We start from the raw sequence: 139,430 nt of genomic DNA on the forward strand, positions 1-139,430 counted from the left end.
AATCATCGGTGTGAACAAATCAGCTCATTCCTAGAGGGGGCTCCCGAGAATGGCACTTTATAACCCATTTTGTAGACGGGCCCTGAGCCACGTGGACACCTTGCCCAGGTGTCAGCCAACAGGAGCCTTTGTTCATGCCCATCTGCCCTGAGGTGCCTGCTCCCCCTGAGGTGCCCATCCCCCGCCCTGAGGTGCCCATACCCCTCCCTGAGGTGCCCATCCCCCGCCCTGAGGTGCCCATACCCCGCCCTGAGGTGCCCATACCCCTCCCTGAGGTGCCCACCTGCCGTGAGGTGCCTGCCCACGAGCACGGCTTCCCCTCAGTTACCCTCACCTGTGCGAGTGGTTGAAGACGACGGTTTCACAGCGGCTCCCACACCTGCTTTTCTTTTTCTCTATCTAAATAAAATATGCTTCACTCTCACTCCAACTTAAATGAATGAATAAATAAATAAGTAAATAAATAAAACAAGTGGACCTGTACAGTTCAAACCCATGTTGTTCAAGGGTTTGTACATGCGCGCATATGTACATATATAAGTGTGTATATGTACATACACATATACAACACGCACATGTATATATAAGTGTGTGCATGTATATACACAGACATGTACATGTATATATAAGTGTGTGCATGTATATACACAGACATGTACATGTATAAGAGTGTGTAAGTATGTATATAAAGTTACACAAGTAGGATCATGCCTTTCCAAGCTATTAGAGAGGCATAATGTACACAATACGTTGAAAATAACAAAAGAATTCTGTAGCCAGTGATGGCAAACCTATGACATGCGTGTCAGAGGTGACACGTGAACTCATTTTTTTGGTTAATTTTTCTTTGTTAAATGGTATTTAAATAGATAAAATAAATATCAAAAATATAAGTCTTTGTTTTACTATGGTTGCAAAGATCAAAAAATGTCTATATGTGACACGGCACCAGAGTGAAGTTAGGGTTTTTCAAAATGCTGACACGCCGAGCTCAAAAGGTTCGCCATCACTGCTGTCGGCGAAGGCCTTGTTAGGTGGCCAAGATGCGTGGGCAGTGAGCCCGGCCAGAGCTAACGTGCTGCTTCCGCGGGGATTTCACGGCGAACTCCCCAGTGGAGGGCATTGCCACGGCCATCACCAGCCAGACGACCTTGCAACGGCAGCGGCTTGTCAGACGCGGTTGGACGTTATGTTCAGTCTGAACGTTGAGTTGGTGCAGGCGCTAACCCAGAGAGCAGGAACCTGGTGTCTTCTAGAAACCCCCTAGGAGCATAAAGGACTGGCCGTGATGTGTTAGAAACGCCGGCCCTTGTCCACCGCAGGGCTCAGTGGTTGAGCGTCCACCTAGGAACCAGGAGGTCACGGTTTATTCGGGTCAAGGGCACGTGCCCAGGCTGCAGGCTCTATCCCCAGTGTGGGGCGTGCGGGAGGCAGCCGATCCGTGATTCTCTCTCACCACTGATGTTTCTATCTCTCTCCCCCTCCCTTCCTCTCTGACATTAATCAATAAATACATATTTTAAACGAAAGAGGGGGTGGGAGGGTGTGCCGGCCCCTCCCCTCCGCGAGGGAAAGGAGACTCTGAAAGGCTCGCTGGCCAACCTGCGGAGAGCTGCACCTTTAGTGTTTCCATCTCCGCAGACAGAAGCGTGCGGATGGCATTTCTGTGGACCAGAACCACAAGCGCTGTGGGTGCTGGCTGCTTGGGGGGCAGCCCAGGGATGCGGCCGGCCCTCCAGGGGCCCCGCCCCCTCCTCCAGCTCCTCTCCCTGGAGAGAGGATCCCTGTGAACCCCGCAGAGGATGGTGGGCAGCTTGTGCCTGGTGGGGCCCACGGACCCAGACGCCTGTCAGATGGCAGGGAACCCGGAGACAAAAGGCCTTTGTGGACAGCTGGGCGCCATCTGTGAAATGCCCGGCTGCCGGCCACAGTCTGCTCCTCCCTGCGCAGGCGGGAGAAGGGGGCGCTCAGGGAGCCCCTGCACTGAGCAGAGCGCCTTGCTCCTGTGTGTGTGTGGGGGCGGGGGGGAACTGCCCTTCCACCCTCCCAGGCTCTCCCTGTGGGTCTAGCCATCAGACTGACATGAGACACGAAAGAGAGAACGTGACCACATTCAATTACATTCGCACGGGAGCCCCACACACCTGACAGTCTGAGACAAAACAGGAACGTGAGGGCCTGTGGCCTCCTGAGCCAAGCACAGGTGAGAGGGCGCCTGGGGCTCCGGGGGAGGAAGGGCCTTCGCAGGAGGGTACGAAGAGCAGATGTGCAGTGATTAGGGGTTTGCCCTGCCCTACAGATCGCTCATAAAAAGTTATTTCTAGCCCAGCCAGTTGCCCAATGGTTAGAGTGTCGACCTATGAGCCAGGAGGTCACAGTTCAATTTCTGGTCAGGGCACATGCCCGGGTTTTGGGCCCGATCCCCAGCGTGCGGCGTGCAGGAGGCAGCCGATCCAATGATTCTCTGTCATCATTGATGTTTCTGTCTCCCTCTCCTTCTCCCTTCCTCCCTGAAATCAATAAAAATATTTTTAAAAAAAGAGTTCATGCAGGAGGCAACCAATTGATGAGTCTCTCTCACATGGATGTTTCTCTGTCTCTCCCCCTCCCTTCCACTCTATAAAAATCAATGGAGCCCTGGCCGATTTGGCTCAATGGATAGAGCATTGACCTTCGGACTGAAGGGTCCCAGGTTTGATTCTGGTCCAGGGCACATGCCCAGGTTGTGGGCTTGATTCTCAGTGGGGGGCAAGCAGGAGGCAGCCAGTCAGTGAGGCAGTCTCATCATTGATGTTTCTCTCCCTCTCCCTTCCTCTCTGACATCAATTAACACATTTTTAAAAATCAATGGAAAAATACCCTCAGGTGAGGACTAAAAACCCCAGAAAACAGGTTCTGCTTCCTGATAGCTCCTCTCCTCTGCCTGCCTCTCCCCACGGAGCCTGAGTGACACGTGCCGCTGCCTGTGGAAGCCACCAGGTCGGTCTGAATTCTAACCTCCGTGGCCCTGTCCCCGCCCGCTCTGTATCGGCCGAAGCCGCTTTCCATCCGTCTCACCTGGTCAGTGATAACGATGTTAAACAATCCTGGGCCCGGCCCAGCGCTGCGGAACACCTGTTCTGAGACGCTCGGTATCACTGATCCGCCGATAGCGGCTGCCGGTGTGTGCCTCCGCCAGGTGCGGGCCCGGGCGAGGTTCCTGCAGCCTGAGGGCTCCGGACAGACCTGCTGTGCGAGCGCCGGTGTGAGTGAGGGGGCCCGGGGGACACAGGCCAGACTCCCACACGGGCTGTAGCTCCGCTCCCCGAAGGACACCGTGGTTCACTCAGGCGCCGCCGTGCAGCACAAGGAACTAAGGCCACTAATGGTGGCCTCCGGGAGGGGGGGGGAGCTGTGCACACCCCTGCACTCCCCACGTGAGCACTTCCCAGCTCACACTTCCCACGTGAGCACGCCCCGGTTCACACTCACCCTGTGAACACGCCCAGGCTCACACTCCCACCGTGAGCGCCCAGGTCACTGGCAGGTGGTCCTATCAGGCCTTGGGCGTCCACCCTCCCGCCAGCTCTCCACGTGGTGTGCGGCGTTGGGTCTCGCTCTGCTCTCAGAAACGCCTGGGCGGTGGTGCCCCCCTGGGCCGTCACTCCCGCTGTGCAATGAAGGAGACACATGTTTTTATGTTAATCCAGGTGGCCCTGGTGTTCACTTCATCTTATTAACATGCTGAAGCACATTGATTGGTTTTTAAGGTTAGAGCAGCTGTTTATTCCTGGGGGAAACCTGCTTGGCCCCTTTGCTTGATCACATTATATGTATTTTTTACATATTGTTGACCTGAATTTGCTAGGATTTGGGGAACAGTTTTTACGGTTACGTTCCTGAGAAGTGCTGGTTGCTGCTGCTGGGTTCTGGCTTCATGCCGGGGCTGTCTCCCGGGTGCTGGCATCGGGGTCCTGCTGGCCTCGGCCGCTTCGGCCCCTCCCCTCGGGTTCCAGAGGGGTTTCCGTGGAGCCGATAGTGGTTCTTCCTTCATGTGTTTGCAGAACTCGCTGGTGAAACCTCCCGTGCGCCTGGGATGTTCTCCTGGGAAGGCCTTCAGCGCCAGATGGAATGTCTGTAATAGACATCGCGAGTTCCGGCTCTTGCTTCGGAATGAGCTTCGGCAGTTTCTGTCCTTCATGAAATTTGTCCACTAAAACTAAGTCGCCAATTCTATTTTTTAAATATGTTTTTATTGATTTTAGAGAGAGAGGGAGAGGGAGAGAGAGATAGAAATACCGAAGAGCGAGAATTATAGATCGGCTGCCTCCTGCACGCCCCACACTGGGGTCAAGCCTGCAACCCGGGCCTGTGCCTGAAAGGGCGAGGGCTAGGTTGCCCCAGGGTAGGGGCTACGTCCTACTCTGCTAGCCACACCCAGGCGGCAGAGCACAGTTCTTTCTCCTCCCCTTACTCCAACCCCCCCTATATAACCGGTCTTCAGGCGGGGTTCGCTCGCTCAGCCACTTGGTTTGCCTTGGTGTCGGTGAGCCTGGTGGATGGGGAGCCCAAGCTAGCTTGAAATACAGATTCTTATGCTTTTGCATTGAATTGGCTCCCTGATGTGGTTTCTTGGGAATCTTGAAATCTGGGCACAACAGTGCCCTGCCTGGGAATCGAACCGTGACCTCCTGGTTCACAGGTCGACGCTCACCACTTGCTTACTTTCTAATCCAGGTGTTCCCAGCTAGTACGGTCCTCCCGCCTGATTCGACAGCATCCCACAGCATTTATACAGTGTGTTTTCATTCTCATTCAATTCAAAATACTTTCTAATCTTTGTTTGGGCTGCTCGTTTGGCTTACTTAAATGTGTGTCACTTGGCTTTCAAAATTGAGGGTTTTCCAGATATCGACTTTGTCACTGATTTCTTTCTCTCTCTCTTTTTTATACTTACTATTACTGGCAGATAAAAAAGTACATGAGGCCCAGCTGGTATGGCTCAGTGGTTGAGCGTCGACCTATGAACCAGGAGGTCAGGGTTCAATTCCCGGTCAGGGCACAGGCCCAGGTTGTGGGCTCGACCCTAGCGTGGGGCGTGCAGGAGGCAGCCGATCCATGATTCTCTCTCATCATTGATGTTTCTATCCCTCTCTCCCTCTCTGAAATCAATACATATATATTGTATAAATATTTTTAAAATGTACATAAGGCAAGCCTGGGAGGTTCCCGAATGCTGGGGCCCCGTCCCCATGAAGTCGGGGTGCAGCCACCCTCCAGGTGCCTGAATATATTCACCAACCGGAAGCGCCCTTGAGCCCGGTGTTCAGCATTTTAAATCCAGGTTTCATTACACCGTCATGGAGTTAAACCGGCGCCGCCTGAGTGAACCCCATCACAGGAGGTCGGGGTGAGGCCGGCTTCCCACCCTCCAGCCAGAGGCCTCGTTGCTCCGACGTGACCAGCACACTCGCTGCGGCTCAGCCTGGGCCGCTTCACAAGCATAAACTCAGGTGTCGTCCAAAGTGACTCATCAGGAAAAATAAAAGGTAATCCTTCCGGGAGATTCCAAGCATTTTTGAAGCTCTGCGCTGGGAACCAGAACCCCCGGAGGGGTCAGACGTGTCCTTGATCACTGCCGCACGGAGTTAGGAGCGAGATCTCTCTCCTCAGCATTTCCCCGCTCACTCCCGCTGTGTTCAGAGAACTTCCCGGGGGGAGCTCCATGACCCACAATGTGTTGGAAATGCCTGTGACGAGAGTAGGATTGTTCTGGATTAATGTTCCACCGGCGTGAAAAGAACGTGTCCTCTGTGGCGGTCGGTGCCGGTAAAGTCAGGTTTGCTGCCAACGGCTGGTTACTTGGCCGATTTCAGTGTGGAGAGTGTGGAACTTCACTTATTTTTATTAGTATTGTTCTTTAACCCTCACCCGAGGCTATTTTCCCATTGATTTCCTCCGGCCAGGCTGCTAAGGTGGGATCATTAGCATCAGAAAAAGGCCCGTGGGTGACCTGTGACCTGACTCTTTCCGGAGCCCCTCCTCTGCCCGGGGCTCCCACCCCTCCCTGGCTGCCCTTCCCCACCCGGCCTCCAGAGCCAGGAGCCTTCCAGAGCTGTGGGCAGGGCCAGGTGCCGGCCCTAGGGGTGGGCAGCAGCGGCGGAGGGGCATGCATTCAGCGCTCCCTTCCCTAGGAACACCCAGCCCCCCGACCCCCTCTCTATCCACACCACCCCCCCTCCAGGCTCTGTCCCCCGCCAAGCTCTGTGCAGCCCCCCCACCCCCACCCCACCCCCGCGAGGCTCTGTCGGAGAGGCTGAGGGTCGGAGAGGAATAAAACCCAGGCAGGCGGTGCTCACTCAGGCCCCTGCTGCGGGGGAGACAGACAGCTGGCACTTGGATTTGGACCAAACGATCTGAACAGGATCCGTATGGACGCTGTAATGTAGTCCATTATATACAATGTATACACCCTGTTTATTTGTTCCTAAATGTACACAAATATAAGCTGTTCGTCATGAATATAAACAAACTTTTATTTAAATACACATAAACAGCCACAAATGCGCGCGCACGTGCACACACAGCTAAACGCTCAGAACACACTGGAGCGGGACCAGGGCAGCCTGAGCTGTCCTGCCCGGCGGGGGAGGGGACACCCTAGCGAGACCGCGGCGGGGGAGGGGGGGGGCAGCAGCTGGAGGCAGCGGAGGCAGCGGAGGCAGCGCCAGGCGGCCCGGAGGCCGTCCTGGGAGATACCCGCAGGCTGCGCTGCAGGCGCGACCTCCCGGGCCATGCGCACAGGTAGGAACCCGGCTCCGGGTGGGCGCCGGGCCCGAGGCCTTGGGCGCCGGGGCGAGGACTGGTCTCCCACTTTGTTAATGAGAACACGGGGACCAGCTGGGAGGATGGGGCGGGCCTCTGACCGCATCCAAGTTCAGGGTCCAAGAGGAGCACCTGCCCCCGCGCGGGCCGCTGCAGGCTCCCCAGCTCCCCTGCGTCCTCTAGGCCTTTCCTTCCCAGGCCCCGGAACCACGCGAACCGGACCTGTTTGTAGGTCCGACTTTCTCAGGACCCCGACTCTCCTCTGTGGCTTTGGGGCGGGTCAGGAGGCGGGTGAGGGTGCAGTCCCAGCAGAGGGGCCCCCGTTCCCCGTGTGCTCGGACCGGGGCCGCGGGGCGGGGCCCACCGGGAGCCCCCGCACCCTGGGTATGGGCTGCGTGGGGGAAGCTTCCGCGGGGGTGCAGGGTCGTCCCAGGTGCCCAGCGACACCGGTCACTCGCCGCTCCTTCTGCCACCTCCCTCCTGCCCGGGGCGGCCCCTCCAGCCACGCCGCCCCCGCTCCCGCCCCGCAGCCGCGCCTCCCGCCCCCACCGGCCAGAGGGGGCGCTGCCTCCGGGGGCGGAGGTCCGCGGGGCGGGCGGGGCCGGGCGGGGGCGGCGGAGCCGGCGGGCGGGGGCGCGGCGCACCTGGCTCCGGCCCCTCCCCGCGCGCCGCCCCCGCCCCCGCCCGCCGGCGCCGCCAGCCCGTCCTGCCTCCTCCCCGGCGGCCCGCGCGGCGGACGAGGGGTCAGCGCGGAGGGAGTGGGTGCGGCGCGCTCCGCACTCGCCGGCCGAGCTCCATGGACGCGCCCTGCGCCTCGGCGGCCAAGCCCCCCACCGGGTAAGCGGGCGGCCGGCGGCGGGGCGGCGCCGTGGAGGCGGCGGGGGACCCGGGGAGTGTGCGGGGCACCGGCTCGGGGCGCGGGGAGGACACGGAGCCGCGGGGCAAGGGGCGCCGGCAGCCGCGCTGGCCCCGGGCCGGGCGCCCCGACTCTGGCCCTCACCCCGAGCGCGAAGCGGGTTGTGGACTTTGTGCGCCGGGCGGTTGCCCCGGTGACAGTGTCGGGCGGAGGCCGGAGCCCCGCTCGCGGGCGTGCGCGCGCCCTTTCCGGGGTCCCCGCGGGCAGGTCCCCACCGCGCCCTCGCAGTCCCTCGAGCGCTCGTCCCCGGGGCGGGGGTTGCGGGGGGGCGTTGGGGGCCTGGCCTCCGACTGCAGCCCCGTCAAGGCCGTGCCTGGCGCCGGCCCCCCAGCCCGGCCCCCTGTCCGGACCACAGCTCCGCGGGAGAAGGCGGCTCGCGGGGGGGGGGAGGGGGGGCGGGCACCGGCCTGAGGTTTTCATGACGATCGCCCCGCACCCCGGACTTTGTTGTCCGGGTCCCCGGACAGTGGGCAGGGCGCGGGGCGGGGCCGGCTGACTCGGGACCCAGGCCTTGGACCTGAAGCCGCTGCCCGCACCTGCGCTCCCGGGTGTCTCCACCCCACGCCTCGCGGGTGCGGGTCCCGTGCCTCCTCCTGGAGCAGCAGCCCTGCCCCCTCCCGGACGAGCTGCAGTTGGAGCCGCGGAGTCCCCAGGCCGCGGGGCCTGGGCGGCGGGCGGGCGGGCGGGCAGGTGCGGCCGGGAGGGGTGGGGAGGGTGAGTCCAGCGAATGGCACGAGGGGCAGCGGCACCTGCTCCCCGGCCCGCGCTCCGCTCAGCAGCTGCTCGCGCCCGGCCGCCCTGTCCCCCCGGGGAGCCCACTGACTCACCCTGCGGGGCGCAGGCCTCCCCGCCCGGTCAGTGAGAGGGACCCACATTGATACCCCAAACCCAGCCCTTCCCACCCCGCGGGGCAGGGGGCCAGGCCGCAGAGCGAGTCGTGCTGAGCCGGGAATGTTGACAAGAACTTTCTTTTTTTTTTTTTTTTTTTTTTTTTTTACGGAGCACTGAGTGCGGTTATGTAATTCCCTCCGAACAAACAGGTCTTCCCCAAAGACAGTGCGGTGGGGAGTCCCTGCCCGCTGTCCGGCCGCCTTTGCCCGGAGCAGGCCGGGCGGGGTTCCCTGTGAGTCTGTGCGTGGTGGCCCGTTTGGTGAGCGCGTTAGGAGGCCGATGGCCTGTGAGCGCAGGAGAGGATTTCGGAGGCCAGCCTGGCCCTGGGAGTGTCTGCTAAGTCCTGGGGCGACTGACTGCAGGGGGGCCTTGGGCCCCGCACCGCACCCTCTCCATTGGCGCTGGCCGGGTCAGGTTCCACTGTGTGTGCTCCCTGCGCTGCGGGGCCTTCGCCTCCGGGCCCCAGGGAGCCAGGACGGCCAGAGGACACTGGCCCTGGGCAGGTAGAGGTGGACTTGTCCCTGATGCTCCAGCCTCCGGTCTGCTTGTTTGAACGTCTTTGCCCAAGAAACATCGGCAGGTGGCTGCATCGCCTGTTACTCCCAGTTAGTTTATCAGTTGTCACTTGTTTTAGGGCCTTTAGTGAAGAGACAGCAAGAACATAACCATAGGGCCCGGCCGGCGTGGCTCAAGGGTTGAGCGTCGACCTATGAACCGGGAGGTCAGGGTTCCATTCCCGGTCAGGGCACAGGCCCCGGGTGCAGGCTCCATCCCCAGTGGGGGGCGTGCAGGAGGCAGCTGATCCATGATGCTCTCTCATCGTTGATGTTTCTCTCTCTCTCTCTCTCTCTCTCTCCCTCTCCCTTCCTCTCTGAAATCAATCTATATCTACATATTTATATACCTATAAATCTATATATTTATATGTCTGTAAGGCTATATATCTATATACATCTATATCTATCGATATACATACCTATATAAGAAAATAGCAACATGCTTCTATTTTCCAGGCAAGAATTACCTGTTTATTCGGAGGGCGAGTTAAAATCCGAGGCAAGCACTGGTTGTGGGCTTTTTTAGTCTTTTCTGTACCGTAGGGGCCTGGCTCGCCCACCAGGAGAGAGAGGGAGCGAGGTGTCTGGCTTCGGAGCGGCTGTGGCCGGGCCTCCTGGTGGCTCTTCGGGGCCACGGTGTTCCTCTCCGGCCGCTCCGCTGTTGCCTGAGAGCCAGGCCGAGCTTGCCTCGAGCTCCAGGGAGGTGACCACGGCTTCTCTCGGGTGCTGCCGCCACGGCTATCAAGTCAGACGAGCGGTCGGTGACCAGTGTTCCCACGGAAGTCGCAAACAGCACTCATTCTCGGGGAGGGACGGGCCAAGGGGGTGGGGGGGGGGGAGGAGATTTCAGGAGCGTGCTGGGTCCAGGAAAGCCCTCCTGCAGCCGGTTGGAGCGACAGAGAGATTACTGAGTGCAAACTCCCGGATCGAGTGCCTGGCTGAATTATTAATAGGTAGTTATTCCTTATCTTTGCTGAGAACACACAAATGCATTTTTAATTGGGTTGAAATTGTATATTTTTCTCTGTAATTTTATTAGAAACAATGACATGACTAACTGCACTGCCTGGGAAAGTTATTCTTTTTTTTAAAAAAATATATTTTATTGATTTTTTTACAGAGAGGAAGGGAGAGGGATAGAGAGTTAGAAACACCGATGAGAGAGAAACATCGATCAGCTGCCTACTGCACATCCCCTCCTGGGTATGTGTCCGCAACCAGAGTACATGCCCTTGATGGGAATCGAACCTGGGACCCTTCAGTCCGCAGGCCGACGCTCTATCCGCTGAGCCAAACCCGTTAGGGCTGTTATTCTTTTTTGTTGTTGTTAATCTTCACCCGAGGATATTTTTCCATTGATGTTTAGAGAGAGTGGAAGGGAGGGGGAGACACCGAGGGAGAAAGAGAGAAACGTCGATGCCAGAGAAACACATGGATTGGTTGTTGCCTCCTACATGCACCTCTGACCGGGGCTGGGGATCAAGCCTGCAACCAAGATACATGCCCTTGACCGGAATCGGAACCGGGACCCTTCAGTTCACGGCCTGGTGCTCTACCCACTGAGCAAACTGGCCAGGGAGAAAGTTATTCTGTCAGGAAGGAGGATGGATACAGAAAGGAGCCAGCAAGTCAGACGTGGTGTGACTTGAAGGAATCTTAGAGCTCGGTTGAAGTATAATAGCTGACAGACCACAAGGGAAGGCAGATGGTCTTTCGGGAAAGTTTTAGAATATATTCAAGCCCAGTTAAGATGACCTGCTTCCTTCTAGTCCAGTGGTTCTCAACCTCGGCTGCACATTAGAATCACCTGGGAATCTTTTTAAAATCCTGATTTCTGGGCCCCATCCTCCAGAAATTCTGTTTCTTTGTTATGGGGTGGGGCCATAACATTAACAACAAAGAAACAGAATTTCCGGAGGATGAGGCCCAGAAATCAGGATTTTACAAAGATTCCCAGGTGATTCTAACGTGCAGCCAAGGTTGAGAACCACTGCTCTAGTATGTTTCCTTCTGAGACCCACCCCAAGAGCCGGTGGTGGAACACGGGGATCAGTCTCCCACTGACCTCTGTGATTCAGAGGTAGAGGGCGTGGGGTTTGGCAGGACACGGGTCAGTCTGATTCCGTGGAGGCGACACACGTGTGCGTGGACTGGAAGGAACTCGCGGTGGCGTGAAGTGTCGCAGCAGCCGGCACATGTATGTGCTCAGTGGCTGCCTTCGAGCGCGAAGCTGATGTGGAGCTCAGTGGAAGCTTGCCGATCGGGTTCATCGCACGGGAGCTTCGTGGACACATAGCCGGGGTTCCCTTCTTAATAATTTAATCAAGTTGTTAGGACGAGGAATAATTTTTTAAAAATGTAATCGGAGTGGGGAACCTGAGCTTATTAAGTATAGCAGGCCTGCGCCCCACAATGGCATTTGCCATTCCGCTCTGGAGTATTAACAGGTGTACCCCCCAATACCATGTTGAGGTAGGTCGTTTTCTGGGCTCTTTGGCCACCGTGTTAGAAAATGTGTTTCTGTTTTTTAAAGTGGTAGCATGTGTCATCACTTGTCCCATTAAGCTTTCCCATTTAATTTGAGCTCTATTTTTAAAAGATGCACTTCTGAGCCATTCCTTTTTCTTTTTTGTTTTGTTTTTTCCCTATTAAGTTTATTGGGGTAACATTGCTTAGCAACACTCTATGCATGAGCTCTTCTTTCCTAGTATGTTGGCAGTTCATCTGAGAGCGTAGCAGTTGGGCCTTCTCTGATGTGAAGTGGAAAGTAGGCCCAGGAATTTTATTCTTTTGTAATTATAATTTTCCTTAACAAATGAGAGGCGTCGGACATGTCCCCGTCACAGTATCAGATCATCTCATTGCCTTTTAAATACTCCCCAGTGGCTGTGGGTGTGTAAGGATGATGGGGCTAAAGTATGATTAGGTCGGTGCCGCGCTGGGCCGCCCCGCCCCGCCTTCGGAGCCCTGGCTGCGGCCCAGCCCCGTGCCCGGCCCGGCGGGGGGGCAGCCACACATGCAGGTCTGGGTGCAGGGCCCCTTTCATTTGGGATCTGGGAAGCGAAGTCATAAGATGTGTGTGCACCCCGGAGTGCTCCCATCATTATTAAGAAAACAAGATTATAGGGCGTCTCTGCAGACCATAATGAGCGGCTGAGGTCTCGAGGCCTCCGGTGCTCAGCTATTAAATGCATCACCCAGCGTCGGTTGGATCAGAAGTCCTCAAGGGTGAGCAGAGATATTCGATCCCAAGTGCGTTCAGATTGAGGCTGCGCCTGTTTAAAATACAGGGGCGCTCGGGTCTGGTTTAGGCTTTAACTCAGTGAAAGCTCTTAGGAGAGGGACCGAGTGTTTATGATTCGGGCTCCGTCCTCTCCCATCCACCTGTAACCATGGGGGCTGTGGACTTCGGGGGCTGGTTAATTTTAGTTGCACATTTTCAGTTAACTTGACACTGTAACGAAACCGAGATTTGACGTATAGGAATGCTTTTATAAATCCTCATCTTTGTACTGTGTCTCTACTTAAAAGATTTACTACCACTTGTATGATCGGCTTAGAGCAGTGATGGCGAACCTTTTGAGCTCGGCGTGTCAGCATTTTGAAAAACCCTAACTTAGCTCTGGTGCTGTGTCACATATAGAAATTTTTTGATCTTTGCAACCATAGTAAAACAAAGACTTCTATTTTTTATATTTATTTTATCTATTTAAATGCCCTTTAACAAAGAAAAATCAACCAAAAAAAATGAGTTCGTGTGTCACCTCTGACACGCGTGTCAGAGGTTCGCCATCACAGGCTTAGATCTTGCTGTATTGATACTGTGCCTTTATTATCCATTTTAAAGTTTAGCCCTCCCCCCCTTTTCCCTTTGCTTCCTCGCTGTCCCTCACCTGTCCCTCGGGTCCGCTGCTCAGGGCCACGCCCGGCCTCAGTGCCTGCTCCAGGGCAGGCCGCGCTCCGTGGCTTCCCCGCGTGTCTCCCTGGTTTAGTACTTGCACCCGCCTCCTCCCGCGGCCCCGGTAAACGTTCTCACGTGTGATTTCCGTGGTTTCGTTTGCTGTGCGCGAAGCTAGTGATGGGATCCTTTTCAGGACCTCAGGGTGTTGGTGCCAGATGAGACTTGGCGACGAGCTGGGGCCGCAGCGAGGTCTGCCTGGCCCACTCCTGGCTGGGCGCCAGGCGGGTGCAGCTGCTCCCGGCCCAGCTGGGGCCCCCCCCCCCCCCCCCCCGCAGCCTTCCTCCCGGTCCCCACTTAGCTGTCTTCTGAAGCCCAACTTCAGTTAAATCAATTCCACAGCTAGAACATTTCCATTTAAAAAAGGGGACAAACAGGAAAAGTTTCTCAAGCTACCGTGCAGGTGCGGTTTATTCAGCTCATTTGACTAGACAAGCTCCCAGAGCAGGAACCTCCCAGCAGCTCCCTCCCCAACAGGCAGGACTGGCAGAGATCAGGCACTGAGTCCCTAGCCCCGCCCCCAGGATTCCTGGGGCCCACACCCCACAGCGGGCCAGGCCCATCTCCTCCTGGCTCATTCGTCTCCCCGTCTTCTCAGCTGGCTGCCCCCGAACCCCGACGGGGACCCAGTCTCCGTGTGTTTCGTGTTCCTGCCGAGCGTCCTGGTGGTGAGAGAGGGCGGTGGCTGCCTGGGCTGGGCAGGGCCGCGCCCTGAGCCCAGTGCCCTCTGCTTGGTCACTAATCCTGTCAGATCCCAGGCTGACCGGCCGGCTCAGAGGGAGGAGCGCAGGCCGGGGACTGGGAAGCCTTGGGCCCGCCTCAGCCGTGCGGGACTCACCGTCCCTCCTCAGGGCCGGTCTGTGTTTGATTTTCTAGCTCTGGCCCGTTCCCCACGGTGTCTGCACACTGTGCACCCATCCCCACCCGTGTGCGCAGGGCCCGGTGCCTCGTGTGCTCGCCTCGGCCCAGGCCTGACACCTGCCATTTGAAGCCTTGGAGGGCCCGGCCGGCGTGGCTCAGTGGTTCAGCGTCGACCTATGAACCAGGAGGTCACAGATCGATTCCCGGTCAGGGCCCAGGCCCAGGCTGTGGGCTTGATCCCTCGCAGCGGGCGTGCAGGAGGCAGGCGATCCATGATTCTCTCTCATCATTGGTGTTTCTATCTCTCTCCCTCACTCTTCCTCTCCGAAGTCAATAAAAACATATTAAAAACGAAGTTTTGGAGAAGTGGGCGCAGAAACAGGCTTCGGCAGGCTTTGCTGAGGGGTCACCTCTCACCCTCTGGGAGGACCCGGAGGGCGGACTGGCAGGGACCGGGCTCCTCCTCACCCTAAGGGCCCAGGTCCTGGTACCCCGGTTTCTTGGGAGTGGGTGCCCCGGGCAGGTGCTGGCCCCGTGGGAAGCTGGTCCGAGTTTGCTCTGAGCACAGGCGGTGGTGCAGGGCCCGGGGTGGCACGGGCGGCTGCATGCCCTGCATCCTGGCAGGAAGGTGGGCGTGCCCGTCCCTCCCAGGGGGGCTCTGCACTCAGAGTGCAGTGACGGCTGGGCTGTGTCTGGAGCAGGTCGGGGTGGGGGGGGCACAGTTTTCCTTCCTGATGTCTCTGTTGGCATCAGCCGCACGGCGCCTGCTGCTGCTGCTGGTTGAGAATGGATGTCAGCCAGGAGGGGGGAGGGAAGAGGAATTCTGAGTCTGGGCCCTGAGGGTGTGGGGAGGAGGGAATCGGGGCCCTGCTATAGACCTGGGGGGCGGGGGGTGGACAGGAGGGTAGGAGGGCAGCAGGGCCGGTGGGCAGGTGAGAGGAAGCCTGTCTAGAATGAGGTGGTGTCCGCCTCCCTCTGCGCTGGGAGAGGCCGAGCAGCCAGAGAACAGAAGGGCAGCACGGGCTGTGTCGACCCGACAGGCACATGGGAAGAGCTGCAGCGGTTCAGCCAGCAAATGAGGTGCCTGTGGGCTGTGTGCCTGCGATGTGGGGTGTGTGTGTGTGAGTGTGTGAGCTTGTATGTATATGCATATGAGTGTGAGAGTGCGTGAGAGCTTGTATATGCATGTAAGTGTGAGTGTGAGTGACTGTGAATGTGTAAGCTTAGGTATGCATTTGAGTGACCGTGTGAGAGTGTGTGAGTGTGTGTGTGAGTGTGACTGTGAGCATGGCTGTGGGTGTGCATGTGAGTGTGAATGTGTGATGGTGCGTATGTTGTGTGGACGTGTGTGTGAGCATGTGTGCGTGACAGTGCATGTGAGTGTGAGCGAGTGTGGTGGGGACACGCTGTGGGTGGGAGGGAAGTGAGGCTGCTGGAGCAAAGCCGTGGGTTCCCAAATCAGCGTTTTCCAGCCTCGTGCTTGGGCGTTGAGTTAAAAATAGCCCGGGTGGGAGTGAGCGCAGCAGACGCATCTGTGTTCCCGCGGCTGGTGGCTGAGGCTCACATGGAGACGAGTCGGCTGGAGCCCGGGCTGCGGGCCCCACTGATGTTCGGTGAGGAAAGCGTCGGGGGAGAGACGGCCCGCGGCAGCCGGGATCTCCCATGGGCCGCCGAGAGCCGTCTGGCCGGGTGCCCGCCCGCCCTGCGTCTTGCTGTCTGTAATTATCAGCTGGAGTCGGTTTGGGGTGAACTGGAGACTTTCTACCTCCCACCCTGTGTCTAAACCACTTCTTACATAATGTGGTTACCGCGGGGCCTGACCCGGACACACGCAGGGAGGGGATTGCAGATCCCCGAGGCGCTGAATCACCTAATTACACGGTCACGTGTCCCCGGCCCCAGCCCCAACCTGGCCCGTCCTCACCTCCCAGTCATCTCGCTCCAGGTCCCCGGTGCGACTGTCACCTGACCCTGACCCTGGGTCTGCGCCTCGCCCCGTGGTCATCCCATCACGGGACTCGGAAGCGGGGACGCGGTTCCCAAAGCCCCGATTCCTCACGCCCCCGTCCGCTCTGCGCAGGCGATGGGTTCGGTCGCTGCGTTTGAACCACCGGCGTTTCTCATCCCTGTGGCTCCTCCTCGTAGGGACACTCGTGAGGCTGCCACTTGGCTGCCACCGTGCGAATGCGTGTCTAGCGGCCGGACTCTTGTGACCCTTAGGTGGGGATTTACTGTTGGAAAGAGCCCGGCCGGTGTGGCTCTGTGGTTGAGCATCGACCTAGGAACCAGGAGGTCAGGGTTCGATTCCCATCCCCAGTCGGGGGCGTGCACTCTCTCTATCCCTTGCCTGCCGTGTGGGCGGCAACCAATTGAGACACATCGATGTTTCTCTCCCTGCCTCTCCTCCTCCCTTCTACTCTCTCTGAAAATCAGTGGGAAAACATGCTCTGGTGAGGATTGAGTAAAAAAGTAATGATTGATTGCTCTCACGATGCCCCCCTCGCCGGAGCGGCGGCCTCTCCGCGTGGGCTGTACGGCCTGCAGGGCGGTCGGGGGGAGAGACCTTTGCTCCTTGTCCAGCTGCTGGTCCCGGGGCAGCAAGACTCCGTGGAGGCGTCCGAATGGCCACCCGGAGGGAAGCATGTTTGAAATGCTCTCCTGGTGCTGACTTCTCATTCTCCGAGGTCACAAGCGCTCTCGGGGGAGGCTTAGCCGTTAACTGCGGTTCAGGGAGGCGGGGGTGACTAGTGTTTAAGCTGGGCTGGCTCTGATAACACACTGCGGGGGGGCGGGGGGGAAGGGGGGGTCCACACGTCACCCTCATGGCATTTGTACCTGGATAGGGCGTGTTCTTGTTTTCTTCTTTTTATTTTTCCTCAGGTGTTTTTATTGATTTTTTTTTTTTTTAGAAGGAGAGGGAGAGAGAGAGAATCATGGATTGGCTGCCTTCTGCACGCCCCCCACTGGGGATCGAACCCGCCACCATGGCATGTGCCCTGACTGGGAATCGAACCAGTGACCTTTCAGTGCACAGGGTGACACCCCACCAGCTGGGCCACACCGTCCGCGGCAGGGTGCTGGTCTTAGAATGCTAAGTATTCGTTGACATTGAGACGAGTTTTCATTAATTTTGTACGTGCAAAGGGGACGTCACGGGGGAAACGATTTCACCAGATGTGACTGTGTGCCTGTCCTTGGGGCAGAGGGGAAGTGAGCCCACCCCTGGCTCCGCACGCAGCCTCCGGCATGGAGGGCTAGGGTTTTCGAGAAGAACGGGAGGGGCAGCAGCTGCCTGGTCACTCCCCGTGAGGGTGAGGGCGTGGACATAGGGAAGATGGGCACGACAGAGAGACAGCCCTCTGTCCACCCTCTGCCACGGAGGCTCGGCACCCTCTTCGTCCCTCGCTCCCTGGGTCCGAGACGGCATGCTGGGGGCCGCCTGTGCTGGTGCAGTCTCCACTGCCGGGGCCTGGATGGGGCCCGGGGAGCCTGGATCCACTGCTGGGATCTGGACGGGGCCCGGGGAGCCTGGATCCACTGCTGGGATCTGGACGGGGCCCGGGGAGCCTGGATCCACTGCTGGGATCTGGACGGGGCCCGGGGAGCCTGGATCCACTGCTGGGATCTGGACGGGGCCCGGGGAGCCTGGATCCACTGCTGGGATCTGGACGGGGCCCGGGGAGCCTGGATCCACTGCTGGGATCTGGACGGGGCCCGGGGAGCCTGGATCCACTGCTGGGATCTGGACGGGGCCCGGGGAGCCTGGACCCACTGCTGCAGTCTGATCGCTCCAGTGAGTGAGTCCGTGGCTGTGGCGGGAACAGTGGCCGCTCCTCAGGGCCCGCCCACGTTGCCTGTGGTCATAGTTGCAGCATGACTTGGGGAGGGTGAGCCAGGACTGCGCGGGCCAGGGAGTGAGTCACCGCCTGTCCGTGGGGCGGAGGTGCCCTTGACACTCCGGGGCCAGCTTTCTGCTGTGTCCGTCTTCCTTTCCAACATGGTGGCCTGTCATTCCCGCGGTCACTGAGCTCGGGCCGGCCCACGCCCTGCACGCTCCGTGGGCCGCGGGGCTGTGACATCCAGGGCATAAGTGTTCCCATGGCTGCCCCTGCGGAGCCGCTGGAGCGGGAAGAAATCCAGGCACTTCCTCCAGTGTCACTCCTGAGAGGGGGCTTGGGGAGGGGCCGAGCGGTGACTCACAGAGGACTCTGTCCGGGCACTGGGCCCTTCAGGCCAGTTCAGGGGGGGTGGACGGGGCGTGGCTGACAGGGAAGCTGGGGGGGGGGGTGGAGTCCTCGGTGGGGGAGGGGAGGCGGGCGGAGAAGGCGAGGGACACTCCCCGAGGCCAGGGCGGTGCAGGTGCTGGTGGGCAGGTGTCTGCCTCTCCCCAGCTCCCACCCACGTAGCAGCAGACCCCCTGCTGTTGGGAGGCTCCGGCTCAGCTCACAGTGCTCGGATGTGCCCTTCCTTTAGCCCTGCAGCAGCCTGGGGGCGAAGTGGGTGCTGCCATTTCTCCCATTTTTAAGGAGGGCGACCAAGCTCAGCCAGGCCCCGCCGCATACTCGTGGGCAGTCGCCCTGGGGCTGAAGAAGGTTCTGGTCGAAGAGGAGGTGGTGGGAGAGTTTTCTGGAACTTGAGCCCCGGGAGCTCAGCAGGTCCTGGGAGTGCAGCCCCGAGGGAGGAAATATATATATTTAAAAACCCAAGAAAGAAAGCAAAGGCCAGCTTAAGTGTTCACTTGCCCTCATTCAGTCATCTTGTAGTATTTTAGGACAAACTCCGAATTAAAGTCATCTACTGGGATTGTTTCTGCGTTCTTTTTTTTTTGTCATACTTTCCACGTTATGGGTGTTTAAAAATTAAAAGATCCATGTTTGCTGGTGTAGGACCCTTTTAAATTTTATTCATGTAATTCACTATGATTTTGGAAAAATATAAGTGATAATTAAGATCCACCCACGTGGGCACGTTGTCCCTGACCTGACAGCCCCCCTGTACAAGCGAGGCCAGTTCCGGAACCAGAGGGCGGGCGAGCTGCAGGCGGGCTCAGACGGGCCAGGACGCGGGCCGGCCCTCCTGCGGGCGGGGCTGAGATAAGGCCGTTTATTTTTATGAAAGAGGTCCCGCTGAAGCAGATCCTAAATAGAACAAAATAGAACAGCCCGCCAGACGCCGGCAGCTAGGCGCGGAGCTGGAAATACCGCCACAAGATTAGCTCAAGGAAGCAGACGCCACAAGGCTTCTCAATGCGGTTTCTCTTCCCAGTGAGCAGCGAGGAGAGGGGACAGCGCAGACCCAGCGGACTCTCCGCGCTGGGCGCGCCTCGGACCAGGGACCAGTCAGCAGGAGAGCTGAGGAGCCCGGCCGCATGGCCCGGCGGTTGAGTGTCGGCCTATGAACTAGGAGGTCGCAGTTCGATATCCATTCGGGGCGCAAGCCCGAGCGGGGAGGGATATGGATGTGCCGGAGGCAGCCGATCAACGATTCTCATCATTGATGTTTCTCTCTCTCTCCCTTCCTCTCTGAAGTCAGTCAATCAAATAAATTTTAAAAAATGTATTTTAAAAGAGAAAGATGAAGAGGCCGCGGTGGGGCCAGTCCGGGGCTCGGCGGCAGCCCTGGGACACGCGGTCCGCGCAGCCCTGAGGAGAGCGAGAGGCACGTGCGGTTAAGGCACAGGGTGGGTGGCCCCGGCGGGTGCCTTCAGCGCCTGGTCACCAGGGTGCCACGCGTGCTTTGCGGCGGGGCCTGATCTTGCGTGGCCGTGCCTGGTGGTGCCGATGGGACGGGGCAGGGGCTCCAGGGGCTGCCCACACCCACGGGTCTTTCTCTTTCCCATCACTGAGCAGCACGTTTAAAAAACAAATACATTTGATAATAACTTTTTAAATGTTTTTAAATTGATTTCAAAGGGGAAGGGAGAGGGAGAGAGAGAGAAACATCCATGATGAGAGAGAATCATGGATCGGCTGCCTCCTGCACGCCCCACACTGGGGATGGAGCCTGTGACCCAGGATGTGCCCTGACCAGGAACCGAACCCTGACCTCCTGGGTCCTAGGTGGACGCCCAGCCACGGAGCCGCCCGGGCCCCGGGTGTGTGTGTGGGCAGCAGCGGAAGCACACGGGCCGCTGAATGTGGACGCATGTTTTCGCTCTGGGAACTGTCACCACAGCCGAGATGGAAGCGTTTTCTCTCCCGGCCAGAGGTTCACGGTGCCTCTCCGCCCGCCCCCTCCCTCCACCTGCCCCTGCTGACCCTCGGTCTGTCACCGTCTGTTGGTCTGCATTTTCTAGAACCTTCTGTGAGTGCAGTGTGCCGTGCACACTGGTGTTTGTCCAGTTCTCCACTGGGCATCGTCGTGCTGTTCGTGCACGCCACTCGCTCTGTGCTGTGACAGGCGTGTCACCCGCCACGGAGACTCGGCTTGGCTTCTCCCGCCGCCGCCCGCAAACTCCCTGGACGGCCTGGCCCTCGCTGGCCCGGCCCGGCCGCTGCTTTGCCTGTGGCTTCTGAAACCAAGTTCCCCAGCCATTACCCATCAGGTTTCCCAGTGTGACCCATGAGCTGTGCCCTGGCCCTCAGCGTCCCCGGTCACCCACAGCACCTGTGACGGGCGTGGTGACGGCCCGTCCTCGCGGGTCCTCGTGGGTCCCCGTGGGTCCCCGTGATGGTGCCTGACGCCTGCTGGTTCTGGGCAAGGGCAGGTTCCCCCTCGCACAGGTCCTGCCTCTCCAACTCAGCTGGACACTGTGGCCCCGGAGTGACCGCGGCTCATGCGTGCGTTTCTCTTCCCAGCGCTTCCTGCGGCGGCTCCCTTGTCCTCCGCTGCGCTTGTCTCCGTCGCACCCGTGTCCCCCAGGCCTTGGTGCAGGCCCGGGTCCAGGAGGCTAGTGGAACCGGGGACCAGGAGCCAGGCCGGGGGGCGGGGCGGGGAGCTCTGGGCCGGGCGACTGGGCAGACGGTGGGCCCGGGAGGCCGCGCTGCCCTGGCGTGGGGGGTCGTTAACGTTCCCATCTGCCGTCCCTCCCGGCTCCACTTCATGGCTTCTGGTGCTTGGCTGAGGCTGCTTCCGGGTCAGTGTGTTCGCCGGGAGCTCCGGCCTGTGGCCGCCCCGTCTTGGCCTTGGTTTGTTGGCTGGTCTTCCCAGGTGAGCTGAGGCTTTTCTGCTTCTTCACGTGACGCGTAAATGTGGGTCGTTGCCTAGACGTGTGGGACGTTCTGCTGTGATGTTCTCGCTTTTACTGCAGTCTTAGGAGGATGCTGACTTGTTCTGTTGTTGGGCGACTGACCCCATTGGGTCCGTGTGACTTTCTGCCCAGCTTGTCTAGGTGACTGTTAGTTCTGCTCACGGGGCCTTGGCCTGGTGTTCAGATCTCCCATCTGTGTCTCCGGGGGCCAGTGTGGGGCCTGGGGATGGTCTGTCGCATTGTTCCGGTCTCAAAGCCAAGGCATCTGCAGAGGGTCCCACGCCCAGGGGTGCCATCTGAAGATGCTGGGGGCCGGGGAAGGGATGAGGGGGGCAGGGGGCGGGGGGCGGGGGGATGTGAGGCACTGAGGGCCTGAGGGCGGGGGGCTGCTCTGTGGCACTGACTGTGCCCACCGCGCTCTGCCTTGGTCCAAACCCACAGACGGTGCAGCGCCCGGAGGAGGCGTGAGGCCGCGGGTGATTCTGGCTGCTGATGTACGTGTGGGCTCTTCAGCTGTGGCCAGTGGGCTCTCTGCGAGCGGCGTCCACCTCAGGAGCACCAGGGGGTTCAGCACCTGCTGCTGAGTTCGCTGTGAATCTGCAAGTGCCCTAAAATTCAAGCCTATTAATCACACACGCACACACGCACACGCACATGCCGCACACACCACACACACACATGCTACACTCACGCGCACACACACAGACACACACACACACACACATGCCAAAGGATCTCATTAAACAATTGTAGGGCCTGACAAATATAGTGGAAAATTTCAGGCAGTTTATTTAAAAGCAAAGAGGAGCCCAGCCAGTGTGGCTCAGTGGTTGAGTGTCGACCTAGGAACCAGGAGGTCACAGTTTGATTCCAGGTCAGGGCACAGGCCCAGGTTGCAGGCTCCGTCCCAGTGTGTGGGGCAGCTGATCGATGATTCTCTCTCATCATTGATGTTTCTTCCTCTCTTTCTCCCTTTCCCTCCCTCTCTGAAATCAATCAAAAATTTAAAAATCAATCAATCAATAAAAGCATTTTAAAAATAAAAGAAGGACATGAAGTGGTCGGGGTGGGGTGGGGAGTGTAACGCACTTTCGGAGGCATCCCGGTAAAGGCCACACGTTTCACGGCCTGTTTTGCAGGCGGCACGCGGCTGGGTTCGATTCTCCCACACGTTTCTTGGGCTGTTTTTCTTATTAGAATTGCCCAGGTTTTAGAACCTGATTTTAAGGACGTTAAGAGGTCAGGATTCAGTGGGACATGTAGAGCGTGCACAATCCCTTCCGCGTACCTTAGTTGTGTGGCCTCCCCACACACGGATGATTGATTGTTAGCAAGCGGAGCCTATGGTGCTGGCTGGTGTGCACAGGGCGGGCCCGCTAGTAATTTGAGAGGGACAACAGCTGTGCCCCTCCTCAGGGCCACGGGGGGGGGCGGGGTGCGGGGGGCATGCAGGCCACATGTGCGTGGGCGCAGGGACGGGTCAGAGGGAAGCGAAGAGAAGTCGGCCCGTGGGCTGGGCCGCCGCCCGGCGGCTTCTGTAACTGCCAGTCCTCTCCAAACGGGAACCATCTCGAAACAGACTCTGCGTGTGAGGATCGCCCCTGTTGTCTGCCGCCCTTGGTTTTACTACTTTCGTGGTTGTTGTGGCTTTTAGGAGCGCGGGCGGGGAAGGGGCTGATGGGCCGCTGGCGCTGGTCTGGGATGGCAGAGCCGCTAAATATAGCGCCGCCTCCGCCTCCGGTGTGGCCGGGAGGGCCGGTGGCCATACATGGGGCCCCGCTGTCTCCGCTCCCCGGCCCCTGGGGCCGCGCTCAGCCCCTGACTCGCCAGCGCGGTCACCCTGTGTGGGCTGCGTGGGCGTGGGCGTCGCTGTGAATGCGGAGCTTCTAAATTTAAGGACCGTTTGGCGCGGGTATCTATTTCAGGGCGCGGATTAGGGTGAGTGTGACTGTCCCTAGGCGTCCCCGGGGACCACCTTCCCATCGTGTGTGTCTCCGGGGCATCTCGCGTGGGCACGGAGAGGAGCTGAGCGGAGCGCGTGGACCGATCCGCTCTGCTGTTGCGAGTGGGTCCTCTCGCTTCCCGCGTCCTCAGGCGCGGCCGCGACGCGTGGCTGGGCGTTCAGCGCGTTCGCCGAGAGCCTGTAGCAGGGAGGGGTCTTGTCCGCCATCTGCCTCAGTCACTGACCACTTTCCACCTGCCCTCCCTGCGCTCTGTGCTCACGGGGCTGCGTCATTCGGAGCGCTGGTCGCAAACCTGGCAGGGCGGCCTCTCATCTCCACTGGACAGAGCGACACTGCAGTGCAGCGAGAACGCTCCCTCCTGCATCTGTCCAACAGTCCATCCGGCCATGGTCTGTCCAACCATTATCCATCCCTTATCTATCTAGCTATCTATCCATCCCTCCATCCATTATCTATCCATTATCTATCTAGCTAGCTATCCATCCCTCCATCCATTATCTATCCATCCATTGTCCATCCATTATTCATCCATTATCTATCCATCCCTCCCTCCATCCGTCCATCTATCCACTGTCTATCCATTATCTACCTATCCTCCCTTCCTCCATCATCCATCCATCCATCTCTCCACCCATTGTCTATCCATCCATCTATCCATCCATCATCCATCCATCCATTCTTCCATCCACCCATCCATTGTCCATCTATCCAGCCATCATCTGTCCATCTCTGTTATTTGTTATTAGCTATATACACAAAGGTAACTGAGGTGTGAATTAGGGCCACAGAATATGTATATTTTTAAATTAAGGATCATTGACCCACAGAGGGAAAAAGGGCCACATAACAACTTTAAAAAATTATGTTTTCTGCCTGGCCGGCGTGGCTCAGTGGATTGAGTGTCATCCATCCACCAGTCAGGACGTACTGCGTGGGTGCGGGCTCCATCCCCAGTAGGGGCGTGCAGGAGGCAGCCGATCTATGATTCTCTCTCATCATTGATGTTTCTCTCTCTCCCTCTCTCTGAAATCAATAAAATCACATTTAAATTTTTTTTAAAGAAGTAAGCATTCCAGTCCCATGATTTGCTCACTGACAGCTTTATTGAGACCTAACACATAGGCCATCCTGTCCACCCACTTGTTTCTGTGGATTTAAGATCCAGGAAGTCCCTGAGTAACTTCAGGCCAGAAGTAGGGGATCATCAGCTCAGCTACTGGGTCACCTCCCTCCTCGGTGTCCTGAGGGGGTGACTGTGTAGCGACCACTTCCTGTGGGGTCTGGAGTGGGGTTTTCCTGGGGCACCAGGGGTGGGCGGCCGGGGAAGGGCCGCGTGGAGCTGCCTGGGTCGCAGTGCCATCTGCCCGGGGACGGTGAGCCTGGCCGGCTGGCGTGGAGGTGGCCGTGCTGACCAGGTGGCCACGTCCCCCGCTGCCTCCGCAGAGGAGGGTGCTGGGGCCGGAGCCAGGACGGGGCCTCCCCATCCGGCAAGGTCAGCACTTCGAGACGGGCATGACCCAGGTGCTGCCCAGCCACGTCCCCCCACACTTGGCAGCCCTGACCCGCCCCGTCTCCCCTTTGCTTGTGAGCTCCATGGAGCCCAGCCCTGTACGCTGAAGGCCGGACATGGTCTGGGGCCGGACTCCTCCCCACTGGCCCCGGGCACCTCAGGGTCCGTCCATACCAGAATCAGCGTAACAGAAGGGTCTGGGCCTGGCCAACTGCGCGAGCCACCCCGTATGGGCACCTCCCCGCCCCACCGGCAACCCCCTCCCAGAGGAGGCACTGCACCCTCTCACTGCCCAGAGATGCCGGTCTCCGCGTGGCAAAGACTTGGAGTGGAGAACGTCTTTTATTTTTTAAATATATCTGTATTGATTTCAGAGAGGGAAGGAGAGGGAGGGAGAGTTAGAAACATCAATAATGAGAGAATCATGGATCGGCTGCCTCCTGCACGCCCCCCACTGGGGATGGAGCCCACAACCCGGGCAGGTGCCCTGACTGGGAATTGAACCGTGACCTCCTGGTTCATAGGTGGACACTCACCCACTGAGCCGCGCCGGCCGGGCTGAGTAGAGAACATCTTATCACAAGTTCAGAATGTGCCTGCCTGGGCGTGGGCCCCGATCCTGAGCTCAGAGCTGCCGAAACGGATTCCCCAGATTCCTGCTTTATCAGAAGTCAACGAGGCGCCGCCTCCCTGCACGAGCCTCCTGGCATCCCGAACGCCGGTTTCCACAGGCAACACGCTGCCAGGTTGGTCTCAGTCCTTGTATTTGTCCCGGGAAAACCGACAGGCTGCTGCATGGACCACAAATGAGGAGGGCTAAGGGCTTCTTTCTAGAACAGAGAAGCCCAGCCGGGCCGGCATGGCTCAGTGGTTGAGCCTCGACCCATGAACCAGGCGGTCAGGGTTCGATTCCCCGACAGGGCACATGCCCCGGTTGCGGGCTCCATCCCCAGTGTGGAGTGTGCAGGAGGCAGCTGATCCCTGATTCTCTCTCATCATGGATGTTTCTCTCCCTCCCTCTCCCTTCCTCTCTGATATCAATAAAAACATATATTAAAGAAAATAAAATAACAGACACGTCCAGAAACCCCGAGGGGTAGATACAAGGAGAAAAGAGAGACGAGGAGGACATGTGGCCACAAGATGTGCTTCAAACACCCTCCCCTCGGGGAAGGGGCCGGAGTTGCTCTTCATTCCTGGAGGCTCCTGGGTGGCTGTGCTGCCCCTTGTCCCGCCGGGTGGGGTGGGGACGCCCGTGGAATCCTGAGCCCCAGCAGGTGGAGGGCGTGGGGCTGGGGCACCTCTCCTCTCTGCCCCGATGCCAGGAGCAGCCCCAGGAGGTTTGTCCCTGAGCCGCCGCGTGGCCAGGTTCCAACAGCTTTCTGTCTGGACAGTGACATGGGAGTTTCACCTGACATCACACGTCATGGAATATCCTCCCTGTTTGGATTTTTCCTCCCAACCGTTTTAATTTTTTTAAAAATATATAATTTCAGAGAGGAAGGGAGAGGGAGAGAGAGAAACATAATGGTGAGAGAGAATCTCTGATCAGCTGCCTCCTGTACGCCCCCTACTGGGGATCGAGTCCACAGCCAGGCTTGTGCCCTGACCAGGAATCGAAACCATGACTCATGGGTTCCTAGTGGACCCTCCACCGCTGAGCCACACCGGCTGGGCTGCTCCCGGGCATCTTAATCGTTTAGGGATGACAGGAAGTAGGCGGAGTTCTTCCACGGACGGGACCTGTCGGCAACAGTCCCCACCCCCCCGTCGAGGCTCACCCCCTGGTTCCCCAAGTCGGCCCACAGCACCGTGAGGCAGTTTACACGCCAGGAATCAGATCCACTGGGGAGTCTGTTTTTCAGAAGGTCCCCCCATGGACCTACTGTGCACCGAAGCTTGTGAGCTGGTGCATGGACCCCCAGGACCCTCGCAGGGGTACCGGGGGCGGGGCCTTCGGGCCAGCGAGGACACCGGCACCTGCGGATGCCCGTGGATGCCCGAGGCCTGTCCGCGTTCCCAGCTAACAGCGCCCACAGCACCTCCGCAAAGACTTCAACTCCACAAAACTCAGTGAGGCTTCCGCACCGAGCACACTGCAGATTTCCAAACCTGAGGTTCTCGTGTTGTTGCCTTTCTTTGGGTTAAACAGTAAAATACACCTCAGGCTCCTGGAGCATCTGAGCACATTGCCTGGGGCCGTCCGCTCTCCCTCTGGGTGACTCCTCCCCCGCGTGCTTCCTCTCCCCGGTGCGGAGCCTGGTTCCCCAGGAGCCTGTCCCTGCCGAGCTTGGTCTCACGGTGGAGGGATGGTGCTTGCTGAGTCCGCTCAGCGTGCTGTTCCTCCGGGAACATGTGTGTCCGCACGATCTCCGTTTCCTGGCACAAAGCGCCGACTCTCCCAGTGACGAGCCGAGTGCACGCCAGCAGCTGCTCTGTCTCTGCCAGCACGCTCCCCGCGCCCCGGCCCGCCCTCCCAGGAGGCTCCGAGTGCAGGCCTGGCACACAGTAGGCACAGGGTAGATGCGCGCATGAAAGAGCATATTGAGGGGCTCGGGCCTCCGGCCAAGAATGTGCGTGTTTGGAGGGGACCTTGTTCTGAAGTCCCCGGCCCGGGCTCTGCGCCCGCCCCGCGGGGCTCTGCAGTGTCGGGTTGTATAAAGACGCCTTTCTCGGCGAGGGCTCCCCTTCGCCTCCCTGAAAGGGGGGCCTTTCACGTCGCCCCGAGCATCCTGGGCCTGCTCCGGCCCAGGCTGTGCTTGGCAGCTGGTGCGTCTAGGACAACACAGGTGCTTCACAGCCCGTCTGTCTCCTGGGCCGTGAAGGGACGCTGGACGGTGGGGTTCTCTCTGATTTTCTGGCCGCTGACTTGATTAAGTCCAGATGGAAGGGGGAGAAGCCTCCCCCAGGGGGGCTGACAAGGCCCAGTGTCCGCGAGCCCAGCTGCCGCCTGCAGAGGGTGGCTTTGGGGCCAGCACCAGCCACATTCAGTGGGCACAACAGAGCCCACCCTGTCTCCGAACCAAAGAGTCTTTGATGGGAGGGCTGGCATGACTGTGAGCATCTCCTTTCTCATGGAAATGCTGGGCAGACGCATGGACAGTGTCTATAAACTATAAAATTCTGGTCAGTGTGGCTCAGTGGTTGAGCATCAACCTATGAACCAGGAGGTTGCGGTTCGATTCCCGGTCAGGGCACAGGCCCAGGTTGTGGGCTCAATCCCCAGTAGGGGGCATGCAGGAGGCAGCCGATCGATGATTCTCTCTCATCATTGATGTTTCTATCTCTCTCAACCTCTCCCTTCCTCTCTGAAATCTATGTATATAAAAGGCCAATATGCTAAGTGTCCAACCATCCGACCGGTCGCTATGATGCTCACTGACCACCAGGAGGCAGATGCTCAATGCAAGAGCTGCCGAGCTGCAGTGACTAGGCAGCGGCATTCTCAGGTGATGCACCCTGAAACCAGAGAGGAGGGAGCCCGATTTCTCATGGGGCCATGCGATTCCACCTTCGGCCGTGGGTTATGTTGTTCCTGGGGGCACTGTCGGCCCCGAATCTGGTTGACTGCACACGTGCGTTTGCGTTCCACACCCTGTACGACAGCAACTTTGCAGAGTGCCTCTCGCACTCTGGGACCCCTCGGGGGATGTCGGAGATCCGGTTTCTGCCTGATCCCTGCAGGCCAGGCCGAGGGACCCCACCTGCCGGAGGGACCCCCGCTCACTCCACAGATGCTGGGGAGGGACCGTGGGAGGTGGGCTCCAGGGCGTGTCTGGCCCATCTCGCCCAGTCCTGCCCCACCAGCCACCTACTAATTAATTTCCTTTCAATGTGCACAAATCCATGCACCAGGTAACTAGTCAACAATAAAAAAATATATATTAAAAAAGAAACTACAAAAGAACTCATTACTTTCCCAACTCTGGCTCCGACTTCACAAAATCAGGGATTATTGAGGGGAGCCAACGCCATGGTCCTGTCGGCTTGGGTTTAAGCTCCATCTGTCTTGTCTGTTCCCTGGAGGAGACCAGGAGGGAAAGGAGCAGGGCCCTGGGGTGGACTTGCTGGGGCCGGCGCCCTTGCCCGGGGCCCTGTCCTGCCACGGCCGGCGTCCCGTGTCGGCAGGTCCTGGTGCACCCACACCGGTTATGGCTTCCACTGGGAGACCCTGGTGGCGGCTGTGCCTCGTCCCTCCTGCCCCAGAGGAGCAGGGCCTGACCCCCGGTCCCTGAGACCTGACACGATCTAGGACCCAGGAGTGGTGGGGACGGTCTCCTTCCTTCCACCGACGTTCTCTGGGAGACACAGGAGCTCTAGGACCGTCTGAGGTGGCTCCTCATGCTGTTACTCCTCTCCCTCTAGTTCCATCTTTTGTAAAATGGGGTGACAGCACCCCCTTATCGGGCGGCCCTGGGCCTTGAAGGAGATGCTGGGCCCTCGTGTGCGTTCCTAGTTAGCGCCCCGTAAGCGTGGGTGTCTCCCTTCCCGGTTTGGAGGAGGGACAAGGCTCCCTGTCAAACGCTCTCTGAGCAGGGAGCCATTGTGAAATGTACCCCCGCTGCCAGAAAGGTGTTCAGTGACACTCGGATCCTGTCTCCATCAGCCACACCATCCAGCCAGACCCGTCTGGCCGGTTGTGTCCGGGCCTTCCCGGCAGGCCTGGAACCTGGGCCGGCCGGCTGGCTGCGGCTGAGCCTGCACAGCCCACCTGGGACCCCTGCCTCCCAGTTTCCTGGGCCCCCACCTCTGCGGGGACCCCTCCCACTGCGGTGGAAAAGACGCACAGCTCACCTGCCCATGTACCTGAGGTGCTGCTTCTCGCCCACGGAGCGCTGACAGGATGCCATTATGGCCATTTATTTATCTATTTATTTATGTTAATTTTCGTTTTCACCCAAGGATGTTTTTCCATTGATTTTTAGAGAGAGTGGGAGTGAGAGAAACATCGATGGGTTGCCTCCTGCACATGCCCCGACCAGGGCCCGGGTCGGGGAGGAGCCTGCAACCGAGATATGTGCTCTTGACCAGAATTGAACCCAGGACCCTTTGGTCTGCAGGCCGACGCTCCATCCACTGAGCCACACCGGCCAGGGTGAGGGTCATTTTTTTGTGCTGAATATTGGTTGTGTCCCTTTTCATCCTTAAACTTCCAGGTTGCAGACAGCTGGGTAAACATGCAGACAGCTCGGCCGTGTGGCTGGTGTGAGGTCCCAAGGTGGCTGACGCGGGGGTGCACCTCCCAGAGGCGGGAGTCCACACGGGCTGCTGGGGCCGTGGGGATCCACTCTGCCCGGCTCTTTGGTGGCCCAGGTGCAGCCACTTAGGACACAGGACGTGGGTCACGAGGCCTGTGCCCTGACTGGTTCATAGGTCGGTGCTCAACCACTGAGCCACACCTGCCTGGCCGACCAAGGTCTGCCATGATGAGCAGGGTCCTGCGGCCTCTCAGAGGTGGAGGCCTTCTTCCAGCGGGGCCAGCGCAGCGTGAAGGCGACAGACAGCTGGTCTACCCTGTGATGCTGGTGACTCACCCCGGGGCCTGGTCACTGGTAACTGAGGAGACAGACACGGGAAAGGCCACGCGTGGCTGATTGACTCTGTCCCCAGGGAACGATGGGTGCAAGTCCAGAAGAACCCGCTGGGGGCTTAAAAAACTTCCACCATTAAACATATCTTCCACATTCTTTTACGTTTAATCCCGTCTTTAGACCTTTATAGAGACTGGCTAAGTCGCGGGGTGTTCAAACGAATATAAACTGCAGCAGAGGTACCGTGTGTGTCTAGGACATAATCTTCCGAGAACTACCAGTTCCCTGATGGTAAAACGGGGAACGCGTTCTCACGTGGGCACCACACGCTTCCAGGGCACACGTGTTAGACGGCACGCCGCCCGGTGCGCAGCCGCCTGGCCCTGCCCGGGGGAGGATGGAACGGGTGACTCAGGGGAAGGGCCCGCAGTGCTGAGGCACCGCGTGGGGCGGGGCCTGCGTCACACCCAGCCCCGCCCTCCGCCCTGGTCACGGGCACCGCGACCTTTGTGCCCTGCAGTTCAAGTTTTATGATGAGAAAGCTCCGAGGATCCCACCACCGCCTCTGCCCGCCTGTGGTGTCGGGAGCACGTGAGAAACTTCCTTTCTCCAGCTCACCAGCGCAGCCTTATTTCCCTTGGAACTTTAGACCACCCTTGAACGTGTCAGTGAGCCGGGCCAGCCTGGCTCAGGGGTTGAGCATTGACCTATGAACCAGGAGGTCACAGGTTCGATTCCCGGTCAAGGGCACATGCCTGGGTTGTGGGCTCCATCCCCAGGGTGGGGCGTGCAGGCGGCAGCCCGTCAGTGATCCTCTCATCACTGATGTCTCTCTCTCTCTCCCTCCCTTCCTCTCTGAGATCAATGAATATATCCATAAAGAAAGTGCAGGTGAACCCTAGCCGGCTTGGCTCAGTGGATAGAGCTTCAGCCTGCGGACCGAAGGGTCCCAGGTTCGATTCCCGCCAAGGGCACATACCTGGGTTGCAGGCACATCCCCAGTAGGGGGCGTGCAGGAGGCAGCCGACCAACAATTCTCCCTCATCATTGATGTTTCTATCTCTCTCTTCTCCCTTCCTCTCTGAAATCAATAAAGAAATATATTTAAAAAAAGAAGAAGAAGAAAGTGCAGGTGAGTCTTCTGCGCATTTGTTCTTACCAACGTGGGGGAGAAGTCCGCAGGCGTGGCCGCCTGTTTGTTTGTGACTGGATCCCTTATCAAGCCGGGATGTTAAAGAGTGACAACCCTAGGAGCCGACTCCTCCGTAAGCATTTGCGAGCTTCACCAGTCACGGAAGCTCACAGATGTTTATTGGGGTGACATGGGAGTTATATGACCGCGATACAACGCCACACCCAGTGCCAGCTTAGGCAGGATCCTTGCTCTTACCTCTGCTGTGGCCGAGAACCGGGCAGCCGGACCAGGGCTGGGCGTCAGGGACTAGTCCCTCCTGGGGCCTTAGGGAGTGACCCAGGACCGGAGGGAGGAGAGGCCTGGCAGGAAGCTCTCGGACAGACGGACAGACGGAGGTGCTGGCAGAGAGGTGAGTTGTGTCCTCTTGAATAGGAGTGATGTTTACAGTGGGTGCCCGGGACACTGCAGGGTGGGGCAGGGCTGCCCGGTGGCCGGGCTCCTGGGCCTCCCGGGACAGGAGGGTGGCCCTGCGGGTGCAGCCCCTCCCCGCGGAGACTGCCGTGGCTTCGTCTCCCTGGACCACGGATCTCAGGACCGTCCAGGTGCCCCGTGGGGGCCTGCAGGAGGCGGGCAGGGAGGCCGCTGGGTGCTGGTTCTCTCTCTAGGAATGTGCAGAATGAAGGAGCGGCCGGGAGCGCAGGCCCTTCCCTCTGTCCTTGTCGTGCCTCTGAGTTTGTCAAGTGTCCAGGCTTCCGTGGCATAAAAACTTCTCCTGATTTCCTAGTTATTTTTGTGCAATGTTGTTATTTTTCCTTTTTAAAATATATTTTTATAGATTTCAGAGAGGAGGGGGGAGGGAGAGGCAGAGAGAAACTCAATGATGAGAGAGAATCATGGATCGGCTGCCTCCTGCCCGCCTCCTACTGGGGATCAAGCATGCAATCGGGCATGTGCCCTGATGGGGAATTGAACCGTGACCTCCTGGTTCATAGGTTGGAGCTCAACCACTGGGCCACACCGGCCGGGCCAGCATTATTTTTCAAGTAGGAGATTCCCGCCTTTTCTCTGCCGCCTGGAGCAGGCGCCCGCTCCTCCGAGTGCAGATCAGAAGCTGTGGGAACCCTGTTTCCTCTGGAATCTGGGCGCCCCACGCTCTTGGCGCCTCTGACGGACGTGCCTGTGGCCCAGGTGTCTGCGTGGACGTCCTCCCCAGCGCGGGGCTCCTTTAGGTCCCGGTGCGTTTCGAAGTGAAATTGTCCCGAATAACACACATAAGGGAATGCTGGGCTGCGTGAAAACACGGTCCCGATCGCAGGGGTTCACTGACCTGTAGTTACCCCCGAACAATGCGAGAGGGTGTGACGTGCTGTGCGGGGAGGGGGTGAGGGACGGGGGCCGGGAGTTCATTTGTGCATCGGTTTGTGCACTTAGTGATTCAGCCTGAATGTGTTGACCTAGGACAGTGATGGCGAACCTATGACACGCGTGTCAGAGGCGACACGCTAACTCATTTTTTTGTTTGACTTTTCTTTGTTAAATGGCATTTAAATATATAAAATAAATATCAAAAATATAAATCTTTGTTTTACTATGGTTGCAAATATCAAAAAATTTCTATATGTGACACGGCACCAGAGTTAAGTTAAGGTTTTTCAAAATGCGGACACGCCAAGCTCAAAAGGTTCGCCATCACTGACCTAGGACTTTCCTGGGGGGGAAAGGGCTAGATCAGACCTGGCCCTCCCTGTCCGGAGCTCGGTGCCTGGACTGGTGAGCAGAAATGACCTCTCCTCCTGGGCCAGGCCCTCTGGGGTCAGGCACTGGTGCTGGCAGTGTTTAACCAGCTCTCTGAAGCAGAGGTAGTGTTGCTATGCATTTCACCCACACGGAGCCTGGGTAGAGGGTAATTCAAAATCGTAAGACAGCCCGGTGGGCGTGGTCCAGTGGTTGAGCTTTGACCTGTGAAACAGGTGGTCATGGTTGGATTCCCCGGTCGGGGCACAGGCCCGGGTTGCAGGCTTGATCCCTAGTGTGGGGCGTGCAGGAGGCAGCTGATCAATGATCCTCTCTCACCATTGATGTTTCTATCTCCCTCTCCCTTCCTCTCTGAAATCAATACAAATATATTTTAAAAATAACAAATTCATCATGCAGTCACTACTCTGTGATGGAAATTGCCCGGAGCATTCGTTGGTCACGGATGGTTTTATTTGTCTGTGCTGACCCTCCCCGTCCCCTAACTTGCCAACCAGGAAAGTTGGCCACCCAGCGCCCACACCCTGAGACCTGCCAGTGGGAGGTGAACAAACCGACTACAGTAAAACCAGCCCAGTCTGCGAGGGGGGCGGGGGCTCTCCAAGCCAGCGGGTCAGGGCTGGGTGGGCGCTGCGCTCTGGGGACATCTGGGCACCAAGCTGGGCCGGGAAAGGCCTGGCAAAGGGCCTGGCGTCTGCCCTGGGCCCGTCGGCTGTCGGCTCCAGCCGCCGCAGTGGGACCCACTTTTCCCTGTGGCATCTGAGGGGCAAGAGCCCCGGGAGGCCTGGCGAGCCAACAAAGCCCCCTGTGACATCGGCCCTCCCCCGGCTGTGTCCGGGGTCCCCCAGTCCCCACGGCTTCACACAGAGGAGGAACCCGGAAGCTCCAAGGATGTAAATCCTTCGTGGGGACCCGGTCATTATCCAAAACGCCATGTAAATATCGCCGTTGTCCCGCCCGCGCCCCCTTCTGAACGACGCTCTGCAGTAGCGCCCCCTCTGGCACAGCGCTCGCTTCCGTGGCTGACATGTGGACAGAGGCGGCTTTCAAACCGCTCCCCGTGGAGCGTTCAGGGCTGCTCTGCGAGGAGGAAATGGGACAGAGGTTCTAAAGCCACAGTGGGATTTCTAAGGCGAGTGACAGCACGCGGGCCTGCGGCGTGACTCGTCCCCGTCGCCTCTTCTAACGGGAAGAGGGGCTTGCGGTCGGGGCCCTGCACTGGGCTCCCGGCCTGGGAGCAGACTCGGCCGTAACCGCGTTGTTTCAGCGTCGCTGCCGTTCGCACTGTGTCCTGGTCTTTGTAAAGCTTCCTGTAACTTTCTGTTGAGCATCGGGGTAGGGTCTCGGCAGACAAGCTCCTGCGAGATGTAGAGAAGTCTGTAAAGCTTGGCTTAGTGTTTTTTATTTAAAGGAAAGTACATTTTATTCATTTCAGAGAGGAAGGGGGAGAGAGGGATAGAGACATCCATGAGGAGAGAGAATCACTGATCGGCTGCCTCCTGCGTGCCCCCACTGGGGATCGAGCCCGCAACCGGGCCTGTGCCCTGACCCCGGGAATCGAACCCGGACCTCCTTGGTCATAGGTCGACGCTCAACCACTGAGTGACTCCGGCTGTTTTTTTTTTTTTTTTTTTTTTTAACAGATTAGACTCGAGCTGGGAAACGGTTACATTTTAACGTTGAGTCATTAAATAGTCCCAAGTCCCTTTGCGGAGCGCTGGGACCCGCTGGGTTTCGGGGCTGGCTGGCGGGTTCTGGGTCCAGAGAAGGGGAGCCCCGGGAGCCTAGGCGGACGAAAGGACTCCCCTGTGCCAGGCCCCGCGCGCTATCATTTTGGTTTTGATGAGAAAGAAGCAAATGGCCAGGAGCAGGGTTGTCAGAGAAAAACTGCGAGGAGGGGGGCGCCCCCTGCAGGCCAGGTGAGGTGTTAGGGGAACAGCGGGTGTGGACTTGGACCTGGGCAGGCAGGACAAAGGTGCTGCTCAGCCCGGCAGGGCCCCCGCGTCTGGGCGTGATGCGGGCGGGTGGGGGCCACGGGGCCCCTGGGGCTGGGGGCGAGCTGGCGGAGGCGGGCAGAGGCCGGAACGGCCGCCCCCTCTGCAGACACACCTGGTTTCCTCAGTGCCCGTGGCCGCCCCGGCCTGTTCCTCTCTCCCCTACGCTTCCCCCCTTCCCTGGGCGTCGGCGTCTGTTCCACGCGGCCGGCGGGAGCCTGAGCTGCAGAGGGACCGCGCCCACTCCGCCCGGCACTGAGCCTCACCCAGGGCTCCGAGCGGGCACCTGGGGTGCAGGCACCAAGCACCACGGGGATCCGGTGCCGGCTGTGAGCTGGTGGAGGGAAGGGGGAGCACCCTGCTGAGTGCATGCGCCCCAGACACGCCACACACACACACGCCCCCCCACATGCCCCCACACACGTGCCTCCCCATACACGCCCCCCACGCCCCCCCCAGACCCCCTCTCCACACCCCCCCCACACGCACCCAGCCTGCGGCTCCCTCCTCACCCAGACCTGCCCTCCCTGCTGGTGCCCCCTGCTGGCCACCTGCTGCATGCACCACTCCTGGGAGGCCACTCCCCAGCAAAATTCATTTCTCTCCCCAGGTCTCTGAGCCCCTTCCCTCCCCCCCCACCCCTCCCAGTCAGCCTCTGCTGTCCATCCTTTACCCGGGTCAGAATCCTCCTCTCTATTTTGAGCAGTGACAGGAGGACAGGGAGCCCCAGGGGCGGTGGCAGGCCCTGTGCGGGGCTGGGGGGCTGGCAGCGTGCGGGTGGCACGGGCCGCGGGGCCTCTCCCAGGTTCTGCAGGCCCTGAGCTCGGTGCCGGAGCAGGCCTAGCTGCTGGGCCTCGCGGCGCCGGGTGAGGCAGCAGGTCGGAGGCCGGAGCGGCCGGAGCCCCCAGCTCAGGTTCCCGGGCCTGGGACGGCTGCAGGCCGGGCCCTATTTTGAGCACCAGCGTCCCGGGAGGCTATCAGGTGTCATATTTTCAGGGGAGAATTAAAGGCGCCAGCACTGAGCTCTCGGGGCCGAAATCGCCCCCATCAAGGCCGACTGACCCGCCTGCAGCTCGGCCTGTGCCTTCCTCTCCACGCCCGCTCTGGCTTTGGGGGCCTAATTGCAGAAAACGGCACCCTGAACCAGCGGTTCTCAACCTGTGGGTCGCGACCCCTTTGGCGGTCGAACGACCCTTTCACAGGGGTCGCCTAAGACCATCCTGCATCTCAGATATTTACATGACGATTCATCACAGTAGCAACATTACCGTTACGCAGTAGCAACGAAAATAATTTTATGGTTGGGTCACAGCATGAGGAACTGTATTTAAAGGGCCAGAAGGTGGAGAACCACTGCTGAAACGCAGTGCCATTCCCTGGGATTCCGGTGCTGAAAGTTGCGTTTATTTTTATTTTTTTAGACTTTCCTTCCTGATATGCTTTTTTTAAAAATTTTTGTTTTATTGTTGATAGTATTACAGATATCTCCCACTTCCTCCCCCTCCCCCAGCCCTCCCCCCTCAGGTCTTCACTGCCCCATTGCCCTGCCCGTGGGCTGTGCAGGGAGGTATAGGAGTTCCTGGTTTCTCTCTTCTGAAAGTTCTGTTTATTAGCAGAGGCAGGAAGTCCATGCTTGGGCTGTTTTCATAGCCCATACACACGAGTTTGTTTGCAGCAAGGAAATTCTGCGAACCCCGGGCTCAGAAATGAGATGTTCGCAGGAGACCCCGCAGGGCGTCAGCGTGCTCGCGCTCTCTCTCTCTCTCTCTCTCTCTCTCTCTCTCTCTCTCTCTCTCGGCCCGGCTCCGGTCAGAGGGCCGGTTCGCGTTCCTGGGAACCTCTCGGGCTGCTCGGTGCCAGCGGCTGGCGCTGCCGCCAGCCTGTTGTCAGGTTTCGCTGCTTTTCAGGCGCTGACAAAAGGGGCAGGACAAGGCCGGCTTATCAGCCGCGGATGCATTTCACACCCGTGGCTCCCACCGCTCCTCGCTCCTCCTCGGGCTCTGCGGGGCGGGTCCTCGCATTCCCACTCGGCTTTGTTCCTCTTTCTCACACTTCGCTGGAAGGAACTTAATCCGGCCGCACTCCTGTTCCCACCGAAGGAGAAAGGGCCCGTGTGCGGCTCCTGGAACGGAAAGCAACGTGCTGCCCCCATGATCACCCCGTCTTCCCGGGCTTGGCCCCTCTCTGTGGCCATGGGAGACTGGGTGATATTTTTAAAAATATATATTTTTATTGATTTCTGAGAGGGAGAGGGAGAGAGAAACATCAATGATGAGAGAGAATCATTGCTCAGCTGCCACCTGCAGCCCCACACTGGGGATCGAGCCTGCAACCCAGGCCTGTGCCCTGACCGGGAATCGAACCTGGGACCCTTCCGTCCGCAGGCCCACGCTCTGTCCACTGAGCCACACTGGCCCGGCAACCGGTTGGTATTTCCTGCTCCGTGCCAGCTGCCTCGTGGGGCAGGGGAACCTGGGGCTTTCCTGAGGGTCTTTGGGGCGGGATTCCCTGCCAATGAGCCAGCACGCCCTCCGGGAGCTCCTGTGAAACCCAGAGGTTTGCTGTCCATCCAAGTCGTTAGCTGTCTGTTCCTCCCCAAAACGGGTGCTCAGACCGTGAGCCATTCTGTTTCCGTGAGTGTTTGCGAACTGTCCATCTGGAGCCTTCAAGGGCCAAGTGGCGCCGCCTTTATTTCCTCTCCCATCTCCCATGTACCCGGCCCCGGCTCCCGTGTCCGCAGTGAGGCAGCGGGTCATTTCCGTGACTTTATCATTCAGCGCCTCGTCTGTCCGGGAGCTTCCCTGGTAGGCGCACAGACCAGGGCTCCTGGTGGCCCACAGCCCGGAGGGAACGGGATGGCGTTTAGGAGAAAGGCATGAAAACGCGGCTGCTATTTCCTTTGGGAAACGAGACTGGCGGGTGCCCCCCGGCTCAGGGGCACCTGAGGGGCGGGTTCTCCTGGGGGGGCCCCTCCCAGTCCTTCCAGACGGAGGCCAGGCCTCGCCCTCCTCCACCCGCTTCCAGGGAGGGAGAGGCAGGAGCCGGCCCTCGGTGGTGGGTGTGATGGTCCGGTACCTGAATTACTGCTCTCTCGCTCTCTCTCTCTCTCTCTCTCTCTCTCTCGGGCATTTCCATTTTTTAAAAAACATTTTCTTAGTGATTTCAGAGAGGGAGGGAGAGAGAGAGAGAGAGAGAGAGAAACATAAACATCAGTGATGAGAGGGAATCCTGGATCGGCTGCCTCCTGCACGCCCCCTACTGGGGATGGAGCCCACAACCCGGGCATGTGCCCGACTGGGAATCCAATGGTGACCTCCTCCTGGTTCATAGGTCGATGCTCAACCACTGAGCCACGCTGGCCGGGCGGGGCATTCCCATCTTTGACCGGGACCATCCTGATGACGCTGGAGATGAGGGTGGGGCTCACTGGGGCAGGCGTAGGCCGGCCAGCTCCCTCGTCCTGGATGGTCTCGGGCAGGCCCGGCAGCACAGTGCTGTCTGATGGGGTTGCTTCTCAGAAGTGAGGCTCAGCTCCAGGCCCAGCTCAACCTGCCTCCCCGCCCGCCCCCTACCCCCCCCCCTGCCTTTCTGCTGCTCAGCCCCCTCTGGGGAGGGAGAGGAGGGAGGTGAGGGAGGAGGAGGAGGAGAGGGAGGGGACGCACCAGGCAGGGCCGTTGGGAACGGTGGAGCGGGGACTGTGTGGCATGAGGGCCCTTCATGGCTTTGGGGCCCAAAGTTACAGTCCTGGAGGGCGGCAGGGGTGGGAGGGGGGCAGAGGAAGGAAGCTCAGAGGAGGCTGGGGTCTTTCGGGGGCATCTGGGGGGCAGCACACACCTTACTCCTCGGGGACTGGCCAGGCTTCTCCAGGGGGACAAGGGGGTCGACCAGAACTCTGGGTTCAGCTGGCCAGGGACAGAGCTCCTGTCCATGTGACGCTGAAGCTCACACAGAGCCGACCGCAGGCCCTCAGGGCCAGGGATGTCCTGGCAGCTAGATCCTTCCCCCAAGTCTGCTGTGCCCTCGCCGGGACCCCGTGCCCTGGCTGGGACCCCCTGCCCTGGCTGGGACCCCCATGCCCTCGCTGGGACCCCCTGGCCTGGTTGGGACCCCCCTGCCCTCGCCGGGACCCCCTGGCCTGGCTGGGACCCCCATGCCCTCGCTGGGACCCCCTGCCCTCGCTGGGACCCCCTGGCCTGGCTGGGACCCCCTGGCCTGGCTGGAACCCCCCTGCCCTGGCTGGGACCCTGTACCCTTGCTGGGACCCCCTTTCCTGGCTGGGACCCCCTGCCCTGGCTGGGACCCCCGGGCCTGGCTGGGACCCCGTGCCCCCGCTGGGACCCCCCCTGCCCTGGCTGGGACACTGGGCACTGCGTGTCAGGCTGGAAGGTGTGTCCGCCTGCGAGTTATCTGTTGGGCAGCGCCCGGTGACGCCGGGACGGTGGAATGTGGTGGAAACTGAATAGGCCCTCAGCCGGGCAAGCACCCTGAGCGGAGCTGGGCTGTGGGAACAATGTGCTGCCCGCACGGGGGTTCGGGGGGAGGCGGGGGGAGAAAAGTAAAATCTCCTCAACGGAAGGAGGTGACACCAGGCCTGGGCACGCCGGGCGGTCTGCACAGTGCTGGGCGCTGGCTGCGCGGGCTGCCTGGCCGCCCCTCGGCCCGGAGACGGTTCCCGCATCGCGCCCCACATCACTCCTGGCAGCGCCGCCAGCGCTGGCGGGCGGCCTGTGAGAGCCGCGGTGGCCCAGCCCCGTCGGACCCGCTCGGCCTTTCCTCCCGGTAGCCTCTCCTCTTCCCCGCTCACGTGCTGGTGTAGGGTGTTGGTGACTCTGAGCGAGGGAGCCGGGGCTACGTGCGATTCCGGGGGCCGGACCTGTGACGGCACAGCCGTCGGTGGGCGTCCCGGTGAGCGCCCTGCATCAGGTGGCACCTGCATGAATAAGTCAGGAGCTGGCGGGGCCCCAGGCCTCTGCGCTGCTCCTTGCCTCCCGCTCCTGGTCTGGGAACCGCGTCTTTTCTTCGCCCCGGGGACTGCGAGGGGCCGACGGCTGGCATGTGTGCAAACATGGCCCGGTGGTTCGGGAATCAGTAAGTTTCCTCCTCGGATCTGTTCCGTCCCCGTGATAAGTGGGAACGGTGGCCGGGGACTGTGTGGCATGAGGGGTGGGAGGAGTCCCCGAGGAGTAAGGTGTGTGCTGCCCCCCAGATGCCCCCGAAAGACCCCAGCCTCCTCTGAGCTTCCTTCCTCTGCCCCCCTCCCACCCCTGCTGCCCTCCAGGACTGTAACTTTGGGCCCCAAAGCCATGAAGGACCCTCATGCCACACAGTCCCCCTGCCCTGGCTGGGACCCCCATGCCCCCTCTGCCCCCTTGACCCCCTCTGCCCCCCTCCCACCCCTGCCGCCCTCCAGGACTGTAACTTTGGGCCCCAAAGCCATGAAGGACCCTCATGCCACACAGACCCCCTGCCCTGGCTGGGACCCCCATGCCCTTGCTGGGACCCCGTGCAGCACCCTCGGGGCAGCACCGCCCGGGTGTGTGGGACGCGAGCCTTTCCCGTGGCGTTGGCTCTGCTGGGCCTCACCTTCAGCATGAGGGACGGGGGAGAGAGGTGGGGGTGTAAGGGGGGGGCAGGCAAAGCGATCGCACCTGCTGGTCTCTGGGAGCTGCTCCTTCTCCCGGCACAGGGCCCCGATGGGCGGGAGACCGAGTCCCCGGGCCCCGCGAGCCTGGCGCTGGGCGGGCTGGAGGGTGCGGGAGCTGCTGGGATTGGTCTCTGAGAATCCTGTCCGGGAGGCGAAGCCATTCCTGTCGGTGCTAACGGCGTCCTGGGCCGCTCAGCACCGGGAATCTGCTGCCGTGAGTCCGGGTGCGAACGCATCCGCTGCAGACGGAGGCTGTTCTGGGCGTCCCGGGGGTTGGCGGCTCCTCTGACCTCGGGAGACGGAGGTGGTTGTTCTTTCCCTGTTAATCCCGAGGGTGACGCTGCTCGCACAGGGACAGCAGCTCAGCGGGTGCCCGAGCTGCCTCTGAGCCGGGCCGTCCCCCAGCTCCCCACGCGGCTCTGTAATCCGCCATCACCCCGCCAGCTGGACCTGACACCACGCCCTACTCAGCTCTTTTTTTAAAATTTATTTTTATTTTTTTATTGATTTCAGAGAGGAAGGGAGAAGGAGAGACAGAAAGAAACATTAATGATGAGAGAGAACCATGCACCAGTTGCCTCCTGCAGGCCCCACACTGGCAGCCCGCGCATGTGTCCTGACCAGGAATAGAACCGTGGCCTCCTGGTTCATAGGTCGGTGCTCCACCACTGAGCCCCGCCCGCCCGGCTCCCTGCTCCTCTCGGGAGGAGACAGGCTCCCCCGACACCTGCTGGGCCGCACATCCTGGCGGGACGTCCTGGCTCTGAGCAGACCTTCCTGATGGGCGGGCAGGGCTGGCCAGCGGGCGCTGGCGCTGGGACCTCTGCAGGGAGGTGGTGCCCTAGGCCAGTGGTCGGCAAACCACGGCTCGCGAGCCACATGCAGCTCTTTGGCCCTTTGAGCGTGGCTCTTCCACAAAATACCGACTCTTCCACAAAATACCGACTTCTGCGCATGGACCACGAAGTTTCAATCGCACTGTATGTGCGCGCCCGCACATGGTATTTTGTGGAAGAGCCACACTCAAGGGGCCAAAGAGCCGCATGTGGCTCGTGAGCCGCGGTTTGCCGACCACAGCCCTAGGCTGCCGGGGAACGCGGTGTTTTTAAGGGAAACCCATTTCCTGGTTCGCTGGAGGAGTGTGGGCTGTTCTCCGAGCATGAGCCTGGCCTCCCCGCGTGACAGTCTCATGGTCGTCGTTAGCCGTGTGTGTCTGGGTCTCAGGTTGAATGGTTTTCGTGGCCCCAGTTTTGTTTTCCAAGCACAGGTGGTGGGAGAGTGTTGAGACCTCCACTGTTTCTCACTGATGAGAAGGCGTCTTGTCCTGGGGGGACCAGGCCCGATGTTGGAGGTGTCCGACCCTGGGGGGAGTTATCACAGGCTCTCACGGGCCCTGAGCCTGCCCAGCAGAGGTCTGCTAAGGTGCATCGTGCCTGGGGGGTACCCACAGCCGCACCGGGTCCTCCGGGAGCCCCTGGCCCTGAGCCCCTGGCTGATGGGCGCGCAGGGCTGACCTCCTCCATCTGCGGGGTCCCCCGTCTCTGCTCCTCCATCTGCAGGGTCCCCGTCTCTGCTCCTCCATCTGCAGGGTCCCCGTCTCTGCTCCTCCATCTGTGGGGTCCCCGTCTCTGCTCCTCCATCTGCGGGGTCCCCCGTCTCTGCTCCTCCATCTGTGGGGTCCCTCGTCTCTGCTCCTCCATCTGCGGGGTCCCCAGTCTCTGCTCCTCCATCTGCGGGGTCCCCCGTCTCTGCTCCTCCATCTGTGGGGTCCCTCGTCTCTGCTCCTCCATCTGCGGGGTCCCTGTCTCTGCTCCTCCATCTGTGGGGTCCCCCGTCTCTGCTCCTCCATCTGCGGGGTCCCCCATCTCTGCTCCTCCATCTGCGGGGTCCCCAGTCTCTGCTCCTTCGGCCGCAGGGTCCTCGGCCATCCCCCCTGTAAAGCGGGAGGCAGACCTGTCACATGACGTCGTGAGCCTGGAAGGCACGCTGTGCCCGAGGTGCTGCCTCAGAGGTGCGCGGCACCCAGAGCTGAAAAGCCAGTTGTTGGACGTGGAGCCAGGAGCCCGGACCGGATGCCGGGCGTAGGGGGCTCGGGGGCCTCTCTGGAAGCCGGTCCTGTCTCCCCATCAGCGAGGTCCGAACACAGGGGGGCCTGTGTCCACACATTTCCTGTCTCAGTGGCTCCCAAAAGTGGGCGGCGCCGAATCCGAATCCCAGCCCCGGGAAAGCACAGAGGGAGAGGCCCTGTGAAGGGGCCCAGTGAGACCCCGCGCTGGGCCGGCCTGGTTCTGGGGGAAGGCTTTCCGGGGGCACATGTGGTGGACAGACTGGGAGGAGGCGAGAGGGGAGGGAGCAGCATGTGTGAGGCCTGCACGGGGGGACCTTGCTCCTCCGGGTGCCAAGGGGGGCAGGTGGGTGCTCGCGGCAGAAAGCTCAGGGCCGTAGGCGCCATGCGGGGTGCTGCGTGTTTTTAAATACATACTTTTTCATTGATTTCAGATAGGAAGGGGAGGGAGAGGGAGATAGAGCATCAATGATGAGAGAGGATCATGGATCGGCTGCCTCCTGCACGCCCCACACTGGGGATCGGGCCACAACCCGGGCATCGAACCCTGACCTCCTGGTTCAAGGTCAGCGCTCAACCACTGAACCAGGCGCCAGGCTCTTCTCTGTTTGGACCTTTCCATGTGTGGAATGTGGGACACCCCTTCCTCCGCCCACCGCTGAGTCACGGCCCGAGAGCTCGGCCTCTGAAACCTCCCACAGCTGTGCCCGCTCCCTGTCCGGGGAGTAGCTGTGCCTGGCGCCGCCTCTGGGGAGCAGACGAGGCTGGTACCTGCCTGGCATTGCCGTGAGGGGTACGTGCATTATTGATGGACCGCAGGCTAGCACCACGTAGCCGACGGCTTCATTTTTGTTTCTGTAAATGGAAAGGGAAACGTGTATCACGGATGGGAATAAAGCAGAACAATTAACACATATGACGCAGCGTCAGGCTTTTAACAAGGAATAAGGAGGATTCTGCGTGTGCGCTCATCACACAGGAGTGTGTCCTGAACGTCCCCCTTAAGCGCCGTGTTTGCCACGTGGCCTGAGCCACGGGCGGTGGTGGCCTCGTCGAAACCCCAGTTGCGTCCTTTCCCCATTTTTAAATGACCGTTTCATGTTGCGAGTGGTACACAGGCAGGTGCCGCACAGAGAGATGGGGACATCCATGGAGGTGAGACACGTGTCCACCGCCCACCATCCAGCAGTCATTACCGCTGATTCTTGCTGCATCTTTCTCGGCTGTGGTATGGTCTGTTGCTGTAATGTCCCTCTCTTAAAAACAAGTTTCCTAAACAAACTAGAGGCCTGGTGCACGAAATTCATGCACGGTTAGGGTCCCTAGGCCTGGCCAGCGATCAGGGTCGTTTGGGGCCTCCCAGCTGCTGGTCGGGGCCTCCCTTCCCTGGCTGCCGGCTGCTGGCCGGGGCCTTCCTTCGTTCCACGCCTCCCCCTGGTGGTCAGTGCACGTCATAGTGAGCGATCGAACTCCCGGTCTCCTGGTCGAATTCCCGAGGGGACACTTTGCATATTAGCCACATATATATGTTTTGGAGCTTGTTTTCTAACAAACCTGTATTGAACATTTTGTCATATCATATTACGTTCTTGCAAAGTGTACCTAACCGGTCCTGGTTTCACAGTGTTTGAAGGCACAATCATGTATTGAAACTGTCTCTTCCTGACCTGCGGCCGGGCTATCTCAGGGCATCTCTGAACCTCTCATCGAGCTTGCGTGTGGGGTGATTTCCTGAGGGTAGATTTCTGGAAATGGATGCCCACCTCTGACACCTGAGGTGTGAGTGCCCCGGGCAGGGCTGCTCTGGGGGAATCTAACCTGTTGAGGGCTGGCTCCCTCCTTGTGGGTCCTCCAACCAGAGCCGGTGGTTGTGGGGAGAGGGAGGGGGAGAGGGAGCGGGAAGGGGGTAGAGAGAGAGGGGAAGGGGGAAGGGGAGAGAAGGGGGAGCGGGGAGAGGGAAGTAAGGCCTCGGGCACTCCCCTTCCGTCTGCTCTGACGCCTGCCCGTAAGCTTCTCAGGCCTGCGACCCTCTGGGACACGGCTGCAGTGTTTTGAGGGCTGAGGGAGGTGTCCTCCCCAGGTCACGCAGGGCCCAGGTCCTGACGTTTAGGAAGTGCTCGTTACTATCAGACACCGTGGGCCTGTGTAAAACGGGCTCTCGTGTGTAACAAGTGCATGTGGACACCTGTGCGTGTAACACACACCCCTGTGCACACTTCTGCAGAGAATAAAGCGTCCATAGGGTTGTCGGAGTGGGTGACGCGTTGGGGTGTTAGAACCCCCTGCGGGGGGGGGGGGGGCAGGGGGAGGGAGAGAGAAACATCAGTGATGAGAGAGAATCATGGATCGCTGCCTCCTGCACACCCCACACTGGGGATGGAGCCCACAACCCGGGCCTGTGCCCTGACTGGGAATCCAGCCGTGGCCTCCTGGTTCATAGGCGGACGCTCACCCACCGAGCCCCGCCGGCCGGGCCCTCTGCTCTTCGTAATTGTCCATGTTCTGAGAGTGTTGTCGGGTCAAGGTTGGAGCCACTTCTTTTCCCACCAAGGGCATCGCTGGCAGCTGGCGACGCCCCCTTCAGTGCTGGGATTCGGGTTGTGTTACTAGTAGAGCTTGGAAGTGTGTGTTTGGTGTTTATCAACTAGATGGCCATCCTGTTGTTTGCTCAGTTTTGTACCACGGCCGCTGTTGTCACTGAGAACTTTGTAAAACTGTGCACAGCCCGGCCGGGGTGGCTCAGTGGCTGAGCGTCGACCTATGAGCCAGGAGATGACGGTTTGATGCCTGGTCAGGGCACAGGCCCGGGTTGTGGGCTCCATCCCAGTGGGGGGCGTGCAGGAGGCAGCCGATCCATGATTCTCTCTCATCACTGATCAATATTTGGTCATCACTGATGTCTCTCTACCCTCCCCCCCCCCCCCCCCCCCAAAGCAGTAACAATAGATCCTTGTGAACGTGCCTGCTGGCTGATGTCCGCGGGCGTGCTGCTCGGAGGCACTTCCGAGGGAGGTGGCTGCTGGGACTGAGGGGGAGGACAGCGCTGCCGGCCGCCATGTCCTTGCTGCCCAAGCTGGACGCGGTGCTTCATTGGTCCCCTGTCGTCCCTCAGGAGGAAGATGAAGGCTCGCGCCCCTCCTCCCCCGGGGAAGGCCGCCACCCCGACCGGGCAGAGGGCGCCGAGCCCCCACCGCAGCGCGTCCCCCGGGCGCCAGCAGAACCTGCTGCACATGAAGGAGAACCTGCGGGAGCGGGCGCTGGACCTCACGGTGGTGCTGCCCAGCGGGCTGGAGCGGAGGAGCGTGGTCAGCGGGAGGTAAGGGCTGGGGCGCGACCTGCCGCCAACTGCAGGCCCTCGCCCGGGAGGACGGTGGATGGGCCCCGGGTCCCCACCGTCCTGAGCGGAGGGCCCGTGCTGCCCAGGTCGGCAGGAGGTGGGCTCAGACCAGGGGTGCAGGCTGGGGCCCCCTCCAAGCAGGTGACCAGCCACTAGTCTGTACTCGTGTCCTGGGTGCTGAAGTTCCGTGGCCGGGGGCAGCCTCCTGAACTGACCCTCACAGGTCCTCCCAGCCTGGCCATGGAGGTACATGCACCCGCAATCCGTTCTCTGAGCCCCGGTTTAGAGGAAGAAGTAGCCTGGCCGGTGGGGCTCAGTGGTTCAGCATCGGCCTATGAACCAGGAGGTCAGGGTTTGATTCCCGGTCAGGGCACAAGCCCGGGTTGCAGGCTCGATCCCCAGTGGAGGGCGTGCAGGAGGCAGCCAATCCATGATTCTCATCATTGAAGTTTCTATCTCCCTCTCCCTTCCTCTCTGAAATCAATGAACATACATTAAAAAAATAATAATTAAAAGGAAAGAAAATGGGACCCACTGGTGTTAAATGTAAGGGACTCGATCCCCAGGCCTGTGGCTCCCACCCGCCCTGAGCTCCAGTCCCCCGGGTCGCGTGGTCAAGGTCACCTGCACCTCTTTCCCCACAAAAGGCACAGCCTCCTTCCATCAGAACGTGAAGTTTTATCACCAATAGAGTTTCTAATTTGGGGCTTAATATTTATCAGAATATGTCATAATTATATAGTTTGATCGGTTCTGTGTTACTGCTTCTGTCATTACTAACCACTTTATAATGAAACATTTTAACCAAGTCACAGGGAAACAAAACTTTGGATGTAAGTGTTTATACAGTTTTTATTGTAGCGAGTGCGATAGAGTGATCAGTGCTGAAGTCTTTCAAACGTGAAAATATATTTGCATCCTCCTGCGGCGGGAGAGTCCAGGAAAACAAGGAGAACGAGGAAGGACGTGAAGTATTTAAACCTTAAGAAGCAGTTTGTTCGGGTACTTACAAGTGGGTGACAGTCACGGTCACATGACCCCGAGTGTTTTTATTCCCATGAATACCCTGGAAATGGTGATGCGCCAGGTTTTTTTTAATTATTATTTTTTTAAAAATATATTTTATTGATTTTTTTACAGAGAGGAAGGGAGAAGGATAGAGACTTAGAAACATCGATGAGAGAGAAACATTGATCAGCTGCCTCCTGCACACTCCCTACTAGGGATGTGCCTGCAACCCAGGTACATGCCCTTGACCGGAATCGAACCCGGGACCCTTCAGTCCGCAGGCTGACGCTCTATCCACTGAGCCAAACCGGCCAGGGCAGGTTTATTTTTAAAAGTCAGTTTTCAGATCCTACTGGTCTTTATCATGACTTTCATATTTACATTGACAGTTTGAGCTTTATAATGAAAATTGTAGGTGACACTTTCATGGGCAAAGAGGGCTACATACATTTTCAAAATTATTTTATGGGCCGAGTGAACAAAACCTTGGGAGGCACTGCTGCAGGCCTCAGGGTCTGCCCAGGGTGGGAGCTGCTGCGTTGGGGGGTGGGGGGGGGGGGGCGAGGCCCAGCTGCTCCCACATAGTGTCCCAGGGAAGTATCGGGCCTGCTCTCAGGGCACCCCCTGGTGCCCTTGTCCCGGGGAAGGGCTCGGGTGCAGAGTGGGGGCTCCCTGGACCTCGAGGGGGTGCCGGGGGTGTCCGTGGCCCCTGCGGCAGGGGTGGCTCCCAGGGTCCGTGCCCGATGGCCCACTCGCAAGAGGGCCTGCGCTTCGTCGTTTTACAGAGAGCCCCTGTTGTAAGAACGTTTTTCCCGCGTGCGACCCCGTGACTCCAGAAGCATCAATAAGAGGATAGTTTAAACCACTTCAATCGATGCGTGAAGTTTTACCAGTGAATAGATTATGTTTTACTCACGATTCTTATGTATATTTTTTTTTATTGATTTCAGAGAAGAAGGGAGCGGGAGAGAGGGCGACAGGAACATCACTGCTGAGAGAGAATCCTGGAGCGGCTGCCCCCTGCACGCCCCCCACTGGGGATCGAGCCCGCAACCCGGGCCTGTGCCCTGACCGGGAATTGAACCGTGACCTCCCGGTTCATAGGTCGATGCTCAACCCCTGAGAGACCTTCTCGTCGGATAAGCGAGGAGTTTATAATCTTCCATCAGACCCTTAACCCTGTACTCCCGACATGAATATTCTCGTTTAAATAAACCATGGTAGCCCGGCCCGTGGATGTTTCTCTCTCTCCCTCCCTTCTTCTCTGAAATCGATAAAAAAAATTTTTTAAAAGTGGCAGCCCCACCGATGGGCTGAGGCGCGGGCCTCCTGTCAGCACTGTGTTTGCCGCCCTCACGGGGGTCAGGCCCACACGCCCGCGTAGCTAACTGGGGGTGACTGTCTTCACAGGCACACGGTGTGGGTCCCCCGTTGCCCTTTGGGTCAGGTCATTGGTCAGTATTGGGAATGTGAAGATATTGTGGTGCATCCTGGCCTGTGTGGCTCAGTGGGCGGGGTGTCGTCCCATGCACCGCGAGGTCGCTGGTTCGATTCCTGGTCAGGGCACAGGCCTGGGCTGTGGGCTCCATCCCCAGGAGGGGGCGTGCAGGAGGCGGCCTGTCAGTGCTTTGCCCTCACATTGATGTTTCTCTCCCCCCCCCCCCCCTCTAAAAAGTCAATTAAAATATTTTAAAGGCTATCGCTGTACAGTCACGCCTGAGAACTAGCGCTCGGCCGCTGTCTGTCCTCGTGAGTTTGCTCGCTTGCCCGCTGGTTCGCTCGTTCTGTCCCGGACTGGAGGAGACACAGACCCTAATAACTGCTCCGTCTCCCCTGCCAGCCACGCGATGATGGACCTCCTGGTGGAGCTCTGCCTGCAGAACCACCTGAACCCGTCCCACCACGCCCTGGAGGTCTGGCCTCCGGAAGCCCAGCAGCCTCTGAGCTTCAAGCCAAACACGCTCGTTGGGACCTTGAACGTGCACACCGTGTTCCTGAAAGAGAAGGTTCCCGACGAGAAGGCCAAGCCTGGCCCCCCCAAGGTGCCCGAGGTCAGTGGGCTGGGGGCCTGGTCATCCCAGGGCACACGCAGACACCTGTGGGGGGGAGCTGTGGGTGGTGGGGGTGCTGGGGGCCCTGGGGTCTTGGTGACACAGGCAGACACCTGTGGGGAGGAGCTATGGGTGGTTGCGGGGGAGGCGGGCGGCTCTGGGCTCTTGGTGACACAGGCAGGCGCTGTGGTGAGGGTCTCCTTCCATGCCAGGCAAAGGTAGGCACTAAACGTTGTTATTTGAGAAGACGGAAGTCCCCGGAACTGAGTCCCGTTTGCTGTGGGCCGTGTTAGGAGAGGCCTGGTCTGAGCAGACGTGTCCATCTGGCGTCCAGCAGAGATGGGAGGGTCCATGAGTCTGGGCCTGGCAGGGTGGCAGCCACTGATGCAGCTACTGAGCATGTGCAGTGCAGCCAGTGGGACCCCAAACCTGACTTTTAATTCACTGAAACTTCAGCACCGTAGCCACCCTACTGGGTTCAGGCCTGGAGGCCTCCCTGCCCCGGAGGCTGGCGGGACCCAGACGCGAACTTCTTAGAGATGGAGGTTAGGGGTCGCGGGGCAGGGAGGGGGGGGGAAGGAGTTTTTATTTTGAAAAACTTTAGATGTTATAAATATTTACTCACTGCAATTGGAGAACATCTATAATAATAAAAGCATAACTTGCTAATTAGACGGGACATCTTCCGGATGTCCTTCCGGACTTTGAGTTATCGATTGAAATGAGCACCAGCGGTTTATTATCCTTTTGAATGAGGCTCTGCTGTGGTTCTCCAGCTCCCTTCATCAGTAGCGCTATTTCATCCGTCTAGATTCCTGGAATATGTACAAAATTTCCCTGCTTTTAAAAATGGCAGTTTAGCCATCCGTCTCCTGAGAATTCCTAGGTCTGGGTGGTTGGTAAATGTTAACGATGCCATCGACCCTCGGGGTGCGTTTTCCCTGATTCCTACGTACAGTCCGTGTTCCAGGAGAGAGCCCTGTCACACCCGGCATCTCAGACCTTCCCGGCCGCCAGGTGTAAACCCCAAGGGCAGCTGAGCCCAGGGCTGTGCATGACCCCAGGCCAGACACGTGGAGAGGCCCTGCGTCCAGCTTTTTTCCGAAAATTTATGGAACCCCGGCCCAGTCTGAGGTCGGCCTCGGTGCCTCCACAAAGTCCACGTCTGCTGTGTCCACTCACCAGGGTCTGGGCGCCATGAGGGTGACCAGGAAAGGCCGGAGACAATTTTTTAAAATATGTTTTTATTGATTTTAGAGAGGAAGGGAGAGGGAGAGAGAGAAACATCAATGATGAGAGAGAGTCATGGATCGGCTGCCTCCTGCACGCCTCCCACTGGGGACCGAGCCTGCCACCCAGGCATGTGCCCTGACCGGGAATCGAACCGTGACCTGCTGGTTCCTAGGCCGTCGCTCAACCACTGAGCCACCGGCCGGGCGATATTTTGGTTCTTAAACAAAAGTTTGAGACCTTGTGTTTTGCGGGTTTTCCGTTCCACTGACTTTTACACAGCCCTTCCCGCTGTTTCCCGGGGAAGGTGAACTAAAGCCTCATGTTCAGTCTGGTCTGCACCTGGGAGCGGCCCTGCGTGTGCTGGGCCGTCCACGGAGAGCCCTGCCCGATGCCCACTCCCGTGTCCTTAGCCGTGTGCTCAGCAGGCGGGGGCGTCTGCGGGGAGGGGCTCTCCGGCCATTGCTGTTCCCCGTCCTGCGGGCCGTCTCCCCGTGAGCCCCGACTTGCAGGAGAAACTGCCGCTCACTGTCTCCCGCAGCCGCATCCGGCGCGGACACAGCCGTGGGCGGACGTGCTCACCGAGCTCCCCCCCCCCCCCCCCCCGTGTCCTCCCAGAAGTCCGTGCGCCTGGTGGTGAACTACCTGCGGACGCAGAAGGCCGTGGTGCGCGTGAGCCCCGAGGTGCCCCTGCACAGCCTCCTGCCCGTCATCTGCGCCAAGTGCGACGTGAGCCCCGAGCACGTGGTGCTGCTCAGGGACAACGTGGCGGGCGAGGAGCTGGAGCTGTCCAAGTCGCTCAGCGAGCTGGGCATCAAGGAGCTCTACGCCTGGGACAACAAGAGAGGTGAGGCCCCCGGGGACACGTGGGAGCACACGGGGAAATCGCGGGAGCACGTGGTAACATGTGGGAACCTGTGAGAACACGGGAAAACATGGGGACACAGAACACATGGGGACACGCGGAAACACGCTGGAGCAAGGCCCCCACTCCGACGCTCAGCTCGACGCTCCGCAGCACCGGCTGGACGGGTGCGCACGTTTTCAGGCAACTGGGATGCTGTCCAGAGGGCGGGGGGGGGGGGCAGGAAACAGACCCCCCCACCCCCCGGAGGCTCTGGAACCCCGATCTCACTGGGCGCCCAGGAAGGGGTGCAGCCCACTGAGTACAAGATACCAAGACTGCTTTTCCTCCGTAACGTGCTCCGACGTCCGAGAGCCGCGGGTCCTGGGGCCGGGCCAGCACCTTCTTAAACTCCCACCAGACTCCCCTCGGCACCTGCCCAGGCCCGGGCGGAGCGCGGCGTCTGTGTGGAAGTCGCACCCACTCTAACCTGGGTCCCGTGAGGCTGGGAACAGGAAACACACTGTCCCGCGTTGGAGTGCGGGGAAGAGAAGGCCTCACGCAGGATTTCGGTGTGTGGCAGCGTCTGGCGCGTCTTTGCTGTTAATCCCACCCAGGATGTTCCCCATTGACTTGTAGAGAGAGGAAGGGCCGGGAGAGACAGAGAGAAATGTCGATGCGAGAGACGCATCGATCGGGTGCCTCCCACACGCACCCGACCAGGGCCAGGGATCGAGCTTGTAACCGAGGTGCGTGCCCTTGACCAGAATCGACCGGGGCCCTTCCGTCTGTGGGCCGACGCTCTGTCCACAGAGCCACACCGGCCAAGGCCATTGGGTACATCTCGAAAGACGCAGAATCTTCTCTGGGGACAGTCACGGAAGACCGCCTCCCACTCGGGAGCGCAGCCAGCGAGCCCTGGCGTCCAGCGGGGGCCGAGCTCAGCAGGGAACCACCTCCCCCCCCAATCCGGCTCCGCTGTGCTCCCTGTGGGGCAGCCACCTGGCCGCTCGGCTGTGTGGTCACTCTGTGGTCGGGGAAGCAGCTGCCCACGCCCGTGTCCCCCTCTCCACTGCGTGGGCACCTCCCTGGGCCTCCCTGCTGGTCACAGCAGGAGACTAAGGGAGCAGCACCTCGCCTGGGGAGGGGGGTGCTCCAGCCCAGTGGCCGGCACCCCTGTCCTCTGGACCAGACTGTGTGTGTGCCGTGCGGGCTGAGACACTGATCACCCCCTGCCCGGAGCCCGCCCCCCCCTGCTGACAGCCGACTGTTAGGAAGGAAGAACATTCCAGAGGCCGTCCATCGTCCATGCCCTCTCCTGGCCCCTCTCTGGTTCCCTCCCCTCCCAGCCCCAGCTGATCTGGGGCAGCCCAGGCTGGCCTGCCTCCTGGGAGGGCCTTCCTCCCGGGTGCTGGCCTGGCCACCTGCTCTGTGCTCCAGGGGCTCAAGGCCAGGGTGCAGCCCGCTCCGCACTGGGCCTGTACTGACTGACAGACAGCCCCCCGAGGCTGACGGACAGACAGCCCCCCAGGCTGACTAATAGACAGCCCCCCGAGGCTGACGAGCACCCAGCCCTGGTCAGGGGCTGCTGCCGGCGGCCTGGGCCCGGCTCGCCCTCACTCTCTCCTTGCTGCCTTTCCAGTTCTTCTGACCAAAACGCAGTCGGAGCCCTCCCTGCGCCTCCGAGGTCAGTGAGCCCTGTGGGCTGCACCTGCATGGCTGGGGACCTGCACGGAGTGAGGGCCTCGGGCCGTGTGGCTCCCAGGGGGGGGGGGGGGCAGGGGCGGGGGGGGGGGCTGGCTCAGGGAGGCTGTGCCTGTTCTCAGCTCCTGGTTGGCTGAGAAGGAATGTCCTGCGGGAGGACTTGCTGTGGTTCTGACTGAGAAGCCAGGGGGCTGCTGTGAGGAAATGGGCTCCAGGGTGGACAGCAGTCCCTGTGTGAGGCGCCGTTTCCTTCTCACCTGTACTCGCCTGTACTCACCTGTGCTCCCCTGCACTCACCTGTGCTCCCCTGTGCTTACCTGTGCTTGCCTATACTTGCCTGTACTTGTGCCTTCCTGTACTCGCTGTGCTTGCCTGTAGCTGTGCATTCCTGTGCTTGCCTGTGTGGACCTGTTCTTGCTTGTACTTACCTGTCGTTACCTGTACTCACATGTGCTCACCGTCCCTGAGCTCCATCCTGCCTGCTGCAGAATTCAGGGCATCGTGGTTTGTGATATTTAACCTTTGCCGCCATAAATATAAAAACAAGGAGTTCAGATTTTGCACTTATTCTGACACTGATTTCTTATCGATTGTATATATGTGCACACATACGTATATATTTACATATGCACGCACACGTAACAGACATATACACATGCGTACGTATTGGGATGTTAATGCACCTTTTGGATTGCGCGCGCACACAGTTCATTAACATCCCAATGAGTTTTTATAGTTTACAAGAACTTCTGTTCATGTTTGTTCGAGTGTTTAACACTAGATCTTATTTCTAGAAAAACAAGTCAAAGTGAGAGCACTCGGCGTGGGTCTGGCACCAGGGGGGTGTCACGTCTGACCACAGTCAGCCCTGTGGGTGCTGGCCGCCCCGTCCCTGTCCAGGGAGAGGTCCTGCGGCCTCTGGGTTGGTGGGTGGCCCTCTAGCCGGGGTGCCAGGAACATGCTCTCCACGCTCACCTGCTGGGCACCGCCGCATCCGCACCTACCTTCTCCCGTCACACACGGCCTGTCTACACGCAGGCAGGTGCACACACAGACGCTTCCCACGGCTGCCAGTGTCCTCGGCAGAACAGGGTGTTGTACCTGGATAGCCCCGTGCCTGAGGAGGGCTTTCATGTGTTTAGCCGTGAACTCCACGTGTACACATGGCTGCTGAGTGGACGTGCATGACAAGCCGCCGGCACCTGCCGAGAGCCCTGGCGCTTGTGACTGAACCCCGAGCCTCCGCCACGTGCAGAATGACTTTACAAATGTGTGCGCTTGTGTTTCTTTGTGTTTTTTAAATCGATTTTGAGAGAGAAACATCAGTTTTATTGCTCACTTATTGATGCATTCGTTGGTTGATTCATGCATGTGCCCTGACCGGGGATCGAACCCACGACCTGTGTGTTTCGGGACAAGGCTCCGACCACTGAGCCACCGGCCAGGCCTGGGTTTGCGCTGTTGGGGGGACGGTGCCTGTTGCTGCCGCTCCGCCTCGGCTCTGGTCTCTGACTGGAGCGTCACAGTCCGTGAGCAAGAGAAGCTGCTGCCGTCGGACGGCTGGCTGAGCAGCCAGAGGTCCCACCAGGGCCTGGCGTGGGGCGTGGGGCGTGGGCAGTGCCGTGGGGAAGTCGTGTCCTTCAGGGACACCAGGGTTTTCCTCCTCCTGCCGTATCCACGGGCCTCGGAGAGAAAGACAGGATGTGCTGATGGCCGAGGCCTGAGTGGCCTGGGGGGTGAGGGGAAACCAGCGAGCGATGGTGTCAGCACCGGGGCAACCGTCTGCAGACGCGGAGGCTGAGGCTGTGCGGGCAGCACCCCATTCACCCCATTCTGCAGATGAGCAGACTGAGGCTCAGAGTGCACCCACCCCTCGGTGCTGGTAACCTCCACCCCACTGGTCCTCAAATGCTCCCTCACACCTCGAGCATCCCCGAGGCTGGGGTGTGTTGAGTGCAGGGCGCTGGGCCCACCCCCAGAGCTCCCGATTCGGGGGTCAGGACTGGGTCCAAGTCCCAGGGGCGCTGACGTGCCGGTCCCTCCTCATTGTGAGAACCACGGCCCTGGGCGAGGCTGTCACCCGCTGACACGTCAGGGCTGCAGTGTCCCGCGGCCCAGGAGAGCGCCCAGTCCATCCCACCCTGAATCCGGTGACTGCCAGCCCGGGACCGAGTCAACGAGACTGTGCTAACTGCGCAGGCGGCCGGGGCGGGGATATCGGGGACCACGCTGTGCAGACCTGGTTGTCTGACGTCTGTGCCTCACACCTGGAACGAATGAAGACTAAGCCTGAATATCAGCCGCAATTGAAAAATAAACGAAATTAATAATGAACACCCCCCCCCCAAATAATAAAATAGTTATTTTATTATTTTACTTTTTAATACATATTTTTATTGATTTCAGAGAGGAAGGGAGCGGGAGGGAGAGAGAGAGAAACATCAGTGATGAGAGAGAATCATGGATGGGCTGCCTCCTGCACGCCCCCCACTGGGGATCGAGCCTGCAACCCGGGCCTGTGCCCTGAGCGGGAATAAAACCCTGACCCCCTGGTTCATAGATTGACACTGAGCCATGCCTGTTGGGCTAAAATAGTTATTTTTTTAAAATCCTGATGAAGAAGGAAAAAGATTGAGGATTTCAAGCTCAAGAAAAAGAGAGAGGAAGAAGCCATGGGCCCCTGGAGAATGTCACTAGAGAGGAAAGCATGCCGCGGAGCCGAGGAGGATCGGGGATGTGAGCGCGGCCAGAGGAAACACCCCGTCCCCACCGAGCGAGCGCGAGGCCCGGTGTTTCATAGCCGGGTGCAGGCTGGTGGGGTGCAGGCTCAGGGGTGGTGGCGGTTCTACTCTTATAAGAACAAAACCAAGTTTAAGAGGAGAGGGTGTGTTTGCTGAGATTTTTAACGCCACGTGTTGATGCTGAAAAGTAACTTAGGACTTTCTTTCCCTCCCAGAAACCTTCAGAAAGTCCTCCTTCGGCAGCGATGAGACGGATAAGGAGAAGAAGAAGTTCCTCGGGTTCTTCAAAGTGAACAAAAGAAGCAACGGCAAGGTGAGGGGAGCCGGCCAGGTGAGGGGGGGGCCGGCCAGGTGAGGGGGGCCGGCCAGGCGAGGGGGGGGCCGGCCAGGTGAGGGGGGCCGGCCAGGTGAGGGGGGCCGGCCAGGTGAGGGGAGCCAGCCAGGTGAGGGGGGGCCGGCCAGGTGAGGGGGGCCGGCAAGGTGAGGGGAGCCAGGTGAGGGGGGGCCAGGTGAGGGGAGCCGGCCAGGTGAGGGGGGGCTAGGTGAGGGGGGCTGGCCAGGTGAGGGGAGCCGCCGGGACTGTGCCTCCTGCCAGCGTGGTTTCCGAGGTGTTCGCACTCGAGCTGCCTGGGCGGTTCCCAAACATGTCGGGATAGCAGTTCCTCGGGTGCAAGGGGGCTTATCCTATGCACCCCAATGACGGTTTCTCTTCCACACGCGAACCCCGAAGCGGTTCTGGGCGATGGGGTTTATTCGCCAGCAGACCGTGGCCCCGAGCCCATGCCCGCTGCCGCCTGCCCGGTGCCCAGGGCCAGGGCGCAGGCCGGCTGCTCGGATGGGGGTGGGAGTGGGTGGGGCAGGCACAGCCGAGTGCGGTGACACAGCCCGGATCCCCACCAATGAGCCCAGTGGCAGGAGCTGCCACAAAGGCAGTGAACCGTCTAGAAATGCTTTTGTTTAAGTCTGAGAGTCTGGCTTGGCTCTGCCCGCGGCCGGAAAGGGGAGCCATTGTGCAGACGCCACGGGCGACAGGCTGTCCCGTGCCGGGGGCTTCCCCTGTCCGTCCTTTCTCTCCTCTCTCTCGGACTGGCCAGAAGTAGTGTTCTTTTCTTTCTTTTTTTTTAAGTATATTTTTATTGATTTCAGAGAAAGAGAGAGAAACATCAATGATGAGAGAGAATCATTGATCAGCTGCCTCCTGCACACCCCCCACTGGGGATCGAGCCTGCAACCTGGGCACATGCCCTTGACCGGAACTGAACCCGGGATTCTTCAGTCTGCAGCCCCGACACTCTATCCACTGGGCCACACCAGCCAGGGAAGTCTTCCTTCCTCATACACCCCCTCTTTCACGCGGATCTCTCCCTCACGTTAACTTTATTTTATTTCTCCCTCCACATCCTGCAGTCGCATCCGTGTTGTGTCATTGACTGCTGTTTGGGGCTGGCTTCTTCATCCCGTGCGTCTCTCCGCTTGTGTGGTTTGAGATGCGTTGCTCCGTCAATCTCATTTAACTTACGGAGACCTGGGAGAGAGGGGGCCGCCCATCTTCCGGGCGCAGGGACCGGCTGCTGTGCCCGGAGCTAACACAGTGGGAGGACGCAGAGCCCCGCCCCCACCTGTCCGTCCAGAGCCCCCACGCTCCCCTCGCCCACACGGCACGTTCCTGGACCAGCCGGGCCTCAGTGTGTCTTCATTAACAAGAAGAGGGTTTGGCCCTCGCCGGTTTGGCTCCATGGGTAGAGCGTCAGCCTGCGGACTGAACGGTCCTGGGTTTGATTCCGGTCAAGGGCACAGGCGGGGGTTGTGGGCTCCATCCCAGTGTGGGGCGTGCAGGAGGCAGCTGATCCATGATTCTCTCTCTCCCTTCCTCTCTGAAATCAATAAAAATATATTTAAAAAAAAATAAAGAGGCGCTGCTGGGGACAGGAAGAGCAGTCACCACTGTGAGCTGTGGCTTCAAAACCGTGGCGTCCAGAGCAGCGAGCCCCTGAGAGCGAGCGGCTTTCAGGCTCGGCCGAGGGGAGGCCGCGGGGTCGCTGTGGGTGCAGATGCGGCGCCGGGAGTCACTGAGGACGGCGCTGGCTCTGTACCCCCTTTTCCCGCGATGACGGTGCTGTGCTTCTGCCGCAGGTGGAGCAGGGCCGGCTGTCGGCGGACAGCGACGAGGACACCGGGAAGCTGGCGCCGGACAGGGGCTCCCACGTGAGTACTGGCCCCGGCGGGCGCGGCTGGCTCAGCGGGCAGCGCTGCGGGCTCTGCTTGGCTTCCAGGAGGTGAAATTGCAGTCACTTTATTGACGGGGGTGGGGCTCCCATTCGCTCTGGGCTCGGTAGGAGCCGGAGCTGCATCCGGCTCTGGCTCGGTCGCCCGGCTCCACTGGCCGCTGGGATGTTCGTTCCCCGCAGCCTCCGCGGGCCGGGCTGCTAGGGGGCTGGCGTGGCGCGCTCTTGAGTCACCTCCTCCCTGAGGAGGAGGAGCTGGCGGTTTTGGAGACACACTGGCCTGTCCCCGCCTGGATCGACCTGCTCCTCGCTCCGCAGCTGCACCCTCAGAGCCTCAAAAACTCCCCGAGCCCCGCACGGCCGCGTTGGCATAGGAAAAGGTTCTTCTTAATTTGAAACACTGGACAGAAAAGAATTCACAGCAGCTTATAAACATGGACCTTTGAAATGGATCTGATGAAAGTTTGATTCTTACTGTCACGTCTTAAAAATGGCAAAGACAGACTCTCCTGCCACAGTGAGAAATTTGCATTATTGTTGTTGTTCTCGGTTTCACATTTCCGTGCCAGACCGTGTCAAACTTCCTGCTCCGCAGTCTGTTTTCATGCCTGGAGTTCTTTCGCCGCATCTTAAAATGAAACAGGGCATGAAGTATAACTGTCTGTCTAACTGAGATTTTCTAATGATCATAAAGCTTCAAGTAGGAAGATAGCGCTCTAGGTTGAGCTCTGGTTATGATCACAGACGAGAGCGGTGTGGAATGTTACAGCGGCCATCTGTAACTGTGACCAGGGAAAGTGACTTTTTCTTGAAAGGACCTCTTTAATAGGTGAGAGGCCGTTTTTTTTCACTCGTCCCACATTTCCACGAGTGACCGTGTTTTATTGATAAACTAGAAAAGCTTCCGCGTGGACTCGGTGCCCCTTTCATTTTAAAAATCAAATCTATCGGCGTGACGTTGGTTAATCGCAGGGGTGGGGGACGTCCGGCCCGCGGGCCGTGTAAGGCCCACAAAGCCATTGGATCTGGCCCTGCCAGGGCACGAGGGGGCGTGAATGAAATGCCTGGCCGCATGGAGCAGGCTGGTGTTTAAGTGGACGGTTTTGTGTGGCCCCGGATGCTGTTACAAACACGCAGCTGGCCCTGGGCAGGAAAAGGGCCCACCCCCGGGTTAATAGGACCATGCAGGTCTCCGGAGGGGGCTCCATCCCTTTTCCTGCTGGGCGTGCGAGCCCCGAGGAAGCAGCTTCATGACTCAGGGTGGAGCCTGAACGGCCCTTGACGTGCTGGCCAAGGCACACCCTGCCCGCGCCGATCCCACGGGGGCCGTCCAGGCGCAGCGGTCACTTCTCGTGACCTTTCACCTGTACCCGATCGGGGTCTTTTCGCATCGTCAGCAGCCAGGGCTCGGAAGCCGCGTGACTGGCAAAGGGGTCTGTTACTCACCTGGAGCTTCGATCCAGGGAGCTGGAAGGAGCTTGGTCAGGTCTCAGCCAGCAGTCAGTGCGCTGCCGGCACTTTCCAGACCAGTGGTTCTCAACCTTCTGGCCCTTTAAATACAGTTCCTCATGTTGTGACCCAACCATAAAATTATTTTCGTTGCTCCTTCATAACTGTAATGTTGCTACTGTTATGAATCGTCATGTAAATATCTGATATGCAGGATGGTCTTAGGCGACCCCTGTGAAAGGGTCGTTCGACCGCCAGAGGGGTCGCGACCCACAGGTTGAGAACCGCTGGTCTAGACCCACGACGTGACCATCGGTCTGAGGAAATTGAAATGTCCGTTTCCATTCACGTTTGCAGATACAATGTGTTTTAATAACACGTTTATTTTAAACATCATCCCAGCTGGACATCTGGTTTCTTCACGGTGTCCGGTCGGTGGGTTTAGCCCCCTTGTTTTCCGGGGCGTGGATGTCTGTCCTTGAGCCAGGGCGTGGCAGCGGCCGTCCTTGGGAGCAGGGCCCAGAGAGACAAGGGAATTCCTGCACAGCTCAGAGGACCTCGCTCCGGGCGGCGGTCGCTGCCCGCTGTGGGCCTCTGGCCTGGGTTTCCAAAGCCGCATTCCATCCGTGACTGACCCAGAGTGACCGATGAGACTGGGCTCGGGGTGGTGATCGGGGTGCTGAGCACACACGCAGGGCGCAGGGGGTGTGTTGGGGGGCTGTGTGTACTTCTGTTCACTAGTGCCGCCTATAAATTTAATAAAGAGGAAAGGAGAGCGCGAGCATCGTTTATGTGCTTCCGACGGACAGGAAGCTGTCCCTGGGCACTTTTTTCCTGGCCAGTCAACCCAATTTGTCATAAAAAATAAAAGGTTCTCCAAACAGAGATGAATAAGAAGCCACCTGCTGCGACCATCCGAAGCGAATCGGCGTGAGCCTCATGGGATGCCGCAGCGCGTTTCCCCTTTGCCCCTGAAGACGGTGACAGAAGCATCGTCATCACGGTCTTTGCGTCTCTGCTCTGAACTGGTTTCCAAATGCAGATCACAGACCCAGGCCTGACCCAGTCCGACGTGAGCCCGCCCTGGGCCCGGCCCAGAGGGAGGCGGGCAGAGGACGGGTCCTGCCTGTAGGAGTCCCGACCTGTATGGGGGCACCACCAGTAACGTGATGCTTTGGGGGAAAGTTACTAAAAACTAAGCTGTAAAGCCCGGCCGGCGTGGCTCAGTGGTTGAGCGTGGACCTCTGAACGAGGTGGTCAGGGTTCGAGAGGTGCAGCCTGGTCAGGGCACACGCCTGGGCTGTGGGATCGATCCCCAGTGTGGGGCGTGCAGGAGGCGGCCGATCAATGACTCTCTCGTCATGGATGTTTCTCTCTCCCTTCCTCTCTGACGTCCATAAAAACATATTTTAAAAAGCAACACAACTCGGCTGTAAAGCAAACCCCGTCATTTCAGCCGCCCCGCCCCCTGCGTGTCGGAGACCCTACCCCATCCCAGCAGGAGATTCGCCGAAGAACATGGAAGCATCGCCGGGGACGCAGACAGAGTGTGGGGCGGCCTGGCGTGGGGCTGCGTTGGGTGGAGGGAGGCAAAAGGGAGGGGATGGGGGACATTGGTAACATCGTCAACAATTTTCAAAAATTTTAAAAAATAAAATAAAGCATCCTGTCCCAAGTGGATGCTCCAGAACCAGAAGGTGTGGTGAGCCAGCTCGGCCACAAGGGGGCAGTGTCTTCACGAGCACAGCCAGTCCCTCGGGGCCTGCAAACCTAACATTCCTTGTTGGCGGAGCCCCGCTCTCCAGGGAGAACAGAAACGCGTGCCCCGGGGCCCAGCCGCCTGCCTGTGATGCGGAGCCAGTCTTTATTATCAGTCCGTGTGGACGAGACTTTTCAAACGTGTGGCTGGTACCGCTCCACAGTGCCTTCCGTCCAGACGTGTAGTGAGCAGCTCTCGGGAGTTCAGAGGGCGGATGCCGTTCCATCCAGGCACGGGCCAGCGTGGTTTCTCGCCGATGCTGAGCTCGGGGCCACTTTCCCCCGCAGCATCTCGTCACGGGCGTGGCCTCTTGATTTCCGTAAAGGCCACGTGTCTTCCCTGGTTTGGGGGCAGCCCGGTCTGCGAGTGTTTGCAGAGCGAGGAGCTCCCAGCCAGCGCCTAAGAGAGGTGCATGCCCCGCCCATTACCTCCTCCTCTTCTCTGGCCTCGGGGATTCTAGGAGGGCCCCCCTGTCCCCAAAGCCTGTTTTCAGTGAAGGGCAGGGTGTCCTTATAAAAGACAGCACAGAGATATTAGGGAATGAAAATCAGATCGTGGAGCCCGGCCGGCGTGGCTCAGTGGTGGAGCGTCCACCTATGAACCAGGAGGTCACAGAGTTCGACTCCCGGTCCGGACACAGGCCCGGGTTGCAGCTCCATCCCCAGTGTGGGGCCTGCAGGAGGCAGCCGATCCATGGTTCTCTCTCACCATCGATGTTCCTATCTCTCTCTCCCTCTCCCTCCTCTCAAATCAATAAAAATAGACATATTTTTAAAAGCACACCCTGTGTGCAGGGATGTCCCCTCTGCTGGAGGCACCCCAGAAATAGACCCCAGATGACGTACAGTTTCTCAACATGTGACCTTCTGGGGTGACAGGGACCCGGGATTCCCTTTCGCCCCCTGGTCGCAGCGAGGCGGGGCCCTTTGCTCCCCGATGACAGGCCGATGGTCCGTAGTTACACGCAGGAGTCGCTGTAAGCGGCGGCCCTTAGTGAAGGCTCACACGGTGACGCTTCCTGCCCTGAGTCCTTTGGAGGCAGCACGGAGGCCCCCGGTGAGGAGGGACAGCCACAGTCGGTGCTGAGCGGCCCCGGAGAGGATCTGACAATAACGACTGGGAGGACATCCCTAGGAGGTTAAAAAAAGAAAACAAGGCCCTGACCGGTTTGGCTCAGTGGATAGAGCATCGGCCTGAGGACTGAAGGGTCCCGGGTTCGATTCCGGCCAAGGGCATGTACCTTGGTTGCGGGCACATCCCCAGTAGGGAGTGTGCAGGAGGCAGCTGATCAATGTTTCTCTCATCGATGTTTCTAACTCTCTGTCCGTCTCCCTTCCTCTCTGTAAAAAATCAATAAAATATATTTTAAAAAGAAAATAGGAACATCAGGAACAACAGAAAGGGAAAGGCAGGGTTAAGTATAGACTTACATGGTAGGATCTGTGGGGATCGGGTTGGGCTCTGAGCACCCGTCGTTCACGTGCCTCCGCGGTGGCCGTCTTCGCTGCATGTTTGCTGTGAGCATCCGGGTCTCACGCCGTCGCGTGTTGTCTGGGTTTAGAGCAAATCACCTGAGCAGGTCATGGAGGCGACGCGTGTGGGCACTGGCGCTCGGGTCTGAGCTCTGGTGGGGAGAAGGCACACAGAACTGATGGGGTGTCCGTCTGTCTCCCCGACAGGGCTCTCTGACGACGCCAAACTCCCCGTCCGTGACTTCCCGCTCCATCACGCTGGGCCCATCGCTCTCGCTGAGCAACATCTCGGGGGTGTCCGTCAAGTCCGACATGAAGAAGCGCCGAGCCCCGCCTCCTCCGTCCCTGCCCGGGGCGGGGCCGCCCTCGCAAGACAAGGCATCGGAGAAGGTAGGGGCCCGTGCTGTTTTTGTTGTAAAGGTGGTCAAGGTTTTTTAAATTGTCCTGTGTCTTCCAGGGGCGTCTGAACTTTTTATATGCTTTTTTATTGTTATTTTTTTAAATAGACGTTTATTGATTTCAGAGAGGAAGGGAGGGAGAGGGAGAGAGAGATAGGAACAGCCATGGTGAGAGAGCATCATGGATCGGCTGCCTCCTGCACACCCCCCACTGGGGATCAAGTCTGCAACCCAGGCATGTGCTCTGACCTGGAATCGAACTATGACCTCCTGGTTCCTAGATCGACACTCAACCACTGAGCCACGCTGGCCGGGCTTTAATATGCATTTTAAAAATTATGTGTTGGTTCCGGGTGACAGCTGAGTGGCCAGACAATCGTGTACTTGACACAGGGCTCCCCTCGCTATTCCCAGTGCCCACCTGGCCCGGGCGTCGTGTCATCTTCCTGGCTGTTTCCTGTGCTGTATCACCCGCCCCCCCCCCCCCCCCCCCGTGACTGTGGGGGACTTCCCAGCTGTGCTCCTCGGTCCCTTCACCCCCCCCTACCACCCCCCCCCCCCCCCCATGAGTCTGTTCTCTGCGTCTGTGGGTCTGGTTCCATTTGGTTTGTTGCTGAGACTGTTCTCCAGCTTCCACATGTCCGTGAAGTCAGGGCACTTGTCTTTCTCTGACCGACTGACCTCACTGAGCGTAACGCCCTCCAGGCCCCTCCATGCTGTCGCAGACGGTCAGCTGTCCCTCTTCCTGCGGCCGCTCCATGCACACAGCACCGGCTTCTTCGTCCCTCGTCCCCGAGGGCACTGGGCGCCTCCACAGCGAGGCTGTGTGAGCAACACTGCAGTGACCGTGGGGGCGCATGTGCATTCCAGTTAGTGTTTGGGTTTTTTGGATAAATTCCCGGAAGTGGGACCGCGGGTCATAAGGCAGGTCCATTTCCAGTCTTTTCCGGAAACACCACGCTGTCCCCCACGGCGGCTGCACCAGCCTGCAGTCCCAGCAGCAGTGCACGGGTGATCTCTCCTCCGCATCCTCGCCCGCACGTGCTCCTGATTGATTGATTGATTGATTGGGGCCGTTCTGACAGGTGTGGGGTGCTATCTCACTGCGGTTTTGATTCGCATCTCTCTGATGATCCGGGACTTTGAGCATCTTTTCATCTGCCTCTTGGCCGTCTGTGTGTCCTCTTTGGAGAAGTGTCTATCCGGTCCTCTGGCCATGTTTTCATTGGGTTGTTTGGGTTTTCAGTGTTGAGTTGTATGAGTTCTTCATGCGTTTTGGATCTTAGCCCCCTTACAGAGGTGTCACCGGCGGAGATGCTCTCCATTTAGCGGTTGTCTCTGCGTTCCGTGGCGTTTTAGTTTGAGGTCGTCCCACTCGCTTACGTTCCTTCTGTCTCCCTCGCCCGAGGGGATGTGTCAGAGAAAACATTGCTCTTTCAATGAACCGGCCGCTCCTGTGGGAGCTCGGAGCCTGCGCGGCCGTGGGCTCAGCAGGGAGGGTGCTGGGTGAAGAGCTGTGCGCTCCAGGAAGGTGAGGTGCCCCCAGCTTTCGCTCTGGGAGGCGGGCGGGCGACAGCAGCTGTGTCTGTCGTCCTCACAGCCCATGCTCGCCGATCAACACCATTTATTTATCTATTTATTTACCTATTTATTCAATCCTCCCCCAAGGGTATTTTCCCATTGGTTTTTAGGGAGAGTGGAGGAAAGATGGAAAGACAGAGAGAAACATCGGTGTGAGAGAGACACATCGATGGGTTGTCTCCTGCACGCACCCCGACCAGGGCCCAGGCCAGGGAGGAGCCTGCAACCGAGGTACGTGCCCTTGACTGGAATCGAACCCGGGACCCTTCGGTCCGCAGGCTGATGCTCCAACCACTGAGCCACACCGGCCAGGGCAGCATCATTTTATTTTCAGCGATGCCATTGGGGCAGCGCCACGCTGGCTCCCTGGGAGAATTGCACAGTTAGGACGCCGTGAGGACCTGGCCTTCGCTGGGACAGGGATGCCGCACGCTGTGACTGGGGGCGCCCGATGACTCAGAGTTACGGCCACACGGGCCTGTGTGCCTGTTGAGCAGCTCTATGTGGTGTCACCTTTGTTGGGGGGGCCTTGAGTTTGCCGAGCCCCCTTTTCTATGTTTACCTTCTGAGCCCCGTGACACCTGTGCACGGGGCTGTCCTTACCTGCAGACAGCAGCACCTGGGTCCCCAATCTTTCTGTCGTCCCCCCCCCATCCCCCCCGCCGGTTAAGCATTAGGGAGACCTGGCTCGGAGTATCAAACTTCCCCCTTCTCTGGGGGCAGGACACTGTTGGACAGTGACTTGGAATGTGACGCTGTGAACAATGTGAGAGTTGCCCGGCTAGTGTGGCTCAGTGGTTGAGCGTCGACCTTTGCACCTGGAGGTCACGGTTTTGTTCGCAGTCAGGCCACATGCCTGGGTTGTGGGGCTTGATCCCCACTGAGGGGCGTGCAGGAGGCAGACGATCAATGATTTTCTCTCATCATTGGTGTTTCTATCTCTCTCTCCCTCTCCCTTCCTCTCTGAAATCAATAAAAAGCAAACAAACATTTTTTAAAGTGAAAGTTTTTGTTTTCCAAAGCATCCCCCTTTGGGTGGGCCGTGGCGGCGACCACACCCCAGGGTGCCAGGGTGGGATGTGCCTCTGGCGGGTGCAGGAGCTGACTTCTCCCGGCGGACAGAGCCGCCTGTGCCGGCAGCAGGGCCTGCCCCACGGGCATCCGCAGGCGGCGCCCCCGGCAGCGTGCAGACGGCGTTCGGTCTTTTCCTCACACCTGCACCCCCGCTTCGGGGGCGATGCCACCACCAGCAGGACCGTGTGCCGGAAGCACATTATGTGGGACAGAGAAGCGAGACCTTGTCGCTATCCAAAACGTTCTTCCCAGAGACGTCGTCGTCCTCAGATTAAAAAAAAAATAATATTGTTATTGACTTCAGAGCAGAAGGGAGAGGGAGAGAGAAACATCAGTGATGAAAGAGGATCATGGGTCGGCTGCCTCCTGCACGCCCCCCACTGGGGATCGAGCCGCACCCTGGGGCCTGGAGGGGAGCCGGGCGCCCTCTGCAGGGTGAGGATCCTGCGTGTTTTCCATCCAGAACCCCAGGTTCTCTGCTCAGTGCTCCTGCTCCCATTCGAGGTCCCGGGAGCTCTGGGCTGAAATCCGTGCTGTTTGGCACAGAATGAGCAGAGAACTGGCTCACGGAGACCACCTCCCTTGTGAAGCTGATGAACGGCATATGGATTCGATGGAGTCATTTGCTATGAACATGTTTGTTTGTTTTGTTTTGTTTCTCCCTAAGTGAAAGCTACTTATTATTGACTAATTTCTGGGAAAGAAACCCAGGATGCATTGCCGTCTCTGTCGGGGAAGAGCGTCCGCAGCCTCATCCCCGCGGCGTCCCCGGCGCAGGGCCCCCAGGGAGAGGACACGGCTGGCTCCCGCGGACGCGCTGGTTCATAAGAGAATGAGCGAGCTCGGGGTGTCACATTTTATTTTATTAAATATTTTTTTACTGGTTTCAGAGAAGAAGAGAGAGAAACATCCATGATGAGAGAGAACCATGGATCGACTGCCTCCTGCAGGCCCCACACTGGGGATGGAGCCCGCAACCGGGCCTGTGCCCTGACGGGGAATCGAACCCTGACCTCCTGGTTCCTAGGTCAACGCTCAACCACTGAGCCACACCGGCCGGGGCAGCGTCTTCACATTTTAAAAGACTTTTTCCTTATCAGCTAGAATGAAAGACTCAGTATGCACTTATTCCGGCCGCACGGGCGGGGTAACGCCACCGTGTCCCGGTTCCCCTGGAACTTGTCAGCCGTGTCATGTCCGTGTGGGTGCCGGCTCCCGCATGTGTTCCCGAGTTTGGTCGCTAGTGTGGTCATTTCTGCGAGCTCTTTTCAGAGAGCTCGGTGAGAGGGGTGAGTGCTGTCCTCCTGCGAGCGAGCCCGTTTTCAGAGACCGCGTGGGACCGGGACGCCGCGCTGTTCCGGGAGGTGGCTCGTCTCTTGTGCTGGATCTTCCCCTCCTCCCAGGACCGCGGCCCTCGTGTCACTTCCGTGGACCGTCCAGCTGGGAGTGACATGTTACACGTGTGAGGGCACTGCCTGCCGGGTCACTGTTTCCACGCTGGAGCAGCATCAGAATCTCCCCAGGGCCTTGTTGGCTCACATTGTCCTTGGCTCCCTGCTGAGGGGCCAGGGGCCTGAGAATTTGTAGTTTTCAGCAGGTCCCCAGGTGAACCCCACTTTGAGAACCACCCCTCCAGACCACTCGCTCCCTGCTCTGAATGCGGGCCCATCGCAGGGAGAGAAGGTCTGCTCCTTGTAAAGATTTTCCAAGCTCTAGATCAGTGGTTCTCAACCTTCTGGCCCTTTAAATACATTCCTCATGTCGTGACCCAACCATAAAATTATTTTCGTTGCTACTTCATAACTGTAATGTTGCTCCTGTTATGAACCGTCATGTAAATATCTGATATGCAGGATGGTCTTAGGCGACCCCTGTGAAAGGGTCGTTCGACCGCCAAAGGGGTCGCGACCCACAGGTTGAGAACCGCTGCTCTAGAGAATTTCCTCCGCAGAAAAGTCACCTGAGCCCAGCCGGCAGGGCTCAGTGGTTGAGCATCGACCTAGGAACCAGGAGGTCACGGTTCAATTCCTGATCAGGGCACAGGCCCGGGTTGCAGGCTCCATCCCCAGTGGGGGGTGTGCAGGAGGCAGCCGGTCAATGATTCTCTCTCATCATTAATGTTTCTCTCTCTCTCCCTTCCTCTCTGAAATCAACAAAAATATGTATATATATGGCTGATATGTTAAGTGTCCTTCCCTCCATCCGGGTAATGATGTCACGTAGCAACGCCCGGCTTCCTCTCCCTAGCAACTAGCCCCCTTGCAGTTTCTTCATAGCCAGGTGCAAACATTTCACACGGTAACCAAATGTCTGTGAAGCGTTCTCCCTGCCTCATATCATTTGGTCCTCGCAGAAGTCCTGGAGTAAGTAGATAGGAGACTCGGTAGAATCCTATTTTCTTTTCACTAGCTGGAAAACAGAGAATTAGAAAGCTTAGAAACTTGCCCCAACTGAACAGAAGTAAGAAATGGTGGACCTTGAAAACGACTCCGGGTTTTCTCACTGCACAGAATATGGTCAGACACTGTTGTAGCTAAATATTTCACCCTTTGTTCTCCCTGCGTGATCTACAATAATAATCTGCTTCGTGTTGATATTTACTGCTGTGTTGCTGACAATTACCTGAAAGAGAAGTTGGGGTGCTTCACTGGACTGGTAAAAGTTTAGCTACATCAGAAAGCCGGTCTAACTAAGCAAGTTTATTCTATGTCTATAAAAGGCTAAGTTGACTTGCACATGCATGATACATATAAAGCTCTCGCTGGTGCCAATCGCACGCGTGTGTTTGGATCTGTCACTGTCAATCATGAATTTGGTTGACACTTCTGTTATAGAGAGGGCAAATAGCGATATTAAAATATTTCTTCTAAATTTCCTTCCACTGTGCATGAATCCGTGCACCAGGCTCTAGTATTAAATAAAATGAAGGTGTGGCCCCAGCAATGGCTCCATTCTTGCTGTGTTTTAGGCATCGTGTGAGACCTTATATATGTCGTCTCACCTAAGTCCATCTTCCCAGCGTGCTCATGACGTAGGCGCTGCCCTTACCTTCCTCACACCCAGGGCAGCACCAGGCTCACCAGGAAGAGAGGGCGCAGCTGCCGGGCCCCTCCCTGCAGGCAGCCCTGGTGCCTGGTGCCTGGGATCAGAAGGAGACAGTGGCCAGCAGGTGGTGCTGTGCAGGCTGGGACACAGGCAGGGTCCAGCCTGCACTGTGCATCCTGTGTACCTGTGCAGGAGAAGGTGTGGTGAGGCAGTCGCCTGTGCAGGTGCAGGTGGGAGCATGTGCAGGTGCAGGGGGAGCAGGTGCAGGGGGAGCGTGTGCAGGCGGGAGCATGTGTGCAGGAGAAGGTGGGAGTGTGTGCAGATGTAGGCAGGAACGTGTGCAGGTGCAGGGGGAGCATGTGCAGGTGCAGGCAGGAGCATGTGTGCAGGAGAAGGTGGGAGCGTGTGCAGGTGTAGGCAGGAGCATGTACGGGGGCAGGGGGAGCGTGTGCATGTGTGTAGCCACCCCTGCTGCAGGGTTTGCGTGCGGAGATTCTCGATGGAGAGAACGTGTGCAATGGCTGACGTCACTCTTGTGCCCGTCGTTGGCAGGGAGGTCACGTGTGTGCTGTGGAGATCGGAGCTTACATTCTAAATGTCTTGGAGGACAAACAGGCTCGCGGTCGGTGGCGCGTGGGAGGCCGCTCTTCGTGCTACAGGCTCACGGCGCTTCTCCGCGGCCCCGACTGCGGGTCGGGGAGGAAGCTGCAGCGGGAGCACCTGGCAGAGTCCCATGGGTCCAGGGCACATACCTCAGTTGCAGGCTAGATCCCTGGCCCTGGCTGGGGCGCATGTGGGAGGCAACTCATTGATGTGCCTCTCTCACATCGATGTTTCTCTCCGTCTCTCCCCCTCCCTTCCACTCTCTCAAAAAATCAATGGAAAAATATAAAAATATCTCAAGTGAGGATTAACAACAACAAAAAAGAAAGTCTGCCTTAGTCAATAAAAAAATGGGGGGGAGGAGGGGGCGAGTCACAGATTTGCATGAATTCCTTTTGCCACCAACAGCCAAGAACAGGTCTCATTTATGTCCCAAAATATGCAAAAGCAAAGGGGAGACTCCCCGGGGAGCAGCGCAGAGGCTGCAGGAAGGGGAGGGCCCAGGAGGTCTGCGAAGCGACTTCCTTCTCCAACACCAACCGCCCTGGGAACGGCCCCACGTGGAGCCTGTGAAACCCGCCCGGGGCAAGGAACCCCTCGGGTGCAGATAACGGGGTGGCCCCGGGCGATGCTGGGGGCACAGGAAACGGCCTGGGTTCCTCGTTTCCCTCCCACTGTTTGTGCTGGAGCCCACCCGCCCCCCACCCCCCTCCCCACACATACACACTTGCAGCCCGAGCAGCCTGTGTTTGAGGATTAGCTGCCTCTTACTTCTCGCGTCCTTCCAGAGCCTGACCTTTACGAGGCCCTCGGATAAACTCAGATGAAATCCCGCTCGCTGCCTCCCTGCGCCCCGGACGCCATGAGCGGGCTGCGCTGTGCAAACATTCCCGGCTCGTCGCCGCCAGGCGGCCTCTGCCCTTTCGGTCTCGCCCGCCAGTCAGGGCCGCGCTGCTCGCTGCAAAGGGCACCGCGGGGAGGGGGTGTCGTCTACCTTTTCCTTGGCTTCCTCACAGCCAGGGATTTTCATGATTCTTTCCAGTCCCCTCGGTCATCAACCGTCAGGTAAAGAGGGTTTAAGAACAACAGTGGAGCCCAGCGGCCTGGCTCAGGGTTGAATGTCGACGTAGGAACCAGGAGGCCACGGTTCGATTCCCGGTCAGGGCACAGGCCCAGGTTGCGGGCTTGATCCCCAGTGTGGGGCGTGCAGGAGGCAGCCGATCCATGATTCTCTCTCATCATTGGTGTTTCTCTCTCTTTCCCTCTCCCTTCCTCTCTGAAATCAATAAAAAATATATTAAAGAGAAAAAACCCAGGTTAGCTTTATAGTCTAATTTTTTGTCGTGTATCAGGTGAAGGACAAGCAGAGTGATCCTGTTTCTCTCTGTCGACACTGTTCCTCCTGTGTGTCTGATGACAGTGGACGGCACATGCTGATTTCTGCAGCGCGGGCACCGCACTGGCTCCCGTCTGCCTGGTGACGGCTGATGTGGCGAATGGCCCCGTGCAGTCGTGGCTCTTGAGGGAGACGGACAGACGCCGCCGAGGTCGGTCGTGCTGTGTCCGCATTGCCTCCTTCCCGCAGGAAAATTCATTAACAGGGAAACATGAAATGCTGGGAACGCGGAATCCGACAGATTCCGTGTGGAGGAAGGAGAATGACTTCGACTCGAAAAGGACTCACTTCTTTGTGGAGCACCCATGCAGCCAGAGGAAGTGTCTCTTTTTGGTCCCAAACCCGTTGTTCGTGGTGGATGGAATGACAACAGAGGCAGCACACTGTCCTCTGTGGGTTTCTGTTTGGCCTTTTGTGTCTGCGCGGGAACGGAGCGTGAAGGACCCCTTGAGTCATTCTCCTCCGTGCAACGGGGGGACAGTGAATCTCCCCGTCCCCGAAGGTTGCGTAGGAGGAGACGGAAGGTGGTCGGAGGGAGATGGGACAGCAGTGCGGAGGCGGGTTCTCGGGGAGCTCTGGGAATACCGAGCGGGGTTCCCAGAAGCGCTCGCTCCCGTGGCGCCGTCCTCGGGGCTGGCAGCATAGCAGGCGGGTCAGGTCTTCAGCACATTCGGGGCTCCCGTGTTATCTCCTCCCAAGGTTCTGAGCACAGCACGTCGGACCCAGCGCCATCGGTCGTTCTGTGGCTTTAAGAGAAACGAGGTCATAACACATCAGTTTCTCCAAAGGCTGATGGACATAAACAAGGGGGCAACCAATGGAGCGCGCTCTCTCTCTTTCTCTTTTGCTCTCGCTCTCTTTCTCTCAAATCAATAGAAAACATATCCTCAGGTGAGGATTGTTAAAAAAAAAAAAAAAAAAACTGAGTAGAGGGAAAAGAATTTCCAGGAAATTCAGTTAGAAAACAAATCAGTGATCAAGTTCAGGGAAAACAAAAAAGCAATTTAGGAAGAAGATGTAGGCAACAGAGACATTATGCATGAGGACAGCTTGTATACATAATGATAATATCTGTTGCAATAATCTCTCTATATAAAAGGCTAATATGCTAAGTGTCCCACCACCCGTCCGACCGGTCGCTATGATGCGCACTGACCACCAGGGGGCAGGCGCTCAATGCAGGAGCTGCCGAGCTGCAGTGACTAGGCAGCGGCATTCTCTGGTGACGCACCCTGAAACCAGAGAGGAGGGAGCCCGACTCCTCTAGGGCCTGTGCGATTCCACCTTCGGCCGTGGGTTATGTTGCTGCTGAGGCTCTGTCTTCCCCGAATCTGGTTACCGCACACTTGTGTTTGCGTTCCACACCCTGCACGACAGCAACTTTGCAGAGTGCCTCTCGCACTCCAGACCCGTCACTCCGCAGACGCCCTTCGAGCCACGGCGCCACCCCAGGTGCGGCCGGCCGGGGCGGGGCCATGGGAGGTGGGCTCCAGGGTGTGTCAAGCCCATCGGGCCCGGTCCCACCCCGCCGGCCACCTTCTAATTAATTTTCTTTCAATGTGCATGAACCCGTGCCCTGGTCGTTGGTACATGGATCACTAAATCGTGAATTTCAGCCTCGTGCTGCAGTTTTTAAAAGATCGGGGTTGGGGATGGCATGTGGGTGTGTTTGTCTGCGTCTGTGTGTGTCCCAAAGAGCTCAATCCTCACCTGCAGAAGGAAACAGTCAGGAAATAGCCGAATACACTTACTGTTTATGAAAATAGAGTGGATTTTAAAAGAACAGAGTTTGAAGGGGTGGGGGCCGGTGCCCGGGCTGTGGGCAAGGGACTGCTGGTCAAAGCGGAGCTTTGAGGAACTTTCTTATGTCCGGGTTTTACATAAAACAGATTATAGAGTTTTAAAGGTCCAAGAGGTGGTTCTAACGATGATAGAAAGAAGAAAAAATATGATTTTAAAAATAAAAACGGAAGACCAGGAAAATGTATGCCGACTGTTAAACTGAGTGTTAATGAAGGGTTTTCTTTTTCATCCTTTGGCTTATATAATTTTTGAAATTTGAAATTGGCCCAGCTGGTGTGGCTCAGCGGTTGAGTGTCAACTAACCAGGAAGTCACAGTTCCATTCCGGTCAGGGGCACGTGCCTGGGGTGTGGGTTCCATCCCCAGTGGGGGGCGTGCAGGAGGCGGCCGATCCATGATTCTCTCTCATCGTTGATGTTTCTCTCTCTCTCTCCCTCTCCCTTCCTCTCTGACATCAATAAACATATTTTTAAATAAAAAATAAAGTTTGAAGTCGATGGGTGTTACTCGGTGCTTCTGCTGCGGGCACTGCCGGGCAGCCCTGGCGTAGCCTCTGGAGTAGCAGTTTTCCTTGGCAGCTGATGGAGGGCGAGGAGCCCTTTCTCATCGCTGTGCTGAGACGTCACCCCACTTCCGGCTTTGTCAGGCGTCCCTGTGAGAGATGGGCACAGCCCCGAGCGCAGAGGGGTCTTGGGGGGCGTCTGTGAGCTTCCCTGGTCACCCCAGGGCCCCTCCTGGGGACACGGCAGCCTGCACTGCCCTCCCTGGGACACCGTGTCCCACAAGCGGGCTCCCCCTTGGGCACCCCAAGCTCCGCGCCGGCCAGAGCCGCCCTGACACTGAGTGTCCTTTGTGCTCCCAGATGTCCCTGGGCTCCCAGATGGACCTGCAGAGGAAGAAGAGGCGGGCGCCAGCGCCCCCGCCGCCCAGCCCCCTGGTGCCCCTGCGCACGGAGGACAGCGAGGAGAACAGGAAGAGCGCGATGGGTGAGTGAGCCCGCTGCGCGCCGGCTGTGCCCGCACCTGTGCACCCGCATCCCGGGGCCCTGACCCACGGCCGCCCCCTTGCGCGGCCCTAACACGGGACCCGAGCGCTCACGCGAGGATGCTGGGAAATAAACAGTCTGGAGTGGATGTGCATGTGTGTGTGAGCTACCAGGCGTGTGTGTGAGCTACCAGGCATGTGTGCCAGCTAACGGGCGTGTGTGCAAGCTAATGGGCCTGTGTGCCAGCTAACGGGCGTGTGTGCCAGCTAACGGGCGTGTGTGCCAGCCACTGGGTGTGTGTGCCAGCTACCAGGCGTGTGTGCAAGCTAACGGGCGTGTGTGCCAGCTAACAAGCGTGTGTGCCAGCTAACGGGCGTGTATGCCAGCTAACGGGCGTGTGTGCCAGCTACCAGGCATATGTGCAAGCTGACAGGCGTGTGTGCAAGCTAACAGGCGTGTGTGCAAGGTAACAGGCGTGATGTGGCGTGCGGAAGGCGGGATGGTGGGCAGGCCGAGGATGGCTGAGGACTCGGTGACAGTGGGCAGCTACCCGTGTTCTGAGGAGGGAAGGCGTGTTCTCAGGGTGACGTGCAGGCCGGGTGCTGAGAAATCAGATCTCGGGTGACAGCAGTTTGGTCATTTTTAACCACCTTGTGTGACACTGCCCCCGTGGACACACCTTTTCCACAGGGAGCAGGGAGCCTGATAGTTGAGGAAACAGAGCCCAGAGGAAGGCGGGGGATCAACCCTGTGAGGTCACTCACCCGCCCGCGCGTGACGGGGGTGTGGAGAGAGCGACGGGGTCTCTGCCCGGCGGGTGGTGCATTTATTCCTGCGCCGCCCGCGGTTGACATTGGGGGGTGGAGTGGGCGGGAGGGGGGTGCCTGGCGCCCCGGCTGCAGGTGCAGGGAGCCCCAAGAGGCTGTCAGGTGGCCCCTCGATGCCGCCTCGCCCCCTGGTCACCCTCACAATTTGCCTTTGACCGCAGGGAACAGGCTCCCGGGACAAGTGGCCATTGTCCGCGTGCGAGGCGGGAGCAGGGCGCCTTGGCGGGGTGTCAGCGCCCCCGTGAATGCCCCTCTGTGCGAGGCTGGGCCTGTCGCGCCTGGGAATCGGGCTCCGAAGGAGCAGTGGCCTGTATTTCATGTCCGTTCATCCTCTTTCCCAAAGGGAACTACTGTCCAATTTAAAGAAAACATGCTCAGTAGCTCATTAAAGAAACCTCCAGCCTTCCCACCCTGCCCCCAACCCCCACGCTGCCTTTTCCTGAAGGGATGGCAACCTTGGATTTAGTAATTTATTTTACATACACTTTCATTGGTTTCAGAGAGGAAGGGAGAGGGAGAGAGAAGAAAATCAGTGATGAGAGAGAATCATGGATCGGCTGCCTCCTGCACACCCCACACTGGGGATCGAGCCCACATCCCAGGCCTGTGCCCTGACTGGGATCAAACCCTGACCTCTGGTTCATAGGTTGACGCTCGACCAGTGAGCCACACCAGCCGGCTTGAGAATGGGCACCTTCGATGGGGGAAGTGATGGGTAGATACGGGCAAGTCCATTTCCTCACGTCTGAAGAACCGTAACCAGGAGCAGGCACAGATGGGCTTGTCTCTCGATAATGAAATGATGCTTCGTATTTTCACTAAAAATTCGATCAGGAGCATGAAGAGTCTAAACTCTAACGCGTGAAGACAGCGTTTTTGAAGGACGGATGAAGCAGGACCCGTGACAGGAGGCATGCATACCATGTGTTAGGCCAAGTCGTTGGCTTGAGAAAATGTCATGACCAGGAGAGAGCCGTTCTCGTGAGACGTGTGAGTGGCTCCCGATGGATAAGCAGCGAAAGGGGGCTGTGGTGAGCTCCGAGAGGCGGCCCTTCGCAGCGGGGCCCGGGCTGGCTGCGGTGGCGCAGGCGGCAGAGACGGCGGCTTAGAGAGGCGTGTGGGTTAGAGCAGGCGAGGGGTGTGGGGAGGCAGCAGCAGTGCGCTGAGCCGCCTGGGAGCCAGGAACAGACTCGCGGGAATAAAACGAGGTGCTCTGACCTGGACGGAGATGTCGGGGCTTTAGGAATGGTTCCAAGCCCAGCGTTTAAAAAGCAGCCGCCTGCTGGACCGGTTCCCCCCGGGCAGGAACCTCCACACTGGGCCGCGGAGAGTGCCCAGCCCGTGCCGTGTCCGAGCCGGACGGAGGGCATGTGGTGCCGGCTGAGGTTAAACTTGGGGCAGGGTGTGGTTAGACGTGGTACCGGGTGTGCTTGCCTTTGGTTCTAGATGGAGTTGCTTTGGTGCTGAGTGAGGTTGGATTCCGTTCCGGGTGTGATTGGGTTTGGTGCTGAGTGAGACTGGATTTGGTGAGGGGTGAGGTTGGATTTGGTGAGGGGTGTGGTTGGATTTGGTGAGGGGTGTGGTTGGATTTGGTGAGGGGAGTGGTTGGATTTGGTGAGAGGAGTGGTTGGGTTAGGGTTAGGGGAGTGGTTGGATTTGGTAAGGGATGAGGTTGGATTTGGTGAGGGGTGTGGTTGGATTTGGTAAGGGATGAGGTTGGATTTGGTGAGGGGAGTGGTTGGATTTGGTGAGGGGTGAGGTTGGATTTGGTGAGGGGTGTGGTTGGATTTGGTGAGGGGAGTGGTTGGATTTGGTGAGGGGTGAGGTTGGATTTGGTGAGAGGAGTGGTTGGGTTAGGGTTAGGGGAGTGGTTGGATTTGGTAAGGGATGAGGTTGGATTTGGTGAGGGGTGTGGTTGGATTTGGTGAGGGGAGTGGTTGGATTTGGTGAGAGGAGTGGTTGGATTTGGTGAGGGGTGTGGTTGGATTTGGTGAGGGGAGTGGTTGGATTTGGTGAGGGGTGTGGTTGGATTTGGTGAGGGATGAGGTTGGATTTGGTGAGGGGAGTGGTTGGATTTGGTGAGGGGAGTGGTTGGATTTGGTGAGGGGAGTGGTTGGATTTGGTGAGGGGTATGGTTGGATTTGGTGAGGGGAGTGGTTGGATTTGGTGAGGGGAGTGGTTGGATTTGGTGAGGAGAGTGGTTGGATTTGGTGAGGGATGAGGTTGGATTTGGTGAGGGGAGTGGTGGCACAGTGCCCCCTGTTGGCAGGCGGGGAGCCTCTGCCTTGACCTCTGAATAACCCTCCTTGATCCCATGTAGGTGGTGGACGGCAGGTGCCACAAAAGCCTCCGAGAGGCACGGCTCGGGGGCCTCCCCAGTTAGTGCTGCCCCCGCCCCCGCCCTACCCTCCTCCCGACATGGACGTGGCCGAGCCCCTCGGCTCCCCCGGGGACGGCGCTGCTCCCGAGGCCGCGGACCCGCGACCCACACGTACGTGCCCCCGTGCCCGTGCCCCCGTGCCCTGCCCCTGTGCTGACCGCCCCTCTCTGGTGCCTGGTGTCGCTGTCTCCGCACCTCCTGCTCTTCCTGGGTGTCTGGGCCTCTCCTCTCGCTCCCTTCCAAGTGCTCCAGGCGGTGCGTCCTGCGCCCAGAAAGCGGTTTAACCCATTGAGCGCTCAGGTTGTGGTTAGGCTTCAGCCGGCGTGGTGCCACATGGGTAGGGACAGTCAGCTCGGAGCTAGTGCTCCTCGAATTAGAACCAACCTCAGACTGTCAGCCAGCACCGCCCAGCACCGCCCAGCACCGCCCTGCAGCTGGGAGCGCCCTCGGCTGAGTGCCAGGGGCCGTGGTCAGCACTCGGAGGGCCCGTGGCCTCTGTCCTGTGGCTGTGCGGAAAGGGAGACCGAGGCACCGGGAGGGGAAGTGCTGGAGTGGAGTCCAGCCGCACAGAGCGGGGGCTCCTGGGCGTCTGCCTCGTCCCAGCCTGAGCGGCCGGGCTCTCCTGGGCCGGGTCCCTCCAGGCAATGCCGAGCTCCGTGCGGAGCAGCCCACCCCCAGGGCAGATGTCATGCAGGCCCGGCCTCCACTGCGTCCCGGTCGCTGCCTCGCAGACCCGAGGAGCTGCCCCACCTCCAGGCGTGAGGGGCGCCCACGTGCTGCCCGGAGGAGAGGGCCGCTTTCTTTTTTTCTTACTATGTTTTTGTTGATCTCAGAGAGGAAGGGAGAGGGGGAGAGAGATGGAAACATCAATGATGAGAGAGAACCATGGATCGGCTGCCTCCTGCACGCCCCACACTGGGGATGGAGCCCACAACCCGGGCCTGTGCCCTGACCGGGAATCGAACCCTGACTTCCTGGTTCATAGGTCGATGCTCAATCCCTGAGCCACGCCGGCCGGCGAGGGTCTGGTTTCCTGACCATCTTGGTAGCTGAGGGGGTTGGTGCGGTTCTGTCTGAGTGTCACTCTCTGGAACCTGGCATCTCGTTGGAAAGCACTGCCCTGCGGTCGGAAGCACAGCTGGCTCTCTCGCGAAGTGAGCTCACAGGAGACAGGATGCACCGTTCGCTTGCGGTGGGAGCCACGTGGCCGGAGGTCAGGGCGCACGCTCCGCCGTCACCGGGCAGAACTGAGCTCCGGGGCCCGATCTGCGGCGTTGGCTTCTTCCCAGAGGCCGTGGCCCGGCCGCGGTGGCGTCCGAGTTGGCAGACGCGTGTGCACGGTGGGAGGAGGGGGGCTAAGCTCCGTGAACTGTCAGCCGTGGCGCGGCGGTCGCCGTGAGCGGGTCTTTGGTGGCGTGTTTGAGCGTGATTGTGGGACAGTGGGACAGTGGTCCCCGGCTCCTTGCTCTTTGGCCTTGTCGTTTTGTATTAATGAGCTTTCACATTAACCTCCGACACGTGGCCGCGTACTCCGCAGCCGCGTGGGCACGTCTGAACCAATGTACTTGCACCCGGTTTCTCTTCCTCACGACTTCCTAACCAGCTGGCTTCCTGCCTGCATTTGATTTTACTTGAACCTTCGCTGTGAAGTCAGGAGCATGGAGCCCATCCTGCTGACTGCATTGACGTGTTTGTTTTCAAGATCCGCAGCACGGGTTGGTTATGTCAGGCTACTAACCAGGCATGTTAGGCTACTAACCAGTCCTCAGTTACTTACTCCTGCGAGGAGGCCCTGGGGGTTAAAGCCAGCGCACACAGAGCCATGCACAGCGCCTCCGTTCGCTCTGTGCTTTAAATTAAACCAGCCCGGACTGTCCCATTACACCTGACCCCTCGTCCGGCACCGGCCTCAAGCACTCCGTCTTCTCGTGGCTGCCCATTCCTAGGGTCGTTGCAAGATGGGGGCTCGTTGGTTTGTTTTTAAGCCTCACCCAAGGGTATTTTTTCATCGACTTTAGAGAGAGTGGAAGAGAGGGGGAAAGACAGAGAGAAACATCGATGTGAGAGAGACACATTGATGGGTGGCCTCCTGCATGAGCCCCAACCAGGGCTCAGGCCAGGGAGGAGCCTGCAACCAAGGTACGTGCCCTTGACCGGAATCGAACCCGGGACCCTTTGGTCTATAGGCCGATGATCTGTCCACTGAGCCACACCGGCCAGGGCGGTTTTAGAGGCAGCACGGGTCGTGGTCTCCTGTTCTGGGAGGCACGTCGCATTCAGGCAGACGGTGACAACCAGAAGGCCACTGGCTGATTGGTTTCCGTGTGTGAGCAGGCGCCTCCTCCGAGGAACCCAGAGAAACCCTGCAATAAGGCAACCAGAGGAGAGAATCAAACTCTCCATCTCCAGCCAGGAGACAGGGCTTTGCATTGGCTCCTGTGAGATTAATAATAACAATTCACAGGCCTGCAGCCTGGCCCAGCAGAGTCTGGGAGTGCCAGGGCTCAGCTGGGGTTCCCCGGGGGACGAGGCTCCCCGAGGCTCGCTTGCTCCATGAGCAGTCCGCACTGGAGAGGACACAGGGACTGGCGGGTGCCCTCCAGGTGGCACCGGTCTTCAAGGTCGCCTGCCGTCCTCTAAAACCTGAACCAAATTAACCCCTTGGCCTGTTTCCAAGCCAAGGAGTCCAGCCCGAAGCTGCTCACAGGACAATGCGGGGCGTCCCATTGGTCCCGGCCCCGTGGAGCCCGAGGTGGTGGCCGCCTCGCCAGCCCAGGAGAGCGCTGGGCCCGTCCTGGGCCTAGTCACCGCTTCCTGCCCGTCCCTGCGAGGGAGCCGGCCACACAGCTGCCTGCTGCCCCTGGGAAGGGCTCCAGCCGCCCAGCAGGAAGGGACGGGGACCCACGGGCCTGCTCGTACAGGGGTAGATGGGAGGAGATCGAGACGGTGGGAGCAGAGGCTGCCCCTCCTCAGATGCACCTTCGAGAGCCTGGGGCTGAGGTCTCAGCTCCGAGCAGCCAGGGCCGGGGACTGGGACAGATGGCTGCGTTTTCGAGGATTTGACAAGCCTGTTGTACTTAGCAAAACATGACCATTATTAAAACGTAAGTTATGTAAACTTGCGATTAAATAAATAGTATTAAAAACAAAGGTGACAGCCCTGGCCAGTTAGGCTCAGTGGATAGAGCCTCGGCCTGCGGACCAAAGGGTCCTGGGTTCGATCCCGGTCAAGGGCACGTACCTCAGTTGCAGGCTCCTCCCCGCCCAGGGCCCTGGTTGGGGCGTGTGCAGGAGGCAACTCATCGATGTGTCTCTCTCACATCGATGTTTCTCTCTGTCTCTCCCTCTCTCTTCCACTCTCTCTAAAAGTCAATGGAAAAACACCCTCCGGGGAGGATTAAAACGTAATTTTAAAAATAACAAAAAAACAAAGATAAACAAACACTGGAAACGCGCCTCATCCTGACCTTGTCACCGCCTTTCCCTGTGTCTGTGCTCTCGGCCTGACTTCCGTGTGTTGAGTCCACACGGTTCGATGGTACAGAGAACGGCGGGATCCCGCAGTGCAGTCTGCGGCCGCGCCCTCTGCCAGTTCCATGGTCAGCCCCTGGCGCTGGCAGCTGGGGACCGACAGGAGGGAGCATTTACACCATGGACATTGGCCACGGTGACAGCCCGCGGCCGCTGCCTTTGCCGGCATGGAATTGAGGGTTCCCTCTCGAGTGCAGATACTTTTGTCCGACAGCCCGAAGGAGAAGGAGGAGGGCGGCGAGGCTGTGTCTGCCGGTCCCGGCCCTTGAGCCCCTCCGCAGACGCGGCCGGAGGAGAGACGCCGGGGGCTCTGTGTGCGCTGCCGAGGCCCCGGCCCGAGGCTGCATGTGGAGGGCGGGGTGCCCCGGGCGCGTTCACACTCTGCCGTTTGTCCCCACAGTTTACTGCTGTGCGTCATTCCCTAGTCACGCCAAGCGCTTCTGACGACGCCGCCGGAGCTGCCCCTCCGCCTCCACCTCCGCTGTCCTGCCCGACTCGCTGTCCCCCTGGAACAGGGCCCTGGACTCGGGGCGCACTTCCTTTAGGACTTAACGCATCACAGCAGGCTTTGTTTCCCGGGCCCCCTGGTCCCCGGGAGGCGGCAACGGCCTTTATGTGTCAATCCTCGGCCGGCGGTGTCGGCCTGTCCGAATGTCCCCAGCCGCTGGCCCTGCACATGTTCCCGTGAGAGCCTGGTTTTCCTTTACTTCTTACTCGTTCGTCCCTCTCTTGTTCGCTCTTTGGTTGCAGAATATCTCCCCGGTTTTCCTTGAAACTAGATTGTGCCCATACAGCGGCCGGCGAGGCCATGTGGGTGGAAACGTTCTGTCCACCTGGTAAAACAGCACCTCACCGGGGCCCGGAAATAGCTGTGGGGCCCCAACTCGCGGCCGGTACCCATGTGTCCCCGACACGCAGGGCCCCGTGTCTCTCGGGGGTGTCCGGGGCTTTCCCATGAGCCTCTGTCACCGCGCAGGTCGTTCCCGCAAAGAACAGAGAGGAAGGAAGGTCCCTCCTCCGTTCACTGTGCACCCAGCCGCGTCCCCCCGTCCCCCCCCCCCCCCCCCCCCCCCCGCCCCGCCCGCGCGGAGGGCTTGCTGGGCGCGGCCGGTGCCGGCGTTGGCGTCGGGGCGTCAGCGTGCACGGCGCAGGGCCTGCCTGGGTTTACTCCCGGGGCTCCCCCTGGCAAGGAGGACCCCACGGGCCCATCTGACAGATGCCAGTCTGGGGGCTTGTACCCGGGTGATGAGGCCCCCGGGGTGGCCGCCGAGGCCCGGACAGGTGTGCTGCCCTGCCCTCTGGGCCCGAGAACCCCGTCCCCCAGGGAGAGGGCGGCCCTCGGCCCCCGAGGCAGCAGGGCAGGGGGGAGTCTCCCTGTTGCGCCTCCGGTTGAGCATGGACGGCGTGCTGACTCAGACTCACTTCTGTCTCTGTGCAGAGGTCTCTGGGACGGGAGAAGCTGCCGTGTTTCTCTCCAATATCAATGTCTGTATAATCTTAATCCGCACCCGGATATTCTCCCATTGATCTTTAGAGCGAGTGGAAGAGAGAGGGAAAGACAGAGAGGAACATCAAGTGAGAGAAACACACTGATTGGTTGCTTCCTGCACGAGTCCCAACCAAGGCCCAGGATGGAGAGGAGCCTGCAACCGAGGCTCGTGCCTTTGACCGGAATCGAACCCGGGACCCTTCTGTCCTCAGGCCAACGCTCTATCCACTGAGCAACACCGGCCAGGCCCGATATATACGTGTGTGTGTGTGTGTGTGTGTGTGTGTGTGTATTTTTAATGTTTCTGCTCAAAGTAAGAAAAAGCATTGGTGTTTTCTCACGCCTGTGACTGTCGCCTGGTGATTGCGGTGAAAACGTTAGCGCTGACGATGGTGGGAATTCCTGCGGCGGACACCGAATTAACAATAAAGACGTGTAGGCTAGGACCTGCAGAGCTAGAGCTGCATATAACCAACCTAGTGCCCTGTTGGTGGAAGCAAAAAACACACATCCAGGAAGTTAGAGAAATGGCAAGGACGCAGAGCCAGGGAGAGCGGGCCTGTCTTTCTTCTGCATCGAAATAAAGACGTTTCGTCTGCTGAGTAGGCCCCTTGCCCTCCAGTCACGAAGGGGGGTTCTGAACAAGGGGCGGTGATGTCCCTCACGTTGGGGACGGCGCCGGGTTTGTGACCCCGACGTTGAAGGCGGAAGGCGCTCGTGTGTAATCACAGCAGCAAGTGTTGGCACGGGCGGCCGGTAGGCAAGGGACGAGGGCAGGACGCGGGCTGCAGCTAAGTCAGGAGGACGGTGCGTTACCGCTCCCAGCGATTGGCTAGGAGGCAGAAGGTGTCCTGCAAGAACACGTGGAACTGGGGGTGAGGGTGGGAGCCAGCTCACAGCAGGGGTGTCAGGCCCGGAGCCCTGGCCCATGCGCCGTGGCCGTGGGCGAGACGTGGGTGGGACCCCCCTGGGGCCTCTGTCCCCCGGGTGGGGTGATGCAGGCTGCGTGACACGCTGGAGGTCACACACGGCGAGACACTGCTCACCGGGGTCCGAGCCCTCGGGGACCTGACAGGGGAGCTCAGTGATGCTTCATTTTTGCTCAGAGCCCTTGCGTCTCAGATGTTCTCATTCCCGGCTCAGCCTCGAACCCAGCTCCGTGGGTCGTTTATCCCCCTGATAAGCCGACACGAGAACAGTCTCTTCTCCGTCACCGTACAGGACCAGCAAGGCCCGAGCCAGCAAGGTGTGGCTCAGTGGATAGAGCGTCGGCCTGCGGACCAGAGGGCCCCGGGTTCGATTCCGGTCAAGGGCACGCACCTCGGTTGCAGGCTCCTCCTGTCCCGGGCCCTGGTCAGGGCGTGAGCAGAAGGCAACTAATCGATGTGTGTCTCTCTCACATCGATGTACTCTCTGTCTCTCCCTCTCTTCCACTCTCCCTAAAACCAATGGAAAATATCCTCGGGTGAGGATTCACAACCACAAGAGAGCTCACTGGAAGGACACGGATGTGAGGTGGTCCCCGTTTTCTGAGCAGCGCAACCCAAATCCAGCCGCCCGGTGCCTGGCTGGGACCCGGGAGCTCACAGCGGGGCCAAGGCCCAAGGGACGTTAACGCGGCATTACCTTTCAGCTACGATCGGTCGGGTCTGCCTTCTCCCCCTGAGCCCGTGGGCAGGGACAACGGAGGAGCCTGCCGTGGGGAACAGTGTGCGTCTCAGGTCACAGGGCCGTGGCCCTTTCACGTGGCGATCCCGGCGTTATTTAGTCACACGAGCGCTCCCCGTCCACACGAACGGTGGGGTCTCAGCCCCGGGGGGCGCGTTCGCACATCACACCTGTGTTTGCGACGCTGTCCACGGCTGTGGATTTGGGTCCAAGGTAGGATACTGCTGTCCACAGCGTTCGTAACTCATGTCATCTGATCCCAGACGTTAGCCCACTTGCAGCCGCATGTTTTTCATCGCAAAACACACTTCCCCCGGTCGGGCAGGCTTGCGTCTTACGAACGCAGGGGAGGCGGAGGGCCCGTCACCGGAATAGCGGGGCTGCTCGAAGCAGCACAACCACTGTCGGTGGTCCGGGATTCATCCACCCCAGGGCCCTTCCTCTCCTCTCCACTCTCAATAGTCTGTGTGTCCCTATGAGTGTGCGCACATGTGGGTGTGTGCGTGTTCACATGTTTACACATGTGTGGTCCTGTGTGTAAGCACATGTGCCCCTCTGTGTGTGTACACAGGCGTGTACCTGTGCATGTGTGTGGTCCTGTGTGTCCACGCGTGTGTGCGCCTGTGCGTGCATGTGCGGGTATATGCACTGCTGTGTACCTGTGTGGTCTGGGTGTTCACACCTGTGTGGTCCTATGAGTGCTTGCACATGTGTGTGCGTATCTGTGTACACGTGTATATGAGTGTGTTACCTCCTTCATCACCCAACAAACACACATGGAGCAGGAGGGAAACAGAATAGGTAGCTGCGTGCGGTTGCCACGGTGAAGTGACAACAAGCAAACTTCAAGGATCCAGTGAGGACGCAGGTCCAGGCTTCACCGGGAGGCCCGGCGTCCCCCGTGCTCTCAGTCCTGGCTCCGTCCCTCACCACAGCGACACCTGCCCGGGAAGCTGAGGTTCAACGTGTCCTCACTTCCTCCTGTTCACTCTGCCTCCACACGCTCCATACCACCTCCTCCTCCTTCCTAAGAAAAGTGTGAGCGTTTGTAACTGGGAGGACGCTGCGGAAAAGGCAGAGGGTGTACCCCACGCGCCTCCCGCTGCGCCTGAGCCGGGTGAGCAAGCAGCTGAGAGCGGGACAGCTGCGTGGGGACCAGTGCTGTCCCTGCTCAGTCCGTCCACCAGGGGGAGCCCTGAGCGTCCACCAGGAACCAGCATCCGGAGGAGGGAGGCCAGGCCACAGGGTGGGGCTGTGCCCTGAGGGCCGGCTCTGCCCACTCTGACCCCAGAGCTGCCTCCAGGCAGAGGGAAAGGCCAGGGGCCGTGCCGCCCAGACCTCCCACCCGCCCGCTGACTGCAGGGTGAGACGGGACCCGCTGGACACGCTCGGTGACCAGCCAGGGAGGCTCTTTACACATCGGCCGTTTAACCCTCATGTTTGTCGGGTGGGACGGCGAGCCTCCCACGTGGGTCGGTCTCAGGACCTGCTCACCGTGAGCCCTGCCTGGTGCGCTCGGTGCATAGAGCGTTGGCCCGCAGACCGGAGGGTCTGGGCTCGGTTCCCAGGCAAGGGCACATCCTGGGTTGCAGACCCACCCCAGCCGGTCGGGCACGTGTGCAGGAGGCCACTGACCAATGTGTGTCTCATCGATGTCTCTCTCTCTCTTTCTCTAACCCTGTCCCTTCCACTCTCTCTAAAATTCAGTAGGAAAAAAATATGTTCTTGGGTGAGGCTTAACCAAAACACACAGGTGCTGACCACCTGGTGGGTGCCAGGCGCCGGCGGAGCAGAGTCCAGGCGGGGAGGGACGGAGCGGGCAGAGGGCCCCGTGCCGACAGGGTCAGGACTAGCTCTGGGTCTGCACGCGCCCGGCAGAGGTGAGCCCGAACGGGCCCTGAGGTATCTGCCTGAGGCCAGCCCAGGAGTCACCGCACCTCACGTCCTCGACCTGGAGCAGGCGGCCTCCCTGTCCCCCACCCCCACCCCCCAGCCAGCACTCCGAACCCCGGGACCCCGTGCAGTCCAGCACTCAGCATCCTGAGGTGAGACCAGGGGCAGATAGGGTGAGCGGAGCCGAGGGCCGGCTCCTCGGGCCTCCGGACGCCTGGGCTTCGGTTCCGGCCTCGGGGCCAGCAGAGGCCCACACGCTCGGCCCAGCCTCAATGTGGCTGTTTTTTTGTTGTTGTTGTTGTTTTTTAAGCATTTTATTCCTTAAAGAGTTTTCACTGTTCATTTGCTTAGTAAGCACTTTTTATTTTTTTAATATATATATATATATATATATATATATTTTTTTTTAATTGATTTCAGAGTAGGAGAGGGAGAGATAGAAACATCCATGATGAGAGAGAATTATGGACTGGCTGTCTCCTACACGCCCCCCACTGGGGATCGAGCCCACAACCTGGGCCTGTGCCCCGACCGGGAATCGAACCGTGAGCTCCTGGTTCATAGGTGGACACCCAGGCTGGGCTTTAGGGCAAATCTGTGGTGTGTGAGCTGCACTTGGGATAAGAACCCAGTATTTACTGAGAGAGAGAGAGAAACAACATATAAAAATCCCTGCTTCAGAGCCTACAGACTGCGGACCCTGAACCCCAGGCCCTGGCGCCTGCCCTGAGATTGTCCAGGTTGGGGAGAGGCGGTGCCGGGGACAGTGGCACCTGCGCAGACGGGTGACGGGTCAGGACGGCAGCCGCCTCCGTGGGTCCCAGCGTGGGTCCCAGCGCGGTCCCTGGGGTCCGCAGACCTCGGCCTCCTCGTGAGGACCCGATTCTTTCTCTTACAGATGAGGAAGCCCAGGCTGTAGGGGGGGCCTCGCTCGAGGCCGCGGGGATCCGGCCCCTGGTTGACATTGGTGCAGAAGGAAGGTGGGAGGAGAACCGGAGTGTAGAGGGCCTCCCTCCCCGTCACAGGGCAAGTGTCTGGGCTGCTTCACGTGTTTAAGAAATTTCAGCCCGACCCGGTGTGGCTCGGTGATTAGAGCGTCGGACTACGGACAGAGGGGGTCCCTGGTTCGATTCCGGTCAAGGTCATGTGCCTTGGTTACAGGCTCCATCCCATGCAGGAGGCAGCCAATCAACGTGTCTCTCACATCGATGTTTCTCTCTGTCTCCCTCCCTCCCTCCCACTCTCTAGAAATCAATGGGAAAGTGTCCTCAGAGGAAGATTAAAAAAAAAAAAAAGGAAAGGAAAGAAATTTTACATTTGTCCTAAAAGCCTCTAAAACAGCGGTTCTCAACCTGTGGGTCTCAACCCCTTTGGGGGTCGAATGACCCTTTCACAGGGGTCGCCTCAGACCATCGGAAAACACATATATAATTACATATTGTTTTTGTGATGAATCACTATGCTTTCATTATGTTTAATTTGTAACAATGAAAATACATCCTGCATATCAGATATTTACGTTACGATTCATAACAGTAGCAACATGACAGTGATGAAGTAGCAACGAAAATGATTGTATGGTTGGGGGTCACCATAACATGAGGAGCTGTATTGAAGGGTCGCGGCATCAGGAAGGTTGAGAACCGCTGTTCTAGAACAATAAAGACTAGAAGGGAAAGCAACCAAACGGAAACAGAACGCGGGGCTGCGACTGTTCTTTCCGGTGTGTTCCTGGCCTTCTCTGCGAGAGAGAGAGAGAGAGAGAGAGAGAGAGAGAGAGAGAGAGAGAGAGGGGGAGGGAGAGGTGGGTGGGGGGAGGACTCAGCCCTTGATTCTAAAATTCACAAGACTCCTCCCAGGAAGACTCAGATGGTGCCGGGGTGGTGGGGGCGTCTCTAACCCAGAGGGATGGAGGGGGGCGGCCATCAATAGGGATGGAGGGCAGAGTAGGCGCTGGCTCCCCAGGGGGTGGGTGCCGCCGAGTCCCTGAGCAGATGCTGGGAACTGAGGCTGTTTCGGTGCCGGTGGGCGTGGCTGAGGCGAGTTCCTTCTGGCCAAGAACACGGAGCTCTTGGGCCCGTGAGTGTGAGTCGGACGGGCGGTTGGCGGAGACGGTGAGGTTCCTGGCTGTGCCGTCTGTGCACCTGGGACCAGGCTGGGACAGTTCTGTACACGGTTCCGAAAGCGGCGGCCGACACTGGCCGCCCTGTGGTTCCTGCAGCCGCACGATGGTTTCCACGGCGGCCACGCGGCGAGGAGGGCTCCGGGCAGCCTCGCCCTGTGCCCGCGCGGGCATTCTGTCCTGTGTCTGGCACAGTGGCCTTGGCCGTGGTTTTGCTGCGGCAGTTGGGGGTGGGGTGGGGGGAGGGGGTGTATTTTCGAAGAGCACAGCACGTGAGCACCCTTGTCACTTAGCTTTCTTCCACTCACTCCGATGGCGTTACTTTCCATGACTTCTCAAATCGTTTGGAACGAAGATCTATAATATATATATTATTGATTTCAGAGAGGCAGGGAGAGGGAGAGGGAGACACATCAATGATGACAGAGAATCATGGATCGGCTGCCTCCTGTACACCCCACACTGGGGATCGAGCCTGCAACCCCAGCCTGTGCCCTGATCAGGAATCGAACCCTCACCTCCTGGTTCACAGGTCGATGCTCAACCACCGGGCCACGCCGGCCGGGCTAGTATCATGTCTTTTCATAAATATCATAGCTGTTCTATATGTTAGATCTTCACCCTCCGTGCTGGTCCATCCGCCTCACACATCAGACATTGATACAAATAATCAGCGAGGCGGGAACTCACACCGGCTCCCATGCAGCCCCTGCAGATGGCGCCAGGGTCTGCTCCCAGGGCACATGTCCCTCCGATTCCTGTGTGCCCGCCCTCAGTCCCTCAGGTGAGCGCCCCCAGCACCCGTCCCTCAGCACCTGCCCCCCAGCACCTGCCCCCCAGCACCCGCCCCCCAGCACCTGCCCCCCAGCACCTGCCCCCCAGCACCCGCCCCCCAGCACCCGCCCCCCAGCACCTGCCCCCCAGCACCCGCCCCCCAGCACCTGCCCCCCAGCACCAGCTCCCCCAGGCATCCACTTCCCCTAGCATCCACCCCCCAGCACCTGCCCCACAGCACCCGCCCCCCCCGGCACCCACTTCCCCCAGCATCCACCCCCCTGCACCCACTACCCCTACACCCACTGCCCCAGCACCCGCTCCCCCAGCAACTGCCCTACCCAGCACCCGTCCCCCAGTACCCATCCACCAGCACCCATCCCCCCAGCACCCGCCCCCCTAGCACCCACTCCTCCCAGCACCCAGCTCCCAGGACCCATTCCCCCAGCACCGGCTCCCAGTCCCTGGCACTGGCGCCAGGTGGGCCCTCACTGAGCGCCCGTCCTGTGGGCTCAGGCTGGCGTCCTGCAGCCCTGGGGGAGGTTACATGTGAGAAACGAGAACTGGCTGGGGGGGCCTCTGATCACCCCGATCCTTGTGCGTGTGACATGGCTGAGCACGTGCACACTGACTGTAGAGTTCACACCTCGCGGGCTGGGGGCCACCGTCTGGGACAAGCTGAGACGGAGGGTCCAGACCCGCTCGGCCGCCACCCCAGGCTCTGCGGGGTTGGGGTCCAGGTCCCTGTGTCCCGAAGCCTCGATGGGCTTCACACTCCCTGGAAGGAAACACGCTCCTCTCAGCCCAGGGACAGAGGGAGGCCGGCCCGGGGTCTGCAGGTCCTGGCCCGGGGCGCGGCGGGCAGCGGGCGGCCACGGAGCCCGGCGGCGTCTCAGGGCCGAGTCGGGGCTGCGCAGTCCCTTCCGTCCGAGGCCTGGCAGCTGCCCGCAGCCGCCTCCGAAGAGGTGGGCTATTCATGCTCTGCCTGCTCCCCGACTCCCTCTAATGAAGAGTCTCCAACAAAAGCCAGGAAGGAAGCGGAGAAAGGGCCCATTGTGGCGCTCACGCTGGGACGCCCTGCCTCGCGCACTCGGAACAGCCGTCCTTTGTGCGCGCTGCCCGCCTGGGAGCTTCTCTGGAACGTCTGTCCTGCGCTCCGTGTGCTTGTGGGTCCCCAGTGCACCAGCCGCTCACACTTCCCCTCCTTCCTGTCATTCTCTGTGCTCGCCGCTGTCCCCGTGAACCGTCCCCAGGCACCCACTCCCCCAGCACCCACTCCCCCAGCACCCGCCCCCCCCAGCACCCGCCCCCCTGGCACCTGCTCCCTGATGTCGCGGTGGCCCTGCTGCTGAGTGTACCGGGTCCCCTGACTCTCGAGTGCGGGCGTGTGGGGTGCGCACCCCCCTTTGTCCTTCCAGGCATCTAGGCATCCCCTGGAGGGATGGATGGTTGCCCCACTCGGCAGGTCGGACCACAGCCCAGCGACCCCAGGCCTCTTTCCCGGCCATCACTGGCAGGGCTCCCCTAGGCTGGAGGTGTTGACGTTAAAAATCTATTTCTACATTAAGTCTTTTAAAAAAGATATTTGTATTGATTTCAGAGAGAGAGGAGGGACAGGGAGAGAGAGAAACATTAATGATGAGAGAGAATCACTGATTAGCTGCCCCCTACTAGGGATGGAGCCCACATCCCTGGCGTGTACCCTGACAGGGAATGGAACCGTGACCTCCTGGTTCATAGGTCGATGCTCCACCCCTGAGCCACGCCGGCCGGGCTGTTTCTACATTAAATTTAAAAACAACAGTCAGCGTCAGAGAGAGGTTTCCCCTCCCTCACAGACCCAGGAGCGAGAGAGAAATGACCTCGCGAAGCTCAGCTCGGCGTGTTCCCCGTGGCCTGGCGGCTGTGCCGAGTGGCCACGGTGTCCCCGGCGTTAGTGTCACCGTGAGAGGCAGGCGTGAGACGGTGACAGCGAGTCACCCCTCCCCCTGCAGGGAGCCACCCTTTCAGGGCCCCCAGCCCGCAGCCAGGAGACTGCTGCCTTCTCGGACCGGAAGGTCCTCCCCTCAGATCATCTCTTGTGAGACCAGAGCTCACTGTCGCGCTGTGACGGCGCAGGCACAGCCCGAGGCTGCGGGAGACAGGGCCCCGGGCCACAGGCCCCGAGTAGCTGTGCAAGTCCCCACTGCGTTACTTAGGTCTCAGTTTGTTAGGATTTTAAAACCCTACTTGCTTTGACAAGCAGCTTCGATTCAGCGCAGGGCCAGGCTGGGCACCGGTGCCTTCTCGGGCCCCAGGTCCGGCCACAGTCCCGGGCGGGACCAGAATCCCAAGGCAGGTTCAAAACGCCCTGATTTTTGAGGGGATTTCGCTCTCGGTCACACATGCGCCTGTGGCTCCCCCACGTCAGGGGTTTCTGGGGGGAGCTGTGTGTGTGAGATCCTCGCACCCCAGCCCCCACATTTCCACTGAGTCCGGCGGGTGGTGGGCGCGTCGGGCGGGGCGGGGTGGCGGGGACGGAGGTGCGGCTGACGTGGCCTGTGTCCCCGCCCTGATTCCCGCAGTGAGCCTGCCCCTGGGGCCCGGCGGCTCCTGCGCGGACGGGGGTCCCTGCGGTGCCCGCGGAGGCCGATGAGACCGTGTCCGTGAGCAGCTGTTTCGCATCCGAGGACACGACGGAGGACTCGGGGGTGGTGAGCTCGCCCTCGGACATCGTCTCCCTGGACTCCCAGCACGACAGCACCAAGTCCCGGGACAAGTGGGCCACCGACCAGGAGGACGGCAGCGACCAGGACCTGGCGGGGACCCCGGAGCTGGGTCCGCCCAAGAGCCCCGCGTGGGAGAGAAACGGCCTTGGGCACTGGCATTCCAGGTGAGTGGGGGGGTGGCCGGGGGAGGGAGGCACCCCAGTCTCCAGGGGAGACGTCATGGGCCACAGTGACCCAGCAGAGACTCCCTAAGTGTCTCGTACCCACCAGGTGCCACCCCCAGGGCCCCCTCTCCTGACCCACAACCATGTCAGCACACTCCACATGGGCCTGCGTCGGTAACCATACGGGGTGATGTCTTGTTAGTTTATACCCGTTTATAAACACTGTTTTTTAAGTGTGTGTATATAAATATATATATATATGTATATATATATATATATATATATATATTATTGATATCAGAGAGGAAGGGAGAGGGAGAGAGAGAGAAACATCAATGATGAGAATCATGGATCGGCTGCCTCCTGCATGCCCCACACTGGGGATTGAGCCTGCAACCCGGGCCTGTGCCCTGACCGGGAATCGAACCGTGACCTCCAGGTTCACAGATCAGTGCTCAACGGCTGAGCCACGCCGGTCAGGCAACACTATCATTCTCTTAGTGTACGATTCCCCTCAACATCCTGTGCAAGATTTATCCAGGATGACTGTGTCGTTAGCGCATGTATTTTCCCATTTTTAATGAAAGGACACGTAGGTTGTTGAGGATTCCACGGCCGGACGTAATGAGCAAGGCGTGTGTGGGTCTCTGTTTGCACATAGAGGGTTTCCTAGAAGAGAAACGATTAGACTCTCAGAAAAACTCATTTTTTAAAACACGTTTTTATTGACTTCAGAGAGGAAGGGAGAGGGAGAGAGAAATAGAAATATCTATGATGAGAGAGAATCATTGATCGGCTGCCCTCTGCATGCCCCCCACGGGGGATCGAGCCCACAACTGTGCCCTGACCGGGAATTGAACCCTGACCTCCTGGCTCATAGGCTGATGCTCAACCCCTGAGCCATGCCGGCCGGGCTGCCCCTCATTCTTGTTAGCAAGAGTGGTGAGCCCCCTCGGGGCCCCGCCCTGTGCCCGCTGCCCCTGCCCCGGGGGAGTGGGCAGCTCCCCTCTCTGGGCAGACTCTGGGTCGAAGCTCACCGTTGTTGACCTTTGCCCTCATCGTGGATGCGGCGATGCCCTCCCCGTCACCACGCTCGGCAGCCACGCCCGTGTGAGAAAATGCCGCTGGTAATGTTTGTTCAGCACGTGCGGCCCGGAATCTAAGCGTCTGGGCTGTGTTTGTTCTTTATTTTCTTGGTCTTAAGCCAAAACAAACTGTCAATAAGAACCGTGTCTGAGGCCCGGGGGTGTGTCGGGCTGCAGCGTGGTGCCAGAGCGAGCGACGGCGGGGCTGCCTCGAGCTGAGATGAGTCGGCGCCTCCTGCCGGCTGTCGGCTCCTCTGGACTCGAACTCTGGCCCTGCTGCTTGTCCAGGGCAGCCGCCTCCAGCCCAGGGACAGAGCGCTCCGCTCGGTCTTCGTAGGGGGAGAGAGAGGGTGCAGGCCCTGAGTAACCCTTGGGAGAAGCGGCTGGCGGTGGGTGGGGAAGGAGAAGCAACTGTCACTCCATCCCTTCCTCCGGAGATTTCATGTTGGAAAGCCAGACAGGGCCTTTGGCACTGGCTTTGGGTTTTGCCGGGTAATCCGTTCACGCCGGAGTCCAGAGCCTGGAGCCGCGGCCCAGCAGGGCCCCAGGAAGAGCCAGCTGCGGGCGATCGTGGCCCCTGGGCCCAGAGGCGAGGGGCCGGGCATCCCCCAGAAACGCGAGCCGCGGCCGATCCTCCACCCCCAGGCCGCTGGCCTTGCCACTTTGTGAAAGAAAATGATTGCTCATTAGAGGGTCAAAGAGTATTTAAGACGCTACCCACTTAAAAAGCATCTTGTCACTCAAGCTGCTTTGAACCAAAGCGAACACAGTTCTGAAAGCAGACAGAAGGTTCCGGTTGAACTCAGCAGCTCACCCTGGCCACAGGCGACTGGCTCGCTGTGTCCGCCGGGGCCACGGGCAGGTGCGCTGCATGGAAGAGACGGCTGGCCCTTGAACTGCACGGGAGCGGGTCGGGGCGCCAACCCCCCTGCAGTTGAAAATCCAAGGGTAGCTTTCGACTCCCCAGATGCTTGTTGTCCCTGAGTATCTGCAGGTGGGTGTGGGGGAGGAAGCCCCGGGTGGGGCCGGAGAGGGAGCTGTTACTCCTGTCGCTGCTGTGACCCTCCTCATTGTTCCTCTGTTTCCTGATGAAGGGCCCAGGATGCACGGCCTGTGGGTGGCCTACGCTGGCCTCCAAGCCCTGTCCCTCTGCCACCTGCCCAGGATGCTCATTAAGCCAAGTGAAAGCCTGCAAAGGCCACACTGGGACACCTGTCCCCGTGCTGGGCCATTGCCGTGGCCTCCACCCCCGAGGCTCTGGGGGCCGGAGGGAGCCTCCTCCTGGGCCCAGGAACCCCCTGGCTGTGTGGGCGGGGCTGGTGGGTGACGAGGCCCAGCCCCTGGCCGCCCTGTGCCTTGGCAAACTTGGCCTCTAGGTGGCCTGGCTCCTTACCACCCTCCCAGGCAGGTGCCAGGTGTGCTGAACACGGCCCAGGTCAGCACACAGCCCGGGGCGGGTCAGCTTGTCTGTGCAGCGTGGACTTTGGACGGTGGGGTGGGTGGGAGCAGATGTGGTCGGAGGCTGCTGACCCTTCGGGGCCAGGCTCACACGTGCACCCCACGCCATCTGCGTCGGAGCAGCTCCGAGGACCATAGGGCGCAGGGAGTGGGAACGGCACGGGTTTGAGCGGGAGCTGGGCCTTCCTCGGATGTTTCTAGAAAGGATGAATGAGATGAGAGCCGAGGGAAACGCGGGCGCTTCCTTCTCTGTGCTCTTCCCTAGGGCGGAGAGGGCCTCGGCAGCCCCCGGGGAGGACGGCCGCCTGCTCATCGCCGGGCAGTGGGAGCAGACCCTGGCGGGCCTGGACGAGGACCTGGAAGGTGAGGACTGGGCCTGCATGGACGCGACCCGGCGGCACTGGCTGAGGCTGCCTCTCTGGGCGCACGTGGGTGATTTCTCCACGAGAGACGCCTGCGGAAGGAAGGGCCGTTCAGTCAGCAAAGGCTGAGCCTCAAGGCCTTGTGCTGAGGCCTCCTGGTCCGGCCAGGGCTCCTCTGGGGGGAAGGGAGGCTGTGACTGTCCCCCGGCAAGTGTAGGTGACAAACGGAGTGACACTGAAATGCGTGTGAATAACTTACATGCACAGGAGCCTGGGACCCCGATCGTGGCTGGGCATGGGAGGTCCTGGGCGCGGGCTCCTGGGCGCGGGAGGTCCTGGGTGCGGGTGGTCCTGGGAGCGGGTGGTCCTGGGTGCGGGTGGTCCTGGGAGCGGGTGGTCCTGGGTGCGGGGGTCCTGGGCGCGGGGGGGAGGTCTTGGGCGCGGGAGGTCCTGGGAGCGGGTGGTCCTGGGTGCGGGTGGTCCTGGGAGCGGGTGGTCCTGGGTGCGGGGTCCTGGGCGCGGGGGGGAGGTCTTGGGCGCGGGAGGTCCTGGGAGCGGGTGGTCCTGGGTGCGGGTGGTCCTGGGAGTGGGGTCCTGGGCGCGGGTGGTCCTGGGTGTGGGTGGTCCTGGGCGTGGTGGGGGGGTCCTGGGTGTGGGTGCTCCTGGGTGCGGGGTCCTGGGTGCGGGGTCCTGGGTGCGGGTGGTCCTGGGTGTGGGGGGGGTTCTGGGAGCGGGGGTCCCGGGCGCGGGAGGTCCTGGGCACGGGGGGGGGGGGGGTCCTGGGTGCGGGAGGTCCTAGGCACAGCAGGTCCCGGGCGTGGGAGGTCCCGGGCACGGGAGGTCCTGGGCGCGGGGGGGGGGGTCCTGGGTGCGGGAGGTCCTAGGCACAGCAGGTCCCGGGAGTGGGAGGTCCTGGGCGCGGGGGGGGGGGGGGGGTCCTGGGTGCGGGAGGTCCTAGGCACAGCAGGTCCCGGGAGTGGGAGGTCCTGGGTGCAGGTGGTCCTGGGAGCGGGGTCCCGGGCGCAGGAGGTCCTGGGCGTGGGCTCCTGGGCGAGGTCGGTGACCCTGGGCAAACTCCTTCGCAGGGATGGACGACAGTTATGAGACCGACAGCAGTTCCATCACCGGCTCCCTCAGCAGCGCATCTGGTCGCCGCCTGCAGGGCGCCATCCCCGACGGTGACACCGACGCCATCCCCGTGACCTTCATCGGGGAGGTGGATGACCCTGTGGAGCCGGGGCTGTTTTCCAACAGGAACAACAACGCCGGGTCCTTCGACCGGGGGAGCGTGGCCGGCAGGTGGGCCCGCCTGCCGCCCGCCCAGGTGGAGGCCCCGCAGCAGGGAAGGAGGGGGCTGGAGGGGCCCGGTGCACCCGCCGCCCCCCAGGACGTCGGGAAGGAGGGCCAAGGGGCCTCGTCCGACCCCCGTAAAGATGTGAACCCCGTGAACACGGAGCCCAGGGCGGCCTCGGAGCCTCCCAGGCACGACCGGAGCGCCAAGGAGCCGGGGCAGGGACGCGGCGCCGGTCCCAGCGGGCGGACGCAGGCCGCCGAGCCTGCAGACTGTCGGCCGGGGACGGCGAGGGAAGCCGAGGACCGGAAGGGCGCCGCGGCTCCTCCGTCCTGGTATCAGCGAGGCCAGAACCCAGGCGGGAGCTTCGGCCTGAAGCACGGCCTCACCACGTACAAGATCGTGCCCCCGAAGTCGGAGAGGCGGTGCTACGACCCCGGGGTGTCGCTCTCCACGGGCGCCATCAAGATCGACGAGCTGGGCAACCTGGTGAGTCCCCCCGGGACCGGGGGCAGGACCGTGGCCCCGGCCTCCTCTGCGCTCGAGAAAGAAACCCAGCCCCTTGGGCACGTCCGGGAGTTCCCCAGGGCCGGCTCCACGGAGCAGCTCTCGGGCCGGCCCCCCGCCGCCCCCCGCCACGCCAGCCACGTCTCAGCATCCAGCCGGCGGCCTCGGGGCGGAGCCAGGCCCCCTGGGCCCTGCAGGGCCGTCGCCCCAGCAGCCGGCTGCCCACCAAGGAGAGGGGCGCGGTCCTGAGCCCGGGACCCACCCGCCGCCCCTGACAGCCACTGGTCACACGAAGGCCCCAGCAGCGAGCACCTCCCAGGTCCTGTTCCTCAAGCCTCAGAGGAGGACGTCGAGTCAGTACGTGGCCTCCGCCATCGCCAAGCGCATGGGGCCGCCCAGAACCCAGGCCGCCGCGGCGGGGAGGCCGGGCGGAGCCAGGAAGCCCTGGGAGGGCGCGGCGCCCGAGCTGCATGGACGGCCTCACACCGGGAGAGACGCCACGGCCCCTGGCCCACGCCCGGGGCCACATGCGTGTCCAGAGGAGGCCGCGGCCCCCTGCGGTCGCCTTCCCCCAGCCCACAGGGAGGAACCAGCAGAACCAGCGGCGGGAGCCCTGCCCCGGGGCAGGGGGGACAGCCCTCCCGGGAGGCCGTCGGCTCAGGACGGTGCTGCCGACGCCCACGGTGGGCCCTCCATCCCCCTCGCCACCGCCGCCCGGAGGGACCGTGGGTCCGTGGGACCAGGCCGTGGTTCAGGTGCAAAGCAGAGCCCGAGGGACCACAGCACCGGCTCAGCCTGGGACCCCAGCGGCTCGCCGGACGGCCCCAGGAGCCCGCCGCCCCCGCCTGGTGAACGGCTCCCGGTGGGCCCCCGAGCACAGCGAGCCCCCCGCCTCCCTGAGGGCGTCCAGCAGGGACAGCCACGCCGCCCCCGAGCTGGAGGGGAGGCCCGGGGTGCTGTGCACAGAGATTTGCGAGGCCGAGGAGTCGCCGCCCCCCCAGCATCTTCGGGCCAAAGAAGAAGTTCCGCCCCGTGGTCCAGAGGCCAGCGCCCAAGGACACCTCCCTGCACAGCGCCCTGATGGAGGCCATCCACTCGGCGGGCGGCAGGGACAGGCTGCGGAAGGTGAGCAGCAGGCCTGCGGGGCGTGGCCTCCTCCCTCACCTGTGGGCCTCCTCCCTCCTCACCTGTGGGCCTCCCTCCTCCCTCACCATGGGCCTCCCTCCTCACCTGTGGGCTCAGGGGCGCAGGGGGAGCATGGGGGAGATGAACAAGGGGACAGGGCGTATCTGAGCAGAACCACTAAAGACATAAGGCGGATGGTGGGGCCTGTCCGCACCCCTTCAGGCCCCTGACTGCCCTGGGAAGACGCCCCGAGCCCGGGAGTGGAGGCAGGGCAGTCACACAGCTGCTTCCCGAACAGCAGAGGTGTTAGTGGACGGTCGGGCCAGGGCCGCTCCTGCCTGACACTCCTCAACACCAGGAGGACGTTCTGCCTTGGCCGGTGGCATAGTGGTTAGAGCTCCAGCCTGCACACCCAGGGGTCGCGGGTTTGACCCCGGCCCCGGTCGGGGCGTGCACAGGAGGCAGCCCATCGAGGTGTCTTTCTCAGACATATTGGTGTTTCTCTCTCTTTCTCTCTCTCCCCCTCCCTTCAGCTCTATCTAAAATCAGAGGAAAATATCCTCGGGTGAGAATTAACAAACACGATAGGGGCATGTTTAGGGCACGCCTCCCCGCACCCAGGCATGTAGGCTCACATCTTCCCTCCCTTCCCTGCTGCACCGAGTACGGCGGTGCCTCCTGGGTCCGAGGTGAGTGCCTGACCCAGGAGGTCGCTCTCACAGGCACCACGGAGGCTGCTTAGCCAGGGGAGCACCCAGCATCTCCTCCAGGCTATAGAGGGGAAACCGAGGCAGGCGCGTCCAGGACCTGGCCCAGGTCACATGGCGCTGGTGGGACCCGGGACTCCACCCAGGCCTGCAGCCCTGGACAGCCAGGGGCAGTGACCGGAGGGGCCTGCATGTGGGGTCCCCCAGGCATGGTGGTCACTATTCCAACAAGGTCAGCGCTGACGGCATGGGCTGAGAGCCGTGGTCGGCAAACTGCAGCCCGCGAGTCCCATGTGGCTCTTTGGCCCCTTGAGTGCGGCTCTTCCTAAGCCTTAGGAGGACCCTAATTAAGTTAGTAACGATGTACCTACCTATATAGTTTAAGTTTAAAAAATGTGGCTCTCAAAAGAAATTTCAATCGCTGTCCTGTTGCTATTTGGCTCTGTTGACTCATGAGTTTGCCGACCACTGGCCTAGAGTGTAGGGAGCGAAACCCCGCCTCCTGCGGGCGGGGGCTGTGACACGCGGGCTGCCTCCGGCTGCCACTGCTCCATCCTGTGTGTGACGTGTACTGACACTGACCGTTCTAGACGCCAGAGCCCAGCGCAGAGGGAGGGCCCAAGAAGCTGTGCTACGTGGAGCCGGAGAGCGAGCACTCGGCCCTGCTGGCGGCCATCCGGGGGCACCGCGGCGCCTGCAGCCTGCGCAAGGTGAGGCCGCGGCGGGACTGCAGAGTTCAGGGCGACACTCGGTCTTTCAGATGTGGGTGCCCCCAGACTAGGCGGAGGGCGGTCACTGTGTGGGAGGCCAGGGCCCAGGAAGTGCCCCCCCCCCCCACCTACCCACCCCCACCCCCAACCCCCACCCGGCACTGGGCATTTCCCAGATTCCTGGAGGGGCCCCACCTGGCTCCAGGGCCTGGTTCCCCCCGAGGCAGCAGCCTGGCCTGGTTTGACCCAGCCTCAAGGGCCAGCGTGGCCCTGAGTTTAGGGGCAGGAGGGGGTCCCCGGCTTCCACAGCCAGGGTCCCCAGTGAGACAGGTGCATGAGCTCTGAGTGGGGATGGGGGGTCCTCCAGGCAGTGGGTCCCGTTGGCACCGTGGCCCCGGGCCTGGCCCCTGCCAGACAAGCAGGTCTCAGAGAGCACGACTGCCCCTGCTCCGGGCCAGCGGTGCTCTGGGGGGCAGACGCAGCCGGTGCCGCCCTCGGGAAGGGCCCTGGCACGTTGTCCTCTCGCCCTCTCTTCCCAGGTGGCGTCCTGTGCCTCTGAGGAGCTCCGGAGCTTCCGAGAGGCTGCGAGGTCCGCGCACGGGCCGGAACCATCGGGCCTGGGAGACCCTGGCAGCCAGTCCCCACCCGCCCTGCCTCCCCTGCCCCCTCCGGCAGCCCCAGCTCCTCCTCCCGCCTCCAGGACAGCGCCCAGGGCCAGCGCCAGCGCCCTCGGCACCCCGGTGGACGCCAGGCAAGCCTTGATGGACGCCATCCGCTCGGGCACAGGGGCAGCCAGGCTGAGGAAGGTGATGCGGGCTGTGTGTGAGCCGGGCCTTGGGGGCGAGGGGGCCTGGAGGAATGTGCCACCCGCAGGCGGGCGCCCGGCCCTGGGACAGCAGCAGGGTGAGGGGGGGGTGCTGTGTCCTGCACCCCCCATCCAGCAGGGCCCTGCACGCCCTCACAGGGGAGGCGGTCAGCCCGACTAGCTCCTGGGGATGCAGGGGAGGGCGCGTCAGCCACTAACCCCTGAGCAGTCCGACACCCGCCCTGCGGGCCCGGGACAGCCTGCGCAGGAGCCTAAAATATGTCCCTGGAACCTGGGTCACATACGTGGTCCACAGCCTGGGTCCGTGGCCCATCCCAGCCAGGCCGGGCCCTGGCGGTGTCTGCTGGGTTCGCAGCGAGTGCACGTGGTGCGTGTTACGGCCTCTGACCTCTGCAGGTGTCCGGAGCTTGAAGGAAAATGCACGGAGCCTGCTCTTTGCAAATGGAGCCAACGTGCTCCTTAAAGCTGCGTTCACACGTGGTTCCCAGCTTGGGGGGCCCTTGGGGGTCTGGATCTCTCGATGATAATGGCTTTGAGCATGTTTTCATATGTCTCTTGGCCTTCTGTATGTCCACTTTGGAGAAGTGTCTATTTAGGTCCTGTGCCCTTTTTTTAACTGGATTGTGTGTCTGCCTTTTGTTAAGTTGTGTGAGTTCCTCATATATTTTGGAGATTAGCCCTTTATCCGATGTGTCATTGCCAAACATGTTCTCAACCTTTGCCTTTAGAGGCACTGACATATCCTCTCAAAATTCTGCAAACCCAATTGTGTGCTGCTGGGCCCACACCCCATGCGGGCGGAGCCGAGAGGAGCCTGAGCTCTCAGGGGCAGTGCAGCGGGGACGCGTGAGCCTGTGTCTGCTTGTGGCCACCACCCATACTGGCTCGGCACCCGGGCCAGTGGTGAGCCCAGCACGGTTCCTGCCTGGGGAGCCCCTGCTCCGGTGGTGAGGGAGCCCCAGGCGGGGACAGAGAGCTTGGCAGAGGGGGTGATGGGGGCGGCCGGCCGAGGTCGGGGAGCAGGACCGCCTGCCCCAGAGGCTATGCCTGCTTGTTCTGGGAGAAGGACTGGTCATTTCCCACCAGGAAAGGGGCGTCTCCAACAGAGAGATACCGCAGGCAGAGGCGGGCCCAGGGTGGGGACGGCCACGGGGCTCAGAGAAACCAGGAGGTGGGGGCGGACCCTTGGGAGCACTGGCCAGGGGCGGGGTCTGCAGACACACCACCTCGGGGGCCCCCAGGTTCCACACCTTCGCCCCTGAGTGCCACAGCGAGGCACCGAAGGCGTTTCAGTGCGTTTGTGTGTCTGGGTTTCCTCCTCGGCCCTGAGGGGATGGGGACCCACTAGAGCCAGCGTGGTGGATGAGGCCCTGGAAAGACGGGCCTGCGCACGCTCCTTGGTGCCAGACGCCTGCGGCCTCGCCTTCCACCGGCCTGATAACGGCTCTCTTTCCACCGCAGGTGCCCTTGCTCGTGTGAACCGGCAGTGAGCCCGGACCGGGGCAGAAACCCGGCTGCCAGACGCCCCTGTCGCCGCTCAAGCCGCCACGAGCGAGGGGCTCCGGGACGCGCTGTGCTGCCCGCCTGCCGGCCAAGCCCGCATCACTGCCCCGGGCTCTGCGTGTGGCTCCCAGGGAGGACGCCACCCCGCCTGGCGCCTGTGCCAAGGATGTACTGTTTGCCTCTGAGTAGTTCTCGTTGCCAATAAACGCTTCCCGTTGGCAGGTTGCTGGGAGCCCACAGGCCACTTAATTAGAACACCGACGGGCACTGGGAACAGATCACACGGAGGCCGCTGAGGCCTCACCGCACACAGCGCCGGCCAAGCCGTCCAGTGGTTCCAAACCTCCCGCATCCTGAGCGCCCCGAGCTGCCTGGCGCTCCCTGTTTGGCGGAACGAGGAGGAGGAGGAGGAGGAGGAGGAGGAGGAGGAGGAGGAGGAGGAGGAGTGGGAAGGCCGCCTCCCGGGGGACTCTGGGGAGTGCGGAAGCGGTCGTGTCTGAGGCCTCCGCTGTCAGGGGTGCAAACCTCATGGAGGGTGGCCGGCCGCTGAGGTCATAAAGACGGAGATGTCTAGAGAGCCTTGCACGGAGCTGAGATGGCGGCTCTGAGTCCTGCGAAGGTGGGTGGGGGGGCCCGAGACGGCACGGCGTCTGCGTGCACGTGGGTGCCCCCTGGCAGCTGGCCCCGCGGGCTGTGATGAAGCCGGGACCTCCCCTGGGAGGCCGAGCACGGAGCCCGGCGACCTCCCCGGAGCCTCGAGACCTGCACGGGCCAGGAGCGGGTGCTGGGTATCGCCGAGATGGCCTCCGATCGGCTAATACTTCGTGACGACGGAGCGGTCTGGCCCTCGCCCAGCAGATCCTGTCTCCCTGCAACACACGGCAGCCCCCTCGCAGGGCGGCCGGGGCCCCAGTGTTTATAACGATGTGCAACCACAGCGGGCGCCTTTCACGTGTACCCCCATATACTGTCATCGCGAGGAAAGCAGCTCTGTGAGGGGACAGACGGAGAGGAGTTGGTGGCGTGAAGCTGCGTGTGTGGTGAGACGCCCTGAGAGTCGCGGGACGGGCTCTGTGCTGTCTGACTGGCTTCCCTCACCCTCCCCGGGCGGCGAGAGCGTCCAGCCAACGGCTCCTAAACCGCACTGTCCCCAAAATGTGTCTCTGGTGCCACAAATAAAAGCTCCTGAAATCGTAGCTGCGGTGTGGGTTTCGTGAGCTCCGGCCGCTGTGGGTTTGGATAGCCTGTTCCCAGAACCGCAGAAACTCCCGTGTTCCATCCACAGGTGTGTGCGCGCGCAAAGCTGGTGCACCCCATGCTGGTGAACCCCAAATCTGGCTCCTCCCTCGTCACAGCCCAGCGGGCGACATCGCCAAGAAGGAAGTATTCCCATCTCAGGAGACTGAGGCCGACGCTTTTCTTTTTCCTCCGATATTTTTTATTGATTTCAAGAGAGAGAGAAACATCCATGTGAGAGCAACACACCGGCTGGCTGCCTCCTGCACGCCCCTCCCAGGGTCGAGCCAGCACCCAGGCCCGTGACTGCCGGTCAAACAGGCCATGTTTCGGTGCACAGGGCACACCCAGCCACTGAGCCACACCAGCCAGGGCCCCAAAGCACGTTGATGGTTGTCACAGACGGGAAGTGTCCGCCCCTGTTCCCCAGGCACCAGTGTAGAAAGGGTCCCCTACAGCCCGAGTCCGCGGGTCTGGGCACAGGGACCCCGGGGGCCCTGCGGTTGGAGCCCCAGAGCCGGGACTCCCTCGAAGACACAGTGCAGCCGGCCCGTGACCTGGTGTCCGGCGAGGACAGCTGGGTCCTGTGGGCGGCTCCTCGCCCTGCTCCTCGGGCCGCCTGCTGAGCAGCGAGCCCACTGCTGAGGCCGGGCGAGGACGGGAGGCAATGCAGCCGTCGGGGAGCCGGGCACGCCTGGCGGGACGCTTCTTGGCCGAGGGCAGGCGCAGGAGGGTCCACAGAAACCCCGTTAGGGGACCGAGCGTGGCTCCTGGGCTCTGGGCTGGGCTTCCCATGGCCGAGGGTCCGGCCAGCTGCCCTGGCACTGGCCCTGCGCCCCGGAGAAGGGCGGGGCCTGGGAGGGACGGCAGAGCCATGGCCACTTGCTGCCCAGGGGGACTCACCAGGGAGACGGCCATGAGACGGTGATGAGACGGCGAGGCCTGCGGGGCAGTGCAGACTGCGCTCCTCTCACTGAAAAACCTGACTTGCGAGGGTCCCTCCTGCTCCCCTCAGGTCCCTCCTGCTCTTCTCGGGGTCCCCCCTCCTCTCGGATCCCCCTGCTCCTCTCGGGGTCCCTCCTGCTCCCCTCAGGTCCCTCCTGCTCTTCTCGGGGTCCCCCCTCCTCTTGGATCCCCCTGCTCTTCTCGGGGTCCCTCCTGCTCCTCTCGGGGTCCCTCCTGCTCCTCTCGGGGTCCCCCTGCTCTCCTCGGGGTCCCCCCTGCTCCTCTCGGGGTCCCTCCTGCTCCCCTCAGGTCCCCCTGCTCTCCTCGGGGTCCCCCCTGCTCCTCTCAGGGTCCCCAGGGGCCACCAGGCAGCAGCACCAGGGCGGGTCCCCAGGGGGGTTCCCGTCAAACGCCACATGGGGACACCCTCCCCGATGGAGATTTCCCGGGCACCTGCTCCGGGCGCACGTGGTCGCCCGCACGGGGAGGGTTCTGTTCTCATTTCCTGGCTTTTCCCAAGTTTTCTTCACGAACAAGTGCCACTGGACCGTCACAAAGTAGCCGTGGGCAGTCGCGGCTGGGATCCAGCGGGCCTGGGAGGGTGGCTCTGGGCAGAGAGTGTCCGTGTGCCCCTGGCCCGTCCTGGCCCCAGGGCCCGAGGCTCCCCGGCCTGGCTCCCGCCTCCAGCTGGCTCCGAGGCCTGGCATCTGACTTCCCCGGAGCGCGCTGGCCGCCCCCGGCCCTTTCCCGAGGCTCCTGCCCGCGAGGGGCGGCCTCTGGCCTGACCGGTCCCATCAGAACGGCTGTTCCAACGTCGGCTGCCGCCGATGGGGACGGGGACCTCCAGCTTCTCTCAGACATGGCTCTGACCTCACCTCACGACAGGCGCTGGCGAGGGGCGCGCGGCGGGGGTGTGGGCGAGAGACATGTGGTAACACGTACCCAGGCCCCGTGATGGACACAGTGACCCTGTGAGCTTCCTCATCTACAACCCCGGGCCAGTGGGCAGCGAGGGCACCGTGAGGGGGTGAGTGCCGCAGGGCAGGGCGCCTGGACGCCATCCGTCATGTCGGCCTCCTGGGCTAGGAGGGAAGGTGGGAAGGGGTCAGGGGCCTGAGAATCTGTAGTTCAGCAGGTCCCCAGGTGAACCCCACTTTGAGAACCACCCCTCCAGGCCACTCCCTCCTGCTCTGAATGCGGGCCCGTCGCAGGGAGAGAGGTCTGCTCCGTGGAAGGATTTTCCAGCTCTAGAGTCTCCTCCGCAGAAAAGTCACCTGAGCCGGCGGCGTGGCTCCGTGGTTGAGCATCAGCCTGTGAACCAGGAGGTCACGGTTCCGTTCCCGGTCAGGGCACAGGCCCGGGTGGCGGGCTCCATCCCCAGAGTTGGGCGTGCAGGAGGCAGCCGATCCATGATGTTTCTCTCTCTCTCTCCCTCTCCCTTCCTCTCTGAAATCAATAAAATTATATTTTTTAAAAAGACAGACTGGACAGTCCCCAAGCCCAGTATGGCGGCCAGCCGGCCGTCGGTGCCGCTCCAATGAGGATGAGCCGGCTCAGGGCTGCTGCCTGCCTCCCCGCCTTGGCCCCTCCGCATCTCCCCCTCGGGAGCTCTCTGTCCCGGGACTGGGACTGGCTGCAGCCTCTCGCTATGAAAACTGAGTCAAAGCCCTCCCACCCCTTTCACAGCCGCCTCTGCCAGGTAAGACCCCTCTCCTGGCTCAGCCCCACCCCCACCCACCGCCCTGAGCACGGAGGGGGTGTCCTAGGGCAGTGGGCACAGCCCCCGCCTCCCACTCAGAGCAAACGCCAGAGGCCAGAGTGCCGATCCGGGCTCACCCTGGACGGCCCAGTGGGTTGGCCACACGGAGCCCCCTGCACCGCGTGACTGGCCTCAGGGCCTCATGGGCAGGCCCAGGGGTGGAGGGCGGGGGGCGGGGAGGCATGGACTCCTGTGGGAGGCAGCGTCCGGCCACCAGCTCAGGGAAGCGGGGACTCTGCAAGCTCGTGCCGGGATTCCCCCTGCACCGCTGCTCTCTGCACCAGGGGCACCCTCTTCGCCGCGAGCCGGCCTCTCCCAGGCCTGGGCGCCCCGGGGCCCTCTCGGTCTGCGCCCCGGTTCAGTGGGAACCCTGCTGCGCCCCATTCCTGGCACAGGGAGTCGCTTTTCCAAGAACTAAACCACCCACCTGCCATCCAGTTTGCAAAAGCGGTTTCTCCAGACGCTGCCAGGAGCGGACGCGTTGCCAAGCAGGCCCCGCGGTAACTGAACGTGACGGCACCTCTCACAGGACGCCTGGCGCGCTCCGAACAGAGGCGACGGACTTCCTCCACCGGGCACCGTGCCAGCGCCGGCAGGTACTGCCGCATCTCCATCAGCCTGTCCCCCAGCCCTGTCCCCCAGCCCTGTCCTCCAGCCCTGTCCCCCAGCCCTGTCCCTCCATCCCTGTCCCCCAGCCCTGTCCCCCAGCCCTGTCCTCCCAGCCCTGTCCCCCAGCCCTGTCCCCCAGCCCTGTCCTCCCAACCCTGTCCTCCAGCCCTGTCCCCCAGCCCTGTCCCTCCATCCCTGTCCCCCAGCCCTGTCCCCCAGCCCTGTCCCCCAGCCCTGTCCTCCCAACCCTGTCCTCCAGCCCTGTCCTCCCAGCCCTGTCCTCCAGCCCTGCCCTCCCAGCCCTGTCCTCCCAGCCCTGTCCCCCAGCCCTGTCCCTCCATCCCTGTCCCCCAGCCCTGTCCTCCAGCCCTGCCCTCCCAGCCCTGTCCCCCAGCCCTGTCCCCCAGCCCTGTCCCTCCATCCCTGTCCCCCAGCCCTGTCCCCCAGCCCCGCACCGGCCCTCTCCCATGCACATGACTCCTTAGTGTTCACCGGCACTTTGTAAGCAGCAGAGGCTGCATGGGCTTCTGGGATTGTCAGAGTGGGCAGCGGGGAGGGCGAGGCTTTGCTCAGCTGGCACCTTCCCAGGGGCTGGGTGCCCACACGTGGGCAGGTGCAGCAGACGTGGATTTCTCCGCCCCCTTCCCACCCGCCCCCCCCCCACCTGCGCCCAGCTCCCAGGCAGGACCCACTATCTGATGTCTCCCGGCCTATTTGTTCACTGTCTGCTCGCTCCGTGGGAGCCGGCAATCTGTCTTGCTGGTCGCCGCGCTCCCGGTGCCTGGCACAGGACGAGCGCCCACTATTTGCTGGATAAACACACGCATAGGAGCCAACCTCCCCCAGGACCTCCCAGGCCAGGCGCGGCCAGGAGTCCGCGCACCGATGACCTCACCGCACCGCGTGCGGTCCTGCCCGGCAACGAAGGAGAGGCCACGCCCTCCGCACCTGGCACGGGCCTGGCACCTGCCACTGCCTCAGGCCTCCTGGGAGAGGAGCGAGGGGAAGGCCGGGAGGCGCAGGGGCCCCGCATCACGCCCCGGGCACTCTCTGCGGCCTGGGCCCGTCCGTCCTGGTCTTGGGTTTAGTCCGGGCCCAGGGATGGGGAGGGAGTCATGTGCAGGGGAGAGGGCCCATGCGGGGCTGGGTGGGCAGGGCTGTGACCAGGAGCCAAAGCACCCAGCCGTTGGAGGGCAAATTCCAGTGATTCTGTGAAGTCTTGTCGGCCCCGCTCCGCCGTGAGTGGCATGAGACAGGCCGTGGGTGCCTAGTGCAGCAGCTTGTCCTCAGAGCCCTGCGGGCGCCCGGAACAGAGCTGGCACCGATGACTGTTCCAGCGAAGGAGAGAGGAAGAAGAAGAGGGAGCAGGGAGGAAGAGAGGGAGGGAGGAGGGAGGAAGTGGGGGAGAATCAGATCTGTTATTCCTGGGACGGGCTGCTGTGCACGTGGGCGCCAAGCTCTGAGACTCGGTGAGGGTGATGGGTCACTACAACAACTCGGACGATCCTGGAAAACTTCGTGGCTCCCAGAGACGTCGTCGCGTTCGTGGGGTCGACTCTCCAGCGAACCCCACGGGACAGTGTGGTTATGACCTCACAGAGGAGGAACCCGCAGGGCAGGGCCTTGAGCGACTTCCAAATTCACGGCAAATGAGAGGCAGAGCGCACCTCGCCGTCCGAGCTTCCTCCCCGCGGGGCCACGCGTGACGTGGCAGTGCCGTCGGACCTGAAGCCGCGCAGGCGTCGATGCTCAAAACTATAGCCAGGCCCTAACCGGTTTGGCTCAGTGGATAGAGCGTTGGCCTGCGGACTGAAAGTTCCCAGGTTCGATTCCAGTCAAGGGCATGTACCTGGGTTGTGGGCATATCCCCAGTAGGGGGTGTGCAGGAGGCAGCTGATCGATGTTTCTAACTCTCTATCCCTCTCCCTTCCTCTCTGTAAAAAACCAATAAAATATATTTTTAAAAAAAGAATCCTACAAAACTACAGCCAGGAGAGGCGGGTGGGCTGTTCTCATCTGTAGAAGACAAGGACGAGGGGAGGGATGGGCCAGTGGACCGGCTGAGCTCGAAGGTCTGAGGAAAATACAGAAAAAAACAAAACAAAACCCGGCCGATGTGGCTCCGTGGGTTGGCGTGGTCCCGGGCGCTGGCAGGTCGCCAGTTCCGTTCCCAGGCAGGGCACGTGTCCGAGTTGCAGTCTCGATCCCCAGCAGGGGGCGTGCAGGAGGCGGCTGATCGATCCATCGATGTTCAACTCTCACGTCAGTGTTTCTCTCTCCCTCTCCCTTCCTCTCTCTCAGAAAATCAGTTTAAACATCTTTAAAAAATGACCTCCGTCGAGGACTCGGGCCTTCAAAGTGGACGCGAGGCGTCTGAACCACGTCAGCAGGTAGGAGGCCAGAGCGCACGTCGCTGGCCGGGCCTGTAGACGGGGCAGGAGCAGAAGATGCTCGAACTGCACGGACGCTCCTGGAACCCGGTCCAAGGTGACGTGCTGCAGGTGGACAGTTTGGGAAGACAAATTTTCAACACGCAAGCACACACACACACACACACACACACACACACGGACACACACGTACGTGCGCGCGCGCGCACACACACGGACACACACACACGGACAGTCGAAGGGCCTCCCACTCATTGGTTGGTGACTTAAAAGTGCCTCCTGCCAAGATGACAAAATTAATCACGTGGAGATAGATGGCTGGTGCCCGCGCTGCCCCGGGTGAATGTTTGCTGAGCACACCTGGGCTCAGCACATGAAGGGGCAGCCATGAGCCGCCAGGAGGGTCCCTGCGGGAGCCACTGACCTGCTGACTCAGCTCCCGGGTGGGGGACCGTCCGCACCTGGCTCCCCCGAGACGCAGGGGCCCGGACCTCCCGTCTCCATGGACACGCTGGGCCGGGCTGGCTGGGCCCCGCTCGCAGATGCCCGGGGAGCGTGAACGCGGGCGAAGGTAAACAGGAGGAGAGGCCCGGGCTGCGCTCAGGGCCTGTTTGCCACGTCCGCCCTCGGGCGGGTGAGAGCCGGTGCCGGTGAGAGTCGGCCGTGAGCTTGCTCCTCACTGCGTCAGTGTGTGTTTCCTAAAACACTGAGACACGGTCTCCTGGGAGGTCAGCCCACGCACGGCGGTCAGGACCCCCGGGCCCTCATGATCACCCCCCCTCGTTCCCGTTCCACGTGGTCGTGACGAGTCCTCACGGCACGAGAGAAAGGAAAGCTCTGCCCGAGTCTGGCCACAGCCCCGTGCGGCCACGGGGTGGCCATGCTGCTCCTCTCCTCCACCCTCATTCCCGGTGCTTTCTATGGCAGGACCATTTGTAAGGAAACGAAGAGGCATTTGCTAGAACGTCCCGGGGTGAATCCTCCTGCTGTTCCTTGATGGCTTGTTCCGCGTCGTCGGCTTTGGGCGGCACACACAGACGGGAGGGTCCGTTCTCCCTGCGGGTACCGGCTCCTGAGCTCAGGTTGTCCCGAAGGTGGTGTGGACCTGGATGGCACGGACCGGGGTGTGTGCTGAACGCTTCTGCCACTGAATTGGCACTGCCCTCCCTTTGTAATCAATACCTATCGGAGTGGGGGGGAGGGGCTACCCGGTTTGGCTCAGTGGATAGAGCGTCGGCCTGCGGACTGAAGGGTACCAGGTTCAATTCGGGCCAAGGGCACATTCCCAGGTTACAGGCCCAATCCCCAGTAGGGGGCTTGCAGGAGGCAGCCGATCAATAATTCCCTCTCATCATTGATGTTTCTATCTCTCCCTCTCCCTTCCTCTCTGAAATCAGTACAAATATCTTTTAAAAAATAGCTATTCGGGGGGGAGGTACTTTGAGACTGTAAATATTTTGTTTCTCAAAAATATTTCACCCACTAGCTTCAGCCCCTGATGCTGGTTGCCGAAATCCGTTATTCCTACAATCATTGCCCAGGGGTGGTTTTCTGAGGAATAACAGCACTGTCCCTTTAAGCTGGAATCACTCCTCCTACACGCACCTCATGATGAGTGTCCTCTGGGAAGTAGGAACTATTCTCCCATTCTCCCGCTCATTCATTCATTCATTCATTCATTCGCATTGGCGTGGACTCACGGGTTCTTTTCTCCCCGACAGGTTTTCTTCGTCACCGGCCTTGGCCTTGAGTCTCAGGCTGTTCACGACCGTGGCAGCGGGCCCCGCGCAGCCGGCTCTGGACCCTTGGGCGAGGCCTTCGTCTTTCCTGGAGCCATCGCTTACCTTCCTGGACAGAAAGATGCTCTGGACCCGCCTGGCATTTCCCAGCTCCCAGTTCCAGAAAGAATTTCTTTGTCCAGGGCTTCTTCCTTTTGAGGAGAAGCTATTCTGAGAATCAAGATCTTGGCCTGCCGTGTGCTCACTGCTGCTGAGTGTCATCACTTTTGGCCCTTAGTGGACAGAGCGAGGAAGAACAGGTATCGATGACAGATAGGTAGGTAGCTAGGTAGGTGATAGAGAAGTAGATAGATAGGTGATAGATAGAAATAGATATGATAGGTAGGTAGATAGATAGATGATAGATAGATGATAGATAGATAGATAATAGATAGATATAGATAGATAGAAATAGATAGATATAGATAATAGGTAGATAGATAGACGATAGAGCAGAAAATATACTTTAGTTCTTTCTAATTCCTCCATTTAGGTTTTTTATAGTCTATTCTTACCCAACATCACAGTATAAACCCATTATTCCTTAAGGAAGAGCATGGGAAATGGGGTGACTTTATGCAAATATTTTGATAATTTGGCAAAAGATTCCCCCAGCGTCCCCCGGCTTACCTGTTCCTGCTGCGGTCAGCAGGGTCAGTACTCAGCGCCGGGACTTGGGATCAACAGCGAGAGACTCTCCGGGAGTTAGAATTCACGTCACCAAATCCCTCGAGGGGATCACTTTGAGTAAATTGTGCTCAATTAGCTCTCATGCCTGGGCCATTACAGGCCCCTTTGACATCCATTAAAAGCCAGTGCCCAGGGGTGGCGCTCAGGGTGGTGAATATTCATCTGGCGATTGAGCCAGGAGTCTGGGCTGCGGGGATACAGTTCGCAAGCACCGCCTGTCCCGCGGCTCCAAACGTCACATGGCCCCGCACACGGATCTGCTTTCTGCGCGGGAGGAAAGGCTGTCCGCGGGGACCTCTCCATCTCTGTCGCTGTCTCCCTCTCACCCCCGTGTGTTTTAATACACACAATTTTAAATATATATACATATATATACATAATTGATTTCAGAGAGGAAGGGAGAGATAGAAACATCAATGATGAGAGAGACCCTAGCCCAGCCGTGAGCAAACTACGGCCCGCGGGCCAGATCCAGCCCATTTGAAATGAATAAAACTAAAAAAAAAAAAAAGACCGTACCCTTTTATGTAATGATGTTTACTTTGAATTTATATTAGTTCACACAAACACTCCATCCATGCTTTTGTTCCGGCCCTCCGGTCCAGTTTAAGAACCCATTGTGGCCCTCGAGTCAAAAAGTTTGCCCAGCCCTGCCCTAGCCGGTTTGGCTCAGGATAGAGCGTCAGCCGGCAGACCAAAGGGTCCCAGGTTCGATTCTGGTCAAGGGCACGTACCAGGCTCCTCACTGGCCCAGGTCCTGGTTGGGGCTCATGCAGGAGGCAACCAATCGATGCGTTTCTCTCACATTGATGTTTCTCTCTGTCTTTCCCTCTCTCTTCCACTCTCTCTAAAAATCAATGGAAAAATATCTTTGGGCGAGGATTAACAACAATGAAAATGATGAGAGACAATCATTGATTGGCTGCCTCCTGCACGCCCCCTACTGGGGATCAAGCCTGCAGCCTGGGCATGTGCCCTTGACCAGGAATCAAACTGTGACCTCCTGGTTCATGGGTCAATACTTAACCACTGATCCACACTGGCCTGGCACTATATATACAATTTTTTTAAATTTAAATTCTTTATTGTTTAAAGTATTACATATGTCTCCTTTCCCCCCCCCTCCCCCCCATTGACCTCTCCCTGGCTGCTCCCACCCCCAGCACATGCCCTCACACCCCTGGTGTCTGTGTCCATGGGTTATGCTCATATGCATGCATACAAGTCCTTCGGTTGATCTCTCCCCTAACCCCCACCCTCCCCTGCCTTCCCTCTGAGGTTTGACGGTCTGTTCGATGCGTCTCTGTCTCTAGATCTGTTTTTGCTCATCAGTTTATGTTGTTCATTATATTCCACAAATGCATGAGAGCATGTGATATTTATCTTTCTCTGACTGGCTTATTTTGTTTAGCATAATGCTCTCCAGCTCCATCCATGCTGTTGCAAATGGTAAGAGTTCTTTCTTTTTTACAGCTGCATAGTATTCCATTGTGTAGATGGACCACTGTTTTTTAATCCACTCACCTGCTGGTGGGTATATATACAGTTTTAACAGCGGCTAAATGAAATGATAACATTGTGTAAAGTGGGGAATATATCAGGACATCAGCTGGTGAATTCCAACTTCCTCGTTAGTATTCAACACAATAAAATAAAAAATGTAGAGAGAGGGAAAAGCACGTAGACTCGACACGTCGCCTAGTGTCAACATTAAGTAGGAATTCCACAACAGCCAGTGAGAATTCAGTCTCGGGCGTCCTCCTGCAGCAGGGCCGATGTGGGGGCGGAGGCTGGAGGAGGATTGCGGAGCAGTCTTCCCAGAAAAGTCCTCAGATGTGTCAGCTGCTTGACCTTTGTAGCTGAGGAACCAGGAGGCCTCCCGCAGGGGCCTCGGCCTCTGAGCGAGCGGAGGCGTCACTTTGATCGTGAGCACGGGGCAGGCTCGGAAGGGGCCTCACCCCGTCTCCACCTGAGACCCCAGGTGCTGACACCCCAGTTCCCGTTGGTCACAGGCCACAGGAAGTCCTCCCTCAGGCGCCAGCCCCGGATGGAGGTGGGACCTCCCGGGCAGACACTGAGCCGTTGGCGGCGCTCTAACCTCTAACGCTGTCGGGACCACCTCACCCGAGAGGTGCGAGATCGGGGCTCGGGCCAGGTGGACGCCAGGGAGGCCAGGGAGCAGGGACACCGGTGCGCCTCTTGCAGCCTCTCTGTCGGGGAGCCCCCTCCTCTTCTCTGAGATGCTCGCTTTCCAGAGAATGCGGCTCGCCCTCCTCCAGGCAGTCTCACTGCGTCACCTCGCATGTGGCTCCTCCACTGGCCGTCCCCAGGGGTCTGGAGGGCCAGTCACAGGCAGATGTGCCTCCAACAATGGAAGGACTTCACCTGAGGGCTCAGGTGTGGGGTTAGGGGCTCAGGTGTGGGGTTAGGGGCTCAGGGGTGGGGTGGAGGACTCAGGTGTGGGGTTAGGGGTCAGGTGTGGGGTGGAGGGCTCAGGTGTGGGGTTAGGGGCTCAGGTGTGGGGTTTGGAGGGCTCAGGTGTGGGGTTAGGGGCTCAGGTGTGGGGCTAGGGGCTCAGGGGTGGGGTGGAGGACTCAGGTGTGGGGTGAAGGGCTCAGGTAGGAGGCTGGGCTCCCGGAGAGGAGAGAATGAACCACTCAGGATCAGGGTGACGTGGGCACCTGAGTAGGCTCTGGGGAAGGCATATTAGTCACCCAGGAGGGTCTGGAGGTCACTGCTATGGGTCACACGGTGGCTTCTGAGTTCATATGTTGAAGAGTTCACCCCCAGCACCTAGACTAGAAGAACTAGTCTCAGAATGTGGCTGTTTTAGAAAAAGAATTTTAAAGATAATGACGCTGAGGTGAGGCCCTGAGAGTGGGTCCTAGTCCAGCTCTACTGAGGGTGAGCACAGTCCCCTTCCCGACAGAGCGGCCACTCGCTGGGGTCATTGCTGGCCGCAAACACAGGCGTGTCGGATGGGGAGGAGCGGCCACACTCCAGGAGTTAGTCATTTGCTGGACGGTGAATAAGGACTAGAGGGCTACAACGGCGTGTTGAGCGTGGCTTGGTGGGGGTGTAATGGCGCACAGAGCTTCCTGGACTCGCTGCGCTGACCTGCGGAGGCCGCGGAGATGACCTGCTCTCAGCCAGGCACCTGCTGCTCGCCTGGGCGCTGGAGGGAGAAGGAGAAGTTCTCCGAACGGAAATCGGCCCCCACCTGGCGCAGGTGCTCACCAGCCAGGCTCCCTCCCTCACCAACACCCCCTGGCTCCCACCCTTTTTCCCTCGGAGTCTCCGTCAAGTCTTTCCGTTACAAAAGATAACTCACCTTATGTGACTTCTGGTGAGAGAAGTGAAACTTGGGGTAGGATGTTGGAGTATCTCAGCACCCCCCAAAAAAGGACACTTACGTAGGCTCCAGATGGAGGTGTAACTAGACAGTGGGGAGCCACCCTCACCCCAGCACCCCCATAAGTAAGTAACAGGTCGAAGAAGGAGTCACAAGGGAAATTAGAAAATACTTTGAAAGGAAACACAATGTATCAAAGTGTATGGGATGCAGCTAAGGCAGTACATAGAGGAAAATTTATAGTTGTGCATATCTGCAATAAAGAGGAGAATGATCTTGACCTGCTGGCCTGGCTCAGTGGTTGAACATCGACCTATGAACCAGGAGGTCACAGTTTGATTCCCAGTCAGGGCACGTGCCTGGGTTGCGGTCTCGATCCCTGGTGTGGAGTGTGCAACAGGCAGCCAATCCATGATTCTCTCTCATCACTGATGTTTCTAACTCTCTCACCCTCACCCTTCCTCTCAGAAGTCAATACAAATATATTTTTTAAAAAAGAGCAGGATGATCTCAAATCAGTAACTAAACCTTTCAGTTTAAGACATGAAAACACGAGGAGCGGAAAGGGGAAGACCCAGAGGCAGGTGCCTCTTCCACCCAGAGTGGGGTCCGGAGTGCTGGTCCCCAGGCGACGGCCCCAGGAGACGCGGTCTGGCGATTTCCGGAGAGCGGCCCCGGCGGCCTGGAAAAGGAACGGGGCAGGGAGAATAGAGGAAGGAGAAATAACAGAAACCGAGAGAAGGGATGGAAAGGGGGACCAGCTCCATCCTCAGAGTAAATCAGCAACCAAGCAAACCACCCATGTCCCATGTGGCCACTGAGTGTCTGTGCAGCGGACTTAAAACTATACCCAAGAAAGGCGTGCTGGCTCCATTCCCTGGCCCACGCCATGAAAAGCACCTGTTCCCGCTCCCATGGGGACCACGTGTTGAATGGCAATCGTGTGACGGGCTCCTGCTGCTGGTTGAGGCTCATGCTGATGCTCACGATGACCCTCCTCACACCCCTACCACACCCTGGAGGGGACAAACCTGTCCACCACCTCTTCTCTCATGGCCCGTGAGCGAAGGATGGTTTCTACATGTTTAAATGGTTTGGGGGGAAAAATCAAAAGAGGAAGAATACTTCGTGACACATGAGAAGTATGCCTACTTCAAGTTTCGGTCTCCATAAATAAAGGTTTATTGAAACGCAGTCATGTCCACTCATTCACATCATCTGCATTTCCTCTTTTCATCTGTCTCTTGGCCGTCTGTATGTCCTCTCCGGAGAAGTGTCTGTTCAGGTCCTTTGCCCATTTTTAAATTGGACTCTGTGTCTTCCTGGTGCTGAGGTGTATGAGTTTTTTGTATATTTTGGAAACGAATCCCTTATCAGATGCATCATTGGCAAATATGTCCTCCCATACAGTGGGCTCCCTTTTCATTTGTGCATGGTTCTTTAGCTGTGCAGAAGCTTTTTAGTGTGATGGAATATGATTTATTTTTCCCCTTTTTTCTCTTGCCCTAGGCCAGTGGTCGGCAAACTCATTAGTCAACAGAGCCAAATATCAACAGTACAATGATTGAAATTTCTTTTGAGAGCCAAATTTTTTCAACTTAAACTATATAGGTAGGTACATTGTTATTAACTTAATTAGGGTCCTCCTAAGGCTTAGGAAGAGCCACACTCAAGGGGCCAAAGAGCCGCATGTGGCTCGCGAGCCGCAGTTTGCCGACCACGGCCCTAGGAGAAGTATCAGTGAAAATACTGCTACGTGAGATGTCTGAGATTTTACTGCCTGTTTTCTTCTAGGATTTTTATGGTTTTGTGATTTGCATTTAAGTCTTTTATCCATTTTGGGTTTATTCTAATGAATGGTGTAAGTTGGTGGTCTGGTTTCATTTTTTTGCATGTATTGGTCCAATTTTCCATACACCATTTATTGAAGAGACTGCCTTGACTCCATTGTATGTTCTTGCCTCCTTTGTCAAATATTAATCGAGTGTAATGGCTTGGGTCAATGTCTGGGTTCTCTGTTCTGTTCCAGCAATCTACATGCCTGTTCTTGTCCCAGTCCCAGGCTGTTCTGATTACAGGGCTTTGTAGTATAATTTGATATACGGGATTGTGATCCCTCCAGTTTTGTTCTTCTGTATCAAGATTGCTGAGGGGTCTTTTTTGGTTCCATATACATTTTTGGAGCATTTTTTCTAGATCCATGACATATGCTATTGGTGTTTCAATGGGGACTGAGTAGCATCTGTAGATGGCCTTGGGTGGCGTGGATATTTTGATGATGTTAATTCTTCCCATCCATGAACATGGTATGCGCTTCCACCTGTTTGTATCTTCCTCTATTCCTTGTCTCAATGTCACAGAGTAAATTTTGACTTTGTGTCGCAGAGAATGCCAGGATTTATTGCTCCTGAAGATAGCAGTGACCTTGACCTCCACTGGGTCAATATTTACCTCATGCGTAGATAAATCCCCTGCAACAAATTTCCACGAAAGCCACCGCTCCCGGCCCGGGGCTGTGCTCTCGAGGCCCCCGGCGTCTCGTGGGCTCACCTGGGACGCACCCTCAGGGACACTGTTTTTAGTGACCTCGGCCTGGTGGTGACAGCGGGGCCCTGTCCACATACCCAGCCTGGGCGGGAGTTATAGACACGGAGGGTTTTGTCTTCGTTCCCACAGTTTTGACCAAAGACCCTTCTCCTCTTTCTCTGAAGAGCGTTTGAAGCAGATCCCAGACGCTTCCGGGAGACCCGGCCCCGGCAGGCGGGAAGGGCCCGTGCCTGGCGCCTGGCGCGGAGGGCGTGCTCTTCGCTGCCCTTTGTCATCTCGGCAGGGCCGGCTCTCCGACTCACCGCTCCTCGGCTCAGACCCACTTGGTGTTGGTTGGCTGAATGCTTCTCGCCGTTTAAAGGCGCAGTGTATCCTGTGAGCTGCCAAAGAGCGGTTTCTCCTCTCAGTGGAAGTGACATCACGGCCGCATCCCGATGACTCGTCTTCTGCAGCCGGAAAGGACTGCGCCCTGTGTCTGCGAGGCGCTCCTGGCAGCCCCCCCACCCCCCCTTGTGCTTTGGGTGAATAGGTACCCGGTTGTCAGTGCACTGACACCTCTGCCCGCTCCTCCACAGAGCACCAGTGGGGGGCCCACTCGCCACACAATCAGGGACCGTTCCAGGCGGTTCCTGGGCCCAAAGGAGCCTGATTCCACAGAGCACCAGTGGGGGGCCCACTCGCCACACAATCAGGGACCGTTCCAGGCGGTTCCTGGGCCCAAAGGAGCCTGATTCCACAGAGCACCAGTGGGGGGCCCACTCGCCACACAATCAGGGACCGTTCCAGGCGGTTCCTGGGCCCAAAGGAGCCTGATTCCCCAGAGCAGGTTCTTTTCGTTTCCTTACTTCCCTGCCCTCTGGTTTTATCCAGACGCCGTTGACCTGTTACAGTGTCCCAGGCAAGGTGGCCACTGCAGCAGTGTGACAGACAGGTGTGTGGGGGAGTGACGCTGGAATAAGGGGGGCTGACACCTCCTATCACCGTGGTTGTGTCTGGATTTTGTTGCTGCTGCTCTGGTTGCTGCGTTAGCCGCGGCGGTGAAACGGGGCTGGTCTCGCCTCATCGGGAATCCAACCCGGGACCCTGTGGTCCACAGGCCGATGCTCTGTCCACTGAGTCAAACAGGCTAGGACTCTTTTTTAATATTTACGTCGAGAGACAGACAGTAGCAGGTAAGAGCAAGGACTCAGCCGGCCGGGATCAGGGTTCAGTCGCTCCCTTCCCCGCCGAGCGACTTTGGCCGTCGTAGTGCCGGCTCCCGATGAGTGACGTCGGTTTCACTGCAGCGCGGGGTAGAGGGTTGTTACGGACTTAGTTGAGTTAATATGTGAAAGGTGCTTAGAATAGTGCTGGGCACAGCGAGGGGCTAGGCTAGGTGACTGGTAAGTAAATGCACTGGCATCTTGTCCCAAGAATGTCTTTTGCTTATTAAACACCCGCTCTCAGCCGGCCACGTCCGGCTCCTGATCCCAGTTCATCTCCCCAGCAGCTCTCCAGGGCACCTGTCACTGGGCAGGGGAAGGGCAGAACCATCAGGGGATGGGGAAGGGGCACGTTCTGGGATGTGAAGTCAGGTCTTTTGAGTCTAAAAACCCTGATCGTACCTTTATGATAACGTTGCCCCTCATAAGATTCAAAAGCTAAAAGCTACTTTCAGCCTGGCCAGTGTGGCTCTGTGGTTAAGCATCCACCTATGAACCAGGAGGTCAGGGTTCGATTCCCAGTCAGGGCACATGCCCGGGTTGCAGGCTCCATCCCCAGTGGGGGGCGTGCAGAAGGCAGCCAATCCATGATTCTCTCTCATCATTGATGTTTCTCTCTCTCCTTCTCCCTTCCTCTCTGAAATCAATAAAAAAATATATGTATTTTTTAAAAAACTACTTTTATTGAGCAACCAGAGGCCCAGTGCACGGGGTGGAGAACCTCGGCCTGGCCTGCACCCTCTCGCAATCCGGGACTCTTCCGGGGGAGGTCGGAGAGCTGGTTTCGGCCAGATCCTCACAGGCCAGACTGAGGGACCCCACCGGTGCACAGATCCATGCACCGGGCCTCTAGTGTGCATATAAGACCTTTGGTTAATCTCTTCCTGCCCTCTCCCCTCCCCCTTCCCTCAGAGATTCATCAGTCTGTTCCTTGTTTCCATGCCTGTGCGTTGAGCGTCTGCCCCCTGGTGGCCAGTGCGCATCATAGCTACTGGCGGTTGCTTAGGCTTTTATATAGATAGATTCCTCAGGACCTGCCACTCTCACATAATGCGCTGGTCCCATTCCCAGGCAGGACCTGGGCTCATGGACGCAAAGTTGCCTGTGTGAGTGGTAAACCAGGATTCAAACTCAGGTCTTCTGAGGCTGGGCCTGTGCACCTCCCACCCCACTCCCAACCCCCAAGGACATGTGCTCTGAGCAGCGTTCACATCACTCTCCTCTCATGCCCTGCTTTTCAAGGTGACATGTTCCAGCCCACAGAGAAACTGAGAGAATAGAACGAGGACTACCCTTCAAGTGAGTTCAAAAATTAGTGTTACTGTGTTTTTATTTTTACTTTTAAATTGATTTCAGAGAGGAAGGGAGACAAAGAGGGGGATAGAAGCATCGATGATGAGAGAGAATCATTGATTGGTTGTCTCCTGCACGCCCCCTACTGGAGATCGAGCCTGCAACCCAGGCATGTGCTCTGACCAGGAATCTAACTGTGACCTCCTGCTTCATAGGTCGATGCTTAACCACTGAGCCATGCTGGCCGGGCCTGTGTTTTTAAACAAACAGAAAAGTTGCAAAGAAATGTTAGGTGGGCGAAAGGGGGTGCTCAGGATGCGGTGAGTGGCCTGTGTCTCCCTAGGGATGTGGTGGTGGGAGGGGGGAGACTGCACTTGGACTTGGGGAACTAGCCTGAAACCCTGGTTTCCTGTGGGGTTGGAGAGGCAGTGGGAAGGGCCGCTCACACTCTGACCTCCCGTTTTTATCTTCTGTAAGTTGGGGACAGCAGTTTTTGGCATTGCTACTTACCGTGTGGTCCAGGAAGCATTTTATTTTATTTGTTATTGCATTTGTTGGGGGGACACTGGTTCACAAGAGCATGCAGGTTTTAGGCGTACAGCTCAACAAAACATCATCCGCTCACTGCTTCGTGCGCCCATCAAAGTCTCTTTCCGTCCCCATGCGCCTCCCCTCTGCCCACCCCACCTGTGCCCGCCCCTTCCCCCTCTGCTGTCCCCACACTGCTGTCTGCATCTACGTGATGTCCACAGTATACTCGTGTTTGTTTGTTTTTGCTTGATCCCTTCACCTTCTTCCATAGGCCCCCAGGCCCCTCCCCGCTGGCAGCTGTCAGTCTGTTCCTCGTACCCACACCTGTGCTGTTTGTCAGTTTATTTTGTTCATGAGGTTCCACATAATAGTGAGATCATACGATGTTGGTCTTTCTCTGACTGGTTTCTTTCACTTAGGATAGCAGCTCCAGGTCCATCCATGCTGTCGCAAAAGGTCAGATGTCCCATGTCCTTCTTTCTCTTCCTTTCTTTCTTTCTTCCTTCCTTCCTTCCTTCCTTCCTTCCTTCCTTCCTTCCTTCCTTCCTTCCTTCCTTCCTTCCTTCCTTCCTTTCTTTCTTTCTTTCTTTCTTTCTTTCTTTCTTTCTTTCTTTCTTCTTTCTTTCTTCCTTCTTTCTTCCTTCCTTCCTTCCTTCCTTCCTTCCTTCCTTCCTTCCTTCCTTCCTTTCTTTCTTCCTTCTCTTTCTCCTTCTACTTCTACTTCTCTTTCTCCTTCTGCTTCTCCTTCTACTTCTTCACATGACAGTAGTATTCCACTGGGTAAAGGTACCACAGCATTTGTATCCATTATCTACTGATGGGCCCTGGGGCTGCTTCCAGATCTTAGCTATTCTAAGTGATGCTACAATGAACATAGGGGTGCATACATTATTCTGATTGGTGTTTCAGGCTTCCTAGGATATATTCCCAGAAGCGGGATCTCTGGGTCAAAAGGCAGTATGATTTTTTATTTTTTGAGGAAACTCCACACTGTTCTCCACAGTGGCTGCACCAGTCTGCACTCCCACCAGCAGTGCACAGGGGTTCCCTTTTCTCCACATCCTCGCCAGCACTTGCCGTTTGTTGATCTGTAGATCCATGTATTGATGGCAGCCGTCCTGGCAGGTAGGAGGTGATACCGCATTGCCATTTGAATTTGCATCTGTCTAATGACTGGTGGCTTTGAGCATCTTTTCATTGTCCACTGGCCGTGTGTGTGTCCACGTTGGAGGAGTGTGTTTCAGGTCCTGTGCCCCGTTCTCTAGCTGGGTTGTTCATCCTCTTGGTGTTGTGTGGTGTAAGCTTTTTATAGAGTTTGGAGATGAAGCCCTCACCACATATGACATTGGCACCTATGTTCTCCCATGCAGTGGGCTCCCTTTCCATTCTGTGGGTGGTTTCCTTTGCTGTGCAGAGACTTTTAGTCGGAGAGAGTTCTATTTTTAGTCAGAGGGAGCTCCTCTGGCTCAGGGCAGAGGCCGCCTGGCCTGCAGGGGGTGCTGCTGCCCTTCCCATCGCCTCGAGGCGGCCACGAGGCCTCCGGTACCTGAGTGTGTGTGTGCGTGTGTGTGCGTGTGTGTGAGAGTGTGTGTGTGTGTGTGTGTGAGAGTGTGTGTGTGAGTGTGTGTGTGAGTGTGTGTGTGAGTGTGTGTGTGTGAGTGTGTGTGTGAGTGTGTGTGAGAGTGTGTGTGTGAGTGTGTGTGTGAGTGTGTGTGTGTGGTGTGTGTGTGAGTGTGAGAGTGTGTGTGTGAGTGTGTGTGTGCGTGTGTGTGAGTGTGTGTGCGTGCGTGTGTGTGGTGTGTGTGTGAGTGTGTGTGAGAGTGTGTGTGTGAGTGTGTGTGTGAGTGTGTGTGAGTGTGTGTGTGTGTGCGTGTGTGTGTGAGTGTGTGTGTGAGAGTGTGTGTGTGAGTGTGTGTGTGGGGGATGTGTGGGGCCCTGGCCCTTATTTTCTCCTTTGCTTCCCTTGCCCACGGAGATCTATCAGGACAATATTGCTCTGAGGAATCGCTGAAAGTTTCCTGCCTGCGTTTTCTTCTAGGACTTTTATGGTTTGTGATTGTATTTAAGTCTTTTCTCCATTTCGAGTTTATTCTTGTGGGTGGCGTCCGTGGGTGGTCTAGTTGCATATTTTGTGAGTGCCTGCCGGTTTCCCCAGCGCCGTTTATTGGGGAGACGCTCTCTCTCCCGGTGTGCGCTCCTGCCCCCTTTGTCAGGTCCTGAGCGACCACAGCGGGGGGGTCCATTTCCGGGCCCCTGCCCACGAAGCATTTCAGAGGTTCGACTCTCAGGTCCTGCCCCAGACCTGCCACACCAGCTCTCACTTTCATAAGCTCCTCGTGGGGCCCACACACCGCGAAGGCTGGGCATCGACCTGGTGGGACCCGTTCGCCCGGAGAGCAGGGCTTCCCAGCGGCCAGGACCCGGCGAGGCCGCCTGGCCCGAGGCGGCGGCAGTGCAGTTCCCAGCCTGGCCGGGGATGTCAGGGCGACATTTGGACTCTGCTGACCAGCCCGGTCGGTGAGACAGAGGCACCAGGGGCATCGCACAACCACAGCAGAGAAGGGGCTGGCGGTGGGCGGCGTGGGGTGTCCCGCAGGACTGGTCCCGCCCCCGTGCCCTGTGGGTCCCAGGCATGTCCCGCTGCAATGACAAAATTCTGGGGGTGTCCGGTGGACACTGTTTTCCCCGTCTTATTGAGAGCCTGGGGGGCCCTGGCCGGTGTGGCTCAGTGGATGGAGCATCGGCCCACGGACTGAAGGGTCCCTGGATTGATTTCGGTCAAGGGCACGGACCTTGGTTGCAGGCTCCATCCCGGCCCTGGTTGGGGCATGTGCAGGAGGCAACGAATCAATGTGTGTCTCTCTCATGGATGTTTCTCTCTCTGTCTCTCCTCCTCCCTTCCACTTTCTCTAAAAATCAATGGGGAAATATCCTCAGGTGAGGAGGAACCAAAAAACCCCAAAAAAACTGTGGAGAGCGAGGCTCTGAGTTCACAGGAACCCTCCCTCCTCACGGGGATGCGACCCGGGGTAGAGGGGGTGGCACGGGCGCCCCGTCCTGGGGGAGCAGGGCAGGCGGGGACCGCAGAGCGCCTCCGGACAGGCTGGGAGCTGCGGGAGGCGGCCCAGCTCCTCTGGCTCAGGGCAGAGGCCGCCTGGCCTGCAGGGGGTGCTGCTGCCCTTCCCATGGCCTCGAGGCGGCCACGAGGCCTCCAGTACCTGAGTGTGTGTGCGTGTGTGTATGTATATGAGTGTGTGTGTATGTGAGTGTGTGAGTGTGTGTGTGTATGTGAGTGTGTGTGTGCCTGTGTGTGAGTGTGTGTGTGTATGAGTGTGTGTGAGTGTGTGCGGGCTCAGGCCCCGGAGTGTGTTTTCCGGGACGTGTGGGGCCCTGGTCTTGGGGCTCCCACGGGCACGGCTGCGAGGCGTGGGGGCGGCTCTGGCTCGGAGAGCTGGCTGGAGTTGGACGGGGGTTGTTCTCCCTCCCGGGGGAGCCCAGGGCCGGAGTCTGGGGTGGGATCGAGGGTCTGTTTTCAACCATGGCCCCACGTCACTTCTAGGGCCAAGTTCATGTGTGAGATGGGATGTAGGGTTCCGTCCCCACAGAGAAGCCTGCCTCCCGCAGGGCTGGTGAGGTCGCGAGCCGCCCCGTTCCCATTCCCAGGCAGGGGCTCAGGGCTGCGGGGGCCTGAGTGCCAGGCGGTGCCACCCTGCTGGCGGGAATCTCGCTCCATAACCACGGAGCACATAGTCAGGCAGCGCTTTGCTGGTTGTAAAGCCCCTGCCCAGTGGGGAGTGGGGACCACGGTTACAGGCGAGACCCCAAGTGGGAGCCACCGCCACACAGAGCCGTCTCCTCGGGGCCCAGAGGCACTGCACGGTGCACCCAGTGTTTCTAAATGGGCGCCCATTTGGTCTAAGTAAATGTCCAAGACCACGTGGGTCCGCAGACACTGCCCCAGGAGTGCCCCAGAGCACCGGGTCCCGGGGAGCACCTGGAGTCCCGTGGGGAGCACCCGAGGTCCCGTGGGGAGCATCAGGGTCCATGGGGGAGCACCAGGGTCCATCGGGGAGCACCCGGGGTACCGTGGGGGAGCACCCGGGGTCCCGTGGGGAGCACCCGGGGTCCTGTGGGGGAGCACCCAGGGTACCGTGGGGGAGCACCCAGGGTACCGTGGGGGAGCAGGCGCTGCTGAGCACTTGGTGCACATGTTCACTCAGCGGCAGACCCTGCCCGCAGCCCAGGTGGCATCACCTCCCCGCGTTTGGGTGTCATGACCGGACCCACGCAGGATGCTGACTGCCCGCCAACACCAAGCGGCACCGCTCGGCCCGCTCACCCCGGCGCCCCGGCTGCCCCGGCGCCCGTGGCCAAGCCTCACCGGGATGACACCTCCAGCCGAGGGACCACACGGCTCTTCCAGAAAAGCCACGGAACTCCCCGGTGCTGAGTGCTGACGCGGGGGCTCAGTCCACACACCACCACCTGCCTGGGGCCTGTGCAGGTGACCAAGCACACGGAGCCACGGGTCCTCAGGTGTCACACGGGAGGCATTTGTCCTGAGTCACACGATGAACCAGAAGGAACATGTGAACAGGAGCCCAGATCTGCCTGATCCAAAGCCCAAGTTCTGGACAGAACAGTAGACAGACAGCCCGGTTCCCCATCTCGCCCAGCGGCCCGGGACGCTGCCTCTGTGGGTGTGACCCCTGCTTCCTGATGGAGAAGCCCCCAGCGGTGTGTGACATGCAGAGGCGACGCTCCGGGAGCCACTCCTGACTCCCCTGCTGACGGCCCCGGCGCGGCCCGTCCCCTGGGCAGCGTGGTAGCTGGTGCCGCCTTGCCCGGGTTGCCCCCCGCGGTGCCCCTGCTCTGGGCAGCTTCCTTCAGGAAGTGCCTCCCAACCCCCACACCCCCGTTCGGGAAGCCATCACCCCGCGGCACCCCCCGGGCCTTTACAGCTCTACAGTCTCGGGTGACGCTCAGAGTCACCGTTTGCTGGGTGTTCCAGTGAAAACTGAAAACTGACTCCCAACCCGCTGGCCGGCGATGGACCCGTGTCCCCTCCCCAGCCCTGCAGGAGCGGGCCTGTCAGTCCGGCTCGGAGGGGACTCAGGAGGGGCTGGGACCACAGCCCCTGGTAGGCCCGCGTCCTGGTTCTGGCGTGGGACGCCGCCTTTTCCTGTACGCAAGGCTTGACCTCCTGACCCACTTCCTGCTGGACCTGAGCCCGGCCACTGCGCACCTGCCCGCACCTCTGTCCTTGGCTGGACCTTGTACCTACGTGGACCCACTTGTCCCAACGGGCATTCGAAAGCCACCTGGAGTCTCATCACCAGGAGGCCCACCCCCTGCCAGTCAGGCCCCAGTGGACTCTGACCCAGCTGCGCCCTCAGGGACGGCCCTGACCACTGCCCGTCTCAGGGGCTGCCCACCCTGTAGGCACCTCTGGTCTCAGACGGGCTGAATTCCCATCCAGCCGCCCAGCCACGTCCTCAGGCTCCCTAAAAGCAGGGGGCGGGGGGGTGCATGCAGGTTAAAATCTCTAAATTGAATAAATAAAGGGTCTAATCCCTTCCTCCGCCCCGGGTCCAGGAACACACACAGGGTCCCAAGTAATTGACAGCAGAATCCTGCAGGAGAGAAGACCATCAGGCCTGCATCGAAGTAGCTGGTTGCACAGAAAACACTAAAACGACAAGATGTGAGCGTGGAGCCAGAATGAGTGGCAGAAGGAGGGTCAGACACACATGGCGTCGTTTGTTGGTTATTTATTGGTGATGTTACGGTGAGAAGTCACAGGCCTGGAGTCAACTTCCTCGACTACAAGCCTGAGACAACAACGTTTACCGGAAAACTCACTGCTAGGATCGACCGGGCTGTGCGTGTACAGGGTCTGGCCCTGCGGAGGCTGGGAGGTGTGTACCATCACCCACCAGCAGCCAGGTGCTGAGGAAGCGGCCTTGTTCTGAGGATGGAGGAGGAGGAGGAGAGGAAAGGAGAAGATGAGACAAAAAGTCAGGGGCAGGAGGAGAAGGAGGTGGGGCGGAGAGAGGAAGAGGAAAGAGAAGATGAAGAAGGAGGAGGAGGCGGAGGAAGAGGAAGAAGGAGAAGGAGAAGGAGAAGGAGAAGGAGAAGAAGGAGGAGGAGAAGGAGAAGGAGGAGGAGGAGGAGGAGGAGAAGGAGAAGGAGGAGGAGGAGAAGAGGAAGACAAAAAAGAAGAAAGAAGAAGAAGAGGAAGAGGAAGAAGAAGAAGGAAAGGAAGAAGGAGGAGGAAGAGGGGGAGGAGGGAGAAGACTGTGCAGTCACTCCGTCGTCTCTAACCGGCTGAGTTCTAAGTAGCAGTGACCCTGGGTTGGGCGTACATCCGAATAAAGGAGACAGGCCTGGGCCACGAGACCGCCCTCTATGCCGCAGAAACGTTCCTACGTGCCGACCAGCAGCCCTGGGCCCAGAACGGATGCCAACACCCGCTCACTCACCTCCACCTGGACGCGCCCCATGCCGTGCCAGCGGGACCCTCATCCAGCACGTCTCCCGGGTTAGCTGTTGGATCCTCTGCCTCGCCCCGCAGGCCGGCAGGCTGCCCTCTTACAGAACGCCTGCTGACCAGCTGGAGCAGCCTCGGGGCTGAACACGTTAAAATCAACTTCGCGGCGACGCCTTACCTGTAAGGACACCGGGCGAGTTGACATCCACAGCCCGCCAGGCGCGGGGATGCTGTGCGTGCCGCGACTAAGTCTTGCTTCTTTCTTTTCTTTCTTCAACCCACATCTTCAGGAGCGCCTACTGCTCGTTCTTATTTTGAATTCTATTAGCTCTGGACTTCCGGGGATCCAAACCATCCAGCGTATGGAGCTGCACGTGTATTTCGTTACTAATGTGGGTGTGAGATTGCACGTGACGGTCTTGAAAAGGCAAAAGTCTGGGGACACAAAGCAGACGCGTGGCTTCCGCGAGTGGGGACCGGATAGGGGACCAGGGGGCCGGCGGGAAGCTTCTGGGGCCATGACCCTGTCCTGGTCACACAACTGAATTCCTTTCCCAAACCCCATAAAACGTGGTTTCTGTCCAGTAAGCACATGGGCTCAGGAAGTCAGACTCACACATCTTCAGGGCGCCCCCGGCCTGGTTGTAAAGTCTCTGATGGAAGCTATTTCAGGAAAAGGGGGGTTTTGGTGGAGACGTCCTAAGGAAAATGGCTTTCCATGGAAATCTAACAGGAGCCGCGGTGGCCCCAGCCGGGGAGAGGGAGATGGAGCTGGGAGAGGGAGACGGGGATGGGAGACGGGGGCGTCTGTTTGGAGTCTATTTTTGGTACCTCCCTTTGGGCCCAGCTCAGCTGCTCCTCCTGGTCTCTGGGCTCTGGGCAGACCCTCCAGGATTCTGGTTCGGGTTCCCAGGTGCAGGCGTAGGACTGGCTCAGCCTTCCGCCCAGCAACCCCCCAGCACGAGAACGGACAGCCCCACAGAGGGATGGCTCCCTCCCATCACTGTTGGGATAGAGACACCTGAGCGTGACCAGCAGTCCCTTCTAACCTCCCAGCCTGGCCTCTCGCCGAGTCTCCTGCTGCCCCATGGCCTCCATCCCCGGCCCCAGCCCGGAGCTCCTGCCGGAATGTGACTGCCCGGACATTCTTTCCCGGCTGTGGCGAGGCGCACGCCTCTCCCCCGCCTGGCGAGCCTTTCCCTCAACCCCTCTCTGAGTCTCCGTGCCCAGGACTCTGCTGGGGCACGGACACCTGGGAACCTTCCCCGACGCCAGCAGCCCCCACCTTGCCCTTGGGAACAGCCATGTGTCTCCTCTTGAGAGAGTTCGAGGCGTCCCCTGGTGCATTGTGGGTCATGGGGGTGGGGGGTCTGTTAAAACTGCAGATGTGAGCCCTAACCAGGTTGGCTCAGTGGATACAGTGTCGGCCCGTGGACTGAAGGGTCCCGGGTTCCATTCCGGTCAAAGGCATGTACCTTGGTTGTGGGCCTGATCCCCAGTAGGGGGTGTGCAGGAGGCCACTGATCGGTGTTTCTCTCTCATCAATGTTTCTAACTATCTATCCCTCTCCCTTCTTCTCTTTAAAATATCATTAAAAAATATTTTTTAAAAAAATGCAGACTGACCCACAGGGTCAACTCTGTAGGGTGGGGGTGGGGTGGGGGTGGGGTGGGCGTGGGGTGGGCCCAGGGGCCTGCAGGGGGAGCAGGTGCCCACGGTTCTCGGCAGGTATTAGGGTTGGAGGCCATTGAAGATCCATCCCAGCCCCAAGGTGAGGGCGAGGGCTGGGGAGGGTGGGGGCAGGTAGTCCTTGGTGATGTGCCCACCGGGCTCTGTGCCCCCACCCCTCCCCCTGCTGGCTGGGCCGCGGGACGGACCAGAGTATTTCCTGGTCAGGGGGCCGCCAGCCACCACGCACGCTCACCTTGTTCCCATCTCTGCCGAGGCTGCTGGCAAGTGGAGCCGGTGCCCCCCCCCCCCCCAGTGTCCCCTCCATGAGCTCTACTGCTAACGTCTTCTTCATGATGGCTCCTATCTGGGGGTCGCTCAGTGCCAGGAGTGCCCTCTGCCCGGAGGACACCCCTAAACAGCCATCAGGGACCCTCCTCACAGGCTGAGTCAGCGGGGGGAGACAGGTGCCTACCCTTTCGCCCCCGTTATTCCCAGAGTCTGTGGGATCCTCTCCTGCGGCTGGAGGAGCCCCTGGCTCCTCACCATCACCAAACCCGGCTTCCTGTGGGGACATGAGTTCATTGCCACAGGGGAAGCTCTCGCACACAGAGCCACACTGTCGCCCCGACCCGCTGGGTTCTCCCGGCGACTCCATGAGCCCTGGCCACTGTCCCCAGGGGAGGGCGCCTCTGGGCAGTGGGAATTTGGGGTCTGTGGCTGGGGAAGGACCAGGGTGCCATCGGCCACAGGACCAGCGCAGCCAGGAAGAGACGTCTGAAAACCCGCAGGGTGGAGGCAGCTCAACGTCATCCCTCGCCTGCCTGGACCTGGCGGGGAGGGGGAAGGAATGCTACGAAGGACATGGTCGGATCCACTGGCGGCGTTGGAGGGGGACCTGGATTAGATGCGTATGTTTTATTGATGTGAACTGACGAATTTGGGGACTGTACTGAAGTTAGGTAAGCTAATCCCCTACGCTTAGGAAAGACAGCAAAGTATACGGGGTGGGGCGGGGGGGGGGGGTGGCCACAGGGATTGAACTGCCTGTAAATGATTCGGAAAAGTGATTCCGAGGCCTCCGTACACAGGTGTCTCCACACCTACCCAGCCCTGCTCTCTAGCCGGGGCCGCATTCAGTGCTGAGGGGGCCTGGGGCAAAGCTGTGAGGTTGCAGCTGCCGCAGTGGTGAGCAGGTGAGGTTTTGCTCCTTGAATTTCCTCTGGAGTCCTTTGTTTAAAACGGGGTCCTCCGTCTCCCCATCTCCTAGGAATTGAAGATTCTTCCCGCCCTGCTCTCCGGGGCTCCTTCCTGCGGTGGGTTTTCCGGGTGTGGACTGCGGGGCCCACATTCTCAGGAGGCCTCCTTTAGTGACAGAGCAGGGTGGCCCTTCCCCACATTCCCCCGCACAGGCGGGAAGAGCAGGAACTGCAGGCAGCACCCCAAAGGGCCCTGGCACACCTGCCCCCCCCCCCCCCCCCCCCCCCCCCCGGCTTGGCCTTGGGCAAGTGATTTAACGTCTGCGAGACTGGCTTCCTGATCTGCACAGTGGGCATCTCCGGGGCCGGCCTTGGAGGCCTCAGGGAGAGATTGGGGAATGTTTGGCACAAACGCACGCTCAGTAAAGGTAAGTTATTGTCGCTGTTTTTATAACATCAAGACCCGGAAAAAGACGTAATTATCATCCTATTTGCATGGTGTAGAGACATTAGTGATCGTATGAGCGACAGTGGTTCCCGCTGGCGCAGGTTCCTCCCTGCCAGTCACCGGCTGTGGAGGTGTGACTATTCCGAGGGAGAGGGATCCCTCTCCGGCGGGCTTATGCGCCCATTTCAAGGTAAGGACACCGAGGGGTGCTGATATTAACGTGTGGGGCCTCCCCACTCCACCTGCCAGCCCTCCGGTGCTCACACGCAGATGGGGAAACTGAGGCTCAGAAGGCGAGTCCCCAGACCCGGCTGGCTCTGTGGCTCCCTCTTCCCGGAGCCCAGGGCAGCTGCGCGGCTCCCGCGTCCCGTCCTTCCGCGGCGGGAGCCCGGGATGCAGGGTTTGGGCTGCACAGTCCGGACTTGGAGTTTCAAAGAATTCGCCTACAAATTGCCTCTCTGGATAGGTCCCATGCGTCCGCCCCTGGCGCCCAGGCCTGGGATGTCGGGGTCCCGCGTCCCGGGGTCCGGGAGGCAGGACACGGGGTGCAGGCGCCCACACCCGGGTGCCCGCCCCGCGCTCGGCCCGGGCAGCTGCCACGAGAGAGTCCGGCCCCGAGCCCGCGCCCGCGCCCGCGCCACGCCCTGCGCCTGGGCCCGGCTCCGCCCGCGCTGGCGGCCGAGCGGTCCGGGCTGCGGCGGCGGCGGCGGGAGGAGGAGCAGGAAAAGCGGCCGGGGGAGGAGGCGGAGGCGGCGGAGGCGGAGGCGGCGGCGGGCGGGGCCGGGCTAGTTTAAAGCCCATCGAGGGGGTGGGGAGGCCCGAGGAGGTGGCAGGAGCGAGCGGCGCGCCGGCAGCAGGCTCAGCGCTCGGAGGCCTCGGATACCCGCGCGAAGCAAAGTTTGCGCGCAGCTCTTGGGGGGCTCGGGACGCCTCGCGTGCCGCGCTCGCCTTGACCGCAGCGAGGGTCGCCGACAGCCACGCGGAGCAGAGGGAGCGGCGCCGCGCAGGTAGGGAGTTGGGCGGGGAGCGCGGCCGCAAGTTACTTTGTGGTCGGCGCGGCGGGGCCGGGCGGGCGGGCGGTCCCCGCGCCGTCATTGTCTGCGCGCTCGCCGCCCGGCCGGGGACGCCGGGCGCCGCGGGGGCGCGGCAGGCGGAAGGGCGTCGCCTGCGGGCCGGGGGCTGCGGCGCCCGGGGCTGGACCGAGGGGCGCGGAGGCGGGAGCGGGGAGCGGGCGCGGCGAGCGGGCTGGGTTCTGCGCGCGGCTGCCGGACCCTGGGGAGCCGTGGAGCCGGCGGCGCCTCCTGGAACCCTCCCGTCCGACGCCGGCAGCGGGGGCCGGGCTGGGTGGGGGTGCGCAGTCGGGGCTATGGCCGCGCTCCCGGACCGCCCCGAGGATGGGTGCCCGCGCCCCTGCAGCCGCCGGTGCGCCCGCGCGCGGCTGGCCGGACACTCCCCGCTCTGAGCGGCCCGGCCTCGGGATCTTTTTCTTTTTCTTTCTTTTTTTTTTTCCGATTCCGTTAGTGACCCCGGTACCCGCCGCTGGGGCCTAACCCGGACTCGGAGGGCTCGCGGATTAGCCGCCCGCCAGCCGTGGAAACGTGATAAGAGCCGTGCGGTTTGCAGAAGGAAATTTCTGATGCAACTCTCCTCCTTCGCTGATTGCCTCTGCGAACGCCGCCCGGAGAAGGCCCTGCAGCATGGGCCGTATGGAAATGAGGGTATTCGCTACTTTTTATTGTGTCCGTCCTCCCTGGGGATTGGAAGAAACGCCAACTTTTTTGTCCTTTGCGTGGACGGAAGCGTGGGGCACGGCAGGGCGGGCGCCACAGGTGACTGGGACCAGGTCCCGGCTCGGTCTGGCCCGTGCACTCCCAGGAACGCTTCCTGGCCATCCCGGTGCCCAGTTTAATTCAAGATGCAAAGAAAAGACCCAGAACCGGCAGCGCTCGCGAGTAAATACTCGCCGTTGCACAACTTTCTGGGTGCCGCTGTTTACGAGCTGGGCCGGGACACTTTGTTTCCGAAAGCGCTGAATCAGCGTTTGCAGCCCCCAGCTCCTGCCGCGGGCTCCAGCCCTGGGCTCCGCTCGACGCCGCGCGCACTTTTACTCGCAACACATGTTCGCGCGGCAACAGGCGCCGGCTGGGCTTCCCAACACAAAGCGGCCGGTTTCTCCCGGGGGTGGACCCGGAGCCCCCCGTTTTCTTTCTAAAAGGAAAGTGGGGTAAATCTAGGCTCCTCTAAGCAAAAGACATTCTGGCTCCCGGGGGCGGGGAGTGTCCTCTAGGAGAGGATTTATTCAGGAAAAGTCCTGAAACCCAATGTGTTTCCAGGAAGGATGGAGACGCGAGGTTTTTCTCTCCCAAATCAGAACTGGGGGTGACGGCACACACCGTGGGAGTCTTATTGGGGCGCCTTGAAACCCCAGGGCTGCCCGGCTGGTCTCCAGATCACAGGGGATCTGAGGGCAGCCCGCTGCACCCAGGCCAGCGGCTTGTGTAACTGAGAAGCGTGGCCGCTGGTCCTTCTGAAGCCTTTCGGTTTAGAACACGGGGTCACTCACAGCCTCGCTGCTTTGAATCCTCTGGAGCCCCTGACACCCACTTTGCAAGTATGGAAACTGAGGCTCCTGAGGGGAAACTGGCTGCCCAGGGGCACGGGGCCAGCAAAGCTTTGGATATTTTTTTAGTCCTGTGAGTTTTCTGCTTCTGCACGAGGGCTTCTGCCTCTGAAGCAGAAATGGCCAGAGAACTCCCCCCCCCCCCCCCCCCCCACACACACCCAGCCCAGCCACATGCCCGGAGAACTAGGAGGCTCTAGGACTGGTCCGGAGGCTCCCAGCTGTCCAGAGTTCGGCCTTTATCGCCGGGGCCATTATCAATATTTTCTTTTGTCCACTCACTGTTTATACTCAAATACACATTTATTTCAAAAGGAAGCATTGATCTCCACAAAGTCATGCGTTTGATCTGCTAGATGTTTATTGTGATGAAAAGAGTGTTTTAATAAAAGTTGTGTATCCCTGAAGTTGTCCATTGCATATCTTATGGGGTCTGTACCATTTCGGGGGCAGCCAAAAATGCCTTTTGTGTGTGGACCAGGGGCCTGGCCCTGGGCAGGCTCAGGCCAGGTGCTGGTCCAGGGCTGGGCATGGCGGCGGCCACCAGGCACGGGACCCAGGGCAGCCTCCACCAGGAGAGAAGAACGAAACCAGAATCCAAGGGCCGGTCCAAACGTTTTGATGTTGATGCTACGGCTGGTTCGAGACTTGACAATGTGTGGAGACCAGACTCCTGCCTGAAAAGAGACATCTGCTTGTCTCCGAGCTGTGGGAACCCTGGGCCGCCCGTCCGATAAGACCCAGGACCTAGCCCTGGCCGGGGGCTCAATGGTTAGAGTATCGGCCCCCGGACCAGAGGGTCGTGGTTTTGATTCCCAGTCCAGGGCACGTAACCCAGTTGCAGGTCCAGTCCCCCGTGCCTCGACCAGGGCCACGTGTGAGAAGCATCCAGTCCATGTGTCTCTCCTACCTCAGTTCTCTCTTTCTCTCTCTCCCCCTCCTCCTCCCTCCTTTCCACTCCGTCTAAAAAAAAAAAAAAAAAAAAGCAATGGAAAAATATCCTCGGGTGAGGATTAAAAGAAAAAAAAAAGAACCTATGTCCTCGGAATTCTGCCCAGGCCTTCCCTGTGCGTTTGCAGTTGGTGGCACAGACCCCGCCTGTCCCACCAACCTAGCCTTGCAGGGACACGGGGGCAGAAGACATTTGCCTTGTCTCATTTAAGACATCGGTCTCCTGTTCAGAATTTAAATAAAACTTTCTCTGCGAGTGGAGTGTGTTTTTTTGAAACCAGTCTTATTTTTTGCTTCAGTCTAAGGAGGGGCGACGAGGGGAGCAGTGTACACCGCCAGGCTACTTTTAGGCGAGGCGTGGGGGCCTGGGGACCTTCGACCAGGTCTGCGCTCTTGAGCGTGTAACTGACCTCATGTTCCAGCCCTGGCTGGCATTTAATCTGCGTTAGTATTTTAGCCGCACACTTCTGGGGAGTCGTGTCTGCCCCCCGCCTTCTCCTTCTGGGGGGACCCCTTTGCCTCTGACCACCTTCCGTGGCTTTGGAGCTGGTCGTGAGTGATGGGCTTTTTGGTCTGTGCCCCTAGTAACTAGTAACCTTTTGAGCTCGGCGTGTCAGCATTTTGAAAAACCCTAGCTTAACTCTGGTGCCGTGTCACATATAGAAATTTTTTTGATATTTGCAACCATAGTAAAACAAAGACTTATATTTTTGATATTTATTTTATCTATTTAAATGCCATTTAACAAAGAAAAATCAACCAAAAAAATGAGTTCGCGTGTCACCCCTGACACGTGTGTCATAGGTTTGCCATCACTGCCCTAGTTAGTGGTCACAGGGCCTGCTAACCAGGTGGAGATGCGAGCAAGTGACCCTTAAAACCTTAAAGCCGGGTCATAGGGAGGCTGACATCCCTTTTAATTTTTTTAAAAAATACATTTTTATTGATTTCAGAGAGGAAGGGGGGGGAGGGAGAGAGAGATATCAATGATCAGAGAGAATCATGGATCAGCTGCCTCCTGTACGCCCCCACAGTCCTCTCGAGGCGGGATCCAGTGGTGAGCCTTCCTGTTTTGGGGACACGCACACTTTAGGGAGTGGGATCCCCTTGGGAGTGAGGGGAGCCTCGCTCGCCCAGGTGCCCACCACGCAGAAGGGGTGTCTTGGTGGAGAGAACTTCTCTGGAGGCCCCTTCAGGCGAAGTCCTGCCTGGGTCCTGCCTGGGACGCCGGGAGGACGGTGGTCCGTCTTGACTGGGTGCCGCTGGGAAAGGACACCTTAGTCCTGTTTTCAGCCGTCGAGTCTGAGTGTGGGTTTGGGGGAGGTGCTCCCTGACCGTTCAGCTCCTAAATTTGAGGCTCCTCTCGGGGTTGGAGCAGCTGCCTCGGATTGTGGGATTTGGCCTCCACGGCGGGAACGGGATCTGGGAGGAATGTGCTCCCTCCCTCTGCCCAGTACTGACCACTGCACACGGCACCAGCGCCTCGGTGTGACTCCAGCTGCTACCATTTGCTGGCTCGGTGAGCCTGGGCCAGCGAACTCGGCGCTTGGGCACAGTGGGGGTCGTGGGGACGGTCACCTTGACGCGCCGTGGGCAAGGTGGGATGCCCTTGGGGGGGTGTGGACCCTGACACAGCGCGTGGCGGTTAGGGAGGCTCGGAGATGCTGCTTCTGGCACGTCCACCCTTGGCTTTGAATGCCCTGCTTTCTATTAATCTGCGAGGTCTGCTCGAGAGAGGGCTGTGCTCCTCGCCTCTGTGTCCTGGTGCTCGTTAGCGGTAGAAGGCCCCGGGGACGGGGCGGGGGGGGGGGGGAGGGGGCCCTGCCTGGAGCACCCGCCCCTGAGTGTGACCTGCCCACAGGGAGGCCAGAGCAGAGGTGGCTGTGGGGTGTCCGCCTCACCTGCGTTTCTGTGCCAGGGCAGCAGCCCGAGCGCCAGTAGCTACAGTCTCCCTGGTACGTGGGCTCGTGGAGCAGCTGGCACAGAGCCGGGTGCGTGGGCCCTCGTAGTGACCTCGATGTCGTCACGGGGCTGGAAGCAGGGTGGGCCCCGCAGCCGGGCCCTTCAGGGCCCCCAGGCACGGGAGGAGCCCTGGGAGGACAGGCCCTGCGGCCCTCGCTCCTCTGCGCTGGGCCTTGGTTTGCTGATTTGTTTTCTTAACTTTCATCCCGAGAGGGTCAGGTGGGGGTCTCTCCCAGCCTTTTCTGAGTGGCGCCCTCCTTTGATATAAACATTTCATAAGACCACGTACCTAACGGGAGGAGTAACGTTGGGGTTCCTTGCTCCAGGAAACCCACGGCGACCGAAAGCCCCCAGAACCGAGGAACTTGGAAATCCAGAAGTTTGCGCAGCAGCCTCCTGCATGGAGGACCTGTCCTTTGCCCCAAGCAGATCCCCTCCCTCCGGACCTGGGTGCTGCTGGGGAGGGCTGCTCCCACTGGTGGTGGGACAAGGAGCTGGGTGACGCCCAGAGCCCTCCGAGCGCCCCAGGTGGCCAGCCAGGCTATGGGGCGTGGCCCGAGAGCCTGCTCCTGGCTTTTTCTAGAACGCCCTTCTCTCTCCTGAAGAGTTGTGTGGGTCTCATGGAGACCCTCCCAGCTGTTTCTAGAGAAATGAGACTCTGAGATCAAGGCCTGCATCTGGAGGGTGAGGGCCCCTGGGAGGAGGGACAGGCGGGAAGAGCTCCCAGCTCCTTAGCTGGGTCCCCCCTCGAGGTGGGCCCTTCTATTGGCCCGGGGTGTCCTCGCCGGACAGACCCGTCCATGGGAAGGTCCCCTAGTGTTCTAGCCCCTCAACTCCCAGGCACACTGTTTTCAGATAATTCCCCAGAAGGAAAGGCGGCTTATGAGTTGGGTGTTTTTTCTGTCTTTACCTTCATATTTCTAAGCAGGCGTCTGCATGAGGAATCACAAAATGCCCCCTCCCCCTCCCCGTCCCCCCAGCGCCCAGTTTCCTGGCTTAGAAGGCCCCATCTGAATCCCACTCTTGTACTTCTTTGTCCCCCTTATCTCTTCAGCTGACATGGGCTGGGCTGCTATGACAGCCCCCCGAAACCCTGCTGTGACAGCCCCCCGAAACCCTGCTATGACAGCCCCCCGAAACCCTGCTGTGACAGTCCCCCGAAACCCTGCTGTGACAGCCCCCCGAAACCCTGCCCCTGGCTGCGATGACTTTCTCTGTCCTGTGGGACATTTTCTCTTCTCCTGCAGCTGTTTTTGCATCTGCTTTGTGGTTTATGTACTTATCACTCCCTGCTCCCACCCCCACTCCAAACTGACACAGTTGTGCAAAGGTCCCTTCTCACACCCTTGGTATGTGGCCAGTTTTATCTTCTGGAAACATCTCTCCTTGGGGCCCAGTGGCCCCCGGGCTCTGAGTCCAGCGGCCGCCCTGGCCTCTTCCTTCTCCATCATTCCCTGCTCTTGGATCTCATGACTCCTCTTGCCTGGTTTCTTTCCAAAGTTTGATGGTGAACATTCCATAACAACTTCCAAAAAAGAGGTGCGTGCAGATTTTCTGAGGCCCTGCATGTCTGAAAATGTCCTTGGTCTGCGCTCACAGCTAATCGTTTGTCTGAGAACACACTTCGAAGTTGGACGCAGCTTTCCCTCGAAAATTTGAAGGCCCCCATTGTCTGTGGGCACAAGGGGGCTGAGAGTGAAGCGAGTCCGAGTCTTGATTTTCTGTGTGTGAGGACTTCCCAGTGTTTCTGTTTGTTTGCTTTCCCCGTTTTCTCTTTTTCATGTCTGGGAGCTTGTCGGAGATTCTCTTTGTCTTTGTCTGCAAGCCCCTCGAAGCTGAGCATGGGCGGGGTCAGCATCTACGGCTCCGGGTACCTCCGGGGCCCCTGTAAACGGAAACCCAGATCCTTTCAGGATGGGGAAGGTTTTCGAGTTAATTCTTTAATTTATCTTCTGCCATTTCCCTCTGCTCTCTTTTGAGAATGGTTTTTATTTGCTGGTCAGCTGCCTGAACCGGTTCTCTCTCTTTTTAAAAATTTATTGATTTGAGAGAGAAAAAGGAAGGGGGGAGAGCAGGAGGGAGGGGGAAGAGATCCCTTTGTTGTGCCACTTATTGATGCATCATTGGGTGGTACTTGCATGTGCCCCGACTGGGGATCGAACCCACAACCATGGCGTGGGGACGACGCTCTAGCCAGCTGAGCTGCCCACCCAGCTGGGTTCTCTCTTGATCTCCTCTTTTGTGTCTTTTGTGTTGTTTTAGGTTATGGGGCATAGCAACTTGACTAACTTTTCAAGTGGATTTTTCTATCTTCATTTTTAATTTCTATTTTAATTTTTAAGGACCTCTTTGTTCCTTTTTTTGATTATTTTTTTCTAAACTGACTTTTTTAAGAATAGCTTTAGATTCCTTGCAGAAAAGTTGAGTGGAAAATACAGATTTCCCATCTCCCCCTCTCCCCTCGCCCCCAGCCTCCACCGCTTCCCTCACTCATCACCCCACGAGAGTGGGACGTGTGTTACGGTCGCTGAGCCTACAGTGATGAAATAGCACCCCTAAATAATTACTTATTTTAGTGGCATCATATTCCCGTGTCTCAGATGCACTGTGTCTTTTTAAATCTCTTTTTGGAGATGTTAGTTTTTATGGGTTTTCGTTTTAGTTTTTCCTGTAGTTCCTTCTCTCCAGTTGTTACGTTACTTTTTCACTTTTACTTTTTTTTTTCCCTGCCTGTGGCTGGCTCCCCAGAAAGCAGACCCTTCGGCAGGCAGGAACTTACGTGCGTGTTTGATTTGGGAGTGCGAGCGAGCGAGCGGGAGCGGGGGAGGGGAGCAGGCGAGCGGACACGCGGCACAGGGCAGGGCTTTCTGGATTCCTTCCTGTCGTCTCCCTCCGTCTTCCCTCGCGCGCTCCCACATCCTGGACCAGCCGCTGGCCGCCGGGAGCCCCACCAGTCCTCCGGGGGCTCGTGGCGGAGGCAGCCCTTCTGTCCCGTGCCCCCCTCTTCTCGCCCTGGCGACTGCAGGCGGCCCCGAGGAAAGCCGGGCGCTCCCCCGCCGGTAACTTTCTCTGGGACCTCAGACAAGTTCATCTGTCTGCGCGCTGCCTCCTGGGGACTTCTGGGGGGGGGGGGGTGGACCCCGCGCCGGGGCTCCCTCCGCAGCATCGGGGGCCGCGAGCAGGCCAGTCGGGACCTGCCCCGACGGAGAGGCTCTTGCCCTTTGTTCTGGGGTGGACACTCCTTCGTGGCTGCTCTCAGAACCTGCCTCCTGCCTGCTTTCATGTGATCGATTCTAAGTAGCGAAAGAATGTGGGCCTGATCTCCGGGCCCCCCCCCCCCTCCCCCCGCCTCGGCGCGCATAGCTGCGGTGCCCCTGCCTCCTCGAGCGGTGAGTCGGGGGTCCCGCGCCGGCCAGCCTGGCTGCTGGCCCCGCAGGGCGCCCCCTCCGCAGCCCCTCTCCCCTCGGCACCCCGCTGCCTTCTGCGTCTGCACGCGGGCAGCGTCCGAGCGGTGGCGGTTCCTGTCCCCCTGCCTTTCCATCCTCCAGTTCCTCTACCGCGTGCTCTGCCGGGAGGGCCCCCTGCCCACGGGTCCGGTCTGTCGCCCTGAGTGCAAGCCCCTTAACCTGCCCAAGCCTCTCTCCGCCGCGGTGGTGGCAGGGGTGTGTGTGTGTGTGTGTGTGTGTGTGTGTGCGTGTGTGTGTGCGCGCGCGCGCGCAGTGACTACGGGTCGCAGATATCCCATATCCATTTCCTTGCTATCCTTTTAAATTCATCTTTTTTCTCTGTGATGTCCCAATAGCTTTATGCCTGTGGCTTCAAGACATAGTCTGTGCCTTCCGTGGTGTTCCTGCTGGCATTTTGGGGAGGGGAGTTAGACCATCCTGACCCTGGACAACTAGCAATGGCTGGCTTTGGGGGTCACCGGGTCCCCCAGGCGGGTGGGGAGAGTGGAGACTGACCACATGTCTGACGGGTGGTGGGTCTGAGATTTCCCCCTCCGCCCCCCAGCGCAGTGTTCTGTGCGGTCTCAGGGGTGGGTAAGGAGGACTTTGGGGTTCTGTGAGAGGCCAGTATGCGCCCTTGCTCAGTAGGGTGGGGGGGTTCGTGGGGAGGGCTGGTTTTTTTGTTTTGCCATGAGAACCAGGGGTCCGCATCTGAACAATGGAGGGCCCCTGGGGGGCCTCGTGGCAGGACCCCCGCACACCAGGCCTGGTCCTGGGATTCCTGTGGTGGACATGGACCAGGCCCTGCTAGCCTCCGCCCCTTCCTCAGAAGTACCTCTCCTGGAGGTGGAGGAGTGGGGGGCGGGGGCTCCGCTGTAGGCCCGTGCAGAGTGTTGGGGTGTGCCCCACTGGGCAGATTTGGAAGTGGCTTCCCCACTTCTCCGTGGGGGATGGAGCACACCAGGCTGTGTCAGGAGCCAGAGACCCCGGGATCCGGTGCTGTGCGCCAAGCTCCCCAGTCCATCCGGGCGCGGAGCTGTGCTGCCAGCCCACCAGCTGAGCGGCCTCCCCTACTGAGACTTGTGCCCGCGCCCAGCGGTGCGCGCCCAACGACTTTGTGCGGCAATTCCCGCGCCGCGGGTGCCGGGGCAGCGGGCGAACCCTCGGCGCCGTGGTCCTGTGGTTCCGTGGTCCGCTCTGCACTTCGCCGGCGGATCCGGAGCCGCTGGGCGTTCTCCCACCTGAACCCTGCGCCCAGGCCGGCCGCGCCCGCAGCAGCCCGGTGCGCGCAGGAGCCGGCGCGGCCGCCCCGCTCCGCGTTGCCGGGCAGCGCAGGTGCAGCGCGGGCGCTCCGAGCGCGCGGCGCGTCCCGAGCGCTTCAGCACTTCGGCCAGCGGACCAGCTGAGCGTGTTCCCACGCTGCGCGCTCGGCCTCGGCCCAGCCGCGTGCGCCCAGCGACCCCGTGCGGCCGCCCCGCGAGGTGCCGGGCACCGGAAGTCCCACCCTCGGCGCGCGCCGCGGTCCGCTTCAGCACTTCGGCCAGCGGACCAGCTGAGCCGGCTCCCACGCCAGGCCGGGCGCCCGGTGCCGCCTGTGCCCGCGCCCGGCCGCCCGCGCGCGGCGACCCCGTGCCGCAGGTACCGCTCAGCAGGTGCCCGGCACTGAAGTGGGCGCGGCGGCCGGCCCTCCGTGCTGTGGCGCCGTG

General features: G+C 59.7%; 1 protein-coding gene across 1 annotated transcript; it reads left to right on the forward strand.

Moving 5' to 3' along the window:
• The first annotated feature begins 7,503 nt into the window (after positions 1-7,503).
• Positions 7,504-100,833, forward strand: COBL (cordon-bleu WH2 repeat protein). Its single transcript, XM_070424826.1, is given in 19 exon segments — positions 7,504-7,641; positions 45,887-46,090; positions 48,960-49,170; positions 51,019-51,247; positions 55,905-56,002; positions 57,823-57,894; positions 62,802-62,984; positions 73,356-73,479; positions 76,626-76,796; positions 90,727-90,760; positions 90,762-91,034; positions 93,843-93,940; positions 95,025-95,850; positions 95,852-96,580; positions 96,582-96,720; positions 96,722-96,862; positions 98,160-98,279; positions 98,819-99,085; positions 100,567-100,833. Coding segments are annotated over 19 exon segments (3,978 nt in total). The 5' UTR covers positions 7,504-7,600; the 3' UTR covers positions 100,585-100,833.
• Positions 100,834-139,430: the final 38,597 nt, after the last annotated feature.

This window comes from Myotis yumanensis, unplaced genomic scaffold (genome assembly GCF_028538775.1).
Source record: "Myotis yumanensis isolate MYYU_CA2020_CCGP unplaced genomic scaffold, mMyoYum1.0.hap1 SCAF_9, whole genome shotgun sequence".
NCBI classification, from domain to species: Eukaryota; Metazoa; Chordata; class Mammalia; order Chiroptera; family Vespertilionidae; genus Myotis; species Myotis yumanensis.